The 144179-nt window shown below is 39.8% G+C and overlaps 1 protein-coding gene, 2 long non-coding RNA genes and 1 other non-coding gene across 5 annotated transcripts; 2 read left to right on the top strand and 2 right to left on the bottom strand.

The window, feature by feature from the left end:
* Positions 1 to 779: 779 nt before the first annotated feature.
* Positions 780 to 1079, bottom strand: LOC100733235 (cytochrome c, somatic-like). The gene is given in 1 exon segment (XM_013154603.3): positions 780 to 1079. A coding segment is annotated over 1 exon segment (300 nt).
* A 13033-nt stretch (positions 1080 to 14112) lies between these two features.
* On the top strand, positions 14113 to 35422 carry LOC134475841 (uncharacterized). Its single transcript, XR_010047132.1, has 3 exons — positions 14113 to 14563; positions 27132 to 27208; positions 34278 to 35422. It is a non-coding gene; the product is annotated as an uncharacterized LOC134475841 (long non-coding RNA).
* A 4632-nt stretch (positions 35423 to 40054) lies between these two features.
* On the bottom strand, positions 40055 to 105070 carry LOC134475840 (uncharacterized). 2 transcript variants are annotated; one of them, XR_010047131.1, is made up of 4 exons: positions 104933 to 105070; positions 44743 to 44797; positions 43451 to 43628; positions 40055 to 42588 (listed from the first exon to the last, which is right to left on the bottom strand). It is a non-coding gene; the product is annotated as an uncharacterized LOC134475840 (long non-coding RNA). The 2 variants fall into 2 exon arrangements; XR_010047130.1 differs by having other exon boundaries at positions 40055 to 43628.
* An 11056-nt stretch (positions 105071 to 116126) lies between these two features.
* On the top strand, positions 116127 to 116267 carry LOC111757407 (small nucleolar RNA SNORA2/SNORA34 family). Its single transcript, XR_002791767.1, has one exon. It is a non-coding gene; the product is annotated as a small nucleolar RNA SNORA2/SNORA34 family (small nucleolar RNA).
* Positions 116268 to 144179: the final 27912 nt, after the last annotated feature.

The following is a 144179-nucleotide window of genomic DNA, read 5'->3' on the forward strand; positions in this document are numbered from 1 at the left end:
GCATTATGGTCACATACAAATTTATGCTCATATCGTACCTTCCCCACTTTAACCCTTCTAATAAGCTGACAGGAAGCACCACTACCAACCACACAAGCAACAGGAGTTTCAGTCCTGTCTTTTTAAATAGCTGTTTAAATACTATCCTGAATAATAACTCAGTTTGACCTAAAAAATTCAAAAGTAAAGTCTAACTTACTATTGTATCATACCAGCTTTTAAAAAGATCTGAAATTATAGATCAACTATAAAATGTGAGAAATTTTAAACAGTAAAAGGCAGCATTTTTTGATACAAGGAATTCTAATTAAATTGGCATCATCAAGACCAAAAATATAGACATTGCTTCCTTGTCTTCAAACACTCTGTTTAACAGACTAATAAGCACAAATTGAAACAGAGGAGTCTTGCTTGGTTTTGAGATAATGAAGGATTTTCCCAGTATTTAACTGGTTATATAAAGCTAAATATAAACCAACATTCCTTAAGTTTTGAGATGACATTCTCAATTTTTGTGAAAAGTCAAACATTACTAATCAAATCCAACCATGTACTTAGAAAGGGAAAACAGTGATAATATTTACTGAATTGGAATTAGTATCAAAACTTGAAAAAATCCATTTAACTGCAAGCCAGTTTTACTTAAATCAGGACTATCCAACAAAAATATTCTGTCAGCTACTCATGATCTAACTTCTGGTGTATGAGATGTATTAAGTAAGTTATGGTACACATAAAAAGCCATGAGACATTTCTGTTCTGTAATAAGGCAGTGACTATTACTCATTAGAAGCCCTTTTAGGGTAAGTCGTTAGATCTGTCCTTTCTCCCTTCTTCTTGATGTCAGAAAAGATAATTTTTGTTCCAGGGATGTTCTTGGGATTCTCCAAATACTCCATCAACTTACCCTTTTTCCCGGTGATCGTTTATTCTTAAGAGAATCCAGCAGCCTGATCTGTCTTCCTCCCAAACAGACCATGCAGATATGGCCCAGTCTTGTGTTTGCCTCCCTTCTCTACAGTGTGGTACTGGGCACCCTTCTGTATGGAAATCTTCTTGCCTTTCTCAACATCACCCATTTTTAAACCTGCTGCAGCTTCCATGCTGAGTGGTCTCCACTCTTTCCTTGTTACTGCAAAGAAACTGGTTTCCAGTTTAAAAAACCAGACATCCTGCTCTCTAGCCCAAGGACATACCAATCCATGGATAAGTACTGGTGTTCAGACATAGCCTAATTCTGCAAAAGTGAACAACTAAAATTCAGTTCAAGTTAGAAAATTCAGAGCAAGCATGTGCCATTAACCATGAATTATACTAGATGCTGTGTAAGCAGTAGAAAATATATCAAACAAATTTAAGTTGCACCAACTGCTGTGGAGGCACCTATGAACTACATGAACAGGAACTAACTTCTCTCTGTCATTTTCCTCTTTTTATAGTAAAGGGGTTTTATAACACAATACCTGACCAATTTTGATCAGATAAGCAGTCCCCAAATGGAGGTGACACCTAATTATAAGTCTGAATGGATAGTGAGCTGAACCAGGTATCTTAGATATTTCTGCAGGTACTAGGTTTTATTTAAAAAATAATCATTAAGAAGTTTGTGATTCATTAAGAGAAGCCTTTTAAAATTCTGCTTCCCATTTTTCATGTTCAAGATGGTGCAAATGATGCATGCTGCATTTTCTTCACATCTTTAAGGAAATAGCTGAGATATATAAACTTCCTTTTGAAGAAAAAACTTGTCAATCTAACATAATTCAATCATATCAAATAATAATTATAAAATTCAAAAACAGAAGGCACAAGACAGAAACAAAGGTGTTGGCCAAATCGTAGGGCAAAGGACGTCTCAGTGCCCTCAGAATGATGGACTGTCTCTGCTCAACTTGAGAATCTCTCAACACTGAATTCTACTTTCATAATATGTCATCACAAGAACTCTCTTCAGATTTAGGATCTGCTTTAAGATGTTTACATTTTCACTTTCCTTTAAGCGAGGAAAAACATACCCGAAGCCAATTGTTTAATCTACTTCTTGAGATGAAATATGGAATTCAATTTCAAATAAAACCCAACTGTTACAGCAACATCAGATCAGAAGCTAAATTCTAATGACAACTCACATAAGGGAGGCTCAAGATGTTTGTTCTAAGAAAAACAAAACTGATGTGCAGTATTACATCATTCAGGCAAAGCTTAGCGTGTGGCAGGAAATATGTCAGGACAGGAGCTGCATGTATCAAACTAGAAGCCATGAGAGATGCCAAACAAGGAAAAGATGAGATTCTGTCTCTCAGTGAGTTTAATCTTTATTGGAGAACGAAAGATACCCCATATGAAGTGACCAACCCGTATCTTTTCAGAATAGAAATAAAATGAAAGAAGGGATAGGGAAGAGTCAAGAAAGAGGCAAGCAGTGGCTCTTGTCTTTCCTCTTCTCCAAGAATATCAGTGAAATCTCCAGAAGTGGTGAGAGTGACAGAAATTTCCTGGAAATTTGAGAATGAATTTCCCATATAGAGATGTAAAATCTTTCTTCTGGAACCTTGAAATAAATTACCCTGATGGTAAGTACTCAATAAGTGGTTATCAATGAGTACCAGTAGTATTGTTTTACTGGAGATTGTTATTAGATCTGTATATATTAGAAATAGAGAGTAACCTCATAGAGTCCTAGTAATGCTCACTACAGTGAAGGGGTAGCAGTTAAAAATAGTGGCAGGTCACATGTAGGATGACCATCTACTCCAGATGATTAAGATAATCTCAGTTCGACCTGATTTTACTAGCTTAATTGTAAATGAACCTTCTTTCATCCTTATAATTATTCCAATTCAGACAATAAGTAATATGGAGACCTTGTCAAAGAAAAATTAAGAAATCTCTACTTAGAGATTTCCCTCAATGAACAGCCATGCCAAAATAACCCCATGAAGAAATTCAAGGGCAAACAAAACAGGGAGCTTTCCAGGATACAAAGTCAGAAACAGATGTTCTCTCCAGGGTTCAACCTCTCCCTGACACTGGAGGCGTTAGAATCTAGAAGGTAAATGTAGCTCCACCACTAGAGTCCAGGAGAAGGTAAATATAAGTCCACCTATAATTCACTCAGAAGACAAAGTTAGCTATCAAAAGTTGGCCTCTGGCACAGTAGTTGTCACTAAATAGTGACAAGAAACCACACATCCTAAATCTTTCTTGTTGATTCTTTCTTGTCTTCTGGCTACCAAATCACTGAACTGATGAGCTAACATAAATACATTAACCAGAACTTTGGCTCTATCCTAGAAAGTAATGAGGAAATCCATAGCAAATTTAAATTTTGGATAGTTTCTTATCCTTGGTTTATTAACCCTAAAGCAATAGCAATAGCATAAAATGAGATGTTATGAGGAGCTAGCTTTTAGAAATAAGTACAAATAACCCATAAACTTTAAATAGTATCCATATAATGTTCTCAAAAAAGTAAAAAATAAATAATATTTGTGAAACAAGAGACAAGGTGAGAAGACAGTCAACTAAAATGATAATGAAGTTGGTTAAAAGACATGTAAAAATATTTCTAACATAATATTCTATTTCTGCATATGAAATAGAAGATTTTAAACAAGGAGAACTAAATTTAGTGTTAGCTTTAAAATTAGAATGAGAAGAATAAATGTTAGAATTCACCCAATCAAAACAAAATCAATGCTATAGAAGGCAGAACTATGAAGTTTTCTATGAATGGATGCAAAGAAGAAGGAGATGAAATTGACAAGAGTGAAGAATATGAGCAACAAAATTGGAAAGGGGACTTAACCAGTATATGAGAAGACAAGTGGAACAGAATGAATACGCAAAGATGTGCAAAAAGAAAATCTTACTGAAATGAGAAAAGGCGAATTATATGCTTTAAATACCATGTCATGAATCAGGTAAATTCAACAAAGAAAATTACTTAGACTTCAGTGAAAATTATGCTTTAAAGAAATAATAAAGAATCCTAAAACCATTAAGGCAGAAATAAAGATTAGACTTTTCCCTTGACATTTAATGCTGGCAGACTATAGTGTGGCAGCATTTGAAGAGAGGTTCTGATACAATATTTTATCTTTAGAAACATAAAGAGATTTTCAGACATGTACAAATTTATTATTATAGTAATTGACAGTTGCTTTAAATCTATACTCAAAAAATAATTTTTGAAAAGGATGAGGAAACATAGATAATAATGATGAAGATGACTTCTGGTAACAGGGAAATAATTTAAATCAATATTTATGATAATACAAATTTGATACTACATATACTAAAAGCAAGACTTAAAAATAATTCATGTGATCAAATGGTCACAATGATCAATTCAATAAAACTAAACCCTAAAGTTTAAAGCAAACAAAAGTAGATATTTTCTTTAAACAGAAAGACTTGGGTGTGATGTTTGATATGGTCCTGTTAAATTCAAGAACAATTGAAATGGTATATAAAAAGGTAACAGAAGTATGAACAGATACAATTATAACAATAATTGCTAAGCCATCATCTAAAAATAACAGCAGCGTTAAAGGCAAACACAGCTACTGCAAACTTAAGTATAACATTCCAAAATATTTATATAAGATGAAATAAAGATCAAATCAAAACATTTTAAAGGCAAATTAGATCACTTTGTGCTAATAAGAGTTTGTTTCCTAATGAAGAATATGTCAATTTTAATGTGTTAAATCATTCATAAGAAATATAAATAACAGAAACATATTCATAGTTGGCAACTAAGTCTTTTTTTTTTTTTTGTCTTTTTCGTTTTTATCGGTACCAGGGATCGAACTCACGACTGCCTGCTTTCAAGGCAGGCGCTTATGCCGCTGAGCTAAATCCCCAGCCCCAAGGCAACTAAGTCTTGATGGATCAAGTAAGCAAAAATAAATAAGACGGTAAGTAATATGAACTATATAATTTGAAACATTTGTATCATAAATATTTACCAAGATAGTTGTTCTTATAACAGAAAACATGCTTCCTTTTCAAGTACTCAGATAGCATTCAAAAAAATTAATCTTACAGGCTGTGAAGAAAAACTTAGTTCCCATAAGTTGGACATTATACTCTGTATTCTGTAATCACAGTGAAGTAAAATGAAAATCTATTAATACTGCATAAACACATAAACAGACAACTCCTCTTTTTTTAACCATAAAATTCTATTCCAAGTCAAACCTCATCGCAGAGATCTCAGATGCAAAAGAACACAAGGAAGATGTAGTGGGTAACAGGAGGATGTGCTCCAGGAAGCTGAGAGTTAATAATAAGAAAAACGACAGCTTGAAACCCAAGACTAATAGTGATCGGCAGTGGCTGCTAAGCAGGCCTGGAGAGCAATCATTCTAAATTAGAACATTTGGCTTCAAATAAACAGGAAATTATAAACCCCAAATATTTTGATTCAGCCTTGTTTAAAATTACCAGTAAAACTGTATGTCATGAAGCAAAACGGTTTTTAAACTAGAGCTATGTATAAAGGCAAGAAAAAAAAAAAAAGGAAAAAAGAAAGAAAGCACATTGTTGACATGACCCTTTGTTTTAAAGATGAAGGACAGGGTTGAAAATGTTCCCCACAAAAAGAGAAAGCCTTGGCCAAGAATGTGAGGTTTTTGTACAATTTAATTTTTATGCTTATTTTGTATCTTGTCATCAAGAAATTTAATTTTTATCCAGTCTGTTTACCAAGAGGGGAAAAAGTGTTTGCAATGATTTTTAAATAACCACCTCCCATGAACAGTGACCCATGCACGTCCTTAGGACTCAATGTGTGTTATAGGAAACTGCACTTTTGAGAGTGCTTTGCCCTTAATATTGAACTTGCTTACTGAACTTATGTTAATTAATCCACCAGTTATGTCCTCATGAATCTTGCTATAATTAATCTAGCCAGTAAACAAACTATAGAGTCTCTTACAAATTTGAAAACATAGTTTTGGATTTTATCATAAGCCATTTCATGAATACAATAGGTTTTTATCACAGATTTATTTTTACAGTACAAAGCACAATACTTCACAGCTCCAAGAAAGTTTATTGTCAAGAAGGAAGTGATTCCAAAGATGGAGCAAATGAAGATCAGACAACATTAGTGCAAAATGAAGAAAGCATGTAATCTTCCTGAAAGAAAAAAGAACAGTAAGTATAAATTAAAGGTACAAATATATAAGAAAGCCATGGTCCATTTATGAAGCAAACTAAAATACAAAGCAGTTGTGAACATAAGGAATAGTCAAACATTGGATTTTAATATTTGCCATTTTGTATAGTAGATATAACTTTGGATTCAGCAAAAAAGAAATGAAATGCTAGCACATACTTGGCTCTATGATACAAAATATTTACAACATAAATGTGAAGATCAAATTATAGAATAAGTGCAGTTACAGATAACATTTTGAGAATGTAAATTGAAAGGTAGAACTGACAAGGTATAGAAAATAGGAAAAAAAAAAACAAACAACTTTGGGCTATTACTATACTCCAGTGGTGTGGCCAAGATGTACAGGGTTTAAAGGTACAATGCAAACTGACAGAGTAATAAAAGGCACTACTACAAATTAAGATATGAAAGCCCTCATCCCAATATTTAGGTCTTCATACATACAACCCATGCCCCTTCGGGAAGCCCTGCTGGTTGAAAACTCCATTCACACCCTCAAAAATCTGTCATCTTTTCTGACTGTAAGATAGATCTGAATGGACAAACAAAGATCGATCACAAGGAATGTGGGTAAAATCTGCAACATCAAAGAGAAAATCTAAGAGGAAGAAATATAGATACGATCTCTGGAGAAATGCAGGTAAATTGGGGGGAAAATATAATGTTTAAAAACTTGGAGACAAGGAAATGTTCTATCCTCAAAATAGGAGTCATAAACTAACAAAAATAAAAACTTTTAGAAATAGAAGTAAGTGAAAGCTAAAATAAAATAATGAAATAATTTATCCTTAAAATGAGTCAAAAATAACAAAAAAGTTAAAAAATATAAAAAAAGGAATGCTAAAATAATGTAATTTAAATGTTTAAAAATTGAACGAATCTCCAGAGAAGTCAAGTTAAAAAGGCAGAAAATGAGAGAAAGGGCATAAGGTACACAGAAGTTCATTCAATCCAGATACATGGAAAAAATCAATCTAGAAAAGAATGAGGAACTCAAAGAAGGAAATTATAAAATCAATAATGTAAATAAAGCTCCTCAGAGTTGAGGAGTACCGATCATCAAAGTAAGATGATCATGCCAAGAACTGTGTAAAATGAAATGAAATGAAAAAGCTCTTCGTGTTGGCCAAATATGACAACAGTGAGAAGCGGGGAGGTAGAAAGGAGAAGAATATACCACGGCAGGGTGAAGATAAAAACATCATCATCTTTCAAGTCAACACCCATTGTCAATAATACATGGGGCAAAAAACACAGGTTGAGGTAAAAGTAACGATTTAAAAATTGAGGTATAAGTCTGTGATCAAGAGAGGAAGGGCAAATGAAGAGGAAGTCCAAAGAGCTGGACACCCATGCAGTTTTGCAAGGTCGACAGGTCCTGGCTCATGTTGACAAATCAAAATTAAGCCTGGTAGCAAATTCTATCCAGACTATTTGAATAACTCCTACGACACCATCACACGGTAGCTTGTTAAAATATGTTAAAAATATGAGCAGACATTTCATCAAATAAAATATGCAGATGCAAAAGAAGGACCTAAAAAGATATTTGATATCTTTTGTCATTAAGGAAATATAAAGTAAAACCCAATCTACCCAGTAAATTGTATGTCTACCATAACAAATGTGAGCAACAACACGGAACACAGATGCTATTATATTTTCTAATGGAATATCACACAATATAGGCACTTTGGAAAACTTTTGTTGATTGCTTTTAAACTTTACTGTATGACCTAGGAATGCTAATACCTAATTATGCAGCAACAAGAAGTTAAAATATTGTTCCACAAAAGGATTTACATAGAATGTTCATAGCAGGTTTACTCTTAAGAACCAAAAAAAAAAAAATGGAAATAACATAGATGTCCACTCATTGAATACATAAACATATAGGATATATTTATATAACAAAATACTTACCAGTTGGTAATGAAAATAAATGAACCACTAATACATACCATAACATTGGTTTTAACGATTTGAGAGAAAAATTTAACTTTTATCAGATTTAAATTACATGTTAATGTGATAAACACATTGTGTGTTTTACTTCAGGGATTAAAAAACAAAACAAAAACAAAAACGTTGTCCCAAACCCCATATTATAAAATGTCTTTTATGAGGGCAAAAACAACCTAGATGAAATACTCTTCCTGGGCTTCCTGAGGGAAGGTTGGAATAACGTAGAGATGTTCAATTATAATCCAATCCTGAACATCTTTTGGAAAATAGATAGGAAAGAATAGTCGAGAAATGCCCAGGTAATGATCTTGTCTCATGGAAAAAGGATGCCATGTATTTTAAACATTATTCTGACCTCTGATTATTTGGTATCATGGCCCTGTTGTATAGATTTTCAGCTGTTTATTGCAAACCTCGACTAAGTGAGCTTGGTTTACAGTTGATTCTAGGGAAGAAAACTGACTTTATCCTGACCAGGAGTCCTTCAACTTCACTCCCACTGCAACATGAGGTGCAGATTAACTGCACCTCCCTCTTGGCCTTGATTTTTAAGGGTTTGGTTTGTGAACTAGATGTCTGCAGGAGGTCTACCTCTGTATTCTGGAGTATCAAGAAACCCTTGTTTGAACAAAAACCTAGAACGTGCAACTATGTTTGTCAATATGTCTCACATCTCTCCCCAAAAATGGGAGCTTTGGAGCTTATGAATCAACCCGTACAGCTTGCTGATGATCACTTAGCAGACTGTGTGGGAAATTGAGTTTGCTCCAAATTTATGAACTGATGGAGCTATTGCTCGTAATGATTAACAATGAGTCATAGAAGAAATCAAGGGTCATTCTCAGGCACATGCGCCTTGTGTCAGGTGTAGAGAGAGTGAGAACAGTTATAGAAGAGGGAAAGGGCTCGTGACATCTGTTAGCTAATTTTCATTTTTAAAATGAAGACCCAGACTGGAAAAACTGGAAGGTGAACTTAGCACCTAAAACATCTCCAAAATGGGTGCTTTGTGAATAGGGGGTCACAATCCCCAAATGATTATTATTAATATAAGAGAGCAATAACTTAGAGGAAGCTGTGACAATATCACAATATGTTTACTTAATCTGGAGACTCAGGGTAGAATATAAACCCAGGGAACCTAGGGGTGGCTACACACATTTCTCTGATAATTGATGTTTTTACCTGAAAAACACATCATATATGCATTCCAAGGCCCAGATGTGAAACACTTAGCAAAGTATATAAAAAGTAACTGAGCCAATGTAATAGCAGATGGTTAAACAGAAAGGAGACACAGAACCCCCTGCTAAAAGTGACTTTTGTAATGCAGTGTCAACTGTATTTTTAAAAAGTTAACAATGCAGATAATATTTACTTAAAGATTGTTCAACAAATGTTTGTCCAACAAATATTTGAGCATCTGTAATGTGTGGCAACCACGTTAAGAAACTGAAAAGCACTAATCTCATTTCAACATTCCAAGAATCTGATGAAAGAGGAAATTGTCATTATTTACCGTATTTTGTACAAAGGAAGCCAAACAGAGGGTAATAATCCATCCAAGTTCACATAGCCAATTAGCGGTAGAATTAGAATTACAGCCAAGGGTTCTGATACCAAGACCACAAGCATTGGTTGCTAAATTAATCAAATATTCTCAGATAAAACCCAGCCTCTGCAATGAATTTTAAAGTCTCTAAACATAGTACAAAGATTAATTTTTAAATTTTATTTTTAAACAAAAAATAAATTGGGTTTATAAATTTCCTTTTGTAAACCTTCACAGTTCATTCTGGTTGTAATATAAACAGAAGGACCAATGTGTATTTTTCATTCTTTTTACAAAGAAATTATACTTAAGAAACAACAACCAGCCAATAATTATTAATTACTAGTTCTGCATTTCTGTGCCTATAAAGCACTAGTTTAGCCTTCAAATAGACAATATATATGTATTTATAATTTATAATCTAAAATAAGACCAGTGTATATGAAGGGCTTTGAAATTATGTTGAGAAAAACTGTCTATGATTCTGCCTAAGCAGTTTGTAAAGAGGAGTGATTAACAGCAGTCTTTATTATAGGATGGTGTTTCTCAAAGTGGGTCCCAAGGAAACTGGGGATTCCCAAAATCCTGCAGGAAGTCCCCAAGATCACCATTATTTCATGATCATGTTTTACCCTGTCCTCTCCTGAGTGCACAGATGCATTTTCCCACCATGTGCAGCTCCAGCAAGGGGTGATCCTTGGGTAAAACCACCGCTGCAAGGCCTGGAGCTGGAGGCTGGGCTCTCAGAGTCTATGATCATGGTCTCTGCATAACTCCTCAGGCAGCACTGTCCAACAGAAATAGCACCCACTGGGGTGCTCTCCCATGGAGTATGCTAGACAACTTGTTGGTCTGGGCCCCCATCCTTGCTCTTCAGATTCTGCAGGTCCAGAGTCAGTGCTGAGAATCACAGGGCTTAGAGCTGCCGACCCGCCGAATTCTCATCCCTGTCCAAATGACTGGGTTTAAGGGGGCACAGCCCAGTGTGACCTGCTCTAACCTTTTCAGCTTCCCGTGGCTTGTCTTGACACATTACCCTTCAAAAGCTCCCCACCTGGGCACAGCTGCTCTCAGATACATACTTGTGGAAAAGCTTTTGAAATATTTGGCATTTAAATTCCTTCCCAAAGCTCACACATGGGAAGGGGTAGTTGACATTGGACCATTTAAGGCTTGAGGTGATTCATGCAACTGCAGTTAGGCAGGTGAAAGCCTTGGAACCCAAGCGCACAGCAGGAGCTGCCTTCAAACCCGCTTCAGTCAGTAAAAAAGCTGAGTGTTTAAACAAAAATATATCTGTAATGGCTGAGAATATGCTGTGTGCCATATTCCAGAGCGTGCACGGCTCCCTGCGGAACTCTTTGAGGGGGCCGGAGAAGTCTTTGAGGGCCTGCTTTCCTAACAGAGCACTTGCCAGAATCCTGACGGAATTAGGAAGTCCCCCTCCAGCAGCCCTGCAGACGAGCCAGGCAGAGGGTTCATCCGAAAACCTAAGCAAATAAAAGTCAAGTGAGCAAAGTAGAACATTACATTTTGAGAACTGGCAAGTAGTAACATTCTGCAACCTGGAAGATATTTAACTAAGAGCAGAAATTCCACCACAAAACTGCAACACTGACAACTAAGTCCCTCAAAGATGGAGACTTTAGACCTGGAATAAAAGGTCTAACAAATTCTGGTTATTTAACTCAGGTTAGTAAGCCCTAAAATGATACAGGCCAAAATCTGGGAGAGAGAGACAGAGAGAGACAGAGAGAGAGAGAGACTACAGACAAGAGTGAGAGAATTTTATAGGGGGTATTTAACACCCCTTTAAATGAACTATAGTGACAGCATTTTCCTTATCTCTCCTTAGGTATTTAGCATTTCCATTGAGAGATCTTGCTTCCCTAAACTCCAGGCTTTCGTGAAGCTTTTAGCGTTGATGTGGTGACATTTTACGTGCTCTCTCTTATTTATCTTCTCTCAGATCTGGAATTCTCAATTGTTTCTAAACTAAGAACTTCACAAGGATTCCAAAGCCACTCAAGCCCTGTCCATTAAATTCACCCAAGTTTGTTCAACAGGAGACTGCAGGGTGCCGGCTATGTGTATACCATACCATGTGAGAGGTCCCGGGAGGGCAGGAAGCTGCATCTGACGGGGATTCTGTCCCAGGAGGATCTTAATGATGGTCTGGTTGAAGAAATAAACTCGTTATATTTATTCTGATGAAATAGAGGGGATGCTTGTTTCAAAAGAGCTAAATATAGATTTCCCGGGGGTGGGGTGTGAAGATGTCTAAACCAAGCTTTGAGGAATAGGTAGAATTTGAACATAGATATGAGAAGGCTACAAACCATTTGCCTGTGAGACACAATGAGTGTGCAAAGAAACACACCAAGTACTGCAGAGCCAGCCTGGGAGTCAGACACTCTATTCCTACAACAATCCTTCAACATGAGTGTTGGAACTTTTAAAATTTCAGTAAATATTTTTCAGAGAAATTTTTCTTCTTCCTCTCCCTGGATATTTAATTTCCTATTGTGAATCCCACTGCTTTGGAGGGCACAGCACCTTCACCCTTGTGCCTTTTGGGGTGAATTGTTGAAAAGAACCACCCTGAGAGATGTATCGTTGGTATATGAATAATGCTGGTGACGTCAGGACCTCAAGGAATCTGCCTCTGTTTAAGCAGTTTTGGAGAATTACAGAAACCATTCCAATGTAAATGTCATAACTTCAGGTTTCTCCCTGCTATCTGTTTACAATGGAATACTTTGAACTTCTCCACCAGAGAAGGGGAAAGAGAACACCTGAATTTTAAAAAAGAGAGGGACAGATCTTAAAAGGGGGGGAAGGCAGAGAAAATGAAACAGAATGAAGGGAGGAAGCTGTTGGAAATGAGGCAAGCATGAAAGGAGCCGGGGAAAGATGGAGAAGGGGAGATAGGGTTGGATGACAAGAGCCCTCATTCAAACAATGAAAACCTTCCACTGGTCTCTGGTGTTCAAAGTGCCAAAGAGGTTTCTAGGGAGATTTCTCCCTATGGCGGCACCCGTTATGGGGACTCTGAACCATCTGTCTAGGCCAGCCTTTGGCATTCCTGTCCTTGTGGGACAGAGGGAAGACAGACAGAATGCATGGGCTGGAGGAGGCCAAGCGTGCGAGAGGTGCCTGCAAGCATTGGAGGAAGCAGCCCGGCCGGCCTGAAGAGCCAGACACCTGTGTAAACTGCAGGAAGCTGTGAGGAGCCCAGCTGAGCTGATGGAGACGCCACATGCACACGGCTGGAGGAGTCAAAGTCACACGGGCACACACACACACACACACACACACACACACAATCAATCAAGGAAATGAATGGAGACAGACTGACCCAGACAAGGGCAGAGAAACACTGAGAAGGGAGAAGAAACTTTATGACACGGAAAAATATCCCCCCAAAAAGTATCTAAGAGAATGGAAAAAATTTCAAAATATCTTTATAGAAATTTATTTGCTCTGTCACAAAATTGTCAGTGACACCCTTCACCTGGCAAAGAGTACCAAGTTAATCAAATGAAATAATTTGTCAAGTATTCAAACAGATAGGAACTCACAGAGATAACCCTTATGAGCATTTTATAAAATACCTATACCCTGCCTGGGCCCTACCCAGCCTCCTGAATCAGAATTTCACTGTATAAGGACTCAATGTTGGGTAACGCTGAGCTGCACCTTGCTGGGGGGCTCCTGAGGTGTCAGCAGCAATTTACATTTCATCTGCAGGAATATAAAGCCCATCTTTGGGAGATGAACCTCTTTATCTTCTCTATGTCTTCTTAAAGGGAACCCTCCCAAAGCACACATAAACATGTAGAAGGAAAAGATCTGATAAAAGATCTTGAAATGTAATTCTCTATAACAGAATATACATTATAAAACCTTTAATTCCCAGGACTTCCATGAGTACTTTACTTTCATATCATTACTTCTCACTGCAGGATATTCATTCCCGTATTTTTGGTTCCCATGAGCACATGACAAGATAGAATTTCTCAGGGTATCCTCCCCGCTCTACTGAGGCCACAGAAGACTCTTTGAGGAGAGAAGAAGAAGGAAATTAAGAGCTGCTAAATATTCCTCCAGCATCTCCACACTTGCCACCTTTCACAATCTGATGGCTGTTAGATGTTTTAACATATTGGTTTGATTTTATTTTAGAAAGTGTTTTCCAAACTTGCATGTCCCTAGAACCAGTTTTCAAAACAGTGTCTACCAGTATCATGAAGCAGGAATGGACCAAAGATTTGCAAAATGATCATTGTAAAACCTGGCAACCCAAGTCTACCCAAAGTGTACTTGTTAACCTTCTGAATTCTCCATACTCAGTGCCTGACCTACCTCAGGTGAAGATCCCACTAACATTTTCTAACACATTTTTAAAAGGCCTTTGGGCCTTTACTCTTCCCTGTCTGGTAGGGAAAATGCTTCTGAGTGCTCTGCAGAAGTTTGATTGAAGCAGAGAAAGCTCTGGAGAGGAAGCCAGTAGTGGAACAGCATTGTCTCGGAAGGGTCTGTCCTCAGAGGGTGTGTATCCTGCTGACCACTTGGTTACAGTGGGATGTGGCATCTGGTCCCTGTGCCTCCACTTCACAGCTTCCTGATCACTCACTGGAGGTGGATCAGATTAGCTACTGGTGAATGCACTAGGTTGATTCATAACTGCACCATTCGCCAGCTCACACACATCTGTTCCACAAGCAATGCTAGCCTGATAGAAAGGCCTTCAGAGAGCCCCTGAAGGCAGGGTAAATCTGGTTTCAGCAAGGAACACAGGATGTGAGATAAAAGTCTCAAGAGGGAAATTGGGAAGATGGAAAGTAAGAAGAAAGGTAAGAATATACAAACTTTTATTTGTAGACCTAATGAGCCTGGGCAAAGAAAACTCCTGGAGTCATTCCTGAGGGGCATACATAATTGGGCCTGTAAAATGAGCAAATGAAATAATTTTTAAAAGTTGAGCTTTTTATCATGGAGGGTGACTTTTACACATGGTTTTGGAGCAAATGGTTGCTAGGAAATATGACAGAATGAGGAAACAGACTGTAAGTGATATTTGGGGTGTGTACAAGATAGGGTGGGGTGAGCGCAATGATCTAATGTAACTGAATGTAACTAAATACATTGCTTGCCCTTGGTCGCTTTGGTATTCATTTCAAATTTTTATTGTGAAATTTCCAAAGCACACCTTTCTAAACGTGGTTTTAGAATATGAAACCTGATACACATTCTTCTTCAAACCCAGCATCCATGCAGTGGATGGTGGTAATCAGGGAGAAAAATTCAACAAGAGGAGGAAAAATTCCCAGTGGGTGTTTTGATTTTGTTCATTAAGTCTTTCTTTCAAAAAAATAGTTACAGGTGTCAGGGTTTTTTTCTCTTGAATAAAAACATCAAGTAATCATCTAACAGGGACAAATTTATGTTCTGTGGCTTGCTATTCTTATTAGCCTTTTTGTTTGTTTGTTTTTCTGGTTTTTGTTTTCCCCAAAATCTCTCCCATCCCAACCCTGAATATTCAGCAGAGCATCAGAATAACAGTGAAAAGAATCATAACATAGCAACCAGCTGCTCCAGAAGCAAAGAAACGTAGCAGCCACTGTCACCACCAGTAGCACCTCAAGGTACAAGAGCAGAGGGGCTTTCCCAGGGATTTTACTTTGTGGAATGCACCCCAGGCAACAACCTGCACGGGGAGCCTCCTGTACAGCTCCATCTCAGGAGAGTCTCTGCTAAAGAGGGAAGAAATGCTTTTATTACTCTTGACTGGGGTGTAAAGAGGTCTGTGTTGACTCATCTTACACAGTCATGCAGCACATGGAGATGGCCTGGTCAGTGACAATGGCACAATAGATTGCATCACATAGGTATTGGAGTCATCTTAGCTGTTCAAGTACCCCTGTGATGGTCACTCAACAACAAATCACATAACGATACATTTCATGGAACACGTCCTTACAGTTAAGTGATGACTATATTTGCTTAGAGAATAGTATCAATTAAAAAACATCACAGAAAATTCTGTGCTGGGTAATTTGATTTTGTTAAAGCAAATATTCCCCTCTCCATTGGAAGTGTAATAGGCTGAAAAGAGGATAGTATCCCTCTATCCGTTTTGTTTGTGGTGTCCAGAAGCTAGATTCACACTCAGAGTGAGACAGGCTTCTGTGTGATTATCTTTAGAGATGGAATGGCCCAGTCCCAGTTCCATAACTCTAGGTCACTTGCCAGAACACTGAAACCTTCGAAAGTGGTCAGGAGGGTTTTCAAGAAGGTATTTCTTCAGCGAGCTACTGCTGTGCTTCTGGTGTTCCTGCTCCAAAGGGAGAGAAGTGAGAAGCACTGCTCCCACAGCATCCCTGTGAGGATGGACTTCCGTGACGTCACTCAGAGAGACTCCCATACAGTCCTCATCTGGACAGACACAGAAGACTTAACAAGTAACACACAGTAATGGTGCTAAAACACCCTGCTGCAATGGGGTGGAAATAGTTTATAGTTCCAGAGGAGTCTTTGGGGGTGGGAGTGTGGAGGTTTCTCATGCACCCGGGAAAGAACAAGTCTGACAGCAAGCTAGCAAATGTTGTTTAAAGTTTTGTAAAATAAAAGCGTCCAGAAGTATATAGATGGACTGAGCATCAAGAAGCCAAAAGAAGGCACAGAAGTCTTAGAAACTGCAGAAATAGTTGCAAATAGCTATCACAAAAGCAATGCACATGGTGCCCACTGATAGAACAGTCTGAAGATTTAGCAGAAAGGAATCAGCTTCAAATAAAGTGGTCAAGTGACGATATTTTAAGAGTAAAAATGAATGCTACTATTAATTACTTTTGCACAATAAGTATAAACCAGCATTGCTTCAGGGAAACTGGAAAGGATTCTCCTGTTTCTCTCAAGCAGTGTTGTCACGAAATATGTAAGAGTCTGTCATTTCAGTTTTTTTGTTTGGAACCGTCGCGGCTTCCGGGTACACTGGAGCAGCTCAGCGGGTCCAGGGCGCCGGCATCAGCTGCCCCATTCCTGGCTGTGTTTAGTGGACTGTGGAGTTCTAAGCAAGCAGGCGGGCACCACCGGTTCCAGGGGCCCGGCGGCCTGGCATAAGTGCCCCGCACACTTTCCCTCGAGTCCAGCTAGTTTGGGACCCTCTTGGCCCTGGCCAGGGAACCTCACAGCTTTGAGGTGCACTGGAGCAGCACCGCAGGTCCAGGGAGCAGGCATCAGCCTCCCCTCTCCCTCTCCCGACTGTGCTCGGCAGACTGTGGCGTGCTAAGCAAGCAGGCAGGCGCCATCAGTTCCAGAGGCTGGGCTTGTGCCAGCCTGCTCCACTCCCAGTGACCCTCTATCAATCCAGGGAACTAGGTGCCAGAGTCCCAGGAGCTGAGGCATAGAAGAGGATTTCCAACAGATCCCGAGGAAGCCTTAGAATAACACTCGAAACACTTGAAACACAGAAATATAGGAAAATGACAAAACGAAGGACCAAATTACAATGTCAAACCTCCAGACAATCCAAAGAAACCTTAGGAGCGTTGTACATAGAAGAAAATATATGCCATACACCTCAAATATTGCACATAATAGCAACTGAAATAAGCAATCCCAGGAAGCTTTAAAGGAATTCAAACTAGAAATAATCTCCCAGGTAAAAGAAGAAATGATAAAAGAAATGAAAGAGATGCTTAATATATCTAAAGAAGACACAATTAAAAATTGGAGGAACTAAACAAAAAGATAGAATCCCTAGATGAGCAATATAAGCAACAAACAGAATACATAAAGCAGATGCACAGAGATATAGAGGAAATCAAATACTCCACTGAAAGCTGTAAAAACCGCCTCAATGAAAGTGAAGATAGAATTTCAGACCTTGAAGACAAGATTGCAGCTAGTGAGCAAGAAAGGAAAGATCTTTTAAAAATAACAAGGAATTAGGAAATACCAATTCAACAACTGCAAGATGATGCAAAAAAAAAAAAACCATAAGATTAATAGGGATTAATGAAAAAGAAGGGGACAACATAAAGGATGTCAACAGGATATTTAGAGAAGTAATAGCTGAAAATTTCCCAAACATGAGATCGGAAACCGACATCAGGAGCAGTGAAGCATATAGAACTCCAAACAGTCATAACCAAAATAAAACTACACCCAGACATATAATAATCACCATCCCAGAAATCCAACATAGGAATAGAATATTAAAAGCTGTCAGAGAGAAAAGACAGATCACTTATAAAGGAAAACCTATCAGAATCACAGCAGACTTCTCAGCACAAACAATAAAGTCAAAAAGAGCATGGAGTGAGTTATTCTAGATCCTAAAGGAAAATGATTTCCAACCTAGACTGATGTACCCTGAAAAACTGTCCTTCAAAATTGATGGTGAAATAAGATACTTCCATGACAAAGAACAGCTGAAGAACTTCATGATCACCAAGCCAACCCTGCAAAAAATATTGAAAGACAGTTTAGATACACTTAGGAAAAAACCACTAAGAAAAGCAGACAATTAAAAAGAACAGAAAGATAAAGATGCAACAGCAGAAAGACAACATGTCAACAGTAAACCAACACATAACATTTATAACCATTAATGTAAATGGTCTCAATGCACCAATTAAAAGAAACAGACTGACAGAATGGATCAAGAAACAAAATCCAACCATGTGCTGTCTACAAGAAACCCATCTAACCCAAAAGGATACTCACAGACTGAAAGTCAAAGAATGGAAAACAATACTTCATGCAACAGAAAACCCCCCCCCCAAAAAAAAAGCAGGAGTGGTCATTCTGTTTGCAGATAATGTGAACTTTAATAATGATCAGAAGAGATAAAGAAGGTCACTACATACTTGTTAGAGGAGAACTTCAAGAGGAAGAGATAACTATCTTAAATATATATGCACCAAATTCCAGAGCACCCAGTTATATAAAACAAGTATTAACAGAAATGAAAAATCAAATTATCAGTAACATAATTGTAACAGGAGACCTTAACACACCATTGACACCAAGGAACAGATCAACCAGACAGAAAATCAGCAAAGAAATAACAGAACTAAATCACACATGTGAACAAATGGACTTGATAGACATATACAGACTGTTCCATCCAACAACAGAATACACATTCTTCTCAGCAGTACATGGGTCATTCTCTAAAACAGACCATATGTTAGTTCACGGAACATATTTAAATAAATGCAAAAGAGTCGAAATTATCCCTTGCATGTTATTGGATCATAGTGCTTTGAAATTAGAAATTAATGATAAAAGATACTGCAAAAATCCCACAAACACATGGAAGCTGAATAACATACTCTTGAGTAATCAGTGGGTCACAGAAGAAATTAAACAATACCTACAAGCAAATGAAAATACAAATACAACTTACCGGAATCTGTGGGATGCAATGAAAGCCGTCCTCAGAGGAAAATTTATTGCACTGAGTTCCCACATCAGGAAAACAGAATGAATACAAATAAATAACCTGATTTTACACCTCCAACAGCTAGAAAAAGAAGAGCAAGTCAAGCCCAAAGCCAAAAGAAGAGAGGAAATTATAAAAATCAGAGCAGAAATCAATGCCATAGAGATTAAGAAAACAATCCAAAAAATTAATGAATCAAAGACTTAGTTCTTTGAAAGAATAAATAAAATTGATAAGCCCCTAGCCAACCTTATTAAAGAATCTGTCATTTCCCTTTCAGCTAGTTAATGTAGGGATAAGAAATCTTACATGGAACCAAGGAAATATAAAGAGGAAAAAGAAGGAAACTACACTGTCCATTCCCAAGAGTTATTTCATATTGAAGCTGAAGAGATTTTTAAGTGAGCTCTTTTGGTACAGTTTCCAATTTGCAACAATGTATTTAAAGAGTGAAGTCTGCATAACAGTGATTTACCAAGGCTTTTCCATCTTGTGAGGGAGCCCCATGAACTATTCCGGTGATTTCATGCACAGCATGCTTTGTAGATCTTTGCAGGTATTTCTGAACTCTAATAGCATTATCTTTTTGTTGGGTAAGAATCCCATCTGTGTTTAGTAGCTTGTGCTTACTGACTATATTTTTCTGATCTTAAAAATAATCTGCGCTTTTTTTTTTTTTTTGTACCAGAGATGGAACTCAGGATCTCACATTGAACAGGCTAAGCTAAATCCCTGACCCAAAATAATCTTCTTTTTAAAATCATCTTTGATCTTCAATTTCCTGAGTATGTGTTAAAACTTCCAGTTACAATTATTGGTTGATTTCTCTCCACAATTCTGTCAATTATTACTTGATATGTGTCAAGAATATATTGTCAGGAGCATATATATTTATAACAGATATGTCATTGAAAATATCTTAAAAGTAGCTAGGAAAAAAGACAAAATTCCTTCAGAGGACTAATAAATAATCATGAAAAACAAAAGACAGAATATATTCAAAGTACTGAAAAACAATTATTTAGAATTTTCTTTCCAGGGAAATTATCTTTTAAAATGAGGATGAAATAGACCTTTTTATTAAATAAAGATGAGAGATCTTGCTGCCAACATTTCTTAACCAGAGAAAATTTTAAAGATGAGCCCCCTGAAAAATGAGAATCATTCTAGATGGAAAGCCTTAGATGAAAGAAACAATAAATAAGAGTATTTAATAAATATATAAATTGAAAGAAATAATGACAATACCTTTGACACTAATAAGTTGTGTAATTATAAAAAAGATAGCACAAAAATATATTATTCTACACTGATATTGGGAGTGCTTCAGCAGAGATAAAGTATTGTAAGTTTTTTATATTTTTAGGCAAATAAAGAAGATCCTTTCCAGAAGACAGGGTGAAATGTTTCTAAAGTAACTAAAAGAAACATAACATCTCCAAATTGACAACTATAATTTTCATCGAAAATTATACTGAGAATAACATTCACTACTACCAAAGGGGGTGTGGGGGAGATTCCCAAAAAATAGAATACAAGATAAATTAGAGAGCTGTACAGTAAGAGGACAGATGGCAGAGAGGCATCAAAGCTCAGGAAAAAGGAAATAAAACAGATAACACAAATCAATGAAATTGAAAAAATAGATAAGAATCAATGATTCAAAGAAACAGTTGTTTGAAAATGCAATAAAATTGACAAGCCACTAACAAGATTAATAAAGAAAAAAGAGATACAACACAGTTTATGAATCTTAGAAATGGAACAATATCATTTGAGACTGAAGACACTGTAAGCAACTTTATACAAGTGTATGTGACAACTTAGATGAAATGGATTGATTTCCATGAAACTACGAAGTGCCACAGTTCACTGATAGGAAATTGATAAGTTGGGTAGACTTATAACTATTAAGGTGATTTAATTCACAATTTTAAAACTCATAGAAAAGAAAGGCCTAGATCCAGATAGTCCCCTGAGGAATTCTATCAAGTGTTTAAAGGATCATTCACATGAGTTTTACACTACCACTTCCAGAAACTAGAAGAGAATTCTTCTGAATTCAATTAATGAATCTGGATTACACTGATATCAAAACCAGCACAAAGAAACACAACACGTACACTTCACTCAAACCAACACAGTTCGTAAGTGGAGGTAAAAATTCTTGGGAAATTACTAGCAAATAAAAATAAACAGCGCATGAAAAGAATTATAAACCATGTTCAAACAGAGATTATCCAGGTATGTAAGGCTAGTTCAGGTTTGGAAATCAGTTGTACAGTTTTCCATAAGGCTAAGGAAGGAAAACGATTGATAATATCAATCAATGCAGAAACATTGAAAAAATTAAATACTCATTCCCAATAATTTTTTGTGACAGAGTCTCCATGAGTAGTGCAGGCTCACTTTGTAATCCAGGCTAACCTCAAACTTATGACAATCCCCCTGCCTCAGCCTCCCAACTGCTGGGATTGCAGACGTGCCATCATACCTAGTTTAAATCTTTTTTTAAGAAAAATAAAAATTTCTTCAACTTGATAAAGAATATCTACAAAAATAAAACAAACCAATACCTAACATTATACTTAATAATACAAGACTGAGTGTTTTCCCCTTAAACTTGAGAACAAGGAATGGATGAATACTCTCACCATTTTATTTAACAACATAGAACAAGAAGTGTTTTCTAGTACACCAGGCAATAAAAGGTATACAGATCTGAAAGGGAAAGAAAGAGAGAAAAGAGAAGGAAAGAAAGAAAGAAAGAAAGAAAGAAAGAAAGAAAGAAAGAAAGAAAGAAAGAAAGAAAAGAAAGAAAGAAAAAAGGGGAAGGAGAGGGGAAAAAAGGGAGGGGAGAGAGGAGGGAGAGAAGGTGAAAAGGGAGGAGAGGAGAGGGGAAGAGAGGAAGGGAGGAGGAGAGAGGGAAAGGGAAGGAAGGGGAGAAGAGGGGAGGAGACACTAGATGTGATCATCTATAGGGAACATCCACAAGGATCATTTTTGAAAATTACTCCTGGGAGTGAGATGTGAGTTCAGAAAGGACACCTCGGTGTGCTAATATTAAAAGATGGTAACACCTTTAACATGGGGGGTTTAGAAAGGTAATTAGGTCCTGGGGCCTTGTGCTTAGCAGCTCAAGGCTGGGCGCTCAGAGAGTGAGTTAGCTCTTGTCTCTTCCATGCTTCTCACCTTCCGCACACGTTCCCTTCTCTCTTCCACGTTGACATGGCCAAGGGGTTCCTCAACAGAGCCCAAAGAGAAACACCTGATCTTAAATATTTTAGCCACCAAAACTGTGGACTAAATAATCCTCTTTTCTCTTACAAATTGCCCAGCCTTGGATATTTTGTTAATGTAATAAAAACAGACTAATACCAAAAAGAAAAGCAATTATGTTTCTATGTACTAGCAATGAACACATGGACACCAAAGTTAACTTTCAATCATACAAAATAAAGAAACTCTTAAGTGTAAGTCTAATGAAAACTAAAGCAAAAGTGTAGGATTTGTATGCTATGGTGGTTAAGCTTAGTTGCCAGTTCTACTGGCTTGGGAGTCACTCAGGTAATTAGTGAAGTGTACTCCTGGTTGTGTCTGGAGGGTCATGGAGGCATTACCTTGAGGTCCATTGGATCCCTGGCCCCTTCCTCGCTGAGTTTGTTCCCCTGCTCTATTTCCAAGTTTCCATAAAGTGAGCACTTTTGCTCTCCCCATCCTTTTCATCATTGTGTTTCTGGCTTGGAGCCAGCCAACCATGGATTAAACCCTCGGAAGCCATGAGCCAAGTTAAACTTCTTCTCCTTTAAATGTCAGTCATGAGTATTTTGCTGCAGCAGTGATAAAGCTGAATAACCCACAGGGTACATATTACTACAAAGTAATGATGAGAGAAATCAAAATGACCTGAGTAATTGGAGAGACGCTCCATGTTCATATAATATTCTGTATAGTACTGGTGTTGATTCTTCCCCAAACAAATGTACACTAATACTTTGGTACTTGCATTAATTGACCCAAAATGTGTGATAAGTACCAAAATAACAAGTACCAAACATTTGTTTTGATTGGGAAGAGTAGTGAATCGTGAACTAATCAACAATAATTTCTATCTTGTGTATAGGATACTAAACAAACCACAAGTACCGGGGCAAAATGTTTGTATCAAAATGTGTCAGGTACCAAACTCAACAAGTTTCATAGCAGCTGAGTTTTTACCTGTACATGATTTCCACAATTCTTACCAAAAAAGCTGCAACAAAAATCATTTTGTACATATAGCAAGATTGTTACAATACACATGGGAAGGCAAAGAAAATAGCTGAAACAGTTTTTGTTAAACAAGAAAAATATGGTCAGAATCATTTTACCTAATGTCAAGACTTATTATATAGTCAGTTTAGTGAACATTGGATAGTATTGAAAAAGAGACAGTCATAAAGGTTAATGAAACAGCATAAAGAACCACAAAAATAGAATCAGTTAAGTAAGGCAAATAGATTTTTGACAAAAGTGCAGATTTAATTCAAAGGAGGAAGAATAGCCTTTTCAAGTAATAGTGCTAAAACCATTTAACTTCCATAGGGGGAAAAAATCAACTTAAATTCTATGCTTTACTTGCAAATTAACTCAAAATGCATTACTGTAGGAAAATACAAATCATAAAGTTATGAAACTTGTCAAAATTAACAGAGGAGAAGTCTTCTAGGCCTAGGGCTTAATGAAGAGTTCTTCAGCATAATCAAAAGCAGGATCCATCAAAGAAAAAAATCATTAATTAAATTTCAGGAAAATTAGAATATTTTATGTAAATTTATAGGAAGAAAGACAAGCTACAGACTGGGAGAAAATATTTACAAACAACATATTCAACAAAGCAGTAGACTTTAAACTATATGTAGAACTCCCAAGCTCAACAGTATCAAAACAAACAATTCAATCAGAAAGTCAACAAAAACATAATGAAACACTTCTCTTAAGAGGGTGTATGAATGGCAAATGCCAACATGAAAAGTTGTCCATCATTGTCCATTATGGAAATGCAAATAATATCACTGTGAGATATCACTACTAGAATAGGTAAAATAAAAATTACAGTAGCAATATCAAATGCTGGTGTGAATGCAGGCAAAGTGGATCTTTTATACAGTTCTGGTGAGAAACAGCTTGAAAATTTCTTTAAAAACTAAACATGCATGGACAGCTATTTCAAAGATAGCAAAATATATTATGGTAGCCATGAGCATTTCTTACTCAAGTAACACAATGAGGTAACAACTCTCACATCCCTTGTGATATGCCCATATATGTAATGTTGTTTAATCTACACAAAATGAATCAAACTATCAGGCTGTAGAACACTGTGAATGATTCTTAAAAACATCCTGATGAAAAAAACACCCTCTGAAGGTTGTACCCTGTATGATTTATTTCTATAACACTTTTCAAATGACCAAATTACCAATGGGATTAAATAAGTGATGATCAGAGTTAGGGAAAAAAGAAAAGTTAATGAGGAGACTCCTGTCATGGTGGAATAGTTTTATACATCAGCTATTGTGAGGCTCACATAAACTTACATATGCAGTAAAAGGATTTAAAACCCCACATACATTATCGAATTATTAGTCTTGATAGTGTGACTCTATTATTATTTGGAATAAAAAGTTCTGAAAAAATCACAAAGATGGTAAACTTTGAAATAACAGCCTACAAATCATTAATTATCTTTGATCTGAAATGAAATGAAGAACTAGAATAATATGAAAAGAAAATATTAGTAAAAAAATAAGTTGCATTCTTTTACAAAATGAGAAATCATACTGATTAAACAATTTTAAGAATTTTATATGAAGATAATTATTCTTTATTTTGTGATATTGTATTTTAAGGAAGAGCATTTTTTACAGACCCTACTATTTTTAATAGTTGAAGGTAACTGAATATTGAGATTTGTCTGAGTTATTCTATCCTACGGGCTAAAAATTCCTTCTAGAAAACAGGAAGAAACCGTGACTTTTGTATTATATCTCTACTGTACACAAAAAGATCAGTAATCCAAAGTATGGTGTTTCCATATATTTTTGTACATCAGCCTTAAGACACAGAGACCAAGCAAGAAGTCTTTCTTACATTTGACAGACCCAGAAGTGAATGATAAATTTGATTCTGTTTCTGCTTTGCTTAGCTGCCAAGAGCTTTCTGAGTGTCACACAGCTAACCTAATAAGTTTAATTAAAGAAATATTTATAAAGTGAAACAATCAGCTGAGAAAACGATCATATAATTATCAAATATGGTGGTCAAATATGGTGAAAGCCGTAGATGATTTAGGAAAGAACTCCAGGTGTGTGATGCCATGTTCTCATGCTTTATTTTTGCTCTCAGAAAGTAATTATATAGATAGCATATTGTGCTCTAGGTCAGCCAAAGACAAATTCCATGTCATACAAGAGAATTTAGAAGTGCTTTGCCATAAGATACTCAAACAAAATGAAATAGCACTAATGCTTGGTCTAATGCCCCTTGGCAAAAAGAAACCTTTACTGTTCTACTTTGAAGAGGATAATATTAACATAGAACTGATGGTTTTTGACCAATCTCTGCTGACAGTTTTATTTGATAGAATCTGATGAAGAGGGAAGCAAATTGCATTCTTTGAAACATTAAATACATCCAGTGGGACATGCCGCTAATTTTGTTGCAAAGAAGATGATGAAATAAGTGTGTGTACCACAAAAACTAAGGTGCAGGTGGAAATTCAGGTACACCTTCATTATATTGCTTTATGTAGAGCCAAGGTTTCAACAGAAATTTCTCAAGGAATTTTGAAGAGGAACTACTGTCTCATCCTTTGTGACAGTCCAACAAATCATCCCCCACTTTAGTAATAAAGTGCCCACAGATTCTGTGGGTCAGAAATTGAAGCAAAACCTGAAAGCAATGATGTCTCTCACCTCCACAAAGTCTGCGGCCTCAGCTGGAAAGATCTCCAGGGTGAGATCAATAGCTGGGGCTAAAAGTTTTTGAAGGTGTCTTCATTCACACCTCTGGCGAAGGATGCTGGTACCTCTCTGGGTTACTAACTTCTGCCTCTCTGCCTCTGAGGTTCTTTTCACCCAGGCTAATTTGAGTCTCCTCAGAGAACAGCAGCTGGGTTCAAAGCACAAGACAGCGGAGAGAAGAAGGTGGAACAATGTGATATTTGGAATTTATCTAGTTTCATTTCTTCTGTGTTCTAGTGATTAGAGCAGTCATCCTGTCCCCCAGCCCAATGTCCAAGGAGAAAGGTCATTGACTTAGATGGCAAGCTTCTAGAAAAACGTGTAGAATAGAAATTATTATTGCAGCTGTCTTTAGAAAACGACCCTGCCAGATATGTTAAAATTATAAAAATAAAAAGTATGAGTAAAGGCAACAATTTCAGTTCTGCTTTTGAACATCTTTAGTACTTTCTTTAAGAAGGTTATAGAACTTCAGATTGTAGGGTTATAGACATAAAATTTCATCATTATTGATCAGTTTTGTGAGAGTGATTTAAAAATTCACAAAATTAAAGAAAAACATAATATAGGAAGTAGAATTTGAAGCATCCACCAAAAAGATTATACAAATGATTAGTTTAACATTGAAAGAAACTCTTGACATTTAAAAAACATCTCTCATCTCCTTCCATGAGAGAATCCCTTGAACTACCTCAGCATCAGTATTTCTAGAAAAAAGAATTTACTGCCTCTGGAGTAGCACGTGCACTGAGGAATCTGTGTGGGGCAGAATCACAAGCCACTGTGGGGCCAGTCGGAGGAGGTTGTGTAGAAATGGAGTATAAATTCATCTGTCAAAATATAGAAATTGGATAACTGAAAAAGGGAGAAAAATTGTTAGAAAAAAAATAAATTCAGGATATAAAAGAACTATTATTTGGGAACAAGAAGCATTCCTTTTTCAGAAAATGTTTTGTTTTATTTCAGGAGAGGCCTGGAAAATAAGACAAGAAACTGGCTAGGGTCTATTTGGGAAGACTTTCCCTTGGGTCTCGTAAGCACAGGTAAGGGGATTGTAGGGCTGGTGTGGTATGTACATCTGTAATGCTGGCTACTTGGTAAACTGTGGCAGGAGCATCACAAGTCCAACCTGGGCAACTTCCCGAGGCTGTATCTTAAAACTGAAAATGGAAGGTTTGGGGATGCTTCTCAGAATTCCCTCAGTTCAGTCCCCAGTCCCCAGTCCACCACCATCACCACACACACACACACACACACACACACACACACACACACACATTTTTGGAAGGTTAATCCGGAAGGATGGATTGGAGCCAAAGACAAAGTGGAGGTGGGAAGCTTTTAAGGACTGTCCAGGTGCAAAGCATAAAGGGGCCGTGCAGGGCCTCCATCATCCACATTTGGGTCTTCTGTAGACTGCAAGCAGACAGATCTCCCAGCTGCCTCTCTCCGCTACACACATCTAGGTGCACAGGTCACTTCTAGGAGCATCCAGGGACCTAGAGACCCAAAAGTGACATGCTTAAGACTTTGGAAAGTGTGATTCATTTCTCACCTGGACCACTTTGCTATGAAATAATCCCAAGGAGCATTTTGGGTGAAAACACACTGTATTATAGTAAAGTAGAATTCCTGAAGAGTCAAATAACTGAGGTTACTTTAAAACAAAAGTAAATATGTAGACATATAAAATATAAATCTACTGGTGATTTGATAAAGGGAATGGGTTGGATAGAGACTTGTAATTTCCTCTTCACCGCTGGCAACGAGCCCTGTTTCACTACATCCATTCAGCAGATAGATTGTCTTAATTTCTAAATACATATTCTAAATTTTATATCACATTATCCTGGATGTGAGCTACCACTTCATTTCTTTCTCCCTAAATATTATGTACCATAATTTTCTGAACATTGAAAAAAAAGAAATAGGGGCACATAGTTCTGTGATAGATTTCCCAGCATGCACAGGGGCCTGTGTTTAATCTCCAGGAATGAATGAATCAGTGAATCAATGAATCAACCACCAACCACACATACAGAGAGGAAATGGGTTAAATCAGATAACTCCACATTTAATACTAAGCTTCAATATTCTTAAAAGTCCCTTAGCTGTTTCTAACAATTGAGACTCCCTCAGAAACCAGAATGAGGACTTCAAAGTGGAACAACAAGTTCCTGCTATGGTTTAAATGTTTGCTCCTTCGAACCTCACGTTGATCTTTAGTTGATATTACAATAATACTAACAGTGGCACTTATATAGGGTGGCCAGGCCACTAGGGTCTACTGTCATGAATAGACTAATGGTTTTTACTTCCTGACCTCCAGAACCACGAGCCAGCAAATTTGTGTTCATTATAAATAACCCAGTCTGTGCCTTCTTTTTAGCAGCATAAAACATGTTGAAGCAGACCCTAATAGCTATGAGTCTTTGAGGAAATATGCAAGAAAACAAACATCAAAATGAAGATTGACTTTCTACTGAAGATCTTCAACCTATCCTTACTTAGGCCTTAACATTCAAAATGTTCGAATAGCCAGGTGTGGTGGTGCTTACCTGTCATCCAGCACTCTGGGAAGCTGAGACAGAAGGATTGCAAGTTTGAGCCAGGCCTGGGCAATGTAATGATTTAGTAAGGCTCTTTCTCAGAAAGCACAAAAAACGGCTGGGGATATAAGTCAGTGAAAAGACCCAGGTTCAATTCCTCAGTACTCCCTTCGCCCAAAAAAAATTTCATGAAAATAAGTATATAATGTGGTTACTTAGATAACTTTTGAAATATGTATGTGTATATAAATATATGTGCATATATGTATATCTCTGTTGTTTTCAGTAGTTGAATTTCAATGAAAATTTAAGGTTATTGCTTTCACATGACTTTAGAAATATGTAAAGAAAATAAAGTTCCAGAAAAATAGAAACTATCAAAAACATGCATACATTTTAAAAGTAACTTGAGATTTTAACATATCTAATTATTACTCGATGAAACTTATTTGCCTGGTTCCCACCAGCTTTTTTTTTCTTTCAGTCTCTCTGAGTTAATGTGTACACATTGTGTAAACTGTCATGCACAGAATGACCACAACCTGGTCAAGGTGGGCCAACGACACGAGGTGAAATCCCTATGGCCCAGTGATGACAAATCCATTAGAACAATGCAGTGCCACCCAATACTCACATTCCTGTATCAGTGCTGTTGTGAGCCAACCTAGTTTGCTGTGAGCTGGACAAAAGCATGGCACAGACAGCTGTGTGTGACACATGGGACTTCATAGTGACAATCCACAGCTTTCGCACTGGCTTTCTATCCACTACACTGTACATTTGTTTAGGCATGGTCTTGGAGCGTGCTCCTTCCACTTGTATAAAATGTTTACAGCCACAGCCACCTCCTGCTTACCACATCTCTTGATTGCTGCAAGAGGTCTTGTGACATGATTGACCGATGTCATCCAGGTGGGTGCGTGCATACACTGCAAGGACCGCGCAATGATGACATTGCCTAACAGTGGGCTTCTCACTTGCAGTTTCCAGTAAGTTTCACCATACCCGAGGAGTTCAAGAAGAAGCAAAAGTGGTGGTTTCTGTTTTGTGACAGGGAACGTGAAGCACAGAGGGGTTAAATGCCTTCCTTCCCACAAGGTCGCAGAGAGAATCTGTGCTGTGGAGGGAGAAGGAGTCTTTCCTGCCTGAGGTTCTGTATGTTAGCCATCATGCACGGGCGAGGGCAATGGATGCTGGCACTTTACATAAATATATGATGATGCAGTGCTATATGCAATAAAAATCTGAAACATAAAATGTGGAAGCAATTCAAGAAAACAGATCTCACATTTTTGCCTTTGTCAGAGTCAGAATCTGACATGCTCTGATTAAAATTCAACATCTGCAGGCATTTAAAATTAAAATATACAGGTATTCATGTTTTCCTCCTTCCACAATGTTTTATTGCTGCTTTTTTCATCTTAAATATTAAAAACATTACATTATTTTATTTCATATGTCGAAGTCCATGTCTTCCTATATTACACATTGCCCTTTCACCCTGAGCTCTGGTTCAAATCCAGCTCTTAGCCAAGGAAATTAAAAACATCTGAAAATCTTTAGCAGACTCATCTCAAGGTCTAATGGACTACAGTTTACACGAACTTGACAAACACAACAGACAAACAGATTTGCCACCAATTAAAAGGTTTACATAAAAACATTCAGGAATGAGAAGTCTAGAAAGGCCTCTCCCACCTGCAAATTGTGCCTTTGTTTCACAGACAATTTGTAACAGTAGGAAGAGAGAGAGAGAGAGAGAGAGAGAGAGAGAGCACCGAGCTGCACCTGCCCTTCCTAAAACAGGTGAATGAAGGATCCAGATCATAGAAACCCTTTGTCACATTGTGATGGGGCAAAACTTGAAATGTAGAAAGGCTTGGAGGACAAAAGGAGGAAGAGAAAAACAGCTCTAAAATAAATCATCCTTTTTTCATGCAAAAATGATTTATGGAGGCATGCACTGCATTAATACACTTTGCTAGGTACTTTTCACTGTGCCTTCCAGCAAATCAACAAGATAAAGGTAACCTTAAAGAAAAAACAGTAAGAGAAGCCTGGTCATCTTTGTGCAGACTGACAAACAAGTTCACATTTCATGATTTAACAACAAGGAGACAATGGGAAATTAAAATGGAAGGCCTGCCACCCTTCCCAGGAGTGAAAGATCATGTGCTTTCAGGGCAAGGGGCAGAGAAGAGATGGGGAGGACTGAAGAGGATGTGTCCCATAGAAAGATATTTCTAGTTTTAAAATTTAAATACTGTGTAACCCAAATAATATATACGCTCGGGTTACCAGTCTGTATCTCTGCTCTCCAACTGTTCTTTTATCCCACATCTCACGACCACAGAATCACCATTCCTATGGGTCCAGGCCTCATCCCTTCCCCCGACCCCATCTCGTCCCCTCTAGCCTCCTCGTCAACCTAAGCAAAGGCAACAATAAGGCAGAAATTCAAGGCACAGATCCCTTTCAGAGTCCGTTACAGTGTATGTTCACTAGCTCTACTCCCAGAGACGCTGGTGCTGAAAATTTCACAGGGGTCCTTGGAATGTGCCTCTTAAGGACTTGTCAGGTGATGCTGAACCAGGTGGATGGTGAAGGGCCAGACCTGAGGGAGCAATTTACTGTAGCTCTGATTATCCGTTCTCACTGGATTTAGCTAGAAGGGAAAAGATCAACCTGTGGAAATGTGCTCTGCCTCTTACTATTTCCTTTCCTCTACCTGCAGGGCCCACGGACTACGGGGTTTTGCTAAGGACTAGAATTATCCTTGAAGCAATTACCCTTGTTGAAAAAATAAAACAAAACAGAAAACCCAAAACACTTCAAATAGGGAAGGGATAGGGACCAGAAAGGAGGTGCATTCTATCCCAAATCTCTCTGAGCTGGTACCCACCCTCTTCCAAATTCCAGTCTTAGCAGCACATTCTCCTATGAATGGACCCATGGGTCCAAAGGCCTTTTTCCAACTCACCTGTCTGTACATACCTGAAATCTTGATCCATTTTTGTTTTCAATTCTGCACTCAGCAGTGACAGGGAACACCAGGCACCATCCTCTGATAGTACAGGACCATTTACAACGTGTTAAGGGACACATTCAAAAGGCCATGATGAGGGCGTGTTAAATTCAAGATGTGCTGAGTCTAGATTTTGCAATGGTTGTTCAGTGGTTGGAATTCCTACTTTTGATACTAGTTGGAAAGGTCTTTTATAGAGACCTTCAGCTTCTGAGTAGCGTAATTGAGGAATAGTTTATTCTCACATAACTTGTATGTAGAGTTACTGCCAAACCTCAGTCTTTTCCCCCTGACAAATTCTTAAAGACAGAGCTGTGCCCAAACATTCAAATTTGGTAGCATTAACTCTGGTAACCCAACTCTGACATTCCACTTAAGGACACAGGGAAAAATCATAAAAACCTTCTGTTGCACTGAATTCAGTATTTGACAAGTCCCTTAAAGAATAACGGGGATATTCTCACCAAATGCCTTAAGTCCTGTCTTTCCCACATCTTTCCCTGGAGTTTGTTCATGGACATCTTAGGATATAATAAATCCTTCTTTCCTAACAGCCAGCCCTTGGAATGCTGGACAGATGGTATTCATCACTGGGTGCCAATCTGATTTCTAGGTAGATACTCCAGTGATGGGGTAACAGCACGGTTCATTTCAAATTCTTTAAGGTTGTCTTCACTGTACAATGAATTTTATTTAAGGTTGATCAGGTGAAAACAAATATTTTCACCTATTGATGAATTCAATGAGCTCAGTCTGAATTCATTTATCAATTCAACTTGGCCACATATAACTGTGGTTAGACATCAAATTCAGTGACCGAGATGGATTTCTATAGTGAAGATTGGCCTGGGAATAATTGTGGTTTTGCCTTGTTGTCTTTTATTTATTCTGGTAGACATTCCAAACTTGGGAGATTTGTATTTTTCTTACGTTAGACACTGCTGTTTGAGCCAGTCACAATAAGTAGATACATTCCAGACTTTCTGCAAGGAGTTTTGTTATTAGAAATACCACAAAAGTGCTTTCTTGCAGAGAGGTTTCTTCAGAATAACATAAAAGCAATTTCATTGATAAAAGTAAGTCACATTCTCTTAGTTTACCAAAAAAATCCCCACCCAAATCCCTTCCCTAACCTCTAATATTTTTTCAGCAGTGCCTGCCATGTTAATAATGTTATAACATATTATGTGAAAGGACCCACCCTTGGTTTCCAGGAGTGCAATACCTGGGTAAAGCCACAAGGCTTAAGAGAAAGAAAGAGTTACAACTCAGGGCTCGGCATTGCGTATACTTAGCCCATGATAAATATTTAATCATTTCTTACATAGATAGTAAACAATTGACTACTAAGCTTTGATACAGATCATAAACTCTGTAAGTTTGAGAAGACTACAGAACACAGCTTTCAGGAAACTCTGAGGGGAACTTGTCCCGTGAAACTCACTGTGGGAACTCAGGCTCAGATATACTTTATGAAAGAGAGATAAAACCTACTAGTTAGTCATTTAAGGGAGCAAAGAATTAAACAGATAAATGGCAGGGTGGTGGGGGCATCCAGGTGGAAAGAACAACAGAAAAACAAGATCAAGTCAAAATTAACCTGGAGCATGGTGAAGTTAAGGAAGTTTGCCTAAGTGGTTCAAACTAAAGTCACTAAGGGAGCTAACTGGTTTTGCAGTAGCCTACCTGTCCAAATAGCATGTGCTCTAGTAGAAACACAGTAAAAGCTTGAGGTGAATGTGTAGTTGTAGAGTAAATGATTGCATTCGTGTTCTCATAGAAAACTAGCAAGCAGTGAAGTCTTATTTGGGGTTCAGGAAACAGAACCAAATCCAGTCGCTTCACAGCTCTCTATGGCAGTGTCTGTACAAACTGGGAAAGGGGAGTTTGGGAGGAACAGGAGGCAAAATAAAAATGAGAGGGAAAGTCTTACATATTCTACTTTCTGCCAGAGTTAAGAGATGCCAATCTAATATGTGTGGTTCTACAGCTTTTGTTTCTTCCCTGATTTTCCTTATCATATACTGGCCTTTGAAGGCTGTGGTCAGTTCTCATGTTTAATGTATTTGTATTTGTTTTTACTTTTCTGGCTGTTTTTTTTTTTTTTTCTTCCAATGAGGAAAATTCAACTTCCCAACAGAAGTCTGACAGCCTTCCCTATCTTGCCTCATATGCCAATTAATCAGTCATGAATGCTGAGTTTATCCTTTCAATTCTTATCCAGGTTCTTCTTTTGCAGAAAAGAAGTGATCCAGAAGATGCTCTAGGAAACCTGCTTATCCTTCCTACTAAGAGCTACTTTTAATATTGAAATAAGTGCTACCCAATGAAGGAATTCTATATCCATCTATGATGCCTCCTGAGAACCATGGCAACCTGAGGGCTCCCTTTTTCAGTGTCAATGCTTTGTCTGCCCAGTCCCATCACCACCCCATGTTGTCCAATTCTGACAAGCAAGTCTGTCTTTTCTTCCAGAATGTGAAGTACTCCATTCAGGGGCCATCTGTTTTTCATCTTTGTTTCCTAATCCTATTTCAGGAGGCAACACCCAGCTGCAGTGTGGCCCACCAGTTCAGCCCTGGTCTTGAGTGGTTTGGAAGAGTGGTTCAGCACACTGAAGTTGTAGACCCTTTGGAAAGTTGCATATGCACCCTATGCCTGCCTTTCTTCATTTATAAAAGAGGACAGAATAATAGTAATTCCTGTGTGAGAGTACATAGAACAATGACCAAAAATATTAGCTTCTCTTCAGTGGTAGATGTTCAATAAATATTTGAATAAAATAAATTTGCCAGAATCAGAGGTTATATGGGAATACATGAGCCACACACATGCACAAAACTTGTGGGAAAAATAAAGCTAAATAAGGCATAAGATAAGCCCATATGAGAGGCATATGCTAGAAGGGAAACTAAGGCACACATAGGAGGAAGGAAAGTTCTGGAAGGAATGTGATAAATATACCAGCAGAGGAAGTGAAGTGGACCATAGTTCAGAGTATAGAGGATTTCCAACATGAGCTCAGCACAAGCCACGTGGCTGAATGGACAAATCTTTCAACATAATACAACTGTGTTTACATAGCATTTGTTCCATCATCTCCCTCAGAGTCCTCATCCCTGGAGATTAGTTGATTAAGGAAAACAAAAAAAGGTGTCCATTGTAATACATAGAAACTGAGATTTCAAGAGTCAAACTGGAATCTAGTTTTTGGGCCAGCCACTTCCAAGTTATGTTTTTGAACACCAAGGACAGGGGATGGATATTCCCAGAGGTTAGTCTGCTGTTTTGTGCAACCAGAGAACTTTTGCTGCCAAGCACCAGAGATGTACGCCTGAGTGTAACACCAGGAGAGCAGCCAAGGCCCCACTCGGGCTGTTTTTTTTTTGTCTAAAGTGGATGTTTTTCCAAGCAAACTGCATTGTGTTCCCAAAAGAGATCCATCATCCTTGTCTTTACGGTTACACAGCGGGAATCAAATTGATGGGGTGATGGGTGTCTGGGCCAAAGGAAAAGATGCTGCACATCAGAGACCCCTCCCTTTGCCTGATCCTTTTCAAGAACAAGAAAATCTTTGGAATGAAATGTAGTAACTGACCTTGAAGGAACCCATCCCCCGGGTTTGACGCTCAGGAAGCTTTGGATATTTGGGAAACTCAGCGCAGCCAATGGGAACTTTCCTCCAGGCTGCAAGAGAGCAGAGTCAGTTTCCGTTAGTCTCGGATTCTGAAGTCAAGTCACGCTTGGGAGTTTGGGTGGCTGTGGATTATACGGCCAACTTTCCAACACCAGCAAATATATGCAGATGCAGTAGGGCCAAAGCATTCCCAATTGTACTAGGCTAAATAGCTTTCAATGTTAAAACCATAATTCCTCAAATTGGACCCCAAAATACATACCTTCCTTTACAAGTTTATAGTTTTTTTTAAATTTAGGTAGCTTTCCAACTATTTTTAATTATGATTTTTTTAAAAATATCAACACATTAGATTGGCTTCAAATGACTAAATCTAGGTCAAGTGCAGAATTTTAAGATACTAGCATAGTATCACTCGCTAAAGCTTGTATCCAAGGTCCTCAGGGTTACACCATTCCTTCCTCACTGAACCTCATCTCTTCCTACACTAATTTCCCTCAGAGACACTAATTCCAGGCAGCATCTCCCCAACCATTCCAACATTCTAAATTCCACCATCCCGACCTACTTCTGCTTTCCTCCTCTAGTCTGCAGTTCTGGGAGGAATTGCATCCCATCGTCCATCATTTATTGATCATTACCAGCCAGGCTCTGTGCTTAGAACTTTATTATTTCATTTAATCTCCATAATAATACTATAAATTAAATACTACTATCCTTGCAAATACACTTCAAATTTGGGTCCTGTCAAGAATGTTTGGACTCTCAGTCTGGCCTCAAGCAGTATCTCAATTTCTCTCCAATCTTATAGGAAACTACTTTCCAAAGAGTAGACACAAATATCCTTAATAGTCCTATGTCTTTGTCTGTGTGATATGTAAATGGTCTATCCCATAAATACCAATGCTTAGGAAATAGTCCCGATAAAATGTGAGCTGACTCAAAAATATAAAGTAAGGACATAGATATGGGGCAAAAGATGTGAATATGTCTTTCAAACTAAACTGTTGAACAAACTAAACTTCTAAAATGTCTAGTTCTGTTATCAATAAGAAGATGGCCTCAAAAACTCATAATCGTCTTTCCTCCTTTTCAGTTTCCAAACCCTTCTACTTTTCCTATTCCATTCATTGATATCCTCTAAATTTTTATCCTCCTTTAGGTTTTCATGCATCTCTCCATCCATGAGTATTTTCCTTCTGTATATCCCGTCTGTCTCCAGGTTTTATCAGACCTTCGATAATAATATTTTTCTACTCATTTCTTAACTGTTAGCCCCAGGGACAGAATCCAGTAAATAAGATCTTGAAACAACTTCCTATTCCAACTTCCAGAACGCTCAGGAAGCTTTAAGAGTCCTTGTCAATTTTACACCCAGTTCACTACTGAGCAAAATTCTGCAGCAATGTGTACAACCATCATTCTTTCTTCCATTTCCTGTGCCATGGAAGTTACAAGAATGCCGTTTGTAGAAAGCTGGAGAGATACGTTTGTAGGACAAGAAGAACTGAAGCTTCCAACAGTCATATGAGGACGAGTAACACTGCCTCTGTTTTCCAAAGGCAGTTTTCTGCTTGTCAGTAAATTCTGTTTCCATCATATCTGCATCTACACCCTTCTCCCTGGTGATCTTTCACTGCCAACTCCTCCTCTATCATCCACTGTGAATGTTGACCTGATGATACATTTGCTTGTTGATTTCCAATCCCCATGCTCCACCAACCTTTAGTATAATACTTTGTGGAACTCCTGAATTACTGGGGTGTCCGTATGTCAGGTTGCTTCCTCTGTTTCATGCTTAAGTTCTTTCTTGTTTCTCCCACAGTTCTCAAATGAACTTGCTGTCAGTCTACTGCAACTGACTGGACTACAGGCCATGGGTATTCCATTATGGCAAAGAATTTGTCTACATTTTGACTATGTTGAAGACATTGTTTAAGACTGAGTTCTAAAGTAACAGACTAATTGATCTGCTGGAGGAAATTTCAAAGTAGCCTATCTCTCAGGCTGTGGCACAGATACTGATGTGAAGGTTGACCAGGAAAAAAATGGGTGTGAGGTTCTGGCAAAGGAGAATGTGATCACTGAAAAGACTAGCATTAAAAGAAGACTGCATTAGGACAGTAGGTAAATGGTTTGAAGACATCTCAGGAATCAGTGAGACCTCATGTTTTCTAGGCTCACAAATGCAAAAATGTAACTTTTGAGGTGAGCCACCGAGCCACCTATTACCTGGGGAATTGACTTTCCAGTACTCATTTGATTATGCTCAGATATTCAGAGGTCCCTGAGCCATGACTCAAGGGGGCTTTTCTACTGCTCCAGCTGGAGGCAAAATTCAGAATTATTCATATAATGCTGGTTGTTCAGGCATAGAGAACATAATTCAGAAGTTGTGGAATCATGCAGGCTTCTACACTAAAGGAAGGGTTGGAAAGCCAGGCAGGTTGACCCCAAGAAGCCAATGTGCAACTGTGAGAGTAAAACCAAAAGTGCAGTAGAAACCCCAGAAAGTTGTAGATACCAGGAATGGGGAGCATCTGCTGAGAAAAACTGCAGGCGGCAAGTGGAGCTAGCCCAAGAGAAAGGCTACATAGGCTGTAACCAGCAAGGTCATAGAGGTGGGGCAGCCTAAACTCTTCTCTTCGGTACTCACATCTCCTGACTGTGGGTGCCAGATACCAGGACACAGAGTTACAGAATTTTGTTTTGGTCCATTTCTTCTCTACCACCTATTCTTCCCTTTAGAATGGATATGTTTATAGTATGCCATTGTACATTGGAAATATTCAGTTTTCTTTTATATTTTTACAAGGGATCAAAGCTAAGAATTTGTCTTGAGTCTCAGAGGAGACATTGACTTGGACTTTTCAGCAATGCTGGAACTGTTAAGAGTTTGGACACTTGTAGAGATGGACTCAATGCATTTTGTATAGTCAGATGGACGTAAGCTTTTTAGGACCCCAGGGCAGAATATTAAGAGTTTAGATATACACTGTCTTCCAAAAGTTTCATGTGTTGGGATGTGGTTTCTATTTGGAAGAGGCAAACCACTACAAGTATGACCTGCAAGGGTATATTCTTGTCCCCAGCTCCTCCCTTTTTTCTTGAATTCTTGGTAGCCATGCAGGGAGGCACTTTCCTCCACGATGCTGTTTCTCTTCTCCTTGGAGATGGCTTACCACAGAGTAAGCCCACGGAAACCATAAGCCACTCTCTCCTCCTCTAAATTGTGGGTGATGTGTATTTTGTCTCAGTGACAAAAAAGTTGGCAAATAACAGTCAGTCTTCCTCTTTATTTATTCAAAGCCACTAGTCTTGATGACTTTAATATCTTGGAATTATCTCACCCTTTGGAATTCTGTCTCTCTTCCATTTAATATCAAAGCTTCTCATGACCAAGTTTCTCATTGTTCCCACCACACTTACTCTACTTGCTCTATTTCCTCCTTTTTTTACCTAACCATTTCTTTTCTGTCTCCTTCACTCATTTACTTCTCCCTGAAATTGAGGATTCTCGTTTCATCTTTCCTCCTAACATGTTAAGAAATATCATCTGTTCAATAAACCTACAATAACTCTACACAGATAAATATGCAGTTCTGACACTTTTTCAAAATTTGGTAGCCATTTCCACCTACATAGCATCTCAATATGTCATCAGTTCCACTTGGTTTCTCTCTGTCTGCTAGGGGCACAAACATCTTTCTAGTCATCCAGCTCTAGAACCCATCATTCATTACATCACGTTAATGGTTCACATTTAACATATCATTCAGTCTCTAGCATTGTTTTCTTGTTTTGTTTTTCAAATGATCTCTTTATTTTAATTCATGGTCTTTTAGGGTGAATGTCATTGTCCACATTTTATAACTAAAGGTTTGGAGGTTAAATAACTTTTCTAGTGTTAACAAATCTGATCAGTGATAGTACAGGACTAAACACCAGTTCAGTTTCAGAACAGACATGGGTTTCTTTCCTTTAATCAAACTAACTCTGAAAACAGACACTGCTGCATAAAATAATAACAATACCAAAATATGTGTAATTAGAAATGTATCTACTCTTTAGAATTTTTCCTTATCTGAAGAAGGCTAATTATTAATTCATACAGGGAACTCTTATTTCAAAATTTCAGCTTTTATAAGTATATAAATTATAATAAGTTAAGGGAAAGTTGGAGGAAATCCACTGTGGCATGCTGCTTTCCTGATCTACTCCTGGTTCCACACATCAGTGAAGTAAACTTTGATGGAACCGTGGATAAGTTCCTACCCTCTCTATTCCTTGGTTTCCTTCCCTGTAGTATGAGTCTTTTTCTTTCTTTCTTTTTTTTGGTAGTGGAGATCAAACTCACAATCCTACACTTGCCAGGCAGGTGCTTATACCACTGAGCTAAACCCCCAGCCTTGTATTATCAGTCTTAACCTTCTGTAGTGATAGTGAGGTATCTGTGAAATCTAATGTGGGAAAATTCCTTGACATACATACTAAGCACTCAAGATAGGCAATCAGACACAGAACTAGCTTCAGTTGAGTGGAAAAGGAAGATAAGCTGACTCTTGCAACACTTCTTTAGGTAGGATCCTTGGGACACACAGAGATGGCAGATCCAAGTGTAAGGAGAAGAAACTTACCTAAACATATTGATCAGCAATATAAAGACTAGACCCCAAAATGACATTAGAGTTTTTTATTTATAGTATAGAGCTTGAGACACAAAACAGAGATACTAAATAAATATCCATTAAATCAAAATATTTTTTGAATAATCAAATGATTGACAGTCCACGATTGACTATATCTAATCATCAGCATCTAATCTCCAAAGACCTTATAAACCAATAGATCTAACTTAACTCAATATGTTAATTGAAGTGAACTTTATCACAAGGTTGTGAAAAGTACAAGGTAAGTTTATCAGTGCTAATGCTGCTCCCAAGTCAAGCTTTCATCTTAGTCCTTAATGCTTTGGCTTATCATTTACGTCCACATTGTCTCTACTTTTCAACGGACTTCAGGTCTCCCTCTGCACTTCCTTTCAGTCAGTGCCATTTTCTATTAAAATAACTGTTATTCTTACCTATCTTCATAAGCTTCCTTTCCTTTCTTTTCTGATCCAATGAATGTTCCCATTTCTCTTCCTGTTAAGTGTTACCTACCACCATCTCTGATTTAGTGACTCTCTTTCTTCACAGCCTCTGCTGCATTTTAGCCAACCTCCTTTTGAACTTTTTCTTTGCAGTTTATGTACAGCACCTCCTAGGAAACCTACTCCACCATGATCTGCCCTGATTCTCTTTGTTAAAGACCTAAAAATTTCTCTTCCTCTACTAAGTCCTCCAGGCTTAAACCAAAAAGGAGATAATACTTTTCCCAGCTCCAGTAACCTGCTTATATACTCTCCCACCTGAAATTAAAAACACTTCACTCAGAAATTCACCTAAACGTTGTGCAAATTTGCAGACTTAGCACCATCCCATCGTCACTTGTGCAATGAATTCAGTCCATGTCTTGCCTATTACAAAATTATCTAGGAAATTATAGTCCATCTTAGGCAGCAAAAATCTAAAGTTGTGCTCTTAACTAGCACATCCCAATTCTGTGAGGCCTGAAGTCATCCTCAGAGGGAAATACTCCTTTCTGCCAGCTACTCGAGACTTAGGGTGTGTAGATGATGAAGTATAAACATGGCAGAAGAAGATGCCGTGGGATACACTGAATATTGGACAGTTTCCCCAAATACTGTATATTAAAAAAATGAATAACATTATATTTGAGCCTTTCCAATGTACCTAATATCATGGAGATACTATCACAGTTAGTGTATTATGACTAATAAATGCTATTGGTTGCAGATTCATTGAGCCAGAACAGCCTTGCTCAATACTGGCTTGGAAGCTTCTGGAAGTCATCTCAGATGAGCAGTTTTAAAAATCTATTTTCAAATGACATATAGTAATTGCACATATTTATGGAGCATATTGTGGCATTTCAATACATGTATATAATGTATAATGATCAGATTAGGAAAATTAACATATCACTCCAAACATTTATTATTTCTTAATATTCAGTCAATTGTTGTCAAACATAGTTAACCTATTGCATAATAAAATCGTAGAAGTCATTAATCCAACTTGCACCCATTAATCATTCTCTGTGAGCAATTTTTAAAAGAATTGCCACAGATTTAATCATTTTCTGGGTTATTTAACAATTTTACATACTGTGTATCATTTTTTAATAAGACTTCTAGGCTGGTCCGAGTGCAGTGGTGTTTACAACTAATTGATCACAACCAGTTACAGATTTCTTTGTTCCTTCTCCACTCCCACTGCTTCACTTGACTAGCCTAAAAAAAAAGTAAAAAATAAAAAATAAATAAGACTTCTAATTTTCCTCATATAGTAATATTGTGGTGACTTAGGCTGATTCTTTCTTTTTTTAAAAAAAAATTGTAATCCAATACGATGCAAATGGTACGGATGACGGGGGTAATACAATTTCCAGTAACAGTGCTATGTGCTCAAATACAAACCACAAAATAGATGCAAAGGCAACCATTTTTAGAAAACTACTTTGAGCAATTCAAAAAAACTCACACATTATAACAGGCTGCTGATGCATGACTGTTCCCAAGATGCAGGTAAAGAATTCAACAAAATGATCTTGTCAGGAATGAGCTCAAAATGTTACCTCTAAAATAGTATGACATTATGTGTAAGATGTGATTTTCAACTTGTGAGATGAAACTAACCTCCATGAGTAAACATTTAACTCTCAAGGTCCCACTGTCCCTACCATAGTGAAGCTAGCCAAAGACATGCATGGCATTTCACCAGGACAGAGATGCTGTCACATCGTATGAGGTGGTCTTATATCTGCATTCTCCCGGTGAGTTTCAGTTCAGGTAACAAAAGCAGGGTGGGCAGAAGGTTCGATGGACAGACAGCTGGATGAGTGACTGGCTCAGGGACAAAAGACAGTGACACATTTTCTTACTGTCTCACAGCAAGATCATAAGTGTGTCCTGTACTAAGAAAGATTGGGACACTCTGGTCTGGAGGACAGGAACTAATTCACTTTGGTTCATTTTGTTCCAGAACGGCGAGTGCTCGCTGGATATTATTCATTGATGGTTGGGATGTGCCATGAGGCTATTTACTGCAGCATCTTGCTGATTTATTACGTAACACAAAAGAATGCAGTCTGAAAAACACGAAAGGTGGAGAAGCGTTCAGCATCGTAAAGGCATGTGTGATACGTATTTAACCCTTTCTACAAGCTTCTCTAACCAGTTCTTTAACCCTGCCTTGGGACTTTTCCCAGCTGAGGGCCCCCTTTTGTAGAGCAGTTGCAATGTATCGTCACGTATTGAACTATTGCCAGCGAAAATTGCGTGAGGCTTCATGGTTGTCTGTTCCACCAAGACAAATACAACTGGGCCCATCCCCTCCTTCGAGTGCATTGTTCATGGTGCTGAGCAGCGATTTTCCATATCTGACTGTCTTTGTGTTCACCCCAGGAGGAAGGGTGAGCCTGGTTTATTGAGTTTTCATTTCTCACAAAGCAGTAACATCTGGAGGGCTGAGCAGTTTGTTGGCAGGTCCAGCCCAGAGGAATTCGGCCACGGTTCTGATTGGCTCTTATCAGTAGGTGTCACTAAAGACAGCTTCAGAGGCAGAAAAATAAGGGAACCAATTAAGCGGTGCCAAGAACAGACTTTTTATAGGCATTTCTGCTCTTTTGATTGCTATTCCGGCGGCAGACGTTTCAAGATTCTAATTATTCCCTGGTTCCCCACCACCACCACCCTCCCGGCTGCAACAGATGAACATTTTTCCATCTTTCAAGTGTCTTTTTTAGAGTGAGGAGAGTGGGGCGTTTAGTTAATGTATTTATTTTGTGGTGTCTGATGTAGCAGTTTAGCAAAATGGAAACAGATGAAGTTGATTAATTCTAACACTTTATTGCAATGAGGCTGCAGCTGGCTGCTCATCGGGAGCCCAGCTCCCTTTCCTCCTTGCGGGAGGAAACAGCCAGAGGTAGCAAGCGCGGGCACTCATCCCACCTTGGCCATGCCTTTGCGTTCCCAGAGGACGAGCGCATGAACTCCAGCGAGAGGCCACATATTTCTGAGGAGGTCAGCAGAGAGAACATTCAGGCCTCTTCCTGGAGAGGGGCCAGCCTTCTCCACAGTGGCCACCATAGTCACTGGTTTTAATTATTGGTGACCGTGGCTTTTTCACCTGCAAAGATACAAGCCCAGGGGGAACTCCAAATGCGATATCCAAATCCAAGCAACACTGCATTACCACTCATAGTCACCTGAGGAAAACAGCGGGGAACTATTCATATGGGTGGATTTGATTTGCAAAACGGACTGTGAAGGACACCAGGGCAGGGACCTCAGTGTCAGCACATTCCTGGTATAGGGGAGAGACCCAGACAATGTCAGCTGAGTGAATGAGATAGCTCGAAACTCAGACTACCCATAAACCATAAAGATTTATATATGGTGTCTACCGCCCTCTCTATGTGCTAAATTTGAATGAATTTTGGCAGGTGTCTTCATCTTGTCAGGTTTCAAGAACATTTCTATTACATCTGGTTGGTAAATCCTTGGGTCTGAAGATCAATCCAGGAACTTTTAATTCTAAATAACTTATAGCTGCAATTATAAAGACACAAAGCTAACCATAATAATAATAGGGTCTGTTGTTTATTGAATACTTAAACAGTGTCTAGATTAAGTTCTCTACATTATTTCATGTACTCACACAATCCTAGGTGATGCGTGTGATTATTGTCCCCATTTTACGTATGAGAAAACTGGAACCCAGCCTTGTTATTTGTTCCAGGGTACAGCTGGAAACCTGTAGAGCCTGCCTGCCGGACTCTGAACCTGTTCTCTTAACTGAGTACTTTACAACCTTCTTTTCTAACATGGAATTAGTAGTAGTAAATCTTAATAAAGAGAATGGAAGGTATTTTGGAAGAGAAGAAAATAGAGAGTGGAAGAAAATGAGTGAAGGCTAAATCTACACTGCAGAATTTATTGCTGGGTTATTGGTGTTTAATATATGCAGAGCACAAAAAAGTATTGCTTGTTTCCATGACTGGGGATTATTTATACTCACAGCACTGTCATCTAGGCTCTAGCACAACAGTGAATGACTAGTGGCCCCAATTTTCACCATGAACATTCTTTCCCTGGCATCTTTCTGCAGTTTTGGCCTCTTAAGTCCAAGTGACATGATGCCATTTTTATTTATTGGGTATAATTGCTAAGCTATACTTGCTATAAATCTACATTCTTGTATTCTTTAGGAAACATGGTTCTTGAAATTGCAAATTACATACCAAAATCCAGAGCCCGTTGGCCCTGGAAACATGCCTAATTTCCTCTGCACAGAACCTGCAAAAGATAAGAACTTCAAAAGCCAACCTTACACCGTGTTCAGATTAAAAGCTTAGAAATCTGAAGGAATACGTAAGTAGCTAAACATTGATGAAAGTATTACTTAACACACTGGAATATATCTCATTATTTGTAAATTATTAGAATAGTTGGTTTTTAAGTTGGATTTTCCCCCCAGAAATATTTCCTCTTCTAGCAAGGCACAGCATACTCACAATAGACATATTCCTAACACCTCGAAGACTATTGTTCTTGTTTTATCCCCAGTGGAGAGCATCCTTATGGAGTTTATGTATAACAAGTGCATACTTAGACAATTACCTTTGGCAATTCATTCTCCATATCTTTAAGAGTCATCTAGATTATTGTCATTTTGTCACAACCAGTGATATGCCCATCCAGATTAATCAAAATACTAAAGTGGACTCAGTAAAGGCATTCCTCATAAGTCAAAAGCAGTTTAGAACTAAACTTGTAGAAGCTCTAATCCTTTGGAGATTCATTTATAAAATTCAAATCTGCAATCACTGAAGACCCATTATGATCCCAATTCTTTATCTTGCTATGCATTAATTTTACCTTCAAACTAATGACACAGTTAAAAGGCAAGATAAGTGTCATGACAGATAATTCATCTCAGAAGGAATGAAAGATGACCTCCATTAGAAGAGTGAGAAAGGCTTCATAGAACAGGTTGCTTTGAAGGATATGTCAGCTTCATTGTTGAAAATAGAACAAATATAACAGTGTGATGTGGTGTCAAGCAGAAACTTCAAAACCTACTAGGAAATGCCAATAGTTTAGTGTAAATGTAGGTGGAGACTGGGCTAAAAATCAGACAAGTGTCAATTTTAAAACGAGCCTTGCAGACTGACCAGCTATGGAGTCTGTACATCAGTCACTCCACCGAAAGGAACTACTGAAGGACAGGATTATCATAAGACCAACTGCAAGCTTCAGGAGGTCTGACAACAGTGTCTAAGATGAGATACATGAAATCCAGAAGACTGTGAGGGTGATGGCAACAAACACAACTCTATGCTAGATTTGACAACTAACTGCCCAGAAGACTGGATAGTGGGATTTTAGGAAATCAAGAGAGGAAACAAAGATTTTTTATTTTTTTTTTACTGATGACAGAAAGGACAGTGGTTCTGCTATCAGAAACAAAAGGTCAGGAAGAGGGAGAGGTTTTGCACAGGTACAAGTCACCGAGCCTAACTCGGGACAGAATTAGTTCAGTTGCCACCAGTACCTAACACACACAGAGCAGGTTCAGAATGTAAGCCCGTAGTTGTTAATGTAGAACCCCCTATCCCAGCAGTGGCAGTGGAAGACATGCTTCCAAAAAATAGGGGAGGAAAGCACATAAGCTTGAATAGGCAAGAAAGAAAACTATTTGCCCATAGTTAACAGGACAAAGGTTGAAAGCCATTTGGAATCAAGGAGACTGACATTCAAATCCAGACTCCAGTTTTAAAAGCTGTGCAGTCTTTCCAAAAATTATTTGAAAAATGTTAAACATTTTTACTGCCAGAGAAATGCAAATCAAAACTACATTAAGATTCCATCTCACCCCAGTTAGAATGACTATTATCAAGAATACAGTGCAATACAAACAGTAAACGCTGACAAGAATATGAGAAACTGGGAATCCTGCTGCACTGTTTGCTGGAATATAAACTAGTACACTCACTATGGAGATCAGTGTAGAGGTTCCTCAAAAACCTAAAACTGGAGCTACTATTTGATCCAGCTATAAAACTTCTCAGTATATTCCCAAAAGACTGAAAGTCATCATATTACAGGATACCTATGTGTCTGTGTTTATTGTGGTGCAATTTACAATAGCTGAACTATGGAAATAGCTAGGTGTCCATCAGTGAATGAACTGATAAATAAAAATGTGGCAAATATACACAGTCATAAAGAATGAAATAGTATTTCCAGGAAAATGTATGTAAATGGAGGCCGTTGTAGTAAATAGAATTGTGCAGATTCAGACAGCCAAATATTCTTTCTTTCATATACGAAACTAAAAAAAGAGAAGAAAAAGAAAGGGATGAAAGTAGTGCAGAAGGGAGATTATTAGAAAAAAGGGGAAGCAGATGGGAGACAGAGAGAAAAGGGACAATAGAGAGATAAAAATAATCAAAGTAGGTTATGCACATGTGTGAATGTACCACAGTGAAAGCCAGTTTTCGGGGTAACTCACAGGTACTAACAAAATTTGTAAATTGCTTTGAGATTTTAAATCTTTCTTGACAATCAAATGAAACACAAGATCACAAGTAAAGAAATATCCAGTAGCAAACTGGGTGAAAGATATTGTAAGACATTTCATCTAAGAGAATATGTAGATGTCAAATAAGCCATGATAAGATGTTTGACTTCATTAACCATTAGGGAAATGTAAATTAAAATTACAATGATCTGTATCACCACACACCTATCAGAAGAGTTCTAATAAAAAAATAGTGATGCCACAAATGTGGGCAGGCCACCTCACCAGACAATGGTACAGCCGCTCCAGATAACAATTTGGAAGTTTCTCAAAAAGCAAAATGCTTAGTGGTATGAGCTCCTGCCTGGCAAGCACAAGGATCTGAATTCAATTGCTGGTTCCAAAAAATTTTTTATAAAACAGCAAAATATGCAGCCATATAACTTGGCAACTGAATGTGCTATAGAAAAGAACAATTTACATTCGAACAAAAACCGATACACAAATGTTCATGGCAGTATCATTCACAGTAGTTCAAGACTGAAGTTCATTAGGAGGTTCCTGGAGCATCTATACCATAGCCAGCAATGCAAAGGAAGAAACTACAGGCATACATTTGAAAAACTTTGGAGAGAATTATGCTGAGTGAAAAAAACCAATCCTCCCAAAATTACACACCATGTGACTGTGTTTATATAACACTCGCAAAAGGACAAAATTACAGAAATGACTAGTAGTTGTCAATGATCAAGGGGGGAGTTGGGATGAGAAGGTTATGAGTTTAGCTTAGGAAAGAGAAAATGAGGGCTTCTTGTGGTGATGGAAATGTTTTGTATTGTCACTGAATCAACGCCAAGATCCTGGTGGTGATGTCGTATGATAAGTTTTGAAAGACATTACCATAGGAGAAACTGGGTAAAGTATACATGAGAGTTCCTCAGCGTTATTTCTTACAACTGCGTATGAATCTACAATTATTTCACAATAGAAAGGGAAATGAAAAAAAAAAGACTTCTAGCCTCAAGTTATCCTCTTGTATTTTGATGAGATTTAGTAGGCAGTCAGTACAGATTAATAGGCTATTTAGAAGAGAAGAGAGAAGAAAGAAGGAATGAATGAAAAGAGACAGAGGAAAAGAGAGGTGTTTGGAAGCATAGAACAGATGGGAAGGGGAAAGAGAAAAATAGCAACATACCTTTCAAAAGATTGTTCTACAGAATAGTCTAGGGGAAACTGAGGCAGGAAGAACAGTTTTGGAAGTTCTGGTAGAGTTCTAGAGGTGAAATATGTTATCTTTGAAAATGGAGAGGAAACTTCTCCCTTCTCAATAAAGAATATGAATTACTCAACATGAACCCCTGAAGAATTCCTCTTGGCATGAAGTCCCTGAAGTGTCCAAAAAAAATAGATGGCCCACAGGGCATAATTTTACAAATTTAAAAGTTAAAACACAATCTCCCTATCTGCTCCAGCACATGTGTGTCCTTGCAACATGATATTTATGATGTGAATTGGACTGATTAAATCCATTTTAGGGTTCAAGGATTTGCACAACCTAAATATCCTGGTTCTCAGGGAGTGAGGAGCTTCGTGTTTCCTTTGCATACTTAGTCTTACTAACATCAGTAGGAAGCTGTCTGTGATAAGCAGAAATTGGCGTGGAGGCCAGGAGGGGGCATTTAGCTGTGCACCGCTGAGTGTCAACCTGAGTGCAGGACTCCTCGGTCAGGATTTCATGACCGTCCTTTATGAGCCCCTTCCCGGGCCTTGCTGCACAGGTGGTACATATATAAGAAGGCTTGACGTGAGAAGTTCCTCCAAGTCAGTAAACACAGAAGAGAGGGTGCTGGCGAGAGGGTGAACTCCACCAGGGAATCTAAAGGAAGCCAACATTCCTGCTAGAGACCACAAAAAACTGGTAAAGGAATCAGTGAATTTGACTCAGGGCTGAAACTGAAGATCATTACAAATACCGGGATAGAACTCTTGACCAACATTAAGAAAGTAAAATCCAGTAGGAAAAATTACTACCGTCTTGCTCTCGTAGACCCTACATTATGTAATGTCAATGAGTTAGTACCCCTAAAATGAACAAATCAACTTTTACAAAGAGCTAAAGAAAGACCCATGGAGTATGTATATTATCTTCACTCTAGACAACTTGATTGGACAAGTTTTTGAAAACAAAACAGAGCTAGCAAACCTTCAACCGAGCAATCACCAGTCAAGTTGGACTTGACCAATTGTTTGTTCCTCTTTATTAATATCAGGCTGGGATTATAGTATCAGGCCAAATAATGATGTAAAACCCAAAAGAAGGAATGCCGCTAATAGCCAAATTTGTCATAGAATTATCACATTTTCTGTTTCAGTATTAAGCTCAGAGGGGACACACAGGGTGTCCTTCACCATGGTTGGGGTGGAAAACATTCAGAAGGCAATGCAAACATCCCTGAAAATAGACAGTGTGGAGGGAATAATCAATATAAAGGTAATTACCATTGCACTCAATAATGAGCTAATTTCTGCATAAAAATTGGAAATATACTAAGAGACAGCATACAGAGAGCTCTTCTCTAAAGATTTAGGCAAATCTTTTCCTGGGTTTCTGACTTGACCTTCAATGTGTCACTGTCTCCATGTGGTCCCACCTCGATACAAGTTGTAATACTGTCTCGCTAGATTGCTGCTATTTTATTTTTAGGAAACTATATAGTTTAGCCTGGCTCCCCCACCATTCCAAACATATGGAAGCAATTAATTCATTTTCTCTGCCATCATTAGGATAGGAATCCTAGGATATTCTACATGTAACTTCATCATAGGTTTCCCTTAACTAATTACATAATATCTAACCCATTTTCTTAAAAGCACAACTTGCTAGTTAAGGAATAAAGAACGCCATTGCTTATAATAAACTCTGCATGCTACACTGTAATTTAAACTGTACTGTTATGTATGGTGAAGGGCTGAAAGTTTAGAGTTACTCCCCTTGGCAAACATTTTTTTTAAGGATTGCTTAAATAAGCAGTACAGAAACCAGATGTCATTTGGTAAGAGTATCTGAATGACCAAAAATTTGCTGTCTGGGTATTTTTTTTCCTTTATAAAAACAAGAAAAATTCTTTGGATTTATATCATATTTAGCAGCTGTGAAACAGTGCAAACATCTGTTTGTACCTATGGGGAGCTGACCCGTGGGGCCCTCATCTCTTAATCACCAAGCATCAGGCCAGTCTCACATGCACGGTTTATTGTTTTCTTTGCCGTTGCCTCTTGCACTCGAGTGTTCATGCACTCCTGTCCTATTGGCAGAATGGAGGGACTAATCCATTCATTATAAGAGCAGATGATTAGAATTTCTTGACACGTGATCACAGCATTCTCTCCACCCAGCCTGTGCCCAGAAACACAGTGCTATTTGCCTCTAAATTCATTTTGGAGTGTCCGCACTTACACCAAATAATGCAAGATTTATAAGCCTCAAGCATGATTGCAGTGGCACGTACACCAGTCTGCACAAGGCCAACAATCACCATTCGGGGTCACAATCTTTAAAAAAACAGGTCATCTTAAACTAGTTTGTTCCTTTATTTTACATATGAGTACCGACATTACACTGGCTCTTATTTTGGAATTTTTCTATTAGGAGTTTGCTATAGTTTTAAAAGAGCAAATGACAACAACAACAACTGAAAAAAAAAAAGTTACCGCACTCGCAGCCCCAGGGAATATCAATTTCTAGAGGCCAACATTTTTACCACACTTTATAAATAAGGAAAGTACGCTGAATTGGAACTGAAGCTTGCCAGGTCAAATCAGCTGCTTTATTTATACATTCTTTTTTTAAAAAATATGTACAAAGTCTGCCAAATAAAGCACTGCTATTGTGAAAAAGGTAAGAATTAGCTCCATTTTTATATATTAACAAAAACGAATTAAAACAAAGTCTCCTTTCAAGGATTTCCATTACAAGGAAAGACGCAGCCTCTCTACTACTGTTATTTATGACAGGATAGAAATGATCTGTTAATTAGATAATAGTAAATTACCTGCAACCGTTGATGCGGGCCTATGAATGCCTTTGATGGCCCCTATTCTCCTAATTCTCTATACTATGTGCCATTTCCATTGTATTTTAGAAACAAAAAAGAGAGGTTGTGGTATGGCTGTATTTCATCATGTAGAATTTATACTTTGTTGACTTCTCTAGTTCAAATGCTCTAACTGGCCCCCCAGAGTACGGTGAGAAGGGTATGCCCCCAACATGTTATAGTCAAGGCATGCCCAGAAACTTGAAGAAAAGTGCTAAGGTAAAAACCATATGCATAACACCTCCCTTCTCATCCTGCTGAGTTCATAGCACTTTTGTAACTTGATGACACACTTTTAAGGAAGACTAGACCTTGGATTGCTTTGTCTTCGTGAGAAGCAAGGTTTAATGTATGTATTGTGAATCTGGGATCCATAAGAACAAGACTGACTCTCAAGAAGACAGTAGGTATTCCTGGGGAAAACAGTGGTTCTATGGTCAATTAAATTTGGATAACACAAAATATTCCCCTATTGGCTAAAGACAAGGCTTACTGACAAATGGAAGGCTGCAGTAAAGGCATCTCACAGTATTATTACTCATAAAAACATTAGGAAAACCTTCAGACACAAGAAAATATAAAGAATAACAAACAAATGTTCACATCAACTAGCCTAAGCTATAAGTACTACAAATACAATGTTGTCTTCTATCTCTCAGAGGTAACAAAGTCTTAATGTGTGCACATTGTATATGCACACTGTATCTCCAAACCCATTTAGGTTCATTGCATCATGAATATCAGTTATATTATAAACAAGGTGCAGAAAACAAAATATTTCACTACCAGTCATAGTTTGTTGAAAAGAAAATTTGTGTTATCTGTTTCTTTTATGTAAGAATATTTTTGCTGGGTGTGGTGGCAGTTGCCTATGATCCCCAGCAATCCCAGCACTCAGGACACTGAGGCAGAAGGATTGCTACAAGTTTGAGGCCAGCCTGGGCTACACAGTGAGTTCAAGGCCATCCTGTACTACATAGGAAGAGCCTGTCTACAAAAGTTTTTTTAATTTAATTTGTACTAAGTAATTTGACAATAATGGTGCACATTGTGTAATATGTAATAATGTAATAATATATAATAATGTAATAACTACCAGTATTCTCATATTACTTAGTTATAAAATTTGTCTTTTTTCATAAAATGAAAAAGAAAAATACAGAAGAATTTGTGAAAGAATGGAGAAATTCCTGAAACACCAAAAGCTTAAAAAATGAAAAAATTAACCAACTAGTCTACAATCTAATTTAATTTAAAACTTCTATTCATCCAAAGGTACCGCAAAAGAAGTAAAATGACAAGGCCCACAGTGAGAAAACACATAGGTAAGAAAGCCTAGAATATATGAGAAATGCTTGACATTTTATTTAAACAGCATTTTCTAAATTATTTTATATTATATTATAAGGTATTCCTTATATAAAGGCATACCTACCTATTGACATTTCATAAAAAGTTTCCACTGGAGTGCAATGTGGGAAAAAAATTTCATTATGCAAAGCATGAAACTGAAAATACCTTAGCTTAAGTCCTTTATTAGTTCTTTATTATTCAGGATAGTGGCATTGAACAAACAGTTCTCTAATCTGGGCACTGGTATTTCACACAAAATATGGAAATTAGCTCTATCTTTAGTGCACAAATGTAAAAACAGAATCTGAAAACTGGACTAATGGCCATAGGGCCACACTGAACTGATACATAAACACCTTTCCGTGGTCTCTCAGAAATCCTTGGATTAACAACAGTGGCAAGACGTACATTAGGTGTTAAGTAGAATAATCAATTCTGGGCAAGCAAATATAACTACCATTTTAGATAGCAAAATAAAAGAGACAAACCACCCCTGAAGAGGGAATTGAGTTAAACTTCCGAACACAGTCTTGGTATCTAACTATTTCTTCACATCTACATGTTGGCCACACGGATGGGCCACAGTGCTCAGGGGACATAAGAGGTATGAGAGGTTGAACCATAAATAAAGTAGGGAAAACAATTTTACAAATATTTTCAACTCTGAAGATTTCCTAATCTACTGAGAAAAAAAATCTCGAATAAAAAACTCTAATAATATTTTTAATCTTGAAGAATATAACATGCATCAAGAGTTTACAAATGCTTATGTAGAAACCATCTTTGAACAACACAAGGACATGATTTTCACTTGCAAAGTGAATTGTTTCTTCCTTAAAATAGAAATTCTACATTTTGTAATAGTAAAGCAGAAAAAGTAACACACACAAAGGAATTGCCTGTAGCTCAGATGCTGACGGTGGGTGAATCAATTACAGTAAGAAACAAACTTAGAATAGTAGCTGGCTTATTTTAAGTAAGTGAAAATTAACCTTATGATTTCGGGTTCAACTAACAGCACACCTAACAATGCTTTTGCTTTTAAAATCATAAATAAAATGTACTATATATTTAATTAGCAAGAAAGTATGTATTTGAAAATGTTATTCATCACTGGAGGCTATCCTAACTTTTATTTTTAATACGTCTGATGAACACTGACCTTCCATTTTCATAATTTATGGGAGACAAATCCCCATAAGCCTTTTGTGTGTCTAAATGTCTTAAGAAAAAGGCATTACCTGCCCTTTGTCTTAAGTCATCTTTTTTAATAATGCTTGGTTACTGAACAGTCCTGGAAAATGCGGAGAGTGTCTCCTGCCAAGGCAAAGACCAGACAAGTTTATGTCCACTTAATATAGATAATGTCTCTCTCTAGAACAGAGAGCATTCATCCTCATATGGCAGCATAAAAAATTGGGGCACTCTAAGCTCAGGGGTTCTCTCTAGTAACGCAACTTACCACATTGAATGACAAATGTCACCTGACCCTCTTCACATCATTCTGTAGGAACTGTGGTTGGGGAACGAGTCCAAAATGCTGGAATCGGGCTGGAATCAGGCTACTACTATGACTATAATTAAAAACAACAATACAAAGCAAACAAAGATGCACTACCCTTCATCTTAGGCTCAAGATTTTCATGTTCTTACCAAATCCTTGAAACTTGGTGGCTTGATAGTGGAATAAAAATGCTATAAAAATTTCATGCTTTTATACTTGGAACAATGGCCACATGGACATAGATCCCAGAGCGAAAGGCCAGGTAGGATCACACCTTGCAGAAATAAACCCACTGTGTAGAAAGGGACACCAAGAAACTTGGCAGAGTGAAAGGAATAAATCCTGTAGGAGGACCACAACCAGAACTTTTCTTTTCCACTGGGCTTCCCGATGATTTTATCTATGTGTGTATACAAAACAAAACAACAAAAACACAGCAACCTTAAGACAGAAAAGTTAGATCTCAACATCAAACATTGTAATAGATCTACGTGACTAGCAGAAGTCATCAGAAATCTTCTGTGCAGGAATATAGTATCAATCCAGGCCAGTGCTTCAAAACAAAACCCAAAACACCCAAGAAAAGGAGTCTTAGAGATCACAGACAGCAAAATCAGAACCACAAAGGTGTGAGGTACAGTAACCATCATAAGGTAGCACGTGTATTTATTTAATGTGTTGAAAGAAATAAAAAAGACCCCAAAATACAAATAAGAATGAAAGACTAATGTTTAATATTCAAGCACATTAGGAGAACCAAATGGAAAATAAAAAAGGGAAAAACTCAAAAAGCATAAACATGAATAAGTTCTGAGTACTGAACAAGCAAAGCATGGGTGTTAATAGGTTGCTGATTAGTTTGATTATAACAAATATTGACATGATATATGTGTGTATTTTTAAAACTGGGTGAGAGTCATGTAAAACGTAAGTATTGGTCATGTGACAAAAGGCTGCATGCTTTTGGGACTTAAAAGAAAAAACTGTACTCAGCAAACATAAGTCAAATTAGGTGAAACAATACACCAATTTATGGCTTACTTGGAAAAATTAGAAACTCAATTCAAGATGAAACAGCACACTAGAAAATATGAGAGAGAATTTCCAAATTGGGAGACAAAATTAAGGAAATGCAGAAGTGAAAAGCCAACAGAGAGAAAATATTAAATCTTAAGAAGAAAATAAAGATCAAGTGAAGAATTCTAATATTGGTCAAATTTTTAGAGATATGGGAATGAGGTAGAAACAGTCACAAGAAAGATTTTATTTTTGTATTTATCTGTTATATATGTATATATATCATCTATTACATATATGTATATAAATAACCTATTACATATATTTCTAGACTTACAATAACAATATTTAATAATATAGAGAACACAAAATTCTCTTCAAGAACTGGGATATGGCTCCTTGGCATAAGCACCTGCCTGGCAAGTGCAAGGTCCTGATTTCAATTCCCAGAACCAATAGAAGAAAAAAAAGTTCTCTTCAAATGAGATAAAGAGAAAATGCATTCCCTAAAAAAGAGTAAAACTGGGCTGACAGCTGTTTCTTCTCAGCAGCCACAATGTCACCAAACATTAGCATGATCCTTCCAGTTTGCTAAAGAAAATCAGTCTCCAGTTAGAATTTCATACCTGATAAACTCTCTTTAGAACAAGGGGAAAAAAGGGTTTTTCTCAGATTCGCTTAAAAAAAAAAAAAAGACAAAAACAGATGTGTTACCTTTTGTCTTACAGACCTCACTAAAGAAAAGGTGTAAATGACTTCTTCAGGCAGAAAGCACGCAGGTGTGAGACAGTGAAAAAACACAGTTAATAAGTGGGTTGATCGGAATGAGTTGTTCTGCAGCAGGCATTAGTGTTCCCTCAAGGGGACATCTGGTCATGCCTGCGAGCGTGACCATGACAGTTCAGGGAGGAGTGTATGGGGCAGGCAGCGTGCACAGAAGAGAGAGCAGGGCTCAGGGTCCAGCTGCTGGGCTTGGGAACCGCTCACATCGATTAATATAATTCAGTGTGAACAACAACTTGTCTTTTGGGATTAGGACCAAGCTATAAGACCTTGGTATAAGGTGGAAAGAGGGAAGAGATCCTGATTAACTGTATGTTATGTGATCGTATTAATATAAGTGACTATACATGAACACACCTTAGAAGCTGTGTTCTTTGACCTCACCTATGAAGATGTGAAGTGAGACTAAGGAGAAGAACAATAAACTGGAAAAGAGGAGAAATAAAACTAAAACTGTGGGAAAAAATAATAAGCAATGTGGCAGAAATCAATATATCAGTAATCAAAATAACTAGGGATGGCCCAAAACTTAGTCTAGAGAGACTAAGAATTCCAGCTAAATGCTGTCCACAAGAGATTCAAAACATTAGGACCCAGAACTGGGAAAAGTTAAAGAATAGAAAATACACAAGGCAAATATTATCTTCCAAAAACAGAATTTCTGTAGTTATATTGATATTAGATGAAACAGAGGCAAAAGAGTGTCACCAAGGATTAAAATAATGAAAAACTCAACACAACACACAGTCAGTTCTCAGCTTGAGTGCACTTAGCAATATAGTTTTAAAAAATATGCTTTAAGTAGGTAAAACTACAAGGAAATTAAAGAAAGCTATCAGTCAATTTTTAATGTACCCCTCTGGCATGAAGTAAGAGTTAAATCAGTAATGTCATCAGAAGGATTCGAACAAACATTTATAGAACAGTGTATCACATTTGGGGGTGAGCTGATTTTCCTGCACATTTGGAGCATTTCAAAAATAATAATTAACTACACGGTACCACAAGCCACAATGAATCATCACAATCTATGTTCATGTCTCACAATGCAAGAAATATTTACAGAAAGGTAGCTTGTGTAAGTCTGTACAGTTGGAAACTTAACTATCGCATGGATCAGAGTGCAAAACAAACAGATACTAGAAAAATCAATGTTAAATAACTGCAGAATGAAGAAAAAGTGATATCTAGAGGCAAAATTTTACCTAAAATAGCATAGAAAGGAGAAAAAACAGCGAAAATAAGTAAAAAATAAGATCAGAAATAAATCCAAAGAAAATAAAAAATAAGAGAAGTTAATAAAAATAGAAAACAAAAACAGTAGAATTCACAAAGCTGAATGCTGGTCCTTCAAAAAACAAACTCTTGAAACTGACAAAATTCTGGCTATATCAGTCAAGAAAAAATAAGTAAAACCTCAGGTCAATAACATAAGGCATGAAAATGAGGACATATCTGTAGATAGTGCAGAGAAATAATAAGAGATCTGAACAACTTTATGCCAATGAATATTAGAAGTTTTAACAAAATGGGTAGGTTACTAAAGAAATACAAACCACAAAAACCAAATCATGAAGAAATGTGAAAATGGATAACACCATAAAAATTGAAGAAATTGAATTAGTAGATAAATATCTTTCCAAAATGAAAACATGAGGCATAAGAAGCTTCACAGACAAGTTCCTCCCAACATTCAGGCAACAGGCTATTATAATCATATTTAAATTATTTCAAGAATAACAAAAGAGAAAACTCTCCCAGTGCATTGTATGAGGCTAATATGCCTGGCACATCAAATAGATAAGAGTAGCACCAAAATGGAATCTCACAGACTGATGTCAGTCATACATAAAATATAAAAATTCTAGGGGAACTATTAGCATCCAATATAGTAAGACATAAAAAATATAAGGTCTTATAACTGGTCTCTAGTTCTCAGGGCTGATTATTTCCTGGCTAAGTCTTGTTTGGGAGAAACACAGGTAACACTTTCTCTGATGCAAAGTTCTTAGCACTTGTAAGATACTCAAATACTATGCTATAATCTCTCCGTCTCCCCACTGGAGAGTAAATTGCATGAGAAGGAGTCTTTTTTATTTTTGCTCTCTCTGTCTTATTCACTGCTTTGTACCTAGCACCTACTGGACACTTAATAAGTAATGATATATAAAATGAGATTTCATATCCACTACAATAAATGAAGACTATGCATGGCCTTCCAAAAAAAAAAAAAAAAAGGTATTTGAAGACTGAAAAAAATTTCATATCCACTAGATTTGCAATATAACTAAAAAGTCAGAGAATACCAACTATTGACAGGGAGGTAGAGACAATAGAATATAAATACTCCTCAAATACAATCAACATGAGAATAACATGGAGTTACCTGAAAACTTAGACATGCACATATCCTGAGTCGTGGAAATTCCACCTCGAACTACTCACCAAAGGCAGGAAGGATAAAATGTGCCATTGATTACTTAAAAGGAATATTATATACAGCAGTGAAAATGAATAAATTGCATTGGTGACCATAAAAATTAATCCTGAGCAAGAATGAAATTGGGCAAAAGTGAAAATTATAGAAGCCAAGGTCATTATTCCATTAGCATAAAGCTCAAAACTATGAGAAACAAAATATTATATTTTATAGATAGGTTAAAATAGTGAAGAAAAAGAAATAAATAGTAGATATAAAATTCAATCTACTGCTCATCAGTAGGGCAGGGCAAGGGATGAAACTGGGGGGTAAACACCTGGAATTTTTCAGGAGATTGTTAATGCATCACTCCTTGAGCTAGATGCTCTGTTAGAAGTATTAACTTGCATATATTTAATATTTAACCTAAAATTTTAATTCTAAAAATTATTTTGCCAATTAGATTATACTCTATCTAGAAATATGAAAACTCTGTCATCAACTAGGATAGCCAACTTGCATAAGGTTTTCATGCCTTTCTTCTACACTTGTTAGTATTTAAATTTCTTTTTTTTTTTTTTTTTTTTTGTCTTTTTCCTTTTTATCGGTACCGCGGATCAAACTCACGACTGCCTGCTTGCAAGGCAGGTGCTTATGCCGCTGAGCTAAATCCCCAGCCCCCAGTATTTAAATTTCTAGTATTTAAAGTTAAATATTTAAACCTTCCCAAAATAATATATTTGAAGGTTTGGCTTAGGTTCTTGGATTGGATTGCAGAAGATCTTGCTAGCCAGGCGTGGTGGTGCACACCTGTAATCCTAGCGCTTGGGAGGCTGAGGCAGAAGGATCATTGCAAGTTCCAGGCCAGCCCAGGCTACAAAGTGAGCTCCAAGCCAGCCTCAACTGCATAGTGAGACCCTGCCTCAACAAGACCAAAAAAAAAAAAAAAAAAAGTTATCTCTAGCCAGCTTAAACAAAAAGAGGAATTAATTAAAATGAGCGGAGAGGGTAACCGCCATAATTAGGCCAAGTGTAAGTAGGGCGCTCACCCATGGCATGGTTAGTCTTTCAAGCTAGGTATACTGGCTGCCCTACTTAATGATCAGTCTTACTGTCACTTATAAAACCTGCACCCAAACAGACTCTGCGTCCTGAGCAGTCATCCTGGAGCTGGAAACTCACCTTGCTAAAGAGGTAGAGGCCGTGCTTTCAGCTGCCTGTAACCAGTCTGTTCATCCTTTTTTTTTTTTTTTTTTTTTGTCTTTTTTCCTTTTTATCGGTACCAGGGATTGAACTCACGACTGCCTGCTTCCAAGGCAGGTGCTTATGCCGCTGAGCTAAATCCCCAACCCCATTTGTTCATCCCTTTTGTGTGGCCCTTCTGTGTTTCTAACTTTCATGGAATCAAATGTGTCAACAGTTCCTTTTGGATGGTGGGGTCGCTGTGACTTTTTAGGAAGGAATTCCTTGGCACAGTTTCTCAGGTAGTTTTCCATATTTTTTAAAAATTTTTATATACAAATTCAAATCCCTTATAATGAATGTGGTCATTATGTACATACAAGTTGTACCAATAGAGCCGGGGATTTAGCTCAGTGGCATAAGTGCCTGCCTGGCAAGCATGAGGTTGAGTTTGACCCCTGTACCCCCCCAAAAAATATTGTATCAACAATAAAGAAAGGAAAAAATTGATTTTATAAATCACATGAAGATTTTAGTCCACCTGATGTTTATTTTTTGTGATCAGTTTGAGAGCAGGTTCTAGCATGACTCTTCTTTCAAATGTATGGTCAATTACCTTCCTGCCATTTGCTGACAAGTTTTTCCTTTCTCCACTGATGTGAGACTGGAGGGAAAGGACCAGAGAAGATGCTGAAGTGACTGCTGAAGGGACCAGGGTCAGTCAGGCCATTCACAGACAAAGACCATTGCCCACTCTCTCCCAGCAGATGCAGTACTGCTTTGCCTTATTAGAAGAGGGGGTACAGAAAATAAAAGAAACATCCTTCACCTTTGGAGAGAGCAGGATTGGAAGAAGTTCTCAGCTGACAGGCCAAGAGACATTTTCCCCTGCTGATCAACTGCTGATTGCAGACCTGGCACTTCTTGCGCACCTATCACTTCTTTATTTGTTCACCTCTACCCATTATGGTTGCCGTCCTAGATTAACCAAACTAGGTTAATCAAGGTGGAGGGGGCCAGTTAGTAGCAAAGTCTCATGTGAAAGCTGATTAGAAAGGCAAATTCCTACACGGACCCTAGACCTTTGAGTGGGAATCTTCATTTTAACCAGGTCCACAGGTGAGACTTTTATGCCTTGAAGTTCAAGACGCACTCTAGGAAATTCTCAGACCACATTAACACTTGGCATTGTGACACTCTCCTAAATCCTTCTCACCAGTGAGTAGCCTTTTGACGCTGGCCACTGAGGCTACCAAAGCTTTGACCCGCGTTTTCAGTATAAAGCTCTCACTGGTTTCAAATACTTCATACAAAAAAGCAAAAGTGAAATGTCTTATTTTTCATACTACGTATTGAAATCTGGATTAGATCAAATATATGATTAAAGTTAATATCAACCGTTGCTGATTCCTTTTTATTGCACTGACTAGAAATTTTTAAATTATATATGTGACTTGTATATGTGGCTTGGATTATGATGTTTACTGTTCTAGATTTTGATCTTTCCCTACCTGAAATCCTGATTCCACAGTGTCCACTCCTTGATGTGACTAATCACCCTCTCCTCGGACAAGCCTTTCTGTCCTGGCCTCTTCCATCATGTTGCTAACACTCAGGCAAAATATGAGATGTTGTTTGTTTGTAAAAGGCTGATGGAGAGAAGGGATCAGAGAAGAACTGCAGTCTATACCTTTCATCTCTAATGATCTCTACAGTGTTGACCATTTTATCTCACTGAGTCTCCTCTTCCAACCCATTTTTCTAAAAAGTAAGAATTCTGAACTATATAATACTTAAAATGTTGGAAGTCCCACACAACTATTTGCTCTCAACTATCCTCTGCTGTCCCTATAATTAGATTGTAAATTCCCTGAGGGCAGGTATTTTATTTATAATTCTATCTTTAACTCCCTGTGCTGTGACTGAACATTAGAGATCTCCATGGTTGTCTTTAATGATGACTTCTATGCCAAAGGACAAAATATTTGTTCAGATGGATCAAGCTTTACAAGAAACATGTGCCCTCATAATGCAATAGAAGCAGAGACCTGATACCCAAATAGTTGTGTTTTGAGGTAAATTGTGCCTGCATATTTGTTTTTAAAAGTTTGACCATCTGACTGTCACCTGAGGAATCTTGGTTAAACATTTCTTTATGCAAAACAAAGAACATAGAGTAGTTAAATATTTTACCTCCGTGGCTAAAATTGGGTTATTTTTGTTTCCTCCTCCCTGAATGTTTAAGGTAGAAAAATCAGGTGTTCAAAATGTTCAAAAGCTTTCCAGTAACAAAAATCCCATCTGTGAAAAATCATGGTAATTCTGGATGGTTAATTAAGTCAACAAACTTGTATTGCACATCTGTTATAACTGAATCAGTTGGTAATCTTCACCGAGAATCTTTGAGTGGGGCAAGTTCTCAGTAATACAGAGGAATTGGAAAACCAGGCCCTCCTTCTCAGATGTCTACAACCACACTGAAGAAAACCAATCCTGTAAATTAAAGAGAACTAAATGGGTCCTTACACAAAACAGAAGTAACTAATAATCATTGATTGAGCTCTTGTTACATTCATAGTGCATAGATGCAAATAAGCACAAGGTTTGCACTCCCAATGTATTTCAAGGGCTCAAAGAGAGATCAGATTAGGACCCTGAGAGTGCTCAGATGCTTAAGGAATTGTTTGAAAAGGCAGGAAGCCTGGAAAGAGCAATCCAAGTGCCCAGCACCAGGTCAGATGTGGGGCCAGTAGGGCACAGCATATCTTCATCCTTCCACCAGAGAAAGCAAGAGGTGGAAACCAGAGGAAAGGTGTTCTGCCATCTCCAGTCCATGTGGGGACCAGCTGTTTGCCAGCCACCTCAGAGGGTCACTTTGGTGTCTTGTCCTGAATGTAGAAAATCTGACCACCCCACAGCCATCGCCTCTGCACTTGTCAGCAGACCATCTGAAGCTCACTGCACACCAAAGTTTCCAGACCACTGATTTAATGAGACTGAGGAGAGCAGACTGCTTCTGACCCGAGTTCCAGGACTCTGTCTGTAACTTGGTAACAAGCTAACACCCTTTTTCTGCACATCTTCTCTAAGGCTCAGTTTTTTCACTTGTCAAATGAAAAGAACAAATGTTACCTCCCTACATTCTTGTTGTGAGGACCAGATTGGCAAACATATTGTAGACTCAGTAAGTGCAATAAAAACTATGACAAATTCAAGAAGAACTCTCCAAGTAAATATGGCTAATGGAGCTGTGAAGGAGCTGGCAAAACCCACACAGGAGGAAAGTCCCTCAAGGATTTTCAACGGCCACCTCCATTTGTTGACCTCTGCTAATGTTCCAAGTCAAGTTCACATGAATTTGAAAGCCTATTATAACCACGTTAGTCATAAGAATGTAGAAAGACACTAGCTGAAGGTTGGTAAGGTTAAGCGTCTTGACCAAAGCACACAGCTAGTAAGTCACACAAAATGCAGAAGGGAACAAATTGTGTGGCTGGAAGCCAACCTTTGAGGCACCCAGAGCGTCCTCCACTGAACAGCGTTAATGGAGGGCAGCTCAGGTAAGCCCTGAAATGAAGCCAAGTTCTGAGACCAAAGGGCACACACATGGGAACCAAGGATAAGGAACTTGAGGTCAGCCATAGTCGTATCACACATTTTGCCAAGGACTTATTGCCCAAGCTACTGTTAATAACCAGGAAAGAAAGAAATAAGAGACATTTCTTTCCTGCCACATTTCTAAAATTGAGACAATCTAAACCACTGCTGGGTTACCCTATAGCCATGATTCTCTATGAGTAGTAGATGAAAATGCCACTTTCTATGGGATTCTTTTTTTTACTTTATTTTTATTAGTACTTATTCAAAGTATATAATTGCTACATTCATCACAGGGAGTTGGTAGGTATATATAACATGTTATAGAGATGGTAGAGTTCAAAATGCAGATACACAAACCAGCCTTGGAAGGAGATTATAATGCATACCTGTTGCTTTGCCTGGCTGGCTCCATGCTTCTGTACCAGCACCCTGAATTTCTTGTGGTACCCTCCTGCCCATCCCCATCCAAGTCACTGGGGTTTTAAGCACATTGGTGTCCATTTGCAGATGCCAAGAAAGGGCACATGACCCAGGCTTTTGCAATTAGCATTCTTCAAGTCTCTGGAGACTCTCACTAGATCAAGGATAGCAAGCGATTCTGAACGAGTCTGTCAAGAGCTGCTGTGAGTCTTTATTGGACTCCGAGTGGGAGTGCATTTGCCAGGGAACGAATAAATTTGCCAGAACCCATTTCTTAGAAAAAGTTAAATTTATTGTTGGTGCCTTTGAATCTACGCATGCGAAAAGCTGCACCCCAAGACTTTTCAAGTATGTGAGTCAATCACTAGAGGATGAAGGAGTCCTGATTAATTGAGAGTTACATGCAATTCAAAGTCATTGGTCTTGTCACCAATCTATGCTTAAAGTGAATAAACTGGGTGAGTACAGAGCATGCCTAAGGAGAGAATCTGGGTGAGAGAAGGAAGATGGATCCTTAATCCATGAGCAGAACAAATGACACCAGGCAGAAGCAGAGCTCACAACCGAACAGACAAAGTACAGCACCCAAATAAAGACTGAAACAGCAAGGATGAGAGTCATTGGGAGAAAATAAAACCGGAACCTGCACCAACACTTTCTGGACAAAGAAAATATTTAAATATGAGAAGAGAGGCTTAGCAAGTAACTGTCTCCCTAGTGAAGGTACAGGGGTGAGAACACTGAAAGGAGTTGGTTTTAAACTGTGGCAAGGAGACTGGAGTGGGATTATAAACATAAACTAAAACATTTCCATTTAGGGAATATGTGGAATAATAGCAGGAAGAGGCACCGGCGTCTAAGACTTTGTTTGAAAACTGAAATTAGAGAGCAAATTTAGTCTGTTGTTTAGTGAGCAAGCTTTGAAAAATCTATCCGAAGTTATCACTAAAAAAAGCAAACAATATTTTCACATGTATTATAGGTACTTGGTAAAAATAGCCAGCACAAAATTTATAAAGCTAGAATGAATTTCTAATCAAGAACCATGCTGATAGACAAAAGTGTGAACAAGTTAAGCATATAATTCCATTTTAATACAAAACATTAACTCCCTAAATAATCTCAGGCATAGAAAGAGTCTCTGTCCTCATAAGGAGATTTTATAAATCCATGTGATGCAGTAGTATCTGCTATTAATTTTCTTCAAGAGCAACAATTAATAGATTTATAACTCCATGTATCACTTTGGGTGCTACACAATTAAATAAAAACAATTAGAGAATAAGAGGTGGAAGCCACTTTTCTGGTTAATTAGTTTCAACTTAGTCTGATTCAAGGCTTAACTATTACTGGGTGGCTTGGGATGTTTATTTAGATCTACAGAACAAGAGCTTAATTACCACAGAAAAGACAAAGGAAACAGTGCCAAACTATAGAGACATAAATAAAATTCGACAACCAGGATAAAAAATGGGAAAACATATTTGTAGCAAAATTTCACAAGATCCTTTCAGACCCTTCAACCCCAGATATGTTTGCTTCATAAACTTAGGAGCAACTCTAAGATCCAGGAGAAGTTAATTTGTAATAATGTAGCATGACCTGCTATAGGGTTTACAGTGTGGAAGTGAGGAATCTGCATCCTGGTGGGATTCTTTGGTGGCTACGGGGGCCGATGTGTGTTCTCCTGATCATTTCCTTGGCTGGCTGGTCCCACTAGGTCTTGCTAGTTCCTGGAGAGCCCTACATGCAGTGCACTGTGGCCAGCTGTCCACACAATCCGTGAGTCCTCACTCTACAAACTCTCCCAGAATCAAAACCACCTCTTTCTCATCATCCCACACCTGAGGGTTTCCCACAATGGCTTCTAGCTTTGTAGCATTTAAAGGAAAGGACAGAGGCTACCTAAAAGGTTGGATATCCTTAAATCACTATAAGTGTCATGAAAATAAAGGGGTCTAGAAGTTATAGTCCAAGCTCTGGCTTCTCTACTTATTGGTTCACCCAATCCCCTGCACGGTGTCACCCTCTCTAAAGCTGGGACACAGCTTATAGCCAGCCTTCCACATAGTTAAAAGAATTTCACAAGGTGAGGATATCTATAAAAGGTTTACAATTTAGCATAACTCTTATCATTACATACTATCATGTGGTTTACAGGGTAATGACCAGAGTCTGAGAACATCTTCTCTCAGTGAAGCCTAAATCTTTGTCTTGAAGGATGCTTTCCTCCTAGCTTGGTGGTGTTGGGTTTTTTGTGGCACGATGAGAATTCATGCCAGGTGTGAAGATGGTTGCTAGGTATCACCTTGCAGAGATGAGCTGGACTTTCTCACAGCAGACAGCTTAACAAAGGCTGCCATTTGGTAATACAACTGGAATGTGTTAGATACAATTTTGTTCTGTAAAAATTTCCTCATACCTCCCAGATAGAGGGAAAAAAAATGCGTCCAGAGGAAAAGAGCAAAGGAAGGAGGAAGCAAAAATTATTTGAGGGCCTACTATGGGCCAGGCACCAAGGAAAACAAAGAATCAAGTCCAACCACCTGTCACAGCCCAAAAGTTAGGACAGAGGCTTGGCAGAATCTCCCCAAGGTTAAGGCAAGTTTGGAGAATCAGGGGCCTCCTTAAATATTTCCAGTTAACAAAGCAGTGCCTTCACAGGAACAAAGAAAATTCAGTGCAGTATAACTCTGCTAGCCATCAGGTAATTCTTTTTAAAATATCAATTTGAAAAGCTTCCAGTGCATGATAAAAGGCCCGCAGGGAAAGGTATGTAGTGGATTTCAGCTGTGTATCCTGGTAACAAGGTAGGTGGAAGCTCATTTGGAGATAGTGTCAAAGGCTTAATCTGTGAGCGCCAGGCATGAGCGGGCAGTGCCCGCCTCGCCCCTGGGATGGGCCTGGTTCAAAGCCGGGCGTTTTGACCTCACTTTGATGCAGCTATTTGATGTCAAGCAGCCTTGTCAATATGTGAACTCAAAATGTTTTCAAAAACATAGAAAAAGGTAGATCGCTGCTATTGCCGGGTTCTGCTCTTGTTTCCCAAGTTTTTACATTTGAAGGAGAAAGAATAAAATAGGTCTGATAATGTGTACTTACTTAGAACCAGAAAAATACACAACAAATCAAAAGAATGAAAGCTGCAAACGCACAAGTACTTTTAAAAATGAAAAATTATAATTTTTATTAACTGACCAGCTTACCCCTGGAAACCTTTTTCTTGTATTTTTAACACTTCCTGATCATTCCTTCACAGATCAATGCTTTCATGATATCAGTCCTTGGAATAGAAAGATAATTCTGTCTTCCAGCATCCTTGATCAAAAATTATTTTTAATTAGGCTGTTTGGAAAGTTATTTTTAAACTATTATTAGAAAAGAGAAATGGAATCAGGAGAGTGGGGAAGGGAGAGTAACGGAATGGAAATCATCAAAATATATGATATACATGCACGCTAATGCCCCCGTGAAACCCCAGTGTCTTATAAAAATCACTATGCACAAATAAAAATAAGCTTTAAAACTGCTTTTCAGCTTTAAAAAGTTGCTGTTAACATCACAGTTTTTCAAATACATATATCTTAGGATTGTTGTCATACTTGAAAGAACTGGCAGGTATTTTTCATATGTGAGTCATACAATTTTGGGACATCTCAAATTTTCTTATGGGACAACCAATCTTAAATACTTTTTGGATGAGCAAACTCAATAACTAGTCAACATATTTGTTATAATAACGTTTTATGTACTTGTTATTGTTGTCAATATTCTATCTTAAATCATTTCTAAATGTTAATATTTTTCCAATGTATTCATGCAATTTAGTGACATTAGAGTATGTAACTTTATAAATACAGTGTTTACATTACTGCTACATGTATAAATCCTACAAAAACAGTAATCCTGAGAGACTATGCTGTCATGGTTTATGTTTGTGTCCCCCAGGCCTCATGAGTTTGCATTGTTCATTCGTGATGGTTCATTGTATAGTGCTTGGATTGATGGTGTCAGTGCTCCACCCACATAAGAGTGGAACCAGGATGTGATGTAATGGCAGGAAGAAGGTGTGCTTTTCTCTTTGCTGGTTTGAGTTTGCTGCTGGCGGCCGCCATGAACTGCAGCCCAGCCATGCCCGCCTGTCTTGGAGCCAACTGAGTGTGGACTGAAACCTCCAAAAACTGTAAGAAATAAACCTTTCCTTTCCCAACTTTGGGCTTCAGGTATTTTGTCTCAGTGACGAGCATAAAGTGACTAAGACATATGCCCTGGAGTATATTCAAAATATTTCTAAATGTATGAAACAAAGTATCACGTATTTCTGGCAGCAAAAAATTTCTGTTTGGACTAGGCATCAATGAGAAATGAATTATTTTCTTACAATTTTGGGTGCCTGGTGAGTGGAAGAATTTTCCACAGACTAGTTTCTGGCTCCATATATTTTAAACCATATTTCTCCTCCACCATCCAAATACTTTCATTGCTAAGAGTTTGTGTTAGTTGCCTTTCCATTACTGTAACAAAATGGCTGAGATTATAAATTTATAAAGAGAAAAACTGTGAATCACAGTTTTGAAAGTTTCAGTCCATGAGCCCTTGACTCCAAGATTTGGGGCCAGTGCAAGGCAGTCCAACAAAATGGGAGATGGCAACAAAATGGCAGACGGGCTACCCACTTCATGACAGCCAGAAAGCAAAGAGAGAAACAAGAAAGGGTCATGGTCCCAAAAACGCTTTCAAATGATGTTCCCAATGATCGAACTTCCTAGCCCCTGCCCCTTAATGGTTCCTCCACTTCCGATCATGCCACAGCCTGGAGATCAAGCTTTTACCCAAGCCAGTGTGGAGTTACAGCTCAATCATGTGTCCACAGGCAAACTTTGACTCTAAAACTTTGGCAGAATGTTGTCAAAGGAATGGATGGTAGGAATGTGCCAGGAAGAAATTTTCATACCAAAACACTGCTAAATGACTTTTTATGGATATGACCACAAACAAGCCAAACACACACTCTGACCTAAACCTTAATGGATTCCCAGTCCAACCTTCCTATGTCTGGTTCTCCACAACACCCATAACAACCTCAGTACCATTCAACAGGAGAGAAAATGTGACAAGAGGAGGTAAGGGTAAGAGAAGAAGGCCTCCTTCATTAACCAAAGTAAAAACATTTTCTTTTTACACACCTGACAAAAATAACTGGCAGCATGGACACTTGACTGAAGTCTTCCCAGGGCTTCTGAAAGGGTTCAGACAAGTCCAGAAATTTAGTTTACACTTGGAATTTTTTACAATTTGCAATGAAGCTGCTTTGGCCCAGAAATTTTATTCTATTGTGAAGCTCAAGTTTGATCATGAAGAATTTTCTTTTCTCAGAAGTTGACTACTGCATTATTTGGATATAGAGTATGCATTATTCTATATGAATAAATGTTAATTTAAGAGTTGGAAAAACAACACAGATTTTTAAAGCATATTAGAATTGATTAGGTTAGAGTCTAAGGCTAATCACTGTTTGCTGAGCCTTCATCGTGAAGGAGTTTTACAATAAGTTAAATGCTTGTATATAAAATTAACCATGGTGGGGGAGGATTAGAAATAAAACTGAGTGGTTTCTATGAAATTTGGAGGCTATGAGATGCTACTGTACTACAAATATTCTCTGCCAAGTGCCACTTCATCTTGCCCAGTGGATAAAATACACCCAGAGTTACAGGATCAAGGAATCAACTTACAATAGAGTTTATCCAATAGATATTTTTCAAGTGAACAAAACAGAATGAGTACTGCTGTGAAACACACATACACACACACACACACACACACACACACACACATACCTGTTTATTGATTAAAAGCAAATGCTAGTGGAAAATACCATTTTAGAGGTAAATCTAAGACTCTGAGGCACAGGTGATGCAAGTGGGTATGTCAGAGGATGAGCAGTCTTCCAATTTAGAGCACTGGATGGTTGTTTCTGATGTTGGCAAGCATGGTGGGAATGTGGTTCCTTTTTCCACACAGTATGCCAGCCATCTGGGACCTAATTTCCATACCACTGCCCCCCAGCCTTGACTGCTTCATCCCTGATTTCATCTCCTCCCTAATCCATACCCCAGGGACAGAGGCTGGAGGTGGGGTAAAGTTCAAAGATAGGGCAAATCAGATTTACCAATTATTCATAATTAGATACACTTTTAAGGGTTACTTTATAGGCTATGTCAAAATATTTCTACCTCAAAGCCACTCAATCAAATAGCCACAACCCGATACTTAGAGCACTAGGAGATTAATTAAATCGTGGAGCAAAAAGACAACAGAGATTATATTGATTTTGGTTAGATTATTAAGGAATAAATATACCCCCATTCTGCATAACATTTTCTAGGTGGAACACGATAGCACATTTCTATAACTGCCACTTCTTTTATCATTCCTTAAGTGCATATTTCATGGATGTTTCTCAACAGCTATTTTCAATAGAACTCTATGTTCAGGAGCTTTGGAAATTTACTCCCCTTTTCCATTCTGATGCCAGATTATAAAATAAAGCAGCCCACAATGACTGACTGGAGCTCTTTGGGACAGAACTTCTACTTTATCAGTCAGAGGAGCCTAAAAAAGCCAGAAGAGCATCTCCTGATGGAAGAGTCCCCAGGAAGGTGGCTTGGCATTTTCATGGTCTACCTACCTCCATTTGGACCCCTCTGCGGAGTCAGCAGAGTGAGATTTGATAAATCAGATGTTCAAGCCTTACACTGACATTTGCTTCCTTAATCTGATGTTCTTTGCAGTAGATGTCTCCAAGACTAGATTCATTCATTTTTTTTCCGCCATACAGCAGTATATAATGACTTTCTATGTGCTAGGAAATAAAGACACTTCACTAACAAAATACCCATAACTGCTACCTTCATGGATCTAACAGTTGAACAGGAAAGATGAACAGAAAAAAAAAAACTTGCATATTTATCAATCATTTCCTCCTTTTCCAGAAGCAATAGATTTGACCCTGTGAGCTGAAGGTATTACAATTCAGGAGGGTATGTTTTTAAAAGAGAAGAGGTACATTTACTGATTGGACCAAAACAAATGAGCCAAAGTTCTACATTCACATCTTCAAAGACCCCGTAAGTACCTGAGGCTCATTTTAACAGCAAGCAAAAAACAAGTGCGATATTTTAGGCAACAAAATAATGTGGCCAAATTTTCTTAAAGTGCCCTGGCTTTGCTGTGGATAATCCATGGGTCTGAGACAAAAAGAGAGGCAGTGAGAACAGTTGAACAATTATCTCAGGACAGAGAGAATGATATCTTGGTGTACAGTGGTGATTCTGATTAAGAAAAACAATAGATAAATTCAAGAGCTATTAGATATAAAATATCAACAGGTGGCTGATTATGAAAGGGTGATAAAAAGGCAAAGATGAAGAGAATACATTGATTTCCAAATCAAAAACACGTTCAGTGATTCTTCCTCCAGATGTACATTAAACTCCCTTGGAATCCCTCAGTCCTGATATTCTGATGTAATTGGTTGAGCAGAAGGCCCAGGCACAGGTGTATTTTTAAACATGTATTGAGGTCAGAGAATTTGCAACAAAGCGAATAGCTCCCAAGTAGACAATGGCTAATGGGTAGGGAGTCTGATGGGAAATAACCTGAGTTCCTGCCTATGCAGGTTATGTTGATTGAACTCGTGACCTCTTCCAAGTAAAAGCTCAAGCTTAGGGTTGGATAGGTAATACACTGGACGTTAGATGACAGATCTAAACTGGACGACGGATGACAGTATTTATATTGTGATAGAAGTCATGGCAGAAGATGCAATTCCCTGGGGAAAGAGAACAGTAAAAATCTAAAGGAGCCCTGAGCAGCCCCTCTCCGCTGCAGCAACAGGTTGATGAATCAGCTACGGAGTCTGCCAGGAGTGCTGGTAGGTCAGGAGGAAACGAGGCGAATGGGTGTTGTCAAAGCCAGTGCAAGCAGAGAGTGGGTTGAAAGCTGTGTCTAAATTTGGCAAGGCCTGGCACTCCACCCTCCTCCCAGCCATCAACCTTCTGGGTAGGTGCAGGCCCTCCCCCTGGAAAGCCCTGCTTTGGCAAAATAGCTATCAGGGGGGAATTATTACTTAAAGGTCCAATTGTAGGCAACTCCAAAGCCCACTTTGTTTCAAGATTGGAACAGTAATCACAAGCTCATTTCAGATCCTAAACACAAAAATGTAATGTTCTATCCGCGCATGTGCTTGGATTCCAAGCATTTAGATGTATCTTGTGCTCACCTATTTGTGGGTTTGAAGTTGGCAAGGTCTGCATCTCTTAGTGTTCAGTAGCATTCTTTCTGTTGCCAAGCCTACCCAGGGCAAAACAAACACAGGGTGCTCTTTCAGGATCTGACTCTTCCTGGGTCCTTACTATAACCTGCGCAGATTTTTGTCTCTGAGCAAAATCTCTGTTTAAAAATGTCCTTACAATGTGTGCCTCTTGATTTCCCCCAAGGGCTGCTACAGTACTAAGTTTAAATGGGCATATATCTCCAGGACCCAGCACTTTGGTATGCACTGGAGAAATGTTTGCTGAATGAATGGAAAGTTGCATAATTTTTCTGTGAATTCATGAGCAGCCAATCTGGAAATTCCATCTCTTAAGTATTCTTTCATCATAGACTGTAAAATATTGTTTAAATAAAGGATGTGGTTTATCCATGTTTAAGTTTTAGGTCAGTTTTCTATGAAGTTAGTAAAATCTCGTTCCAATACAAATTATTTAATCCCCCGGTGCCTTGGGTTTTCTGCCTATAAAGTAAGAATGGCCAGGCTGATCTCCCCTGATCTTAGAGCGGGGACCGTAAAGCTGAGATCTCAGCATGCCCTGGAGAGGCACCCTTGGGTGTACATGACCACTTAATGTCTATTTCTGATGATTTTCATTCTCTCTCTCTCTCTCTCTCTCTCTCTCTCTCTCTCTCTCTCTCTCTCGATGCTTCAGATACCATGAGGCAGCAAAAGTTCTCCAAATGTATTTTATAGCAGATTCAGGCTGAGTGTTGTTAATCATGCCATTCTTTACCGTCCTGGGATCTCCAGCCCCTTCTGGGTGATGCAGGAGGAAGTGTCAGTGGTCTTAGGGCAGACCTAGGCCAAGGGCAGCAAAAGCACTCGGGGCCACCTGGAAGGTCCCATTGGACTTGGGTGAGCGTGTTCACAGTCACACACCCCTCTGGTTCAATTCTACTTTCAGTTGATTTAAGGGTCTCTTGGTGGAAAACCTGTCAGAGACATAAAAGATTAAGCTAAACCAAGGCCAGCCTTTCAGACTATGATTTAAATAAAGTGTATCAACTCACCGGATGTGTTTTCATTTATTTATGATAGGTTCACTGGACCTTATAGGAGCCCACACCAGCAGAGTGTTAATTCTATGCCAGGCCTTTGAAGTGCCTGACTCCATCACCTCATTTTATATTCACGTGGGGCTTCTACCTCTCTCCGTTGTATGTGTACAAAACCGAGGCTCAGAGACCTTAAACAACCTGCCTGTGTCACACAGCTGCCGACAGAGACCAGATGGAGATGCAAATGCCTCTGACTCCTGGCTCAGCCTTTTTCCTAAGTGTTTACCTTCTCTCTGCGGGCTTCTAATATGCTTTAATCTTAAAACTAGCATTCACCCTCCCTGGGCTGAATGGCAGTCCTACCTCCAAGGGTATACCTATGAGTCTCCTTAACATGGAGAACATTTTGAAAGGAAAGCAATTAGAATGTGTATGTCAGTGAACGGTCTTGTTAGATTCTCACTGAAACCAGGCTTTTCCTTTTCCTTCAGTGAATTTTAGCATTTTTGTTTCTCTACTTTATCTGCAATCACCTTTGTTCTTTTGCTTTTCAAATATGTCTAATTATCTCCTAAGCTTTTCCAGTTATTTTTCCTATTTCACAAACCAACATACTTTGTCTTGTGAGTTTTATCTGTAGTTCTAACCTGTGAGATTGATGTGAACAGCCAGGGTATTAATATCCAGGTGACCATCTCTTCACATGAAATAACAGGAGTCCCCACCACTGGGAGACACAAACAAGTCTGGTTTTCATGTGCTTTTCCATTTGTATCCCCAAGCACTGCTACATCTTTCAAATTTTTGATCCACACATCCTAACAGGATCATGGGAACAAAAATTGATAAAAGTTATAAATGTCCTACTGTCATTCCCAGGAATAGACAGTTCCATTTCCCCTAAGTAATGCATTCGGCAGACTATGTGATCACAGCAAGAACGTAGGTCAAATGAACCCTGTGAATGAAAGATGTAAAATCGTTTCTTTCTTAGTTGTCATGAGTGTCATAGCTACATGAAATGTAGCTCAGTGGACCAAGGTTCTGTGCCGGTGGCCAGGTGTAGTGACAAAGAGTGTTATGGTCTATTTGCCCTGTATTTGGCAGGTAGGAGGGAGTTGTGGCAAGACAGGTATGACCCAATTTGCCAGCCTGAGAGAGGAACCCTGATCTCCCTGCAAGAGGTCTATCACCTTTGCAGTGTCAAAAGGGCCCGCTCCACCAGTTACCCAAAAGGGAGCCTCAGAATTACACCTTGCCAGCTTTTTGGTTTTTTCTAGATGGAAGAGCAAAGAAATATAGAGAAGAGTATGTCCTTCGGAGCAGGGAAAGAGACCATGTTCTTGTGATGTCGCTTCATGCTTCAGGACAAGAGACGTTGCCCGGTTAGTACGGAGGACCCCAGACCTATTGAAAGCTGAGCAAACAGCGTAGTTGACGAAGTGGGAAGGAACCTAAATTAGGACATTCTGGACGTGCAGTATATCCTTGCCAGCAGGGCAGATGTTTAGCACGTAAGCTGACCAAGACAGGTACTCAGATACTTATGGATCCCTGGATCGGAGGCGATGTCGCTGGTGTCCATTCTCGCACGGGCAGCTTCTCCTAATCCATGGCGTTCATCTGACACCTTCCCCTTCCCTGCCTGGAGACACTCGCTGAGTAGTGAGGGACACAGGCAGGCAGGAAGCGGAGACTGTCACCGTGCAGATATGAATGCAGTGCAGAGCTGGAAGGGCCTGCAGCCATCTGGAAAGGCTGGGGACAGCTTCTCAGAGAAGACAGTAGATCAGAGGAGTTTGGGGGGCGTGGTGTCCCCGGATGCTCAGTCCAGCACCAGGAGCTGTATCAGCAGTGAGTCGTCCTGAACTTGAGTTCTGGAATTAGGGGGTAGGATTCCAGGCCACCCCTCTTCGCTTCCGTTAAGCAGCTACACAGCATTGAGTCAGCAGTGAGCCACTCTGGGCCTGGATTTCCTCCCTGCAAAGCTGAGACAATGGTATTCCCCAGCTTGCAGGGCCAGTGTTAAAGATTAAATGAGAATCTGTAGTAAGATCCACACAGCTCCTGCCACCTAGGGAGTGCTGAACGATGCTAGCTATTTTAAATCCATAGGCAACATTGCTTTTCACGCATAACAAAGTAAAGAGAATACTATTTTTTTATTCTTGTCACACTTATGGGAACCTGATCTCTCAGGTTCCACACATGACAGAGAATTAGGGTCAACGCACTTGATTGGGCTCAATCCATTCAGTACTGTGACTGGATTCCCTGTTTCCTTTTACATATGCCTTATAAGAGATCCCCAGCAATTGCCAGCCTGATCATGTTAAATCTATCTAGGATGGGAGGTGCCCAACCCAAAGTTTGGCATCTAGCCTTTGCTCAACAAATTTTGGTGCGTGTAACTCCACGGCACCGCCACTCCAGCGCCACCACCACTCTGATTCTCAGGAGGGGAACACTTTGTACCACGTTGCTGCCCACACATTTCTCCCTTCTACCCCTGCCACGGGCCCTGAGCAATCATATTTTTAGTATGAACCATTTATAGACCTTTCAAAGTATGTAACTGATGTGTTTACTCTGCCAACCGTAAAGTGAAGGCTATAAAATAAAAATGGATTAAGAGACCAGTGTGCATAGGAATACATTTCTTCAAGTATACTCTGATAAAAGAAAATGCAAGTGGACCAACCAGGAACTCTGAATATAAACATTTCCACCCACACAACTCAAGACAGTTTGAATTAACACAACTTAGAGATGCTTTCATGTTTTTCAAGCCCTACCTGAAGGATCTGTGATTTAATGAGGCTTTCAAAGCTGAACACATATCCCACTGAGATTTAAAACAAAATAGATTTAAAATTGAGGGAAAAATAAATTAAACAAAGCTAGTTTTGTTTCACAGGCACAGAAAGGTGCTAGAATTATTTACTGCTTTCTGGACTCCACATTATGGCCAAATTGATATTTTCCAGGTTTTTCATTAACTTAAAATGTTCTGAGGTAAACACATCATTTGCTGTGATTAAATTCAAGGTGTTTCTGTAGCTTCCTTCTGAACAGCTACAAATTAAAGCAACAAGGAAAAGTCCTGATTGACACTTTTGCTGAAGTAGCACTAGAAAAAAAAGTGCACAGAACCAACCCAGCTACTGAACAGAGATTGTCATGGCTCCAAGCAGGGCCGCTGAGCAGAAACACATGGTGAAATTTTCTAGTGCAAAATTCTCACCTCCAGAATCAGAATTCATTGCATCTCATCTTAAAAATTCCCACACACTCACAACATTTTAAAAGAATTTAGATTGTCGCTCAACCTTGAAGCCATGATTTCTTTTCCAATGATTCTAGGTAGTGTAAGTTCCTCAATATATTTCTCTCAGAATTCAAGGGGATTGGGGCTGGGGATTTAGCTCAGCGGCATAAGCGCCTGCCTTGCAAGCAGGCAGTCGTGAGTTCGGTCCCTGGTACCGATAAAAACGAAAAAAAAAGACAAAAAAAAATATGAAAAAAAAAAGAATTCAAGGGGATTTCAAATTCCCTTCCACACATGAGTTAGTCCTATTAAATTAGTTTCTATTCATAGTCTTTTAAAACCAGGGTAAATTATAAAAGGGAATAGAAAAATAATTCAGGATAGCCCTTGGGGACAAGGACATGTCCAGGAAGGGACTCTACTGTGTCTCTAAAGTCTGTCTGATAGATAAACTGTCATAAAAGTAGCCACCACTTGCCACTCAATTTAAATGCCCGGCTATCCCCAGCATGGTCTTGGGTAGACTGTCAGAAGGAAGAATTCAGATAATAACATATAGGTGTTCCCAGGACAACTTTTTGGAAAAGTTTCCCCTGAGTCTGGCTACCCGCTCTGCTGCACTCAAGTTTGAAGTGCTTGACCTGCCAACACTGAATCACAAGCCAAGGTGAAAGGACAATGCTGTCACCTGTAACTGAATCTCCTGTGCGTTCCATTCACCTGAGATGATGTCCAGCCTCCAGAGCGCTTGTCCAGAAGGCTGGCACTCCAAACCAGCATTAGCGTGACTGAGGTTCCCTCACATTACATGGCTCCTGCACATAGTTAAAACTTCTGATTTCAATTAATTAAAAAAATAAGGGGCTGGAGGGTAGCTCAGGGGTGGATGTATACACTTAGTGTGTGTGAACCCCTGAATTCAATCCTGGCACCAAAGAGATAGAAGGATAGATAGATAGATAGATAGATAGATAGATAGATAGATAGATAGATGAAGATAGATGCAATTTTAAGATAAACAAAACTAAAATTTAGAAATCAATAAAAGATATAAGCAGGAAGGCATTTCAGAGAGAAGGAGTGTATTTAAGATCATATAGTCTTAAGCCAGACTTCACCAAAATGCTCCTTGTACAAAGGGGCAGTTCAGACATTGCACAGTTTCTAAAAGTGAGACAAAATTTCCTTCCCCAGGACTTACAGCTTCTGCCCCTAATCCTATTCTTTGGCACAAATCATAAGAGCCTTTCATATGTGGAGATATTTTTCTAAGGAAGATTTAATTCCTTGCTTGGCAGTGTGACCACCCCTTCAAAGTGAAGTTTGAAATTTGAAATAAGCATTTTATGAACAACCAGGCAGTCCACCGGAACCACTGAGTGCGTACCGGAGGCCAGCACTGCACTCAACATCAGGGGCCATCAGCAGTCTTAATCAACCCGCTCCTCGGAACTGTTTCCTCTGGTTTTTTTGTTCCTATTTCACAATGTCTCCTTTGCAGAACATATAAATCCAAAGCCAAATTTAATTTAGGAGAGGGGGAAAAAACATCAAAATAATATTTTATGTACTGGTTACAAAAGCAAATTGCAGGACCCTGGAGCAGTAGCATACATTGTTAGTCCCAGCTACTAGGGAGGCTGAGGCAGGAGGATCACAAACTTAAGACCCAACCTAGGCAATTTAGTTCTTAGTGACACACTGTCATAAAATAAAAACTAGTAAAGGCTGAGGCAATAGAGTGTGGTAGGGGACTTTTGAGCTCAATCACTGGTACTAATAAAGAAATGAAGAAATAAATGAAGTGACCAATAGGAAAAGTGAGCATAGAGAAAAGAAAGGAAGTCATTGTTTTAACACTCAGTGATGCTAGTTAATCTATATTTGTTATTCCACTTAATTCTTCGTCTAGCTCTGTGAGGAGGATTTTAATTGCCATATGCAAACAGCTAATGCTATGCCTCATTGTGTTACCCACAGATTAACCATATAGAACATAATTGTTTCTGTATTATCTTCAGAATGGTCTCAAATCATGGACTTACAATATGACAATTACACACAATTTTCAGTTTCATGGATCTTTATATCTGGTGTTGCTAAACTGGCATTTTACCAAATCCTTACAGAATGGTAATTAAGCTATTGATTCTTTTTCCTTGTGGTATCAGAGATTGAATTCAGGGATTCATGCATGCCAGGCAAGCATTCTACCACTGAGCCACATCCTCCATGGAGCACTACTTTGCTCTAAAGAATGATAAATTCAAGACATTTGAAGGAAAATAGAAGCACCATGCAATCACAATGATAAGTGTAATAAAAAGCACACAAGTTTAAATATCACATAACTTATGTTATAAGAGAAGCACAAAGAATAAGTAATCTTTAAAGAAAACAAAATAAAAGATAGACAATAGGAAACAGAAATATGAACATTTTGCAAATGGAAAGGGATCCAGAGATGGAGGGAAGAGAAGGAATAAGAATTAAGCTGTGTTATATACATGTACCCACACGCTAAGAGGAGTGTAAACGTTTCGTACTGCAAATAGGAACTAATAAAAATTTGAAAAAAGAACAGTAATTAATAATCAAAATTTTTAAAGAATAAGAGCTGTAGGAGTAATAAAACCCAAAATGTGTAATTGCTATTGTAAAAAGAGAAGAAAAAGAAAGTGCATGTATGTTTATGTGTGTAAAATAGATGACCATATTACTAAGTTTTTGTTGGCTCATTGAGCAGAACTGTTTGCCATCTCCCTGTTTGAATGTCCAGTTTGTATGCTTTAATTTTGTAACTTGAACAACTATTTCTAAGATGACAATATGTAATTTATCAACTAGTAATTTCTTAGGTTTTTTTGGCGGGGGGGAATTCTGTATTGTTACTGCCCTTTTTTCTGTTTTGTCTTTTTCTTCTCTTTAAATAAAATTTTAAAGAGAACTTGTAGGAGGAAAAAATCACATGACCATCTAATTTTTAAGATATTTTAAACCTGCTAAAAAATCAGCATATGTGGGGAGGGGAAGAAGGTAAGCTTGGAGAGAGAGCTAAGTTTCCTCCACACACCTCAGTAGAGATGTGAGGCTTTCGCAGGAGATTTGTAGCCAACAGAGTCCCAGGGATTCTAGCTGAGTTTTTTAACACTGACCAAAGTGCTGCCCGAGCTTCTCATTCCTTTGATGGGAACCCATGTTCCTGTCATCGTCATTGTCATCAGTGTCCATCTCTGCTATCTTCTGTTACATACCACAGAGCCAGCACATTCAAGGCCACCCCACGTTTCCAGGGATGGTGACATCTCCAGCCCCACTCACTGCCAGGCATTGCAGTTTCAACATGAGCAAAGGGACGACTAAGAAATGTGGTTGTCCTCAGTGTGTCACACACCATGGGTGACATTTGCCACGCAAACCAATATGTTCTCAGCCAGTATGATCATTCACCATCGCTTTGACTCCAAAATTCTTTCCCATATGGGCGCCTGCAACTGATGCCATTTGTTGGCCTTGTACAAGGAATATGAAGAAAAAGTTCAGTAGCAGCACACTTGCCTGAATTCCTGCAATCAAGATGGTTACTTGACTGTATTTCCCACTTCCCTACGTAGGTAAAAACATGAATGGACTCTTTTGAAGTCACTTAAAGTTCAATATGAAATTAAAGGAAAAGAATTCAGGTCACAGATCTTTGCATCTGACCCTGAAACACATCTGTCTCATTTTATCTCAGCCTGGTAGCTTGCTTAAGGAAGACATGGAGCAAAAGCAAAATGACCCAGAACGGCCCTGTCTTCCTGCTTTTCTCACTGCTGAGTTCTGAGAGTGCGCTAGGAAACTGCCCAGCTCCATCGGTCTACACCTACCTGCCTTCTCCTCAGTTCATCTTGCTCTAGGATGATGTTATAGTTTGTATCTTGATGTTTTCCTGAAGACTTGTGCTGTCACAGGCAGTACCTTTGGAAGGTGACTGGATTATAGCGGTTTCTAGCTGAACTACTGCTGGGAGGTGGAGTCTGGTCGGAAAACATGGGTCACTCTGGGCATGACCCGGAAGTACTCCCTTCCCGGCACTCCCCTTGTAGTCTCTGCTTCCTGTCCACCATGCCTTGAGCAATTCTTCTTGGCCCTGCCCTTCTGCCACGCTGTCTTGCCTTAAAGTCAAAAAGCTATAGACTGAAGCATGAACCAAAATAAACCTCTCCTTCCTTGACTTATGAGTGTCAGACATTTTGTCCCAGGGACAAGAAAGTGACTAAGATAGAGGCTTTTTGTACAAACTCATTGTCACAGTTCACATCCTTCCTTCAGGGATTGGATCCTAGCAGGATAGTACCAAAGTCTCAGTTCCTATCTTGCATACAGAGCAGGTTAACCTGATACACAGAAAGTGGTATTTGTTGGTTATCAGTGACAGGGATGCCTTGATATTTCCCTGAAAATGAAAGTGGAGAAGATGCAGACTGGCTTCAAAATCTAAACACATTTTTGCTGCTCTCCATAGCTCAAATGTAAAAAGAGAATGTGAAACAATAGAAGCAGAAGAAACGATGAAGAAGAAAAAGAAGAAGGAGAAGGAGAAGAAGGAGATGAAGGAGAAGAAGAAGAAGAAGAAGAAGAAGAAGAAGAAGAAGAAGAAGAAGAAGAAGAAGAAGAAGAAGAAGAAGAAAAAGAAGAAGCTATTCAGCAGTATTTGTATCTGAGTCTCAAATCACGTTTACATGTAATATATTTCTGTAACAGAAACCAACTCAAAACAAATTTAATACTAACAGTTATTAATATGGCAATACCAGGGCATGTTACTGATGCCCTCCTCGGAGCAAGAATGATGCTGGACCTCAAGAACAGGGAGTTGAAATACTCTAGCCTATGGGGATTTAGCTCAGCGGCATAAGCGCCTGCCTTGCAAGCAGGCAGTTGTGAGTTCGATCCCTGGTACCGAAAAAGACAAAAAAAAAGAAAAGAATACTCCAGCCTATTGCCTCAAAAATGCTCTCCTTTGTCTTTATTTTATCATCTCTAGCAGGAGCGCTACATTCTCTCTGGTTCAACTGCATGATTGAAAACATATTACCAACCAAATTGAGCCTGGTGGCACAGGTCTGCAGTCCCAGCACTCCGGGAAACTAAGACAGGTGTACTGAAAGCTCAAGCCCAACCTGGACAATTTAGGAGGTCACTGCATCAAAATTTTAAAAAAGGGGGTGGGGGGCTAGCAATGTAGTTCAGTTCAAATGCCATAGGTCCAATCCCTCATAACACACACGCATGCAAACACACACACACACACACACACACACACACACACACACGTGTTTCACCAAACAAAACTCTCTGAGTTTGCCTCTTCTCAATTCTCAACTTAAAATAAAAGCCAGCTGAAACTAGAATTTCATGGTCTTAATTCCATGTGTTTCAAGGGATTCCTCCTTGATCAGGTTTTCAGCCTAGATTCAAATAAGCAGAGGAGGTAACGTAGGTCATTTGCTACTGCAAATTTGACTCCCTCCTCATGTTAATATTTGTAAGAAGACGAGATTTATGTTTTCAGAGAAATAAGAATGATGAAAGTAGAACCAGAGAGAAATTTCCAAGATTGCCAAGCAAGAAGAGGATCCACCATATACCTTTCCATTCTCCTCCTTGGAGATGGTGAGTCTCTTAGGACTATTCTATTGTCTTAAGTAGACCACCCCAGAGGGGTTATTTTAATCTCTATCACAATAGACTGAGGCAAAATTTTTTCTCAACCCATCCTCTAACTGGTGTTCCTTTGTTTTCACTTCACTGTTCTTAAGCTAGAATTTTCTCTACTAAAAATTACTTCTGAACGAACATGAGTGACCCATTTCCAAAGCCACTTTTAATACCCACATTTCAGAAATGGCATCCAGTTCCAAGCAAGATAAAAGAACCCAGTGAGAGCAGGACCCATTGAACCACCCACGGTAGGGTCCGTTATCTCACCCTGCTGTGGTGACAGGGACCCCACCAGAGCCCACCAGATGGGCTCCTTGGAGAAATGAAGAGCAGCCAAGAGGCTGCTGGAGAAAGTGGCAGAGAAAGAGGGAAACAGGAAGCGTGGCTGTGGGCACTGGGGAAGCCAATGGCACAGAACCCTGCAAGGACTTGGGCTTTTACTCTACATGAAATGGGGTGGGGGGCCCTACGGGAGAGACTAGAACCATGAGACTGGATCTAGAGCTGGATCAAGAACATGGTACCCTGGCTGGTACCAATTTAGTGAAGGTGGGACAAGGAGTGAAATCGAGGACAGGGTGGCCGCACCTCGTGATACCCAGTACAGTGCTCGATAGTGCATCCCAGTGCAAGTCCTGGCCACCCCTGTGAGTCTTCAAAGTGTTCCAGTTTGGATAATAAGTTATCCAATGGGCAATTGAAATGAATAGACACTTCTTGGAATAACAAATGTAAATAGACAATAAACGTATTTTTTAAAGTTCAGGATCTTTAGCCATTAGAAAAATGTGAATCAAAACAACACTGAAATTCAACCTGATGTTAGTAAAAATATCCATTATCAAGGACTCAATAAATGCTGCTGAGGGTGTGGGGCAGGGAAACCCTTTTGCGTTGTTGGTAGGAGCAACCCTAGATACAGCCATTATGAAAAGTAGTATGGAGAGTCCTCAAAAAACTCAAAGTGGGAACACCATCCCAATCAACTGTTCTTCTTGGTGTCTTCCCGCAGGAGGCAAAGATGTCATGTTACAGTGACATATGCACACCCGTGTCACAGCAGCACAACTCACAGCTGATACATCACAGAAACAGTCTATGTGCCCAGCAACAGATAGATGGATAGAGAAAATGTGGTGCGTATTCACAGCAAAGCATCAACCAGTCATAAAGAAAGGTAATTTTGAGTCATTCATAGGAAAATGGAAAATAGGAAAATGATAGGCCACAATACTAAGTGAAATAAAAAGTCAGTCACAAAGGTTAACTACCACATGGTGTCTCTCGTGTAAGAGAATCAAAATATAAATAACTTAACAAGCAAAAATGCAGAGCCAGTTAAGACACAGAAAGATGCAGGAGAGACGGAAAGAGGGGAGGCTGGGGGCGTGGGGGAGTGGGGCTAAAAATGACCAAGATGCGCTGTATCTGCTCCGAACCCCACGCTGAGGTAATCGCGATGTGTCACCATCTTGTGCTCACAAAAGAAGAAATCCACGGTAGTATGTTTTTTTAATTCAAAATATGTCTTGTTCAAACACTCAAGGTTATTCTCAAATAAGCAAAACAGAAAAGGAAAAAAAGAAACCTGTGATCCTTTCTGGCTCTAAAAATGTGTTTGATTCTACCCACTACAGTTCCTTTCTTTGAATTTTTTATCTGATATGTACCCTGTTTGCAGTTCATGTAGTTGCCAGTCATCCTGGGGCATGGTCAGATATTCCAACGACACACGTTTCTTTCTGTTTCATCCCTTCCCCCTTAACTCCCCCTTCAGTTCCTGTATCCTATTTTTCATTTTTGCTGATATTGTTGATCTCAGCTCAGGTTACAGCATACACTTGACATCAATAGGGATCGTTAGGTTCCTGTGCTTGACACATCCTCGTCCTTATTTGCCTTCCCCTCCTCCTCACCCCTGATCCTTGTTCCCTTGGACCACTTCCCTGTTGTAAGAGATCTGGCCCCTTGTCCCCTCTATCCATCCTTTGCCATTTTCTTTGCTTGTGCTTTGCCTGGCTCAAATGAGAAACACCATATGGCTACCCAATTCGAATTTCTAACAACTACGTAACACAGTCACCTGGTAGCCTGGAAGTAAAGATAAGAAGGCCTCTGTGTTATCTCTCTTGCCTGAGATGACCCGCTTGCTATAGAAAGTAAATGGTTTGAAAATGAGAGAAAGTAATAGTTGGCTTTGAGGAGTGGAAAGTCAGTGCAGTTTTAAATATGAATCCAGGAAATGTTTTATTAACCAGCTAAGGCATTTACTGGCTTAGAGGAAAGAATAATCCTGCTCTAAATCACACTAACCTCATGAGTATTCCATTGATCTAAGAAAGCCACAGAAGCGCATTCCGAGGAAGTTTCTTGCTGCATTATCCTGACAGAGCAAAAGTAATACATGCTTTTACCCACAGTTGTTAATAATAATAAATACCCACTATTTATCAAGCATTAAACATGTGCCAGGAACTATGTTAAGCTCTTTGTGTTTTCGTTGACTTAACCCACACAACAATCCCAAGATAGGTATTCTTACGCACTCAACATACATCTGTTGAAAGAATATCTTGGTTGAGACTAAGAACGGATATGGTGGCTCTGGATTAATCCTAGTTGCTCAGAACTTGGGAACGGTGCTCCCAATCATGGTGCTTTGGTTAATTCTCTGGATCTTAACATCAGATGCAGAGGATGCTGTGGCGAGCCCCACCCAGGTCCTGCTGGGCTTCGCCAGTTGCCAGGAGTTAGGCTACTGATGGCTCACAGCTGAGTCTGTCCTTGGACAGTCCCTTCTGCCAAGGGACCCATCTGCCCTGCCAAAGTTCACTTCCTTCCCTCGGGGAAACCCATAACCAGCAAATGATAGATGTAAGGACACAAAGGCCTGCTTCCTTGCCTGGAGGTTCAAGACCCCTGTGCAGGGCCAATCTTTTTCCAGAGTTACCAATCCATTTTGCTTTTTCTCATTTCCCAGAAAAATCACTCCTCAATAAATCTGGGATCTGTGTCCTAAGAAATCCAACACAGACATGAACATCTGCATAAATCCGCTTTTGGGCATTTTAATCATTTAGTAACCAGCAGCATTTTATTGAGTTCCACATAAGTGATTGATTTTGTCTTTTGAGTATTTGCTATACATTTGTGCCTTTTTATTAGGTCGTCTTGTTTAAAATTTACAGTTCTTTTATGTGTCGTGGGTACTAATCCTGAATGAGTTACAGTCATTGCATAACCACTGTTGCTGTCTGTGTCTTGTGTTTTCACTTTGTGGTACCTTCATTATGCAGCAGTCTTTACTTCTAAAATGTCAAAGGTGTATGCTTTATAGCTCGTTGAGCAAATTTTTCATGTGTCTTTCATTGCATATTAGAGAAATGCAAGTGAAAGCAGCAATGAGACCCAACTTCACACTAATCACACTGGCAAGATTTTGAAAATCTGTTATTCACAGGTACAGATGAGAGTGAGGAGGAGCCGGAATCTTCTACCTTGCCAGTAGAAATAGAAATGGGTACAATTTACAGAACACATTAGCAAGATATAAAGAAGTGAAAGAAATTCACATGGATCACCCTGAGATTGCACTGTTAGGTATAAACCCTAAATCAGCCCCCAAACTTGGAGATGAGGAACCAAGGACAATGTGTTCATAGCAGCACTGTTTTGAGGAAGTGAACAAGTAGAGATAAATGTTTGTTAAAGGGAAATGCATAAATTTTGGAATAAATGGCTAAATTCAGTGGAATATATCGAAGTCCTAAAAAAAAAACATGGAAAAGGCTCCAAAACCATATATAGATCAAATCAGTTGCTAACATATCTTTTATGTTGAGTTCTTAAAACCAAAAAGTAATAAAATGTAATTTGGGAGACATGTATGACAATGACAAGCAGTGAACCCAAGATGACAGATGACTCTGAAAAAGAAGGACGTGAAGGAGAGAATTGGGGTTCTCCAGAGCCTCTACTCAGTGAAGTTTATTTTTAAATTTAAAAGGAAAAAGAAAAAGTTCTGAAACAATTATGACACGATGTCGGGGTTTGATAAACTGGACGCTACACATACTGTTTGCAATATTGTTCCCAAATCTTATCTGCCTGAACTATTAGGCAATCAAAATGCATTGAAAGAAGAAAAGAGAGGGCTGGGGATTTAGCTCAGTGGCGTAAGCGCCTGCCTGGCAAGCATGAGGTCATGAGTTCGATCCCTGTGCCAAAATAAAAAAACAAGAAAAAGAAAAGAATATGCACTGGTATGGAAAATTCAAGACATGTTTCTCAAGAAGGTCTTTTGGATCGTGGTGGGATTGATTAGAGGTTTAGAGTATGTGCATTTTAGGAGAGAAGAACATTAACTGAACATGGGGTTTTCAAACTGATCAGAGTGAGACGCACTCTGGCTGCTCAGCAGGCAAGTGCTGGGAGCCCTTCTGCCCTCTAGGAAGTTGCTGCTGGACAGGCTGTGTAGGGAGCTGGGACCAGGAGCAAGAGCAGCTGCGGGTACCAAGGCCCTCCTAGTGAGCAGCCCTGAGAGCTGCAGGAAGGAGCAGTCTACACAAGGAAGGCAAGCAAGGGGCTCTGCACCATTACAGCCCACCTTGCTTTTCCAATGATTAATTCAGAGTCCATGGAGAAAAGTGAAGAGCCAAGAGCGGTTGTGAACACAGCTGCCTGGAGAGAGATGCAGCTGGTGTGCTTAGCCTTAGCAGGGACTGCAAAACTCAGAGCTGGTTGTGAGAGGTTCTGATTTTGATTCTGGTTTTACACGTGTTAGGGTTGAGGTGCTGATGGGCCCTGCAGGGAGAGAAAACAAGCAGGCAGCTGACCATGGAAGTCTGTGTTTAGTGAAGCATGGTGAGGACAGCTTCAGGGCCCCCTGCGGAGAGGTAGGGACGACTGGGGGAGCTGAGAGAGGGGCTCCAAAGCAGGCAGAGGAGACAGAGCAGAAAAGACGAAAGGAGTTAAATTTGGAAGGGTCACAAGTCTCCTGTCCAGGACGATACAATAAATGGAACCACGGAGTCCTGGGCTGCTCCATTCTGCTCCCGTCTCGGGTCCACTCTGGACATGAAGACCCTAGGTGCACATGTGTGGACACCCTGTCCATGATGTCCAAGCTCTATTCATCCTTCAGGAGGACAAGTGAGGAAAGAGGCTTTGTGCACAGGTGCAGGTGGGCCTGCCTTACCCTGGTTCAGCTTCTGATTTTTCACAGTGGTGCAAAAGTCAACCTCCTCAGTGACAACTGAATTTCAACTTTTAGATGCTGATCTTTGTCTGGGTTCACAATGTGTGGTACCATAGTCTTTCTGCACACTGCGTGGAAGCAGAGAGCCACAGCCCCTGCTCAACTCCCTGCTGTGAGAAGGAAACAACAGGTAAACAACAGTGTATATACCCAACAAATTGCATGAAATGTTTAATACTTTGCTTGGCTTTGTTAGACAGCTTTGCTCACCTATAGGCGAAGGTAAATGTTCTGAGAGTATTGAAGGTAGGCCATAGCTATGGTGTCTAGTAGTTTAGATGTATTAAATGCATTTTAAATTTAATGCTTTTAGCTCATAGTGGGTTCTTCAGAGCCCCATACTACGTGAAGGAGCAGTATCCTTTTTGCCTATTTCTTTGATGAATTCTATAGAGCACAAGCAATGAAGGTCTAATTCAATTAATTTGAGCCAGATATGATGGTCATGCCTATAATTCCAGCACTTGAGGGGCTGAGGCAGGAGGATCATTTCATGTTTGAGGCCAGCCTGGGCTACGTAGTAAGATCAAGGGCCAGCCTGCACTACATAGTGAAACCCTGTCTCAAAAAACAAATGAACAAACAAACAAAACAAAAATCAAGGTCTGAGCAGCATCCTCTAAGGCAGGATCTGAGACAGGCTTGTCATTAGCTTTCTCTCAGGGAGGTACTGCTCGCTGGGCAGGGCAGGCCCACCGTCACAGACTCTGCAGCATTCCTAGAGGAGTGAATGTCTGTTCATCCTTCACTCATAACTGTCTGGACTGGAGAGGCAAAGCTAGGGATCTTCTCACAGGGCAGGCACCAAACCTAGAACTAGTTCTTGCTAGGTGCTGCTTCCTCCGTGGGAATCCCAGCCCTCCTGAGCCAGCAGTTTCTCGGGTCTGGGAATGAACTGACACCAACAGAAACCATCCAGTGCTAGTGGGCCAAAAGTCAGCAATAAAACAGTGGGGTCCAGGCGCCATGGCGCACACCTGTGCTCCCTGCATTCTGAGAGCTTGGGACAGGATGACTGCAAGTTTCAGCCCAACCTGGGCAGTTTAGCAGTTTAGCTAGAACTTTCCTCAAAATACAAAAGCACTCAGGACTCAGCTCAGTGCAGAGACCTCAGGATCAAAAAAAAAAAAAAAAAAGGAAGAAAAAATGCAAGCATTTGCAAATTAAGTAACAATAATAAAAGTACTTAGTTTGCTTACTATACTGCAAGAAAATGCACACTTAAAAGGAAAACAGAAAAACTTTTTCTAGTCTATCACATCTTCCCAAAAGAATAAAACTAATGACTTTCAAAATGTATGGTTAAAAAAAACTAAAAATAATCTAAACTTCTTCCCAAGAGTTATTTGGGGCTCAAGATAGTAAAATTCCAATTTTTCTGCAGTGATGAAATGGAATCCTTTTTCCTACCATCCTTCCAGTTTAAACTGCAATAGCAAGATACAGTATCTTACATTTTGAAACCATGAGGACTTTGTTGGCAAAGACTCTTTGATGGAGATTATTCCACAACATAAATCAGGGTTGATTAAACACACCAGAAACAGAGATGGCAATACAAGTAATTTTACAATTTGCTATACACAGTAGTAAGAAAAACAGGAAGTAGGTGTTTATTAGCAGTTCCAAATATATCAGCCAAAATACAGCTCCCTGTGGAGTCTGAGTTATTCAAAAGATAGCAAAGAACAGAATTCCTAAGATTATAAAAGCGTAATTAATCACAAGCAGTGTTCACAGACCAGTGATTTGGAATCCACCTTCTTATTGAAGATCTGGACCAAGAACAAACTTCAAAGTGAAATTAATTGATCTCAGATTCACTGCATCTGGTCGATAAAACCTCCCCCCACATGTCTCTTTCAGCCCACTGACAGTCTGTCTTCATTATGTAACTATCCTACATACCGGGTGTTAAGTAATCATTTGTCACCTAACTTGGTTAGTGTGTCAGGGCCACCTTACATCAGCGGTTTGCATTGAAAACCCCTCTTTCTGAGATTTCCTAAATTGCGTTTAAAAGTCAGGCATATCATTTAGGCTCCTTTGTTAGAAACACGTTCATCACGAAACCTGGATCATAAACTACAGGAGCCACTGCTGGACATATCTAACATAGCCTGATGTAGCCTTCAGTCCTTTGTGTTGATGAGTGAACCTTTTAAATATAAAAAATATAAAGTATAAATGTGTGGGCCATTTCTGAATTAGGACAAAAGACAACTTTGAATGTCAGTGATTTAAAAACACATATTTAAACTAAATCAAACATAAATACCCTTTAAATGTTTGCAGGAAAATATAAAAGGGTTAAATATAAATTCTGACCTGATTTCACCAACTACTTATGTATAGACAGTGAGATTGGAGAATTAGATGAATACAAATTTAAGGAACTTCCAACAATAATTATTTACAAGGATTGGCAATAGACAAACCACTTAATTGTACTGTGGTTCGATTTCTCTCCTCTAAGTCTAGAAAATCAGTTTGGCTCAACTACCTCAGAAACTCATCAGAACAAATGAAATCTCTTGTCTCTCTGTAAAGCATTGCATGATCCTCTGACTGAAGCCACTTTGGAAACACAAAGAATCAATGAATACAATTATCTGTCTCCATCATGGAAGAGACTAAGGGAACCTATGTGTGTACTGAACTGGGATGATCCCGTCTTCTGTAAGTCTATCTTCTTACAGGTTTAGCGTTATTGAGTGATTGAAGAAAAGAAGGCAGAGAGTTGGAAAACAGTTCCATCATCTGAACTGAGAAATTAGCCACAAGCTAATTGGAGACAAATTAGCTCTTGTGCTTAGATCTGAATGAGACCTCTGTGCTTCTTTCCTGATATCTGAAGATCTGCTACATGGAAAGCCAAGCTGCCAGCTGTTTACCAGCTGAGTGTCCCTGCTCCTGTGGTTGGTCAATCCTACCAGCAGCTCAGGGAAGACAGAAGAAAGGAGGGCAGGACAGGGAGACCTGGAGAGAGAAACACGTTGGCACAATTCTCCTCCTCTGCCTAGAGAGTGAACAAGTGGTCTCGTCAACACAGACTGTTTCCTGCTCTAAAGGTAAACGGCTTTCTAGACCTGAGTTTGTGACAAGGAAATATGACAGAAGCAAAGGTTGCTACTCCTGAACCTCTCTGATGTGCCAATCAGTCCTCCCTCTTTATTCATCCCAGGCGGATCACGTGCAAGTCCTGGAGGACAGCAGGGCACTCCTGGGTGACTCTGCATTCCGGAATCAGCATGGGGAAGAAAGTTCCGCAGAAGCCACTTTCTGAACTCCCCTGGGATATTGATTATGTAGCAAATGAATCTTTGTTAGATTGACCCACTGAGATTCAGGGATTTACTTGTCACAGCATCCTGCAGCCTACCACAGCTAATACAGACTAAGAAAGAGGGAGCCATTCACCCTAGTCTCTTCAGCCAATCAGCTTCAGGCTCTGAGACCTCTGGAAAAGTTGAAAGAAAGCTTTCCTTGTTCCTCCCTTTGTTTTCCTGGCAGCCCAAGCTTCCTGCTGACCAGCTCAACAGGTGGTGGCAGCCAAAGCCATAGCCTCCTTCTGGAAAGTCTCAAATAAAGAAGGTCACAGATGTTCTCTACAGGTCACGCCCTGGAAACTCGCTCTACATTGGCTGGGGTGAAAAGTCCATTTTTTTGTTCTTCCCAGAGTGCTATCAGGCCTTGGTTCTCCAGCCCTCCCTGCAGCTTTTAATTAAACAGACTTAGGCCCCGTGTGAGTGAGCCAGCTCCAGGAGTCACATGGTGCTGTTGCCTGTACTCATTCTCAGAGTGTGACCTGGCTGGTACCCACATTCCTCACCAGAGAGAAAGCTCCACACAACAATTTTTCACATGTGTTCATTGATTCAAAAGAACTAAGCATGAGCGGTAATGCTGGAAAGATTTCTGGAATCTTGGAGCTAATGCAAAGACTTAGAGACCTGCTTTGAGAAGTCAGAAAAGGTCAGCAAGAGCCCCCAGCCAAGCATTAGGAGTCCTGAATGCCGCTGCCTGGAATATCACAGTCTCTAACACATTCATGAAGTGATATAAACCAAAGGAACACATGAATATGGTCGTAGAGTTTTTCCCAGAGCATTTTCTTCATCAAACTGTTTCCAAGCAAAATGATTCCTATAGTTCTCAGTGGTGTTGGAGCCGTAAACCACAGACTTGGGCCACATCTAGATCGAGATAAGTTTGTTTGGTCCTCGTGGTGTTTTAAAAATATGATAGTCACATTTTTTAAATGAAATTTTTTGGTGATGACATTTCACAGAAAAATTGAGATTGCTGGCTCCTCTTACAGGACTAGAAGATTGAGCAACATGGACTCAAGTTCTCCCCTGGTGATACTCTGTGGTCATTAAACTGCTGTCACCTCTTGACCTGGGAATGTCTACATGAAAAAAATTTTATTTCAGTAAAACATTGCATGAATCCCTTTCCAAATACTCCCTATGACTTACAATATACTTATCCCATCATTCCTGCTCAACTAAGAGCAATTCTACACTTTAGGGTGCAGAGCACCTGCCTTAGGGCGGCTATCCGTACCCTAGGGTAGAGAGGACTCACCCTGATGTGGCTGGTCACCTGGATGGTTTAAAAGGGACGTGAGTACAGACTGTTCTTCTATTCTTCAGAGGAGTTCCAGTCTCTGCCTTCAACTTAGATGTCATCTCCTGCCTTCTAGCTTAGACTCTTTGGCCTCCACATTGGATTTTTCAGCCTTCCGGCATAGACTCTTCAGCCTTCCATTGCAGAACCATCAGCTCCTGATACAGACTTGCGTGGAACACTGCAGTGAGCTCCAGACCTTGAACTGAAACCTTCAGCATCCAGGGTGTAGATGCCCTCTGAACACTTCTTCATGTGACTCTGTGGCTCACCACTGTAAGCCAACCTTGTAATTTCTTACACATTGGTAAATCTTGGAAAACGCTGACTGATACAACAGGCTGAGCAGCCACACGATCACCCATGGAGGGATCTCATCAAGGGAGGGACACTAAGCATGTGGTGCTAGGATGCTTGGGGATCCCCTTCTGGCCTGTGTGGCTGTCACAAGTGTCAGTGACCTCTGTTACCAAAAGTTAATGTCCTCATCTGCACAAACTTTGGTTCTTCCTCTTATTTCTGCTTTGTATCATTCATGAAACTAATACACCATGAGAAGGCATCTCCAGTGACACCAAATTCTCAGATCTGAGCCTTTCTAACTGACTGTTGTGGTCCCTGGATTTCAGGATTTTGGGGTTGCCCTTGGTTTCTATGTTACACCTTATTTCTTGAGTTCTCTTCTTTTCCCTTTTCTTCTTTTTTCCTCTTTCTCCTCTTCCTCATTAGCATTGTTTTGGAATGTTTATCTTCTGCGCACAGTGGGACACTTCAGCACAAAACATAAGGACTCCAGGAAGGCAGAAATTCTGTCTGCCTGGCCCCACCCCGACTCAATATGATGCCAGAAAAATATCTTCTGTATGAGATGAAAACCTAGAGGTTTGGTGGCATATTAGGGTGAGAGGGATATATGACTCCAAAACATCTGGGAAGTCCAAAATATGAGCCATTTTCTTCCCTAGGATACTTTCAGGAGGCTTGAAATTCACAGTCTCTCATTTGCCCATAATGTATTAAAATTCAGGATAGAGTACTCTAGAATCAGTTGCTGTATCTAAGATTCAGCAGTGACCATGTTACAGACAGAAGGTCTTGTGCTTCATAGCACAGGCCCTTCCTCTTCACATCAGGTGGGAAATCAAAAATTCTTTTTCTGTTAACTTCATCCAAGAAAAAATAATCAGAGAGTAGGTCTACATCTGAGCCCATGAACACCTTTGCAGGAAGTAAAATGATGTTCTCTCTCTCTCTGCCTTCTCACTATAAATTGGGCTCTTATTACATGTGTGCCTCCCAAGAAATATTAGACTCCTTTGCCTTGACTTCAGCAGTTTCTATGAAGCTCAGCTAGAGGCATAGAGATGAACTAACTTGACCTCAGGCATCATGTGACACATATTGCTTTGGTTCAATTGTTGTCTGGGAGGGACTGGGGCTTGGGTGTGACATAATAATATTAGTGAAAACAATGGCCATTTGGTTTATATAGAGCCTTTCTTCCTGTGCTTTCAAAGCAATTTTCAATCGAATACAAATGACATAAAAGGGAACAAGCCAGAGACTTGGCAACTGTGGTCTGCGGGGTACTCCATTCATCTCTTCTGCAAGTGCACACTCTGGGAAGTGGGAACACAGCACAGTGCTCAAAGCTCACCATTCTGCCTCATTCTAATGATAGCAGCTTCCCTCAGTTGGTCTTTTCCTAATCAAATATTATGAGCTTGATGCAAATGATACTCAGTCTTCTTCAGCCCAGCATTCCCGGCTTCCTCTTCAGCAGTGGGATCTGTCGCAGAAATCTGGGTATTGGCTAAATGAAGCCATGATATTTTTAGGGGAAAAATTTTTTTACCTCTTTTTTTTTTCTTTCTTTCTCTTTTCCTTCCTTTTGTCTTTCTTTCTCTCTTTTCTCTTTCTTTTTTCTTTCTTCCATTTTCTCTCCCCCCTTCCTTCCTTTTTTTCATTCCTTCCTACCTTCCTTCTTTCCTTCTTTTATAGAGTTTTCTGAAACCAAATATTCAACTAATCAATAACATTTATTGGGAATGGGAGAGGCACATAGAAAAGGGATTAAATATTTACAAAGCCCTTTCTGTCACAAGGCACTGAGCCAGGAACTGGGAGATTCATGCTGTGTAATATTGAAACCCACTCTGAATGGAACCTTCCGGAACCACCCTTTGCCCAATGTGATTACTTCACTTCCCTAGGATGTCTGCTCATTTTCTTTTCCCAGCATCCTTTCTATATGAGCACCTTCCAGCCAAGTCAATTTAAAAAAAAAAACTCATTTCCCATCTTTGAATGACTCCTGAGAACCATCCACTGCTGATGTTAAACACAGTGAACAGTGCATGTTAGAAGGGAGTAGACTGGGAAATGAGGAAGTAAGGGTTATCCATTAAGAATGCTTTCAGAAGTGGGAGGGTCATGGCTACTTTGAGATTAAACTCATTTACACAAACCAAAACAAAAGTCTGCTAAATGCATCTAAGAAGAAAATAAGATGTGAAAGGCAGAGAAGGACACAGAACAATAAAGAAGGACTTTGAGGTTGCTTTGCCTTGACTGTTAGCTGAAAAGTATATCAGGATATAAATGTATACAGCTCAGAGACCCAAAGAGTTTGTTACCTTTAAGCGAAAGTGACCCTTTAACAAATTTTACAGAGGTTGTCTATGGAGTAGGACTGTGCTCTACAAGGATAAAAAAAAAAAAAAAAAAAACTATAATCCTGCTACATTAATAAATGAAATACTTGTTGAGTAACTATCTCCTCCCACCTCCTCAGGCTTCAGTGTTTCTCTGTCTGGAATTCTGCTACCAAAAATCAAGACTCATCTCAAGTCTCAGAGCAGAGGCTCTCTTCTGGCTTATGTATAGTCAGATAAATCATTTGGGAGAAAGTAACCAGTTTTCAGGAATTCCCCAAATTTTTTAACCTGATATATTTGGAAAAAAAAAAACAAAAAGGAGAGAGACAAGAAGAAAACAATTTCCAATAGTTAATAAGACCCAAATCTTTTTTTCTTCTTCACCACTAGAGATTTATTTTCACCTATTTCATACAAAGATGAGTATTAGGCATCCCAAAAGCCTATCATTTTGTGAAATACCAAAAATTCTCTCAAATCCCCAACCCTCAAAATGATCTAACCTATATAAAAGGCAGGCAAGTCGACAACATTCCAGAGGAAAAGTTAGCCCTGTGCTTCTAATTATCTTACAGTATTTCCTTTTTTCCTTAAAAGGCTTAAATAAACTCACTGGTGTTTAACGTTTCTAGTCTTTCCTAAAATTATTGCTACAGCTTTTTTTAATTGGGTGACACAGTTTCTGTTCCCAGTTAACCAACGTTCTTCTCCGTGTCATCCAAATTCAACAAGGAACCCATAGCGTTGCTCTGAACGGAACCTTTTACAATGGATTGAATTTCATCTAAAAGCATGTAATTCTGCATAGCCAGAAGCAGTTTCTAATCTTTATATATAGGAACTTACAAGGCAAAGAATTCAAAGCCATGGGATTAAGTAAAAAATGTGAATGAAGAACTACAAGTTCTTGCTCAGCTGACACAAGAAAAGCCCTGTAATGTTTTCTAAGTTAATTGTTGCTGCGGGTGGGAAAAATTGTGGCATAGCCCTAATAGGTCTTGTAGGTCATTATTTACTGAAAGGCTACACTGAGTGCTTATTTCTTTCTAAATACTAATAACCTAGAAAGCCTGGCCTCATTCAGCAAGAGGGTCAGCACAGAGGCATCTGATTAGTGTCAAAAATGACTGCCTCTCTTTGGTAAAGGAATTTCCTAAAGGAAACATAATTCACAATGACAAATGTCGGCATTTTTAGAATTGCAAACACTACCTGCAATTTGAATTCAGGTTATGAACCCACTGGACAAAAGTTCAGTGCCTGTTTAGTAGCTAGCAGATGAGTCCCTCTTTAAAAAAAATAAAAGTATGTGCATAAAACATAAATAAAGAGCAGTGTAACAAGTCTCTGGTAATCAGAATGAGAAGCTGGCATAGTAGCCATAGTAATGAGCCTGTCTCTCCAGCCACCTAGTTTTAAGTTGCTAGTCAATATATTTCCAAACTGGCTCTTTCAGTTACACTCCTTCAAATCTAACAAAAACTATTAGTCAAACGGGAGATGCCTAATATTGGTGAATAAAATTTGCCCATTCTAATTACCAGTTGATTAAATCGGTAACTTCAGTTTCTTGGTTGATTTTAGTTTGAGGGACATAAAACTGTTGGCTTCCACATCAAAATTATACACTTGTCGTTAATACAGTCACACAGCTACCTAGGCTCCAATGCTCATTTTCCACTTAAAAAATACACAAACTAAAAATTACATTACAAGCCACACTTACATGTCTGTAATTAACTTATTGGTAGACCTTGGTGAAGAAAGAAGCCCTTTGGAGCTCTCCCATAGCACCTCTGGAGTTATCAGAATAAGACACTGTTATGTACAGTGTTTCCCCCTAGTTTTGGGGAAACACTGTACATATCTAATACATACAGGGCATCTCTTGGCCTAAATACATTCCTCCCATAGGTGATTATTTGTACATTTTCTGGAACTGTAGATACAATGAAATATAAGGTTCAGAACATTTTAGTTCCCTTTTTTGTTTAAAGAAAGAAATTTATAAATAGAAAATATAAAATCTTCTAAACAAATAAAATTATAACTTGCATTATAATTAAAAACTCATGTAATTTTGTGCTCACCATATTCACATTTTTATATTTAATATACAGCTTCAAAACCTCTTTTAATAATTTTTTTAACCAGGAAAGAATTTGGAATCAGAACTATGACTCCAAGTATTTGATGTCTGCAGCAACACAAAAGGGGAAATTTTACTTTTTGAGCTTAAGATTCTATTGTGAATGAAAGAGAAACAGATCGATACTGTACATCAAACTTGTTCTCACAGGTGTGCCTTCTTAATGTTAAAATACCCGTGTGAATTTTTAGTTTCCCATAATGTAACGGGAGACAATCAATTCTGAAGTTACCCCATTTGCCTTCAGCCTTTCCCGTGGAAGAAGTAACCTCTTGTCTATTTAGATTTTCTGAGTATCCCCATGTCCTCCTGCGTGTCACACCAAAGCAAAGGTTTGTGTTGTGAACCAGAGCTTATGGCAAGATCAAAGCTCTCGGCCACTCACAATAAAATAGGAGGGTAAAGCCCAAAGAATCAGAGAAACAAAGGAAACGTTTAGGAGATAAGGATCAGTCTCAGATATGACATTTCATCCAGACCCGATCCCGTGCAGAAGTTCAATTCAAAGCGAAGACAAAAATACAAAGCCATAAGCCTGAAGACGGTTGATTTCCCCTTATCCGCATGCCACTGATTTGATTTCCATTTTTAAAAATCTGAACAAGTTGTTTGTGGAATAAGGGTCGTCACTCGTCTTTGAATATACTATGTGTCTAAAAGGTTGTGCACAGTTGGATGCAGGGTTGTGTTTTCATGATGTATTTCCAACCTAAGTCTCATAAACAGCTATGACATAGTACTACTATAAAAGATAAAAACACAGGTGCAGTTTAGATACTAATTTATGATTGTCTTGGTCTACTGATTTAACACTAAATATAATTTTATAAGATAAATACTAATCGATACCTGGTACGGATAAAAAAAAAGATAAATACTAAAATGATATGTAAAATATTAAGTAAAATTCAAATTTTCATGAAAATAAAATGTGCTTTGGAAAGGCATTTCAAAAATTGTCGTATGTGAACAAACTAGTTTACCAGGTGTACGGTCTCAAAGGATATGCCACTATAAAAGCACAAAATATGATTTAACATAAATAAATTTATATAGACATATTAAAATATTCTGAGTAGGAGCTGGGGATATAGTTCAGAGGCACAAAGCCTGCCTTACAAGCGTGAGGTTGTGAGTGCGATCCTCAGTACCAAAAAAAAAAAAAGTTGATATATCACATAAAATATTCTGAGTCACAGTAAAACAAAAACTTTAAATCCCACTTCATAAAACTCAAAAAATGTTTTCTAAGCTATTGCATTTTTCAAAGTTTATTGTAGCTTTATGAAACAGACTAATTAGCTTTTTCTCATCTGAAAGAAACTGATATTCAAAACATTCAAAGATTATATCAGATATTTTGAATGTATTGAAATTATGCTCAATTTCACAAGTATTACTTAAAATCTTAGACTAATAATAGAATAAAGCCCAAAGAATCAAGAACTATAATCCAACTATAATTTTTAGAGGGATTTACATTGTATAACAATTGCAGGCATATAAATTGTTCTAATTTGCAGTATTAGTACAGGACTCCATACCCTTTGGTGCTTAAAAAATTAGAATTCTCATGAAAAATCAGCAGACACTTGATGCAGAACAAGCGCATGAAAATATTGTTCATTTTAGAATCTGTCCATTTGTGGCCTTAGAAATTGTTTTTACAAATTCCTGTTTCATAGCTCAGACACTGATGAGTTTCAAAGAGAAAACTGTCAAAAGCAAGTATTCTCTGAATCACCAACACACTGTGGGATTGACCACAATGGTCAGGCACTACCCTGTAGTGTCATGAAGGCATTGTACCGGTCACTCTATAATCCTGGTACAAACCTGAAAATTGCGAATGATTTACCCAGTCCACAAAGGAGGTAAACTAAGCCCCAGGGGGGTTCAGTGACTTCCAGAAGTTTAGCTCCAGCCTCTCCAGTTCAAAAATAGTCACAACTTCTATAAACATGAAGGCTATAGGAGACCATGGCACGCTGTAATCATAAAGTTAGGAGTTCTGCTTAAAATATTCTTATTTCCTCTTAGACTAATAACTTGCCCCTCAAAAAGAGTTACACAAAGACTGGCAGGAAAGATAAAGAGACACACATATCAAAACACTTAGGGTAACTGTTTACAAAGCTATTTTGTATGTAATTAGGTTACCCAAACTCTCAGGAAGCTCATAACTGTAGTAAGATAACCTCTTATAAACCTTCACCAAGTAAAACATGCACATACAGAAAGTTGCCAAAAAAAATTACAAAAACCAAATAGAGTTCAAACACTTCATTTGATTAAAAGTTTTCTTAACTAACTGGAATGTTTCCTTCGATTTTCTCTTTGGATTCTAAAACTATATTATGAAATTGCCTTTCAATTCCCCGTAGGGTAATTATTTAATCATGCCTTTAACAGCTGTGAACATAGCCTCTCTAATGATAACAGTTTATTTTTAAAGGAAATTGTCTTTGAAGAAAATATTTTGATATTATGCAGCAAAATAAGAGTTCATTGGAAGAAACTTTTAAAAAAAAAGAAAGAAAAAAGCCAAAACAAAGATCACACCAAGAATGCATTTAGTTGGTCTGCGAGGAAAAGGAGAAATAGTGGCTATGTACAGATAAAACAAGAGCAGCCATGCATGTGGGGGAAACAACAAAAACCAGACAGACTGGTAGTCCCTTCTTCCGTATGCTAACAGGTGCCTGATGTCCTCTGGGCGCAGCCAAATGTCCAGGATCTTGGGGCTCACTTGGACCCCCAAGCACTGTCTTGAGTGTATCCTTTGGTTTCTATAAATTTGAGGTCTTGAGGTCTGCAAACCTTCACTTTTAGATGAATAAATCAGAAAGCAAACTTAACCTGAGAGGGACAGCGACAGAGATGAGAGATACCTCCTAAAGAGACTCAGGATGAGAGAGAGAAAGAGAGAGAAAAGAGAAAAATGACAGCTGTCACCTGTTCATGTGAGCAGGCTCTCCAGAACTATGCAGAGAAAAGTAGGGACAAACAAGCATCTGCTGAAGAGGGGATGGGGCCCCAGTGTCAGGGAGCACAGAAAGAACTGTTTGCCAAGGCTAGGTAGGAAATTCGGGGCCAGATGATTCAGGGAGGAGGGTACCTTGTGCACTGTAAGCTGTTTAACATCATCCCTGGTCCCAACTCACTCAATGGCTATTAGCACCCCCAGCCCAGCATCACCCTCACACCATGACAGCCAAAACCATCTGCAGACATTGTCAAATGCCCCCGTGCAGGAGTAAGTCACCCCACTGTAGACTCACTGCTGCCACTGTGAGAGGGTCAGAACTGACCTGAATTCAGTTCGCTATCTTTTCTGCTGTGTCCTGTCCCCTAACACTGTGTGTTGTGTTCCAGAACTGGGATAAGTCCTGGGGATTCTGAATCAGGAGGATTCCACTCTTGCTTTCAAAGAGACTACAGTTTAGAAAGGGAGATAGAAGGGAGGGTGTCAGTACAACAGATAATGGTGATGAGGAAATCACGTAAGCAGGGAAAAACTTAAAATAAAAACCCATGGGCCCAAATGGATGGTGATCAAAGTGCTGGAATGGAGTGCAAGAAGCCTCCTACCATTGCTTCCGTTCTTTCACTTCTGGGTCACTGAGAGGTGCACCATGTCCCCCAAGAGGTCTAAGGATTTCATGAGTAAACAACTGTGTTGGGTTCTCCCGGAGCATACAGCTCACTCGGGTGAGGACAGGCAAAACGGAGATAAAAACAGAAACAGCAGCTCGCTGACCAAGGATAACGCTCATGCTGGGCCTTGAAGGCTAAGAACTTACTTGGTGGATGCAAAGATGATGTCGCAGCGGCAGCTTAGCCGGCAGGGTGTGGGCTCTGCAGCAGTGGACAACGTGTAGCAGGCTCTGAGTGGACCTTATCCTTCGGGCCCTGGGAAACAGCCCAGGAGTTTCCACTACAGTTCAGGGGAACAAGATTATTATGGCAGGAATTCGGCCAACAGATTAAAGAAGCAAGAGTGGACTGAGTAGAGCAGGGAGGGCATCAAGCTAGGGCCCTAGACTCAACACAAAGAAGATACCAGAAGGTGAAATCAACAGAAATGAGTGTTCAGTTTGATGTAGGAAGTAGAAGTGACCACTGAGGGAAGGCAAGAGGGCAGCTTGATGCACCATTCCTTCTGCAGATCCTCACCGAGCTCCTCCAGAAAGCTGTGGATACGTAACAGCTAGATTATCGCACACACACACACACACACATACACACACACACATACACACACGCACGCACATGCACACACACACACACATGCACCACACACACAGGTCTTTGGAAAGTGAAAACCTTTTGCAACACATCTTAATTTATACAAAAGAAGACATAGGGATGCTTCAAATTTGAGCTTGTACAAGTAAAAACAACCAAATTTTGCTTTATCCTTTTGACTTAATATCATCGCCATGCATAACAATTTTCAAAGCAAAGGTGTCCTTTGGAGCCTCTTAAATTTTTCTAAAAGAATTTTTTACCAAGAGAAGTAAATTAAATACAAGCAAGGCTACTTCCATACACTTAAGTGAAGGATTATTTTTTTCTTTTCTTTGCAAATATCAATAGCTTAAGACAGAAACAGTGTGTGGGAAACCTAGAAAACTCTTTGCACTCAACAGCTTGCCCGGCTGAATTACTGGACTCCACCTCAGTAGAGGTTAAACGTTAACAGGGATGGTTCAATGCTATTTCACGTGACTCCATCTCTCAAAGAGTTAATGCTCACGTATGGTCCAGAGTCCCCACCACACTGCAATTTCTTCTTCCCCCTACTCACATCAGCAGCCCCGTCTCCTCTACTCTGTCTTCCCCAGGCCACTCCCCAGCTTATCCCAACGGCAGAATGCTCATTATTTTCCTCTCCTTTCAGTATGTCACACTGTACCTGGACATTCTTGGCTCCTTTTCTTCCTACCTGAGATGTGTAGCATTGTAAAGCTCCACTGCCCCAAGCTCTTCTCTGTGCAGCGTGTTAGGGCATCTCTGTGATTGGCAAGACCAAGTACTCAAGGTACAAACCTGTGGTCCTGACTGTGTGTGGAGTCTGCCCCATGTCCACCACCGTTCCTGTATGTGTAGCTCCTCCATCACAGCTTCATAATAATAGAAGTTCAGGATACAATAGCCAGGGTTGAGTTACCTTTTCTTAATTTTCATTTTTTTATTAGTACACGTTTTATTACGTAATGATCGCATTCCTCCTGGACAGTTGGTGTATGTCAGCATTTTTAGTTTTAAAACAAACAAACAAAAATCCTTTCCTAAAATTGAACCATAAATTCCTTATCAAACCATCCTCAAATCACACCAGCCACCTTGTTTATGCAAACTTTAATTTTTCCTTTCTTTTGTTTTTTTTCTACCTGCCCATCCCCCTGGCCCCCTCCCCCAATCATGAGTAATCATGATAGTCGTAGTCTCAAAGGGAAGATCACTCTAAGAACCTAAAGACCTTGAGGCTATGTGTGTTTAAGGAAACTTCCCAAACTAAGGTATGGCTATTACTGCAACCTAGACTGACTTTCTATGAGACCAAATGTGGTTACATTCGCTTTCAAAGGAAAAGCAAGTAGAGAACTGCTCATCTGCTCCTCACAGTTGCACACACCTGGGATCTTAGTTACCTGTGGAAGTGGCAGAGTGCTCTGGTAGCCAAGGACCTGGGTCCCCTGGGCCTGTTTCCCAACAGGTTGTGACAGGAGGTAGAAATGCATGGGGCAATAGGAACTCAAATGCTCCATCTAGCAACTGGCTACTGAGCCCCTTTGGATTCTGCTTCACCCGCAGCACAGTGGACTTGAGAAGAAGGGGAAGATGAGGGAGACAGGAAGTGAAGGGAGATGGGGGGCAGGCAAAGAGGCAGAAGAAGGAAAATAGATGAGAAGGGGAAAGAGGAGGTGGTAGAAACATGTTTTCTCATGTGATCCCCACAACAAACCTGGGAACAGACGTGACCAGTATTGCCCCCCTGCCCCTCAGATGAAGAAACTGAATACAGGTCTTCCCAGTAGCAACTCAGAAAGAAAGAATTTGAACCCGGGTGGTCTGAACCCAGAGACTGTGATTTCTTTAGAGAGTTGAAGAAGAAAACAAAATCTAGAAGAGTTAAGATTAGATTTCAAAATAAGTTTGAGTACTTTTTGGTGACAGGGAAGCAATTAATGCTATAAAACAAATCAAAGCTACAGGACTTGGAGACTCTCTGGTTCAGCTGGATTATTTTCAGAGGATGGAAACTCAGCTAATAAAAACTGGAAGATTACCTTCAGACCAAAGAGTAAAAGAGCCTCTCTCTTCCCTGCCAGGTACTAGCTACAGAAACAGGCCTCTAAATGGCAAGGTGATGGCTGTAAGACCGGCTTAGAGTTAGTTAGAGCTGGAGGAGCAGGGGCAAAGCACTAAGAGAGAGGGAGTACGGTAGTTGTTAGCATTAAGGGTCAATCTCAGGCTCATTGGTGCCAGGAGGTGGCCTTCCCCGGCCTCCTGAGTGGGGGTCCATTGAGTGACATTGGCTCTGACAACTCTCCCGGGTTGGCCAGCCAGGACAGCTTGTGTTGGAACAAGCACTCCAGGGCAAGCATTCCACACAAGTGATCACAGCATTCTGCATTCTTGGACGGAACCACCGATTCACAAGAACGCGGATGGCTTTGTTAGGCCTTATCTCCTAATCTGCAGTCAGAGGCTTTCCTTCCTTTTGCAGGTGCTCTCATTTCCTTCATTATTGTTTATTAGAAAATCTCGCAGCCTTCCAAAGTCATTCTTATGCTAAGGAAGGTCCAATGTGATAACATATTTGTCTTGGCCAAGGGTGAGGACATAGCACATACCGAAAGTCACATAATCATGAGGATAACTGAAAATGGGGCTTCACATATAAACAACGCCCCCTGTCCCCAGCAGAGGGGGTCACAAAAGTTTCAAAACTAGAAAGGGAAGGCAAGAGGTCACTTCCACATCTGCTGGAGCTAGGAACCTAGCTGCTTAAGCTCTGTGAAAGTTATGGCTAGAACTATTTCTAAGGTTCAATTAGGAACCCCAAGAGTGAGGGAGCATGGCCAAAGAATGCCTGAGAAGGTATAGGCTGGACAGAGACCTCAGCGTGGGAAGTACGTTCTCCACTCACTGACATTTCTGCAACCTTCCGGGGAACAAAGCAAAAATGGATGTGGGACCATAGATGAATCTAACCTTAGCTACATATTGAAAGCAAGACGAGGCAGATCAAAAGAGAAGCCAAGCCATCTTTTTGATAAGATGCTATTTGAATGATTTTCTCACTTCTCACACAGCTTCTTGACATTAAAAGGACAATCAAAAGTCCAGTTTCAATGTACTCATAGGATCTTTCATTGACAGAACCCAAGAACCTCATTACCAGCATTGTTTCTTATCCTTGCTTCACCATGAAAATTTAAAAATAAGGGTGTCTCCAATACATTACAGCAGTTAAGATGACTACTATTTTTTATAACCTGCCTTGCTGCCAAACGGATCTGCAGTAATAGCAAAGGTGACATCAAATATGTAATACGATAAAAAAGGATAATAAAGAAGTACAGAAAGTGGTATAAATTGTTAGGTGGGAAATAGGCCAATGCACAAAAGGTATACCATGAGGGTCTGCACATCCACCAAGGGTCACCCACAATCTGTTGTACAGTTTTCTAGCATCCAACAAAGACAGGGAAATAATGATAAGGAAGAAAGCTAACAATGGTGTGCACAGAGAATGAGCAAACCTCCTGCTTCAGAGAACCATTGCTGTTTGATCACAAAGACACTTCTCCCAAGAGCCTCAAAGGAGGGGAATCTTCATAGGATAATCAGGGTTACCCTGGACTCATTCATTCAACAAATCCACACCAAGCCTCCTGCTAAATGTCAGAGGCCACAGAAATTGAGTGATGCAAAAATGTGATTTAATAGTGTCTTCAGAATTTGGTTCAGGGCTATCACACCTACCAGAGTCCCAGCTCCCACAAAACACAATAGCTTCATATTATCAAAATAGCAAATTAAGCAGCATCTGTAAAAAGCTTTAAATATTTACCAGGTACTATGAATTATAATGTATTTAAATAGAGAAAAGTTTCAAGCATCATGAATTAAAACAGAAATAATTATTCTCTATGCCCAGCGAAGAAGTAAGTTGAGTGAGTAGAGCATATTATATAACTCTAAGTAATTATAATTAATTATCACCATTAAATTAATTTAGTCATTAAAACTTTGTAATTTTAAATAAATAGAATAATTGCATAAATACTAATGCAAAACAGGCTTAATTTGACTTTTAATCATTACCCCCATCAATTTAAAAAGTTTGCCAATAACACTTGCTATAATGTAGTTGCAAAATATGTCTGCTTCCAATTTGTTTAATTATAACTGATGCCTCCTTCTAGTATGAGATATCTTTTTTGCTATACCAGTACATTCCACATAATCAAAAATGGTTCACACAACATCAAAGAACTCAGTATATATGGTCTTACCATGAATGATGTCGGAACCAAATGAAAATGTACCTTCTCCATTTCAGCTTCCATTTACCAGCAGAGACCTCTCCCTCCTAAAATTAGAAACAAAATCAAAGTGTGAGAGATATCTTGAAGTCACATAGTGCTTTATAGATTTTGAGAGTCTTTTCAGCGACTTGTTTCTGCCTACAACAATTCTAGGAAGTAGCCAGGACAGAAAACTAGGCTTGGTCAGTTTAACTGACCAGTTCAAACAGTTGCTAAGTAGACAAGCAAAAAGGGCTCTGTCCATCTGATCTTTAGGATGAGGGTCATCACATATATTGGCCATACAGAGCCCCTGGAAGGACCTCCTCCTCCAGAAAGGGGACTCATCCATGACACGGGTAAAAGGTGAAAGCTGGGACAGTCTCTCCTTCACCAAGGATGAGTATCAACTACTTGGACAAGAATCTCATTAAGAGCTAGGATCCGTGATCCCGTTTTTCCACACCAAGTACTCTCTGAAATGCTTGTGTCCATCCCAGGTCTTCCCCACTCACTGATGAACTAGCACCAAGGATTCTATTCTATTCTTCACCTCTTCCTGATGATGGGATTGATTCCACTCGGCACTAGGTAAGACCTCACCTCTGGGCATCATGCCTTTCCCCGTTAAACTCCCAGTGATCCAGGTGTGTGTGTGTGTGTGTGTGTGTGTGTGTGTGTGTGTGTGTGTGTGTATAAAGCAGCTCCTGGTTGCCAAAGGCCATGCTTCAGAAGTTCCCACTTTTATGTTCCCAGTGTGTGTGGGAGGGAGACAGAAAATGAAAATGGAAAGAAAATATATAATTAAAGTTGTAGGCAGAGATACATCATCGTGTTGTGTTAGGTAATCCTTCTCCATCAGTTTTGTCAAGGCTATAATGTTTGTTTATAAACACAACTATGAGAAAAAGAAGACAAAATCACTAAGGAGAAAAGGTCCTGCCTGAAAACACAGATAGCTTCATTTCCCTGCCATACATCTGCCGCATCCTCCAGGTTTGCATCGAATCCAGCAGACGTTTGGATTTGATCAGGCGGTCGGTGGGAGCTGAGCTACTTGCAAATTCACAGAGCTGAGAGTCGGGGCACCTGCCCAGCAGAGCCAACAGGCAGGCCATCACTTTCAGAGCACATCTGCAGAGGTCCTCAGAGCCACGAAATCACAGCTGTGGTTTTAGAGGAGTCCTTTATTCTCATTTCTGTTGCTTTCACAGCTCTCCATTTCTCTCTGTGTCTGCCTGTCTACCTGTCTGCCTGTCTGCCTGTCTGCCGGTCTGCCTGTCTGTCTGTCTCTCTATGTCTCTCTGTTTCTCAATTTTGCACAAGGTCCTGAGTATTACATGCTGAAGGAAATCCTTAAAAACCAAAAATACAGTGGCTCCTCCCCAAGGGAACAGAAGTCCACCTTTCACCAGCTGCCCTGCCAGCTCACCTGCCAAGCCCCGGCCCTCTGGAGGACCAGCTGCTCCCAGCTCATTACAGGCGGCAATCAGTACAGCCACATGGCACAATGCCCTTCTCCCTTTCAATCTGTATTTTTCTGCGTGACCTTAAGGGATTCTGGAGTTACTCTTTTTTAGTACATGTTTGCATGTACAGAATGATACATCCATTATGAGAAGGATAATTTTCAATAGCTTATAAAAGCAAAGAAAGTTCCTATGCAGAGACTTCCAGAGAGAGAAAGGAAATCCTTGCCTGTTTCTCTCCCTTGATTAAAGAAGAAAGGTTATGGGTGTGAATTCTAAAGTGAGTCAGTGCTGAGCGCGAACCCTGACTGCTATGTTCTCACTGTGCTATTTACACTGCTATGGTTCCCTTCCCCAAAGTGCAGATGCTAACGGGAGCAGCTGACGGTTGTGGAGCAGCAGTGAGGTGACACAGGTGAGTGCATGACACGGTCTGGCCAGGTCGTGGCCACCTGATGTCAAGGCCATGAGTGTTGAGATCCTCATCTGACCCTGCAGCCCCCACTCTCTCCCCTCCTGCTGCCAAGACACATTTTGAACCAGCAAGGTGATGCAGCCCTGTAATTCCCACTCTTCATGAGGCCGAGGCAGGCAGGGCTTGGTGGTGCAGACCTGTCATCCCAGCAGGCTGAGGCAGGAGGGTCACTGTGAGTTCCAGGCCAGCCAGCACTATGTAGTAAGTATACAAATGAATAAATAAACTAACAAACAAATAAAGGCTGGGGCATTTGGAACAGGTCTAAGGGATGATGTTTTTCTTCAAAGAATCCAGATACTCCATGAATCCTCTATTCTCCTTGCTAACGTGTGTTAGTGGAAAGCACGCTTTCCTGCCGGGCAGTCAGAATCATTTTTACAGTGCATGGTTATACGATCTCACGGATCGGGAGGCGCTTTCCCATCTGCTGTTTCATGAGGTTCTTGCAGCAACCCTCTGAAGCCGAGAATTCTCCTCAGGATGCCCAGAGTGATTTCATGACTTGCCCGAAGTCACTGCTGGCAAACAGCAGAGCAGGAATTAAACCCAGGTGACCACAAACAGATTTTCCATCACAGTCTGGGGTCAGAAAGTGTCTCTTCAGGTCCCTTATCTGCAGGATGTTCAACCCTCAGGTCCCTGGTAACCGAGTTCGAATCCAGGTGCTGCCAGCCCTGCATATAAAACAGACCTGTTTCTCTCCAGGAAGGCATCTCAGCAGAAATATATTTCACTGTCCCTCCAACCCAGGCCCCATGCACATGGAATGCTTGGAAGAGCCAAATAAACAGATTTAACTGACTTAACATGTTCTCCTTGCCAAACATTATAAAATGAAGTAATGGGTAACCTGCATTAATTCTGCTGGATTCTCAGACTTTCCTTTCTCCCCCTGAGGAATGGAAAATGATTCGAACGAGATGGGAAACCAGCGCTCTCTCTCTCTCTCTCTCTCTCTCTCTCTCTCTCTCTCTCCTTCTCAAAACACATTACTATGCTACTGGAAGTCATTCAATTGAACTAAGTCATTAAGTTAAATCATCTGTACACATTTTCTCAGTAAGATGAGTCTGCATGGTAGACTGATTTCATACAACAGTTGCATGTAAACATCCCCAGGGAAAACCAGATGGCGATGGCACATCAGAACCCAGCTAGACCTGCAGAGACCATGGAGTTGGTTCTGGACATCATCTTTCCAGGAATCCTGTAACCCAGGGTGGATCTCAGTGAAGCCCAGCTGGTGGATAATTTTTTCCCTTCCCCAGTGCGCCATACCACTTGGAGCAAAGCAGGCAGCCCCGACCACCCAGTGCAGCTGGTGAGTGAAGATTTCTGCAAATTCAAGGCCTAAAATCCAACAGAGACCGCAAGGCCCCTAAGGGGAGAGGAGAATAAACCCCTGGATCCTTTGCTGGTTCCAATTCATCACTGGGGGAAGTGGACCTGGGGAACAGAGACCCACTGGGAACAAAGGCCTTTAATTACTGGTTCCCAGAAGGCAGGGCCCAGGGAGCTTCCACACAAAAGGAAGAAGGGAAGAGAGGACCATGTGGTTGAACTGACCCTGGCCAAGAGGAACTCAATAACGCAGTTGCTTAATTAGTTATTACATTTTTTTTTACCATAGTAAACACTTTATATATTTTTGTGTGTTGTATAGATCACAATAAACTTAAAACACAAAGGAGAGGCAGACTGTAAGGGATTAGTCTAATTAGTGACAAAAACATTAAACAGCTGACCTTGTAAATACTCACTTTAAAACCTAAAACTTAAAAAATATGTTACAAATGTCTTTCAGGGTCAGCCAGGCTAGAACAATAGGCCACCAATACAGATCCCTTCCCCACTGTTTGCAATTGAGGAGGGCAGGCAGCTTTGCAATAAAGACAGATGTCTGGAAGCCAAAAGTGTTGCGTGCAGGTTTGAAGATATGCAAAGAACTCCCAGGCTCTGGGAACTGACCCAGAGTCCCAGGGAATTTGAGAGAGATCAAGACCTTTTCAGCAGTGGCAATTTCAACTTCACATTAGAGACCCATTAACGCCATTTTTAGAGGATAAATATCTGCCAGCACTCTGGGAGGCTGAGGCAGGAGGATCACAAGTTCAATCCCAGCCTGGTTGACTTAGCAAAACTATCTTAAAATAAAAAATTGAAAAAGATGCTGGAGTATATAGCTGAGTGTGAAGACCATATGTTCAATACCCAGTACTGGAAAAATGAAAGAAAAAAAAAGAAAAATGGTCAACTATCCATGATTAACCATAAAAAAAGAACCCAATAAAGTTGACAAATCTATAGGCCCACTGTTAGAGGTGAAAAAGTCACCACCAAAGGAGCTTCCAATAGCATTAAAGCAAACTTGGGAAAACATTCATCACATCCCAATGCCCTCCTGCCAACCAACTCACAGTAATTCACTGATGTCGCCCACCAACCAAAAAGAACCTGGGAACCAATGTAGTTCCTTCTTTCCTCTACGTTATAGGAAGGTAAAAGATCAGCATCATAAGCAATGACAACTCTCCCATTTTGTCACCTCTAGAAAAGATGTCAATAAATGTAAGCAGACTTACATAGATTGGATCAGTCAGCTTTTCATTATGGTAGCAAATGCCTGAGATAAACTAACTTAACAGACACAAAAGGTTTGCTTTGGCTCTCGGTTTGGAGGTGTCAGTCCATGGTCAAGTAAACAGAATATGGGTTTTGAATATGGGGCCACCATATTCACTGTCCTCATGATGGGACAGTGGGGCAGAGCAAAACCCTTCATTCATGACTTGGAGGCAAAACAGGAGAAAGAAGGGAAATCCCACTGTGGGCCTCAAGGACAGGATCCACTGACCTCATAGGAAACCTTACTCCCTAAAGCTTGTACCACCTATAACAGCACCTCCCTGAGGACCCAGCCTTTAACACTCAGGCCTTGGCAAGTGACCTGAGAGCCAACCCACAGCAAGGCATCCATAGATAAATGAGATGCCCAAGCAACAACGTAAAACAGACTTAACAGAGAAGTAGTGAAAATCCAAGGCTGGAAGAGACGCTCCTAGAAGAATTTAACTTCGCAAACACCTCACCCAGAAGGCTGGGGAATGCCTGGAAGCAGGACTCAGACCCTTCCACCTGACATCAGAGGAGCTTAACTGAAGAGGAATGGTACTCATATCCAGAAAACTTCAGGACAATGTCTATGTCCAGACACTCCGAAATTTTAGCTCAAGGTCACTGTCTCTCACAACTAAAATTTGCTCATCTCTGTGTATAAGGTCCAGAGTTTGTAATGAGCTTGTTCTGGTGGGGCGGGGAGTGCTGGGGATCGGAGCCAAGGCCTGGCACCTGCTCGACAAGCTCTGCCACTCAGCTACATCCCCAGCTCAACCAGATCTTTGAGGTAAGAGATGCATAAAAGAAGAACAGGAGGAGGCAGAAGAAGAAATAGGGTTTTCAAGGTTTTATTCTACACCAAGCCCTGTTTTAATATCTATAGCCACTGTAGTAACAAATAGTTGATCCGGTGGTCTTCGTGTTACAGATGGGAACACTGAGCCTTAGAAAAATTGAGGTGGCACCTTACAGCAACCAGAGCAGGAAACGGTTTTCTTTTCCTTGAAATGCAGCTTTCTTCCACTTTCCTTTACTCCTTCTATTTAGCTGCTTCTTCCCCTCCACCCAGGACTGCGATGGATGGCCCTTCCAAGGACAGTGCATGTTCCCAGGACACACAGCGTGGGTGCTTGTCTTCCTCCCTGAATGGCTCAGCCCTCTCTTCTCCTTCCCTCCCTTCACCCTGTAATGCTAGCCTCTGATTTCCCCACCCCTCCAGCTTCTCCGTGTCTGGTGGGCCATTCATTCTGACCTTTCAGCCCTTCTCCCTGGATATACTGGTACTGCTGCAAAGCCTGCAGCAAAGACAGGATGTTGCTACAGAAGCTTGGTCCACTAGGAGACACTGAGGCACGACCAGAGGATTGCAGTAGAAAATCTTTACTGCTCACAAACACCAGTTCTTCTTAAGTGGCCAGCTAAAAACATCTGAAGAAGCCAATTTTTAAGGAAGAAAAAGAGAAAAGGGAGGTGGAGGAAAAAGGGAAAGAGAAAGGGAAGGCGAGGCAAAAAAAAAAAAGAGAGAGAGAGAGAGAGAGAGAGAAGATGGGAAGAAGTGAAGGAAGATGAAGAGGGAAAAAAAAAACTGTAAGATTCCTTGTATGGATAGGAAGCTCCAGGTTTAATCGAAGACCTGGGAATCTTTGCTGTTAGCATTGGAAGTTACACAGCCAGTGCTCATAGGAGTGTAGCATCCAGAGCTCTCACACTAATCTGAGATCAAAGATGAAGGAAATTAATGGAGACAAAGCATTGGATCCAGCACGGCCATTGCTCTTTGGGGTACTGATGCCTTCATCCACTTCTTTTGAAGGCACAGGGCCCTGGGCCAGGCATTCTCTGACTCATGACCCCACCCGCTTCCACAGGGGTCAGCTTGGGTGGTGCAGGAGCTCCAAGAGGAAGCTCTGTAGAAGGCTACCTCTCGTGAGGACAAGGATGTCACAACAGTTTTCCAAGCTTCAGGCCAGCGCCCCTCCCAAGCCACCAGATGTTGCAACTGGACCTGTGCCCATGAGCATCCAGCACAGCTTGAACTGGGTTCTCAGGCTCCCCATTTCATCTTGCCAAGGCGAAGGAGGAAGAGGGAGCCCAAAATCCTGTTGGGTGACAAGGGTGTGGGGTGCACAGCAACCTGATGCTCACCTGGGGATGTGGGTTTCAAAGGGGTCAGAGTGTAAAAGAAGTCAGCAGACCACAGCATTCTGTCCCTTCTTTCTGGCGTGGCTGCTTTAGAGCAGGTTTTCGGCTGCGTTTTATTCCGGTGTCTTATCTTGAATAGGGCAGTCTGAATCCCAGACTGGGGGTGACCTAGCATGAGCTCAAATCCCAACTGAGTACAATGCCACAGCCCGGACGCAGCGTGGAATTCCACCTTTGGATATTCCTCCTTGCCTTGGGCACCAAAGACCTGTTAGCGTGCTGGGGAATGTTTCCTTCTACTACCAGAAGCTTCAGCCCTTATTCAAAGAAACCCAGTCCATGAGACCAGGTCTTGAACAGGTCCCAGTTCATGGACCCCCAACAATTGTGTGGCAGTTTCCAGGACCCCACTGTTGGCTCCAGATGTCTATTTTTCCATTTCAGGTAGAGCCTAACATCAGACAGAACTATTTAAGATTTACTGATGTGACTCAGACATGCAAAATAACTGTACCCTCCTTCTTGGGAATTTAGATAGCACATGACTTGGACCACAAGCCCAACTTCTGGAACTCGTAAACTGGCCAGTGCACATTGCCCATGGATATAGAGTTGATCCCTACTCAGACACTGCCCTATGGGACTTGCTACTACTACTAAGGCCTGGAAAATGGGACCATTGACCCCTGTGCATTCTGGCCCTTGGAGAGTGCAGGGGGCAAGGATCCCTTCTGAAGGACCCACAGGGACCTCACCTTTCCTTGTGCTTCCTCCAACCCTTGCTCCCTTGCTGTTTGTTGAACTATGTTTCCTTTCAAGCTGGAAACCTGCGGCGATTCCCAAATCTGTGGCCCAAAGTCAAAGCGCCGTGTTCTCAGTCTATTGGGATTTTGGCCTGTGGTACTGAAAGTGAAGCATTGTAAATCAGAACTCTCTCTTCTGTTAGGGCCCTGTTCTGCACTGAAAGGTGGACAGCTTGGGCATAAAACAGAACACTGATTTCTTTGCCCCAGAGTCACTGGTTCCATTTACAGGATTAAACCTGCAGAGGTGGATTAAACAGGTCCTTCCCTGGACCACATGGGAGATGGAGCAATTTTGATCCCACCCAAGACCCAAGAATCCCCGCTTTCATAGGATGCCCAGCAGACTCGGTGCACAGTGATCTTTGGGGAGCACAGGCTCCTCACCTTATTCACCGCCTCATAATATGTGCCTATATTTGACAGATGGGAAAAATGAAGCCCAAAGTAGATGAGAGCACCACCATGCCCCTGCCCCGCCCTCCCTTAACATCGAGGACCCTAAGCAAACTCAGGACCCCAGTTCCAATACTGCGCCTCTTGCATTGTGGGAGCACAGGACTGTGGGGGGGGGGCACTTCGCAAAGCCTTGTGGGAGCCAACTGAGACCCCATGTGGCATTTGCAAAGGAAGTGCTTCCCAAATCTATTTGAAATGTGTTTATTTAGTTCTAATCCGTAAACATTTTTGAGTGCTCACCACAGGCAAAAGCTTGGGCTTTTGGAGGAATCAGGGAAAAGGAAGTGGAATGTAACAACCTCAGGATGCACCCCAAGACTGCAGTCTTGTTGGAGAAACAGACACCATCGCTCTGTACTTGGGGTAGCTTTCATGGAGAGTGCATGGGATTTCATTCACTTTATTGGGCCAGGGATTTAGCTCAGTGGCTTAAGTGCCTGTGTGGCAAGTGCGAGGTCATGAGTTCAAATCCTGGTACCAGAAAAAAAACCACACTTTACTATGGAGCAGACACCAACACAGGCCTCTGTGGTACCAATTAGGTCACTCAGTCACTGTACAGTTAACACAAACATGAAGAACAAGTTTTGACGTTAAATCGGGCAGAATCCACATTTGTACTGAAGAGTCTGACTTTTAAAAATAAAATTATTCCACTATTAAATCAAACATTTTAAAAAGAAGAAAGCATATTACTAAACCTGGAAGGGGGATATTATAATGTTTCTGTTGTGCTTGGTGTTGAAAATGGGATATTCTAGCTAATCTAATATTTTGCCAAACCAAAAGTTTCTGCATAGGAATTATGCAAAATCAACAAGACTGATTCCAAAAAAAAGACTATGAAATTTGGGGCCAGAACATTTTATTCATAATTCATATACTACATTAGAATATAGTCATTGTGGATCACATTGCTATCTTGAATATCACTCTCTTGTCACGTATGCACCAAAGCATTATGAAATATTAATATTATTTCAGGACCATTTAATAGATATTAATCATTAATAGATTTTTTAAAAGACATCTTTCCAGCTATTTAGAGTCTAGAGATTATTGCAAATAAATGCAACTTAAGCATAAGAAAGCATTGCATTTGCTGAAAAAAAGCATACTAAACCTACTGACTTTACTATACATTGTGCTTGAAAAGTAACTCATTGATCATCTTCATTTAACAAAGAAATAAATTTTCTTTTTTTAAGAAATAAATTTTCTAAGAACAAATGGAACAGAATGAGTGACTATGCTTTGCCTCTAAATTGTGTCAAGAAAATGGGAAGAAATGTCCTCCAAGACTGATTATAGATGGAAGCCATAAGATCCAGTACTAGACATCTATACACAGAGGGAAAAAAATCTTCATTCTTAAATTGTTAATGAAACTAGGGGCTGGGGATTTAGCTCAGCGGCATAAGCGCCTGCCTTGCAAGCAGGTAGTCGTGAGTTCGATCCCCGGTACCGATAAAAAGGAAAAGACAAAAAAAAAAAAAAAAAAAAATTGTTAATTAAACTCACCCCTCCTAAATTATCTAGAGATTACTGAAAACAAATCATTAACCATGTAATGTGTATCCTCAAAGAGACAGGTAGAAAATTGTTGTTTGCTAGCAAGGTGAATTTATTTCAAAGGATAACACATAGAAAAAAAGCTTAACGCATACACTTCCCATTTCCTGAAAGTTAGAAGGAAAAAGTAATGATAGGCATTTATGGAGGAAAATCCCTAAGATCAAAATTAGAAACTTTCATATTATTGTAAGTTTTGTAGCAGCCTCCAAAATATAGCTCTCAGGAAAGTTGTATTTATTGTTTCCTTTTAATAAATAAATTTAATCACCTTACAATTAACAACAAAAACTTTGGCTAAACCTAAAGGAGCTGTAGCTCCCACAAGTTAGTTAATTTACAAACCCAGAATGCAACAGGTTTCTCAACAACCCAAAAGTGCCAAAAATTTGTTTTATTTGACTTTAAAGTCATCCTCCCTTTAACTTTTTAAACTACAAAAATATTACACATGTGTTCTTAATTAGGAACTTAGATTCACACTTAGGAAGGTTGAAGCCCATGTTTGAGTTTCCTAAAGCAACCCGAAATAGTGAAGGAGATTCATTACAACCTAAAGCCTCAGAGAATTGAGACAGACATACAGTTATCCCACGGCGAACCTCAGGGAAGGGGAACAAGTAAAATTAAAAGGCTGAACTATGCCGTCTCCGATGAAAGAACCTGTGGCTATGCAGGACAAAAAGCTGCCGTGTAGAAGGTACAACGTCCTGGCGATCTAGCAAACTATCTCCACAGCCAGCAGACCAGTGGTCGTTCACTGCCCGGGAAAAGCTTTTTCCTAATGGACCCACAGTGGGGATTGAAGCATAGGCAATGGAGAGGATCCACTCCAAGGAAAAGGAACCAAAACAGGAGTATAGAAGAAGCACAAAAAGATATACTTACCAAACTAAGGTGATCGAAAAATTATGGTATCCCCAATTTTAAAGTCCGACCGATATTGTAGTGTTGACCAAATATATGCATAAGATTTTGATACATGCACCTGTACAATAGATTTTCTCACATTAGCTTCCTGGTAAATCTACACATCTCTATCCAGAATGATTTTTTCTCCTAGTTCGTAAACTTCACAAAGGCTAACAGTGATCTTAGATACTCTTAAACAAAAATAGAAATTACTACTTAGATAGGTACTTAAAAACTGGAGTTTATCCTGGGGATTTAATATTCATAAATCTTGCATTTCGTCTGTAAAAAAAAGAAGAAATTATAATCAATAACTGCATAAACCATCAATTTTGCAACAACATCTAAAAGCAATTATGCAAATGTTAGAAGAAAATTACCAGAACCTATTTAAAGAAAAAGAGATGGCTTGATTATAAGCAATATAATTAAAATGACTAAGAAATAATAAGAAATGGTTAATCAAGTAAACATACAAATAATTGCTTTAATTTTCCTCCAAAGTCCATTCGATTTTGAAGTCACTTTGAATTACAAAGCTCATAGAGTAGGTAAGAACTTGGTGAACCCTTGATATACAGAAATGGTCAAATCTGATATTTAATTCTTAAAAACATGTATGGTAAATAAACTAGAAGTTTGAATTTTTAATATTTTTGCAAAAAAAGAAAGAAAGAAAGAAAAAGAAATGGCAGGAATTATGGTAAAATGAGATTGGCAAAATGAAGGCTCTGGCCCTGAATGAAGGCCAACAACTTCCTGATGCTGTTGGTATCAAGCAGGAACCTAAAGAGATGTCTTTCTACGTATGGTCTGTTGGCCATTTCAGAATGTGGGCAGTGAAATGGTCAATTCATTAGAAAGAAACAGCTTGAAGCAACTGCCCCTCCACCCGTGAGCGGCTATGAGCGTGACAGGCTGCTTTGGGACCCACGCCATGCTGGGACCGAGAGCGCTGGGAAACCAAGCAACCCTTCCCCCACTGCCTGTTTTGTTTTGTTGAACTTCAATATACATGAAAGTATGTTCAACTATTTTGAAGAGGAGAGACTCTGCGACAGCCATTAGTGACTTCCCTATTGTCTGGTTTTGAAGACTTAAATTGCCTTCCTCCTTCTGTTCAGATCAGTTTTATATTATGTTGTTTTGTATGAATTCTCTGTATGCAAAGACATGGACAACTATTTGGAAGAAAACAAGAGACAATATGATAGACAGTGAAGATCTCAGGTTGTTTAGCTTTGAAATTTATATCTCTTACATTGCTTTCTTATGTCCTATTTTGTTCTGTTTTGTTGTGTTTAATTTTACCTCCTTTAAAATAAAAAAATAAGTTGGAAAAGTGTTGAGAGTTGTTGAAACAATTGATATGTGAAAGTATATGTTTTTGCCTTTTTATGCATTAATAAGGTTTCTCTTTTTAAAAAAAATAGCTTTTGAAGAAACACGCTGTTGAATATTTTACAAAAAAACTGCAGTGTACTCAAAAAATAGATTTAGAATTGGGAGAGTGAAAATAATCTTTTTGCAGTTTAAGAAAAAATAGGCACTAGTCATTAGTAACAGTCTCACACTGTCCTTCACAACATATACGATATATTCCATGGGATGAAATGATGTCCAATATGATGAAATGACTGACGAAAGCAAGTATTTTGTTATTCTTAGGTTAACCAAGTTACACTCTCTTTCAGCATACTTGGTAACAAATGCCTGATGAATATTTTTGAAGTAAACAATCTCTTTAATAAGCACCAAATGGACAAGGAACAATAATAGAGATGTCTTTAAAAAATTAAAGAATACTAAACAAACAAATAAATAAAAGTAATATCTAAACATTTGTATCTATGGCTAAAGAAGATAAGTCAGTGAGGGAAATAGCCCCTTCCAAGGCTTCCATCCCCAGAAACAGCACATTGCACCATTTCTTCCTGCAGAAAATATTTAGTGATTAATTAACATGTGATAAACCAGAGAGATTAAGGTGGACAAGACTGAAGAGTCCCTACTGTCAAAAGGATCAAGTCCTAGATAGAGATTTCCCCTCCCAACCAAGATGGAATACTAAGAATTGCATTTTCCCCCTCACTTTAAGCAACTAGAAAACTGGACAAAACAAATGAAACAATGGTACCAGCCAATAGCAGCATAAGATGGTAATTCTTGGGAAAGAAGAAATAAGGTGAGCTTTGCAGTGGCATTGGTTCTTGCCTGGAGAGAGTAGCTATGAAGTGCAGGGTGAGGAAACCTAAATGGAATCTAATGGCGTCTGAAAGTCAAGGAGACAGATAATGGAATTACCAGGTCACAATAGCTAAATTTTTGGATGAATGGAGACCTTACGCACATGAGGAAATCACTGCATGGAGGCCATAGACAAAGAAGGCAAGAGAAAGCATGGGAGTTTCCAGGGCTAAGAATAATTCAGCTTCCCTGCCCTCCAGCATGGAAAATTTTTCTATTAAACCTGATACCTGATAGATTTATGGGAGAACAATGACTTAGAAGTGTGGCTAAGTTAACCCAAGACTAACAATTGTCTTCTACTCACACAAATAGAGTTTAAATGCAAGCCTAAAGTGTCCAAATGATCCCAAGTTACTTAACTATGTACCAGAACAAACCGCAACACTATTAATAAGAACAACTATTAATAAGAACAACAAAATCCAGCAGCAGACAATGAAAAATTCCCACACTGGAAAAGGTGCTTGCAGCCTCTGCATCCTTCTCCGAGAATACTTTATCCACTTGATTTTCTCATTGTGAAATGGTGCACATGGCAAAGATATGTAATAAAATTGGTCTGAATGCTTGTGAACATATCTTGGATGCAAACAAAATAAATTATGGCTTCCTTATAAGGAAAAGAGATTCATTTGAAAATTTCCAGGGTAAAGAATCAGACTCAGAAAATAAGCAGGAAACTAAAAGACCTGGCAAATGGTGCCCTAGATTGCATCACAGAAACACCCTCAAAGGCAGCCTGACAAGCATCATGTACATTGTACATATCTCCTAACTCAGCCACTACTAGACACAGCACAGTGCCAGTAAAATGACTTCTAAATCCACTTCTACTTCTTGTGTTATTCTATTTGGATTTAGATCTCTAGTTTGGAGATTCCATTATTAAGCTTTATGTATTGTCCAGCCTCAGCTGTGTAGGTTCAGCTTCTATGTACATAGTGGAGCTAAAAACGTACACAACAGTAGATCTTCCCAAGACTTAAAGTGGGTTCAAAAGGTGGACAATCAAAAGGAAATACCCAACATCTGCTGCTGCCCTTGGATACACAAATGTGTAATAAATCGAGTGCAATTCTGGGAGTCTATTGTACCACACATGTTAGATAGATGAGAAGATGCTCATACACAGAAAGCTACAACTCAGGATGAGCTGTCACTTTTCTCATGAAAAGGATTACGGGAAGATACTTTAAGAGTAAAATCTAAACTACAAGCGTAAATTCCATGTTCATTCTAACAGGCTGGATTGGTTTACTCAGCAGACATTTTTCAATACTATCTGTTCTCTATCTCCATAACAAAGCACAACTAAATGTCTTCATAAGTACCTTGTGGAAGAGATGAAAATGATTTGAGCACTAGACGAAGGGTTCTTTGGAAGGAGCTTCCTCATTATCTTCCTCATTATATGTCATTAAAAGTCAATATGAGTAGAAAAATAAAGAAATCAGAAACCAGGTCTCTCTGAAAAACAATGCATTGGAAAGTATTTTCCTGAAATCAAACTTTAGAGTGACCAGTGGTTTAGAGACTGTTTCCTTTCACCAACTTACACAGAAGAAGGCCAGTCATCATGTATTTATCAAAATTTTACATAAAAGTAGCAAAAAAAATCCATATCAAAAATGACTTAGCAATAGCCTAGATACCTCTCATATTAATACTTCATTGAAATTTGCATTCATTTAGTCATATAACTGTGAATTTCTGCAAAACTGTGATACCAAGAAAAGGAAGGAAAACCATCTGGATTTTGAATCTGATAGTCGGTGTTGGCTTCTATTTTTCAAGCAAAAATTTAAAAATCGTGATGTGCAAAGCAAGATGGTGTTCTTAATTAGCTGGAAAACAGAGTAAAAAATTCCCAAAGACTCTTACATACTGTTTAGTATCAAAGTGTACACATACATACTACAGAGCATAATGCAAACAGTTTCCTACTTTGTGATCATCCAGAGCTTCTGCATCTGTTAGAAGCTTCTTCTTAGGAAGAAGTGGTATTCAGTGTGACCATTAGAAAACTTGATCAATGAGAGATAAAAACAGAAACATGAAACATAAAAATATAAGACTAGCAAGGAGATCAGGAGTCCGGTAAACAGAGTGAGCCACAAGGCAGATAGGCAGCCAACCTGCCGGCTCAGATCAGAAAGAAGACCAGACGTCATAGCAGGCAACATTTCTGCAGGAATACGCTTGGCAAGATCCATGGTCATCCCACTTGGAAGCTGGATGACAGGGTTTGGTGCAGTTCTGTGCCCTGGATAAAGCTGGAAATTGTACTAATTCTTGAAACTTTGCACAGATAGTTACTCTTCCTGCATACTAAGGTGTTGGTCTCTCCTTTGGAACTATGATCACCAAGACTTGTTCTTGCTTCAAATCTGTGGCCCTGTGTTCCTGTCTCCTTTTCCAGCCTTTCTCTTATTCATATAGTTCATCAAAAAGAAAGATCTTTCAAACAGAAAATACAAATTTCACCCTTCATTTTCTGTTTAGTATTCAAATACAACTAAATAATAATCCATCATATTAGATCCCTCCACCAATATCATAAGCTCCTTTACGGTTAGCAAAGTTTTGAATATTCAGTTTTTTTAATGAGACAAATACCTTGACTATCTGTAAATAAGTATCAGCAGTCATTTATAAATAAATCTCACTTCCTGATGAGATTTCTTTTTACATATTTCTTACACTGAAAATCTAGGCTGAGTATGTCGCTCAGTAGCAAAGCATTAGCTCTGGCATTCTGGGGTTCTGTCCCCCGTGTGGGGGAACGGCATCTAAGCAGTGCTGTTAGCTCAGTTTCTGGGGGTCACATTAAAAATGTAAAAGGAAAAGGTAAATTTTATTGTATAATAATCCAATGTCTCCAAAATATCATTTCACCATGTAATTGATGGTAAAATGGTTAATATTTTACATTTTCCCACTAGATCAAGCATGTCTTTTTTAATTACGACACATTTAAATTTGGACCAGCTATAGTTCAAATGCTCAATGGCCACAAGTAGCTATTGGCTCCTGTATTGAACAGCACTGTTGTAGAAAATATAAGGTCAATAAGAGACATGATAAAAGATGCATTTTATCTCTTGTAATTTCATAAATATTTCTTTTTTAAAAACCTAGTTTTAAAAGTCAACTTCAGAGATATGCACCAATTGCCTAGGGCCAGAAGCTCCGATCTATAAAGAACTCTGCAGAGCTAAATGTAATGCCTGGCTTTGCTCACAGAGTGTGCAAAGTGCCTCGGTGCCCATGATGGTGGTAGGCCGAAGGGGTTCTGTAATGCTTGAATGAACCTTGATTTGGAAAAGCAGCTTCTCAGGAGGTGCCCCCCAGAAGCGTAACTATACACAGAGATCATCCTTCTTCAGATAAATACCCAGAGAACCATACTTTATACTGCTGATGGCATTTTCAGAGGCCTGCTGATTGTCCAAGAGGTAGCTGTGACATCTGGTAACTGAAAAACGTTGAGCTCATAACATACAACGAGCTTTAAATCTTCTCCTCTGTCACCAGGCACCAGCTCCATTCAGACCCAGGATAGGCCACGTCTCGCTTTCATGATTCTCTTTTTCATGCTTCCCTTTCTCTTCCCACTCTGCCTGACTACTTGCTTCACATTTACCCTACCCTGTGAATGAAATCTGCACTGGAGAGGCAGGCACGGTCTTCCCACAACTATCAATCTCCCAAGTGAAGTTTTGTTTTCTGCCCCAAATAGTCTCCAGGCCAGTTTCACAGGGGCCTTTACAATGAGTCTGTCCTCCCTTCTCTGGTTCAGTTTCTTTTCCATCGTTCTTTCTGGAATTCACTCTCTAGAGGACTGTGAGTAAAATATGGAGGTAGCACTGGAAATGGACAAGCAGTTGGGGTGTGGAGCCTGTGATGGAAACAATCTGAAAGAGAGGGCAAAGCGGGAACAACTCCCAGCACTTTGCACTATAGAGAGGTCAAAGCATGGGCTACAAATCAAATTTGTCCTTGGCTGGATCTACAATTATAAGATACCTGAGCCCAGGGGCTTTAGAGCATCTGTCTGCCATTTGAGCCCAGAGCAGGCTGCCTGGAGGTGGAGACTGGTCCTCCAATTAGCTACAATTGAGCTCAGGATGAGAGCTGTGCTATCCTTTTTCCTCTCCTCAATTTTGTTATTCTAGCAGCTGTCATCACCATTCACATCCACTCACAGACTGTACATAGCAAAGGAGCTCCATTCAGGTTTTGTACCCAGCTTAGCTTTGCAGCCCAGCTAATGGGAATTTACGGGAAGCAACGGCAAGCAGAAATGCTCGCTGCAGTCCGCTCACCATGGGTTGTTAGTAGATATTTACATTTAGAAGTTTAACACATCTTGGCTTTCATCCAACGTTCTCCAACATCCTCTAAACAGCTCCAGTTTTCTAAACCCTATGGTTAGCATGTATAAAAAGAGGACCCAATGCGGGAAATGTTAGGAAGCAGTTATAAATATAAACCACCCTTTAAGATTTACACAAAGATTTTGTTAGTAAATTTAGAGAGTTGTATATGCTGGGACTAAGTTTTTGCCTATGCACTTGGAAACTACCAGAAGCTCCCAAGGCAATAACCTGTTATGTTGGCCCCCTGACCCCACCTCCAGCCTTTCTCAGCTTTTGATTAGAAAGAGAAAAAAGGCCATCCAACAGGGAACGAAGTAGGCTTCTAACTGCATTCCTTTTCAGAATTAACCACCAGAGAAACACACATAGAAAGTGAAAACAAAAGATAACCTCCTGGGCATGTCCAGTGCTTTAACTTCTTCCCCAAATGAACTTAAATCATTCAACTGAGCAACAGCAGTTTAATCATCAGTATTTAATTGTCACTTTCCCTTCAAGATTGTTTTGGCTATCCAAGGTCTATGCTTTTCATATTCATTTTATAATCAACATGTCAATTTTTACCAAAAATATGTACAATTGGAACTTCGGGTTTGCACTGTCTCTAAAGATCAGTTTGAGAACTCACATGTGAACAACCTTGGACTTTGACCTGTGAACACATATGCTATCCCTTTAGTTAGGTTTTGAATGGATTTCAGCCCTGGGGTATAGTTGTCCCTGTAGGAGGGTTACAGTGCCTTTTTAAAAACTTACCCGTAGGCATTTTATGTTATGATTCTGGATGTTTCCTTCGCTGAGAGAAGGGTGTCAAGCCCCTGAGCCCTTTGCGATCACTGAGCTGGGTGCGTTTGCCCCACTGACTTTTCTCCCCTAATGAGCTTCTTATTCACTCTCTGCTTTGACTCCTTGGCCCTATTTCTCTCCTTCATCCATAACTAAATTTCCTCCTGGGCACAGAATTTTGCTGATCCAATCTCCTCCTCCAGTTGCCTGCCAGCCGCCTGGGTTTTTGTTTGCTTTGGGTTTTGTTTGGTGGGAGGGCATGCATGGACACTGTGATCAGATGAGAAAGAACCAAAAAGCACTGTTGTGAGAACACTGCCTGTGTAAACACACTCCACTGCCTTTCACAGATGCACGGCAGAATGGAAATGCAGAAACAAATGGGAAAATGTCCTGTGAGTCGGGCGTTGGGTGGCCTTTCTAGCCTGTTCTCTTCAGAAACAGTGACACAAGGATGCCTTGGGTAGGAGTCATGAACTGGGTACAAAGGAGCAAACTATGAAAGATTAAATAGCATTCTTTCAGGCTTCTGAGTTTACTTTTCAGTGGCCAGAATACTGTTAACTTTTGTAAATTTTTCTCCTAGGTATAAATAAGAATCCATTGAGAATCAAGACAGAGGCCTCTACTTAAGAGTACTATCATTTGACATGGCTTGTGTTGACCCTGGGTTGATACTGAAAGAGTTTTGGCCCAGACAGGACTCTGTAGCCAGACCGGAACCAGGGAGCTCCTATCTCCCCTACCCCTAGGGATTTACCTGTGACTCTATCTCCCCCCACCCTTAGGAATCTGCCCCTGGCGCCAAACGTGTGCCAGTGAGATACCTGTGCATCTCTAATGGCCCTAGAGCACTACCCTAAGCTTAGGCTACTTATATACCTCCCACGCCACGTGTCCGCCAGAGAGAAGGCCAGACTCCAGCGGTCGGGGGTTTTGGTTTGTCTCTCTCCGTGTTCTCAGAATAAAGGCCTCTTTTGTTTTATACTCTCATCTTTTGGATATAATCTTATCAGATACAATTAAAATTTCACAATGTTAAGTTTTTCAATGCATAAATCTGATAAATCTTTCCATTTATATAGGGCTTTCTTCCCTCAGTGTTTAAACGCAGATTTTGCACATGCTTTGTTAGATTTTTGACCCAAATATTTTATGTATCTGGTGCTATTTTAAAATGCTCTCATGCTTCAGTTTTGATTTCCAAAGATTTATTGCTACTATATGTCAACACACTTAATGGTTTTGGTCTCTCTAAACTCTTTTATCAATTCTAGCAGAAATCTGTTGTAGATTTGGGTTTCCTGCATAGATGACCATCTTATATGCTGAGGAACAGTGCTGTTTTCAGTTTTGTCTGATAACAATTACATCAATGAATGTTCTTTTGCAAGTTGTTTGTCCTCACTTAACTGATTATATTCACGATAGATGCATACGTGTTAAATCTTGAGCCTATTCCATCACGGAGCTGCCCGACACACACATGTTGAATCTGCATACAATTTATTCAGTGCATTCTCCAAAGTTGTATCTGCTTTTCTGGCCAGAACGAGGGGGGGTAGCAGGACGAGCATCTCCACTCAACCAAAAAGTGACCTCTGTATCTGCATATGGATGTAGATAACTTTCAGGGTACAGCTAGGATTGGGTCAATGTCCCAGCCACATTTTGTAGAAAACCCCTTCCTCTTTCCGTCTCTCATCTTAGCCTGTGGTGCTGAAACAACATACTTAAAACCAGGTGATTTATCATCAACTGAAATTTACTTTTCGCAATTGTGCAGGATGAAAAGCGCAAGATCAAGTCCAAGCTCTGGCACCAGCAGAGTGGGCACCTGGTAAAGGCCCACTATTCATGCATGGTGCCATCCAGCTGTCCTCACACAGCAAAAGAGACAGAAGAGCAAAAGGGGCCCAGTGAGTTCCCTGCATCCCTTATAAGGTTCCCAATTTCTTGCACTGTGGTAGCCCCATCCTTTATCAACCCTGATGGTCCCACCTTTGGGCATTCGAGGATTAAGTCTCAATATGAGTCTTGGAGGCGGCACAAACAGCTGAACCATACCATTTCCTTCACCCAAAGAGTCCCAAAACTGCAGGCTGATTGCAGGAAGTAGAACGATAGGGAGAGGGCTGGCCAGCAAGGGTCAAATCTCCCTGGAATCTCTGACTCCTGGCTTCTCCCTGTAATTACCAGTTCCGGAGTGAATCACTTCCATGGTGGCCTTGTTATCTCCCCTCCACAACACATGGCCCAACTCAGAACCTTTGCTAGATTTCCAATAGAGTATCTTTTAAAAAAAAAATCATTCATGAAAAGTATGTATCTAAGCAAGATTTACTAAAGTTTTTGTGAAATGAACAGGATTTAAATTCCAGATTTGCAAACCCGTTCAGATTTAAAAATCGGCCACTCCTGGCCACCACTGTTTTACAAAGCCAAACCAGTTCTCAGATCCTTCCTCCTCCCTGGCCTTTGCTCTTTTTCTGTTGCCTCATGTTTGTCCTCCACCATGACTCCCTCCCCTCCAAATCACTTAAAATGGCCTGGTGATAAGATAGAGCTAGCTTCATAATAATGACCTTTAAAAAAAATAATGATCTTTAAGCACCACTTTGTTCAGAGTATAAAGGTGAGTTTCAAGCAGACCATTCTTCAAAGAGGACCTGAGGCACCAGTTGAAGGACCCCAATCTCTAACCTACAAGAAAGACATTGCCTGTGATTCCTTGACAATGATGTTTTGGTTCTTCTAAGAGCCTTTTCCTCTAGCTGTGGTCACACTTCTGTTTAATCCCAATGTCACTAGGCGGGATTTTCTACAAGGTGCTGTATGTTTGAAAAGATACACTAGCTCATGAGATGCTAGCAGCAAAAGATGCTGCAATTTTTTAAAATGGTGATCAGTTTCTGTGGGAAGCAAAAAAGACTTCTGGTATGTTCTGGTCTCTCTCTCTCTCTCTCTCCCTATCTTTGACAAATATAAGATTTGAGTGGAAAAAAGCTTATTACAATGTTAAGGAACAAGAAGAAACTGACTGACAGAGGAGGGAAAGAGGGAGAGATTACTACACTTGTTAGCTATCAGACAATATTTGCACAGGGATGATTCTTTTTCCAATAGCAACACACTTAAGGGTCATTTTCTTTAAAAAAAACACTACATACTAAATTTCTGTGAGCTAATCAAACCATGAATTAAAGTGATTATGCCCATAACTACTATCAGCTATAACAATCAAAATGTCAGCCAATGATTCTCCAGCGGAAAATCAGGGCACAGGGGTATAAAATTATTTTCCATTCAGTAATAATCATTTTCCCCCTAAAATCTCAGTCCCATATCTTTGAAATTAATTTCTTTCTAAAATTTCTTTTAAAAGCTTTCCTACCAATTCCAGTTCCTAGAACCAAAATGATAGCCTAATAATCAAGAATCTCAGTAAAATTGGAGATAATATCAGAACTGTTTGTATGTACTTTTTTTCCTACTTTTCCCAAACTTGGGATTGCCTAGGTCTGGTTATTATCCTGCCAGTTATGACATAGGGGAGGGAAACACTAAGCCTACTGTATATCCGGTATGAGTTTGTGTTCTCTAAAATTGAAGAATGAATTTTAGGAATAATGGAGGCTAAGAGCAGAATATATTTATTGAGAGAAAGAAAGCTTCTGTCCAAGAGCTAGACAGAAAGGGTCCTGAGAAGATTGCCAAAGTCCTGAGTGGGTTACAAAACCATGAGGTGAGGCAGGTCCAAAATGGTAATTCACAAGGTGGGCATAAAGTGGGACAGAACTATGGTCAACCAATAAGATTCACTGCTCAGGTAAAATTGATTAAATCAGAAACAAATGGGAAAGTGAGTCACATAACAAACAGGCATGCTTAAAGAGCAGTGACTCTTCCTGTAGGGGGTTGGGATGGAGACTCCTGGCTTCCTCAGGGTGATAGAGACCTATTTAGAATATCAATCCTTAGGCTGTGGGTGTATTTACTTGATCTTTTGTCTAGAGGTCTGGCCCACAGTGGGAGGTGTCTGTCTCCCCCACAGTTGCAGGGTATCTGGTCTGCACTGCCTCCTTCCAGGGCCCAGCCCTGTCTGACTGCCTGCAGTATTTCTATCTATGAACTCAGCTGCCTGTAACAGTTACTGTCAACCCTCTTAACAGGAGAATTACCAAGGAAGTTCTCAGTGGCAGAGGTGGATTAAGTTGCTTGCTTTGGATCACGATGCCTTTCCGACCAGCCAGAAACAAAATCATTTAGCCCAACACACATGTCAAATCTGCTTAGTAAACTCACCTACTCACAAAGAAATACAAATAAAAACAACAGTGATTTTTTTGTTGTTGTTGCTGTTCCATCTTGCAAGGGGCAAGGAAAAACGATGGCGCCAGGCTGTGGGTACACGGGGACACAAAGCGGCACGGTCTTTAAGAAGTGTAATTTTAGGACCTATGATATTTAAAACAGGCATTCCTTGTCATCCCACTGTGAAAAATCTGATTTACAGATTATATAGCAAGAATGCATAAATTCATACTAGAATGGTGTGCTTTGCAAGATCTTTGCCTTAAAAATCAAACATTGAGGGGGAAAATGTTGTGTCCAACTAGAAAAATGAATGACGAGGATATGGTTATGCATATGCAATAGGATAGCCTGCAAGTAAAAAGCATCTATATGAACAGCCTTGCAATTGCCCTGAAACTATTCCTGACTTGGTTAAATTAAAATTCTCAGCATAAAAGCAATGCAAAAAAAATTTTTAACTAGTCAAAAGAAATGTGTCAGCGGTTGCACAGGAATAACTGACAGGATTTATATTACAATCCAGAGACATCTGTCTGTAAAGATCATATTCTTCCCTGGGCTTACTACCTCCCACTATGGGTTAGTAATATTGCTGCATTTTGTGACAAGTTCAAAGAAAGACTCTGCTTTTTATAAGTCGCTGATTTGAAAAGCCCAATCTGCACAGTAATGGTCTATATCACAATAGTTCAGTTCACTTTCAAATGGATTCAAATCAAGAATCTTTTAACTGACAAGATTTCCTGGGCTTTAAAAATATGACTCCATTTACATAAACTTTAGGGGAATATATGTCATGTAAATCAAGGAATGCAAGCAATCTAAAACCTCTGGCATTCCCTTTTCAAAGAGTATTGTGAACAACCTGTCTAACCTGTCATCCCCAATTTGCAGGTACAAAGGAATTACACCATTATCCCTGCTCTCGGAAAGTTTATAATTCATCACCTTGTGCTAGGTAGGGCAAGTAAGCTAGCAGTTAACAGTTAGCACCAAATGCTTAAATTTCATCACCGGAAGCCTCACAGACCATCAGTTATCACTCACCCAACTGTCAGAGCACAAGAATTTCCTGGTAGATGATGTCTTTCATATATTTCCTCAGCCCTCCTTTGTCCCTAATACAATAAGTTTCTATGAACTGAGCTTTAGAGGGAGACCCATGAAGCCCATACGAATCAAAAAATATGTTAACATCAACTTTATAGCCAGTGAAAAATAAATACAAGGATCCATTCAATCAACAATCAAAAGGGCTGAGAATGAGGGGCATTCACAAGAGCTTGGGTTTAATCTTGAGTACCATAAAAAATAAAAAAAAGAGAAAATAAAAAACCATGTCTAAAAAGAGTAGGAATACTAGTCCAAGAGACTTTTGTTGTTGGGCTGGCATCAGCTGTGCCACAGGAAACACCTCTGGCTTTGGCACTGGCGGCATTTAACAACTGCACATTTTCCTACCTATAAAGCAGATCATCATCACTGTCCAGTGAGACTTCTATTAATTAAATAGCTGAGGTTTGGAAAGAGCAGTGAAAGCACAATGATATTTGTTGACATTAAATATTTGCTGATTGTCTTTTCAGCTTCGTTGGGAAGCTGAAAACTGTGACGGGACAGAGGATTCTTTCCTCTGTCCCCTTACAGAGTCTCACCAACATGGATCTGATTGTTCTTTCTTAAATTACATAAGAGCTAACGTCAGGGAATAAAAACAGTTCTGAGGGACTCATAAGTCATCAAACATTAAAGAAAAAGATCATTGTTTCCAAAGCATCTTGCTATCCAAATAACGCAAGTCACTTCCCCCAGACACAGAGGTGATACGGTAGTTTTTTTCACCATCTTACTTATTTAGGGAATAAGCAAAGATAGAACACATGTTTTGCATAGACAACATCACCAAATTAGATGTTATTCTTAAATGCCCGATTGATGCCTTCTGGGATCACATTTTGCATACAAAAATCATCCAAATGCATCCTTTTTGGTAACTGAAAGTACAAAGTATATGGTTTTTAGAGAGTTTGCAAATGTCAGAAACTGTAAGCTCCAAAGTTCCCTCTTAATTTTTAGTTTGGCTAATCTACACTGGAAATTGTCTTCATTAAAAAATACTATTAACACAAGGGACTTCATTAAGTTATGTCACTGTTTAACTTGCCAGGATGTAATTTGTTATTGACTTCCAAAGCTAAGCATAGGCCAGACCAGAAACAGCCTGAATGCTGTGCTGAGGAGTTTGAGTGTCACTCCAACAACCCCGAGGAGCTCAGGTGGAAGAGGAAGTCACGTGAATAACAATCCAGAAAACTCTCTCCTACTTCACAAGAGGTGAGTTGGCAAAAGGCAGTGCTGGGCCAGGCATGATGGTGCATGCTTGTAATGCCAGCACTGGAGAGGCTGAGGCAGGAGGATCCCTGCAAGTTCAAGACCAGCCTGGGCTACAAAGTGAGCTCAAGGCCAGTCTGAACTCATAGTGAAACTCTGTCTCAAAAAGACCAAAGAAGAAAGAAGAAAGAAACAAAAAGACAAAAGAAAGAAAAAAAGACAATACTATGTGCAGGAAAATGAAGAGAACAGAGAAAGTGTGAGTGATGAAGGGATAAAAGAAAGGAAGGCAAAGATTGTGAGTGATTATGGTGGCTTGAAGTGAGACAGAAGTAATGAAGACAGATGGATAGAGGAAAGAAGGGGATGATAAGGAGATGAAACCCGCAGGCTGAAAATGGGCCAAAGGAATGGGATCCAGAGCCCAGAAATAATGGATTGACCTTAAGTAAAAGCAGGATTGTCTTTTAAACCACCAGAGAAAGAACAGCGAAGAAGGACCAGGCCAAAGCGATCGGTGAGCATCAGCAGAAACTGGGAGAAGATGGTGGTCCGTGGAAGACAGCCATGGATGGAGAAGACCTTGGGGGACAGGGCTTTTGGTGAAAACACAGAGAAGAAGAGGTAGGGAGTGAACTGGAACCCGGACAAGCAGCCTGCACTGGGGATCCCCCAGCAGGAGTCCTGGGGAGCAGCCAGGTCGGAATTAAAGCAGGAGGCAGAGGGAATGCTCTGCTAATGTGTTCACACAGAACAAAGTTGTACTCTGCTAATTCCTCAACGCCTATCAAAATTATTCTGAAGTCTGATTCTGATCTCAAACGTTTGCTGCTAGCTTTTCTTTCCAAGAAAGTGTCATCTATAAATTAAAGGGGTAATGTTTTCTAGTTCTGTTCTCGAAAAGAAATATTAAAATATCTGGCCAAGGGGAATGCTCAAGCCTGCTATTGACCCAAGGGTAGCAACCTTAGTTCCAAGACCTGGGTACCCTGGGACGTGGTGTCCCTGCACACTGCTCACTAGGCATGATGAATAGTCTCAAAAGTCTTCTAAAGTCATACAAAATAAGACAGATTTCAGAGGTAAGTACGTGCAAATGCACATGCACACACACGCACAAGGATTAGTGATTTTTCAGGCCAAAAATGAAACAAAAGCATGTTTTAAAGGACTAATAAAATACTAAGTAAATGTCCCTGTGATGATATGAAGTGTTTTGTATTGGAAGTATAAATTTAGATAAATAATATATCAATTTCCTAGGGACATTTTGTAAGGCAGCCTGTAGAAAATGAACACTAAAATTCCTAAATTTGTTTCAAAGAGCACGCATATCTCCCAAGTTCACTAATAAAGGCTACGAGAGGACAGGATGTCAAGAAGAACATACAATGCTCCATTCAGAATTTTTTAAAAATGTGTTTTTCCATGTCACAAAAGCCACAGAAGGTCATCAATCCAACCAAATAAGCAAATAAAGATTCTGCCAGGCCACTGGGTCCATCAGGCCCAGCTGGACCAGTATCTTCTGCAGAGACCATTTCTATCTAAGGACTTTTTAAAAGATTTATCTCCTTTCATTTAATCTCACTAATCCTATTTTTTCTAAGCCAAAATTTACACAGCCAATAGATGCTATTTATGGAATATTTTTAAAGCTGAATCTCTATCCATGCTAAAATAGTACTGGTGCAAGTGTTCTTCTGCAACTAAAAAGTCATCATCTACTCCTTACCTCTTCTGCCCATGCTTCTGTGTTGCTAGAAAGCTTTCCATCTCAGGACACACAGTTTATATGCACAGGGCCAGATACAGAAGCCCTGCCATGGTGAGGGGGAAACTGCACAGGGTCACATCGCCTTGTTTATTTTCTCTGGCAAGCTTCCCTGGAAGAGCCGTCTACAGGAAAATGCATGCCCCATACATGCAAAGCCAAATAACAACCCCTAGAACTTTACTTTCTCCTTCAATTATTTTTGAATCTTGAAGAGTTGAATCCAGAAAAAGATGGCAATGGTACCCTGCTCTTTCCAGGGTGGTAGAAAACTGCAGTTTCTCTATAAAGGAAAGGAACGAAATTCCACACGGCCACGTGATTAGAAAAAGGAGGTTTTGCTCATGTCCTTCTCCATATAGATTTATGAGAGTCTCTGCTGACATGAAGTATGTTCTTGACTGAATTCCTCAAGTGAAGCAAAACCACACGTATCTGGTTCTAAAGCAACCTACTGAGTCACTAGTTTACATAGTCAATGTGAAATAGTCATTTGCAAGGCCAAGGCATACCTGGGAAGTGGACTGAACCATAACAACTGTCTGGGAAAAGAAAAGAATTTTTAAAGATGTAAGGAAAAGAAACCCCACATTTTTAAAATTACTACTCTAAAAGTCAGCTTGGAAACCACCTCGATAGCTACTCACTGGTAAGAATGAACCTGCAGAGTGGATGATGGACAGGCAGCAGGGAATGCTGGGAACGGACAGGCAGCAGGGAATGCTGGGAACGGACAGGCAGCAGGGAATGCTGGGAACGGATGGGCAGCAGGGAATGCTGGAAGTGCATTTGCCCACTGAATGAGCTCTTGCAGCTTCTACAGACTTGTTGCTATCTCTTTTTTCCCTGGAATTGTTACTGGTGGCCACTCTGAAATTGTTGGGCTTGCTTGTAACATTCAGACCTGAGGGCCATCTTGGCCAAGCCTCCCTCTCGCTCTGGCCACTGCATGGCATGAGATGCAAAAGTCCTAGCAATGCTACCTTGGGGTGATCTCAGCCTCAGGTCCTTCTTTCCTTTCCTCCCCCCAGGACAATCTGGGTTTACGCTCTTAAGATGATGATACTTTCTGCAATTTTTCCAACTGGTTTTTGGGTACTCAAAGCATTTCCTACACACTGAAACCAATCATTTCTCTCAGAACATTGCTCGTATTATGGAAGGAAATTAAAATTTTAAGTCCTTGGACTCTCCACCTCCCAACACACACACACAGACACACACAGACACACACAGACACACACACACACACACACACACACACACACACACAAGCACATTCCACCTGTTTCCCAGCTTTATCACCTATTCCTGTCCTAGGACGTCCTTCATCTTCAAATCAACCAGATCACTTGCTATTCTTCAAGCTCATTCTAGAGTTTTCCTACCTTTATACAATTCTCTTTGTTTTCCTTATTGCCTAGGGTGCCTTTCCCCATGCATGGAAAACTTCATGATCTGTGAAGGACCAAGACGAATCTCTCTTCCACGTGAAATTTTCCATCAAACCTCTGGGATGCTCTTTTTCTTCCAACACCCTGTGTGCTTTCTTCATGCTGCTACTTATGTTGTTTCCAGAATATCTCCTGGTATTTATTTTTGTAGTTACTTACTTCTCATCTCATTCATGCATTATGCATGTACACGAAGGGCTTACCGAATGGAAGATGGAAGGCACTATGCCAAAAGTTGAGAGTAACGAGGAAATGAGGTGAGCAGAGTCCCGTGCCCTCCCCCCCCCAACCCTGTCATGGAGCGACACTTTCACATGGAGATTAATGAATAAAATAGTGATTGGATAGATAAGTGCAAGACTATTCACAAAGGTATTAACAATAGCAATTAGTATTATGGTGTCAGACTACACAATAGAAGCCCTCAGCATGGGAGCATGAAACAAAGCCTCTCAGAGAAAGTAACCTTTAGGCTGAGACATGAGGTGCTTTATCCAAAGATAGATCTGATGAATAGCTGGTGGTGTGGCTCAGTGGAGGAGCATGGGCCTAACAATTCCCAGCGTTCAAAAAGATGAAGAGCAGCCTGGCATGGTGGCGCACACCTATAATCTCAGCACTTGGGAGGCTGAAGCAAGAGGATTGCTGGGAGTTCTAGGCCAGCCTGGACTACAAAATGAGTTCAGCCTGAAATGCACAGTAAAATCTTATCTCAAAAAAAAGAAGAACACCCAAGGTCAAGGAAGTTGCACATAAAAATCTTTGAAACCAGAAGGACCTCAAGGAGCCAGCCAGGTTTGACTGTAGAAGAAAGTAGAAGGGGCAAAAATATCTTGGAAGGGAACTACAGAGGAAAAACGATCAAATGATACGCACTTTCAAGCAGGTTAAGAAGTTCAGACTTCAGCCAAGTGCACCGAGAGCCTCTTGAAGGATTACAAGTGAGGTGTGACAGATGAGCTATGAGGGTGTACTGTACACGCACGTTTCAAGTCACTCTGGTGACAGAGTAAATAACGGAAGGGGAGGACCAGACAAGAGGCACCGAAAAGTAAGACAGACATTTGAACCCCTTGAAGAACCAATACAAGATATTGTCACTGAAAGAGAAAAAATAGCACTTGATAAATATTGGGCTTTATCATTTGAAATATCTTCTGGTTTTAAAAAATGGCTGCTTAGTACAGTTGCGTATGCAAGAGCAGGACCTGCCAGGACGCGGTACTTCACTGGGTAAACTGGATGAAGAAGGAGCTACGCAGAACATGCTCCTGTCTGGACCCATAAATGATAACGCTCCTTACGGGAATGGAAAAGACAGGAAGAGGCGCATATTTGGAAAAGTAAATCATGATTTCTGTTTAGGACATGTGGGGTTTTTATGAGAAGCCTCCTAGCCACCCAAGAATGCCTTTGTATACAGTGACCTGGAATTAAAAGCAAGCCCGAGGGTGGAAATTTAGATGTGGAAGTCATCAGCATGTGGAAACCACGGGAAAGGAAAAGAGCCCTGGGAGAGGGGAGGCAAGAGAGACAAAGACAGTGAAAGAGAAAGAGAGAAACATCGAGTCTGTCTTAACAAGGAATGTCATCAGGAGCCATCGGGACAAGGATTTAACTTGGTGGCATAAGCGCCTGCCTGGCAAACTCAAGGTTGTGAGTTCAATTCTTGGTGCCAACAAAAAAGAAAAAAACAGAATCACCTGTAAAATTTTCTTTGTTCTAAATACAAACATCAGAGACCCAACAAATCAGAGTTCCTGGGGTTAGGATGTGTGTACTCTTTTGAAGAACACTTCCCCTGGTGCTTCCAATAGTCGTTCATGATTAAACAAGAGAAGTAACATGAAAAGAGACCGTGAGGCAGATCTCAAAGACAAAACCCCCTCGGTTTTGGAGAAGGAAGGCAGAGCTGGCAAGGGAAGGCTGAAAAGGAGACGTCAAAAAGGTAGCCGGGACCAGAGAGTAGAAAATCAGGACATGGCCGCATGTGTCCTGTGCTCCTAGAGGTGAATTAAGACTGGGAGGGCTGAAGGCTCCCAACAGGATGACCTCAGGAGAGGCAGACTCTCTGGGGTGGTGGGCAGGACATCAAAGGCAAGAGGGCTACAGTGGTGAAGTAGAAGAAACTTAACAGGCAGCAGAGAATTCCTATCTGAGTCTGAAAGGGCCAAGTCAAGGGGGGCAAGCTGTTCCCACCAGACCGTGGTTTCTCCCACAGGGATGGGAATTAATTCCATCTAGTGCATCCATGCATTACCCATAGTGCTCGGCATGCTGCCATGTGCATGGCTCTCACACAACAAAACCCACGGAAAAGTGCATCTCTGAGAACTTAGGGATCCCTTTAGGAACTCACATGTCAAATCAGTTTTGCTTGATGCTTTCCATTCGATCCACTCTATAATGTACAGAGAGGGCAGTGCCCAGCGGGCATCGAGGAATGAGTTCTTGGTGGAGACGAGATTTCTTGAGAGTCTACACTGCAGGGCCTAACCTAAGGATCTGTTGCCTTTTTATAAGTCAAACAAGTCACATGAGTATAACAGCAGGGACTATATTTTCGAGTTTCCTCATTCAGAGTCCAGAAAGAAGATTCCAGTGAGATGCTGCAGAGGAGATCTGTACTGTGTTCACTCCTTCCGAGGCTGTGCAGACACCTGAGGCCAGGAGCCTGGGGGAACCCCAGCTCACAGGTTGGGCCATCAAGGAGACTTGCAGTGTGCGCTGACAATTTGCACTACCACTTTAAAGAGTTAGTTAATAGATTCAGTGACCATCTCAGCTGGAGAAATTGCTGGCCCCTCCCTTCCCTGCAAAGCCCACTAAGTGAAGGCCAGAATTACCTTCAGAAATTTGAAACCAGGGATTCCGGCTGGAGACTCAACAGTTTCCACCCATGGTTCAGAAAGATGAGAAAAGAGAAAGAGCAGGGGCTTTAGTTAGAACCCTCCCCCGCAAAGAGGGGGCACCCGGGACCCCAATGGTGTCTCCTGGCCACTAGAGGGCTTTAGCAATACACAGGAAGACAAAAGATTCCGGTCCAAAGCCTTAGGTCTTTTCTAAGAATACTGCCTTTCTCTTACCTGCTCTTGGGAACGCAGTCTCAATTTTGCCCCCTGCTCAGATCCTCCCAATTCTTGGAGGTCTCGTAATACCCACGAAAAGATGTCAGTCAAGCACTGAAACAAAATGGCGTTGAAGAACTGATGATTACCAACTTCTCCGAGGAATTACAACAGTACAATCACAGACCATCCACAGACAAACCTGGAGGATGCAAAAGGACAGCCAGGAGTTGGATCCATTCACTATTTTTCAAGAAAGAAAACAAAGGAATCAGAAGAAATTGAGTGGAAGATGCTGTGGTGATCTTTGGAGAAATCGCTCCTCCAGGGCATAGTTTGATTTCAGAAGCATTTGGAGTTAAGACTCTTACTTTATAAATGAAATCCAGGCAAATCTAAGTGCTTACTTTCCAAACATCTTTTCTTCGCTGTTCAAAAGAGAACAAACTTAGGCCCTGTCGTAAAATATGCCTGGAAACTATTAATATATCAATGGTTTTAAATGGGAACATTTCCTGTAATACACAATATCCAGCACAAGTTAACTGAAAGTAACTTTTCTTTTCCAGAGAATTTCATACCTTATAGCCATCAAGGAGCTCCCCTATGTTTGGTAAAACTAAACGCTTTACTTATTAAGATACCCTTACATTCCATAGCAGGATTTGCACTCAGGATCTTGAGCTTGCCAGGCAGGCACTTGTGCTGCTAAGCTCTATCCCTGGCCCTACACTCTGTATCTTAAAAGCAGCATCTAAAAATTTTAGATATTGTTAAGTAAAAAGTATTCTGCCCACCCATTTAAAAGTAATTTACCATCTTCCATTTTTTTTTTTAAATTCTTTAGACTGTGGGCTTTTTCTTTCCTTATGAAAAGGCATATATATTAAAAAAAATACATAGAACAAAACAGTAGGTTCTTTGGTGCATTAGATACAATGCTGTTTAAACTCACATTGCTGTTTAACCCTTTTCTTTATTAGTTCATGTTTCTAATAAGCACTGTTTGCATTCCTTGTGAGGAGCTGGTACATGTGCATAACGCATCTTAATTTCTTTTTTTCTTATTTCTCTTATCCTTTATCTCCCTCCTGCATTCATCTCTCGATTCCGTTCCCCTTTGAGAAACATTTATCTCCCTGCTTTCCATTATCTTGCTTTTACTTTGCTTTTTATATGTTGGGTTTCTTAGACAAGAGAAACCACGCAATATTTGAGCTTGCATGTCGGATTTATGTCACTTAATATAATGGTCTCAAGATGCATCTGCTTTTCTACAAATGATTCAAGTTTATCCTTATTTATGGCAGAGTAATACTCCATGGTGTATAAATATCACATTTGCTTTATCCATTCTTCTGTTGATGGACACGTAGGCTGATTCCAACATTTAGCTATTATGAATTGTGCTGTTGCAAACCTGGGTATGCATGTATCACTGTATCTACTTTTTGTAATCAAAATTACAGATAGGTAGATGTATACATATAGATACACCTTTGCTAAACCCAGCCCAGTGTAGACATGATATCATTTCATTTCTTTTGTGTTAATTTTAGGTTTCTTTCTTCGATGATCTTTTGTCAGGTGTCATAACATAAAGTTGGGACTCGCTAATTTGTTTTTACTAATATGAAGAAGTGAATAGGGGGCTGGGGATTTAGCTCAGCAGCATAAGCACCTTCCTTGCAAGTGTGCAGTCGTGAGTTCGATCCCTGGTACCGATAAAAACAAAAAAGACAAAAAAAAAAAAAGAAGTGAAAAAAATTTGCTCAAGACCATTCAAGGAAAAGAGATGTAAGTGACTTTAAAATGTTACAGGACAAAAGCAAGACTCTCAGGAAGGATGACAGAGAGGCCAGATCTCCTGTACTCACTTACTAGATTATTATAAACCGCACCACAAACCGAGTAGCTCAGCCCACAGAAATGTGCTTTTTCCCAGGTCTGGAAGACCAAGGAGCGAGCAGCCTTGATTTTTCTAAGTCATCTCGCCTTGCCTGATAGATGGCTTCTCTGTCCCTGCAGCCTCACTTCTGTGTGTGTCTGTGACCAAATTTCCTATTTTGTGAGGTTCCCAGTCCATGTGGATTGGCCGCCGTTGACAGTCTTCATTTACTATTTATTTATTTAGGTGGTCCTGGGATCAAACCTAGGGCGTCTTCCATGCGGAGTAAACACTGTGCCCCTGAGCTATATGTCCATGCCCACGGTGTTGTCATAATTTCGTTATTTCTTTAAAGACTTTTGTTCAGATCCAGTCATATGATGTATCATCAGTGGTTAGCAATGTCAGCATTGATATATGAATTCAGGAACACATATTTCAGCCCATAATACTTGTCTTTAAAAAAAAAGCAAAATATTTGAGTTAGCTGATAGTTTAGGGATCAGGTACTAAATGAGAGTCTTGGTAAATATTTTAGGAAGCTTTTTTTTTTAATGCTGGTGATTGAACACAGGGCCTTCATACTTAGCTATATTCCCAGGATTTTATATTTTTTCATTTCAATACATGATCTCATTAAATAGCCAGATTGTGCAGGCTAGGTTCTTATTTGCAGTCCTCCTGCCTCAGTCTCCCAGAGTTTGGGGATTTCAGGCATGCATCACCACACCAAGTTTCAAAGGTGTTTAATGTACTTTTGTGTGATTTATAAAGGTAACATAAAGAGGGTGTTAGTTTTTACAAAAAACTAAAGAAAATAAAAATTCCTAAGTTCCATTCCCAAGCATCATTACTGTACAAATACAGAACCCTCTGTCACATTATCTGTCAAAGTACACACACACCCACACAGAGTTTAATGTGGTTGAAACTATCCCATGTAGTTGTTTTCAAAGCATGATTTTTATTAAACAGTATGCTACAGAAATAGCTTTCCATGCCAGTGAAAGAATTATGACTCATTCTTTTTAATGGTAACATACAATTCTGTTATATGAACATACAATAATGATTTTGAACCACTCTACTGATGAACATATAGTTGCCGGCTATTTTTTTCTCCCATTACTCTCAGTGCTATGTGAATCAGTAGCAGGCTGTCTCCCCAAATTCTTGCAAACACAAAACATCACCAATCTGTAAATCTTTGCCAAACTATCTTTGATTGTGGAGAGTCATACTTTCTTTACTTGATTTTCTTTGGTTACTACTGAAACTGTTCACCATTTTTGCATCATCTTAAAGCTCTTTAAAGTTTTTTATTGCATTTGAAAAATATTATTTCAAATAAATTGCTTAGGAAAATGGGCAAATGAAAAAAATAAAGTGCTTCTGGCATCTAAATATATCTTGCCCATTTCACCTTTCATTCACTGTGAGACTCCTAATCTCATTCATACCTGAAAGAGTGACAACCTATGACCTGGTAGCAGGAAATGAACTGGCCGGCCACTTTCAGAACTCCTACTGTGTAACCTGCAAAGGCTGCAAGTTGGTAGTGGAGTTGAATATCAGACAGAAGAAGCCCAGCTTAGCACCAGTCACACCATGTACAAGTTAAATTTAGAGAGGCGGCCAAGCTGGGTGTGGTAGCACACGCCTGTAGCTCCAGCTCCTAGGGAGGCTGAGGCAGGAAGATCATGAGTTTGGGTTTGCAACCAACCTGGTCAGTTAGTGAGACACAGACAAAGACAGAGAGAAGAGAGGAAGACAAAAGGAGGAAGACAGAGAGAAGAGAGGAAGACAAAAGGAGAGAGGAGAAAAAAGAGGAGAGGAAAGTGGAGGGCAGGAGGGAAAGAAGCAGCCAGAGATGTAGCTCAGTGTTACAATCCTGAGCCTATTTCAGTGTCTCATATGTGTGAGTCCCTGGATTCAATCCCCAGCACCACCAAAAATAGTAACATGAATTAGATAAAATTAGAAAAGAAGAGAGAAGATATGGATATGGACCTGTGATAGCAGGAAAAAATCTAATTGAAGAAAAACAGAACCTGAAGTAAGTTTCAAAATGTTGGTCAAGAATCCTTAAGTAGCTAAAGGAATAGTTAGCAAAGGAAGCTGGACTCAGCTTACCCATTTCTTATTCTCAGTTGGCTGGGGAAGAACCAATGAACGTTGAGGGAGAGAAAGGAACAGACCAATAGATAACACTGGCACAAATCAATATACCAGGAATATAACGATGTAATTTACTGGCTCCATGAAAGTTAGAAGGCTTGACAAATTATGAGATAGTGAGGAAAATGTTTGTCTCCCTTCTCTTTGGGTAAACAAGTATTGTAAATGTAGAGAAGTGACAAGCCCGTGTTCCACTTGTATTAGTCACCTCTCCATCACTGGGAAATACCCAACACCTGCAGTTTAGAGGAGGCGAGGTTTACTTTGACTCATGATTTCAGAGGTTCAGTCCCTCATCAAACAGAAATGGCGGAGTAGAAAGCCATGGCAGAGGAAAACTGGTCAATCCATAGCTCCCAGGACAAGCATGTACACCCTGCCAGCTCACACCCCAGTCACCCACTTCTTTCAACCATGCCTCATGTCTAACAGCACGTTCCTCTAGGTACTGATGAATATGCACCCCCCCCCACACACACACACACAATCCAAACACCTGCCAAAATCCCCAGTTCTGAGCAGTCTTTGGGGGCATATTTAGGTCGAATGACAACACCACTCTAAAAGGATTCAAATTTAAAATTTTTTCAAATATGATGTTGATCAAACACATCATGACCGCAGGCCTAATTCCACCCAACTTGCCAAAGCAACACCTGCTTTAGTCTCTGGTAATATGGAGAACTGCTGTGTGTCCAGGTCCCCAGACAATAGCTCAGCTCGCATAAAGCCTTGCATGCCTCTGTTAACACTTACCTCACCATCATGTCATTCTTCTGGGCTGGATTGCGTCCCTTCTCAAATGTATACTTCGAAGCCCTAAGCCCCTAGTCCTGCAGAATGTGACTTTATTTGGGGATAGGACTTCTGACGAGGCAGTTAAGTTAAAATGGGGCCTTTTGGGTGGGTGCCAATGCAATCTGACTGTGCTCTTTAAGCAAAGGACATTTGGACCCACAAAGAACGCCATGGATTCTCACACAATGACCGCATGAGGACCCAATAAGGAAGTGACCATCTGCAAGGCAAAGACAGAGGCCCCTGGAGAAACCAAATCTGCTATCGCCTTGCTTTTATACTTCTGGCTTCCAGAGGTGTGAGAAAATACATTTCTGCTGTTTAAACCACCCAGTTCGAGGTATTTTGTTGAGAAAACTCTAGGAAGCCAGCAATCTTCACGCACACGCAAGTCATAGTCTTCAAAGAGACCACGTTGCTTCAAACAGAGCACAGGTGGAGCTGGGGGTCAGAATGCCCACTGCCTGGAACTGTGCTACAGCCCCTAACTGGTTCCCTGAGTGAAAGAGTGAGTGAGTTTCCTTCAAATCATGCAGACTTTTTAACCTGGGGACCATTAAGCTGTTAGTGTGCTGCCTTTGTGACTAAGAGTTTCACTTACCAGTCAAACCGGTAAAGACAAAAGCTGGGACATTCAGAAAGATTTCCACATCAGCTGACAGTGGCTGTTAGTGAAAGGAATGGTGACAAGGGGGAGACTGGGTCCTTTTCCTGGCTCTGAGAGACCGTCTGCTGGGACAAATGATACCACAGACCCTGATGTCCGCCCTGACCTCAAAACACTTGGAAGTGTATTTCCACCATAAAGGGGAAGCAGGCCCTTCTGCACCCACCACGGTAGGCAACGAAAGGCCAGCAGCTTCTCTGGGAGGATGGGACGGGGTGGCCTTGAGGTGAGCACCTCCACTTTCCATAGACATGATGAAATCAACTACACCAAGGCATAAAACTCCTGCTGCGGGCCCCAGGCATTGATCTGCGTCACGCAATTACCTGGACTCTAGGCCATATTTTCCCAATTTGTTGAGAACTATATCATGTGGGAAAGAATTAAAAGGTTTACTAAGGTCAATACAAACATAATTTATTGCTTCCCCTCAGTCGACCAAGCTCATCTACTTGGGTCTGTGCCTAGTTAGCTAAGTTGGTTTTAGCATTGTCTGCTCAGGGGCAAGGTCAAGGTATCAATTTACAAAATCTGTTACTTTCCCTCTGTGGCACAGGCCCAGACTACAGCCCTAATAATTCAGTATTATTTTGGTCCCAAGAGTAACCCCGAGAACAAATCAGTATGGCAAAGCCCGGCAAGCCAAGAGCCCTGGTAGGAAAGCTCTAAGTCGATTCTGGGTACCAAAGGCAGGGAATGGTGAAGGACTCATACTCTGGGAAGCTTAAACAACATTGCTAACAGTACTAGAAGCACAAAACACAAGACTAGGGTGGCAGCAGATCTGCTGTCTGGCAAGGGGACTGCTGCTGCTTCCGGGTGCTCACCTTCTTGTTGCATTTGCGCATGGTCAAGAGGACAGGAAAAGAAGAGGTTCCTCCTCCTCTTGTAAACATATGGGGTTCTTTACAGGGGGTCCACATTCATGACTCCATCTACCCTTGAGGACATCCCCAAACCCATACCTCCCACTACTACCATCCTATCAGAGGTTAGGGTTCAAGCATGTAGTGGGTGGGGTGGGGTGGGGAGTACAGACATGTGATCCACAGCGGGGTCCAGGTTTAAAGCTTTAGGAGGAGCTCAAATTTCATTTGATCCACAAAAGCTTAGATGGAAGGCAATTTGTGGTGTAGCTGAGCATTTCCACATTTTAAACTTCCACCGTCCAGCTGATTAATTCCCTTTTTAGACATGCGTTTATTATTTCATGTGAACATCTTGCTGGTCAGCTCTGAACTCCTCAAAATGTTTGCTTCACGCTTTGTGTTGGCTTTGCCTAGTTCTTCCTGGACCTTGAGTTGTTAACCATCAGAACCCGTGGGTGTGACCCCTGCCAGATCGATTATCCACTGGCCCCTGCTCACAGTTGTGATCCACACTGAACAAATGCAAAAACCCAAAATTAAAGCAAGAAGCCTTGCTTCTGTTATGAATTAACTCTTTTCATCAAATTAAAGCAAGCATCTCAGTTTCTCTTCTCGATTTGATCTTTTCCTCCTTGGACTTCTTGACTTGACACCTAACATAGCCTCCCTGGCAACCTGGCCCACTCCCCACTTTGAAGCATTCCAATGATAGCAGTCCACAGCATTCTTTAGTTTTATACATTGTAAATACCATAGATCAATGTTCTGGCCAATACGAAGTAACGCAACAGGATTAGGGGTGTCATTCAGTGGTGGAATGCTTGCCTAACCTGGGCAAGGCTCTGGGCTTGACCCCCAGGATTGCAAAAATGTAATAAACTATAAAATAATGCAATAAAATGAATCTTCAAGTATTCTTTGCCTCTCTCTAGATCTGTCCCTTTGTAAACAGATGATAGATTCTCCATAATGATTTGTGTTTTCCTAGCTTAACTGGCAAGCTGGGGTTTCATACTGAAAACATAACTTAAAACAGAAAAATATATATCTAAAAAAGAACTATCAAGACAGTCAAGTCAAATGTAAGCAAAAAAAAAGTTAGCACGGAAATGTATAATGTTTGTGGTCTCCACGACCAGTAAGTTTCCTTGTTTTGCAGGTCCACCACTAAATTTACCCTGATGAAATACAAATAAATCAACTGCTGAGCTGAGTAACTTTTACAAGAAATGAACAGCATAATATTAAGGATATTCTAGGCATCCCTCCTTAAATGACAAATGTTATTCTCAAATATTTAAAAAAAATCTATAAATAAATAATAAATAATACTATAAATAGGGAGGTGCTACCTTGCCCACCTAATAACGTTCATTAGAACACTCAAGATATGCCTCAAAGGCTAAAACTTTTGTTAGTCCTATGCTCTATACAGTATCTGATTTGATAGAAGTTCAGAAATACAAAATATTCTCTGTTGCACTACATTGAAAATTACTACATAAAAAGTATTTCTCAAAGTTTATCTAGGAAAGTCAGTCAGATTGTATGGAACTTTAATCATGTTTATTTTCTGCTTTGTTGTTCAAATAATCTTATAAAATAACATGCAAAGATTTGTCTAACTAGTCACATTAAATTTTTTTAAAAATTCAATGGCTAGCACTTAACATGCATCATATTTTAATTTTTAAACCAAGATATAATATATTCAAATGATATTTGAATAATTTAAATATATATTTCTAGGTACCTTTTTATATTATATTGTGTTTTACAGAGATTACATTTGCTTACTATGCACACTATAAAAAGAGATAACAGCATATAAGAACTGGACAATCAATCATGGATAATCACTAATTTCAATTCTTCATGCTTGTTTGTGGGCAAAATATCCACCATACTCCCGATAGATCTCACTCCTAAGATGAAAATTGTCCAAATTTGTCCAAAATTCTCACAAGAATTAAAAGGAGTTCTCACTTTGACATGCCAATAATTCTTTCAGAACAGCTCTACATT

This window comes from Cavia porcellus, unplaced genomic scaffold, assembly GCF_034190915.1.
Source record: "Cavia porcellus strain 051 isolate PalLab524CR breed Dunkin Hartley unplaced genomic scaffold, mCavPor4.1 scaffold_1, whole genome shotgun sequence".
NCBI classification, from domain to species: domain Eukaryota; kingdom Metazoa; phylum Chordata; class Mammalia; order Rodentia; family Caviidae; genus Cavia; species Cavia porcellus.